The sequence below is a fragment of the Meriones unguiculatus genome, chromosome 8, assembly GCF_030254825.1.
Source record: "Meriones unguiculatus strain TT.TT164.6M chromosome 8, Bangor_MerUng_6.1, whole genome shotgun sequence".
Classification (NCBI taxonomy): Eukaryota; Metazoa; Chordata; class Mammalia; order Rodentia; family Muridae; genus Meriones; species Meriones unguiculatus.
Genome location: NC_083356.1, coordinates 22,389,502 through 22,527,964, shown reverse-complemented (window position 1 = coordinate 22,527,964; position 138,463 = coordinate 22,389,502). Strand labels below are relative to the sequence as shown.

Here is a 138,463-nt window from a genome sequence, read left to right as displayed (position 1 = left end):
TCCCAGCTCTGCCCCTGGCCTCATGCTGCCGAGTCCTGGTGTGGTTTCCAAAGGCAGAGGGAAGGGAGTGGGCTCAGGAGCTGGCAGAGGCTGGCAGGAGAGAGGAGCCAAGAGGCTGTCCCTGCCCCTCTGCCTTTACACTTTACAATTTCAGTGGGCCTGAACCCAAGAAAGGCTCTCCAATACCCGCTAAGCTAGAGGCTGCTGTGGCCCTGTTAGGAGCTGAAGCCCAGAGAGGAGAAGCAACTCAATTAAGAACACACAGCTGGGAAGTGGTGGACCTAGGATTTGAATCTGTTTTTCCCAGCTTTTAGCTTCAATGGCTGTGTCTCCTCAAGGCTGACAGAAGGTTCGCTGAATTATCTCTGGCTGAGTGCCCCACACAGGTGGCAGGGGTGCCCTCAAAAAACCTGCTTTTCTACCCTTCATGCTGGGAGTACAGGCCCAGAGCCCTCTTCTCCTCGCCAACAAGCTCTTTCCTCTCCCAGCAGGATTGGGACACTGTTGAGAGGCCAGGGGTGGTCCCCAACGGGGACAGACTCACCGTGATGATCCCGAGGAGGCCTCAGGAGGCGCTGAGAGCTGACAGTGCTCGAAAGGTCACCAGGTCCCCAGCCAGGGGAGACACAGCAGGCCAGAGAAAGGAGGGTGAGTCCTTTTAGGCTGGTCTCATGACTACAAAGTGGTGATGGTCAAGGGCCCCCAGGAGCCATCACTGGGTGGGCTTCCTTCGAAGGACCAGGTCTTTTTTTTTTTTTAATTTATTTTTATTTTATATGCATTGGTGTTTTGCCTGCATGTATGTCTGTGTGAGGGCGTCAGATCCTCTGGAACTGGAGTTGCAGACAGTTGTGAGCTGCCGTGTGTGCTGAGAGTTGAACCCGGGTCCTCTAGAAGAGAAGCCAGGGCTCTTTATAGCTGAGCCATCTCTCCAGTCCCAAGGTCTTGAGTTTTGGGGAGGGTGCAGGGCTGGAGAGGGTTGAGACAGGGTTTCTCTGTGTAGCCTTGGCTGTCCTGGAACTCGATCTGTAGACCAGGCTGGCCTTGAACTTATAGTGGTCTGCCTGCCTCTACCTCCTGGGCTGGGATTAAAGGTGTGTGCCACCACTGCCCAGCCAAAGACCCAAATCTTAATAATAGAAGTTCTTGTATAATAGAAGTGCCGTGCTGTCCAGTTTAATGATGCTCTCCCTCAGTTGACAGATTAGGGTCCATAGGTTCTAAGAGGCTAATGCCAGCTGAATACGAATGGAGCACCTGCCACAAACAGAATGGTAAGGCGGGACTTCCGATATGGCTGGGCCCAAGTGTTCAGACAGTCTCCACATCCCTACTCCGTTCTGCCTTCTGCCGAAATGGTTCCATTCTTAGTCAAACCCTTCTCCAATAACAGCAGGACGAACACAAGAGGGGCCAGTCTGCGTCCCACAGGAGGAGGGCTACAGTTAAAGTCTCAGGAAGGGCTCTCACAGGGACCACTGTATGTCAGCTCAATGACCAAGTCTGGCCTCCTGTGCCAACCCCATAGCCTGAGCTAGGAGGAGGGGAGAGATCCCAGAGGGAGTTAGGGTGCTGTCCTGAGAAAAAGGGGGCGGGGAACCTCTGTTGTGCCAAGTCCATGGAGGCTGATGAGGTTGGCCAGCGTCTTGCTGTGATGGGAGTCCAGGATGGTGGGCACCATATTCTGGCCCTGGTATCTCTTCAGTGTGGTCAGGAGTTGAGGCTAGGACATCCCCCTCCTCCATGGCAGTCCTGGCTTTTCCTGGTCCTTGCAGGAGTCTCATCCGTACGCATGGGTGAAGTTTGGGTGAAGATGCTCTGGGGTCTCAGGAGTTAGCACAGACCCTAGAAAGCTCAGCATTCAACAAAGCAGAGAGATAGGAGCCAGCCCTAATGGCCCAGGACAGAGGATGAGCAGGGACACAAATGAGAAAGGAGATGGGTACTGGGCTGGCACAGGACAGGAAGGCTGTTTAGATCAAGGAGGACAGGGCAGGGAGGCAGAACTATGTGGCCCATTGGCAGCTGCAGTTTAAATGTGGGTGAGGTGCACGACACAGGTAGGCTGTGCTGGGCCTCCTCAGCCTTGGCAAGGAGTTGGGATTCCCTTCTCTAAGCATGGTTTGGGGAGGGATGAGAAGTAATGTCGTTGAAGCTATGCCTTGGGATGGTGCTGGGTGAGAAGTCAGATGCAGTCAGAATGCAGGAGGATGGAAGACAGGTGAGCTCATGGCATCCCCCTAATAACATCTGCTTCAGCTCAGAGTCTTCACCAGCTGATGCTGAATCCCAGGGTGAGAGATTGCCCAGCAACTGGGATGTTCAGTGTACCCAACACTATTCTATCAGACTTGACCTACAGGGAAAAGGCTCCCTAAGGCTGGAGGGGCTTTGCAGATGCTGCGGCAGCCAAGGAGCCACTCAGTGTCACCATGTAAGACAAACTGCCCCCACTCCCCACCCCACGATGTGCTGGCTGGAAACAGGATAGCACACAATGCCTCATCCCTTCCCTTTCAAATCCTGATGCTAAAATGTTCCTGCTGGATGTGGGGGTGCCACAAGTGAGCTTTGAACTCGACGTAGCTGAGGCTAGTCTGGGATCCCTGAGCCTCTGGTCTCTGCCTCCTCCGTGCTGGGATTGTAGACAGGCCTCACACAGCCAGGCTTTGCTTTGTCACTCTTGAAAGTGGGCGGTATCCTCTCCGTGACCTACTTAGCCAGAATCTGTGGCTGCTGTTCACCTGGTGGCCACTTGCTACATTGCAGTCGGGGCTGGGATGTTACTAGGCACATGCCAGTTGGCACAGCTCACTCAGGGGGGAGGGGGGGTGGGGAGGGCAGCACACAGATTGCCCAAGCACACTCGTGTACCGTCTTATGTAGAGGCCTTGTCCTGTGAGAGCCAGGCTCCTAGATCATCTTGATGGGCGCAGGGTGGCAGGAGGCAGCTCAGCCAGTAGGTGGCACAAAGGCAACTGCAGGTAAGGCAGAAGTAGAACCAAAGGTGGGAGCACTATTTGTACTGCAAACCTACTGTGTGCTGCAAACCTACTGTGTGCTGCAAACCTACTGTGTGCTGCACACCTCTGCAAGTCCCAGGGACACTATGGGAATGTAAGGAAGGCCCTGTCACATGTTGCTGCCAGGGGAAGGGCACGTAATCAAGGAAACAGGCATGAAAGGCAGCCCCTGGCCAGGGAACCTAAGTACTAGAGGAAACAGTTAGGCAAAGATGGAAGGGTGCTTCAGACAGAGGCAGCAGCAAGAGCAACGGCCCTGGGTTGTGAGGCTCCTGTGTTGTGCTGGAGGACCTCAAAGAGTGAGTCCTGGGCCCTGGAGAGTGGGCAAGGGGGGATAGGGGAAGGAGACAATTTCTGCATAGCCTAGGTCTCATTCCAAGTCCAGCAGGGAGCCCCTGGCTGGTCTTTTCATTTTGAAATGATCTTAGCTTTGCCAAGATGGTAGCTCTAGTGGCTACTGGACCCTTCGCCTGGAGTCTCTGATGTTAGCTTCACTCATGACATAGGCAGAGACTGTAGTTAAGAGATTAGCATGGGGGGGGGGACGCATCTCAACACAGCGCCTGCCTGGCAGTTTGAGACTGCAGGCCCCAGCCCCCACCCCGCCCCTGAGAGAAAAAGAGAATATTAACACAACACTACAAACTGCTGATTAATCAGGGCCACTGGTCTTCCTTCTACGATCCCTTTGGGCTTGTTTGTCTATTGGTTGTATGCTCTTGTTATGTAGCCCTGGCCGGCTCCAACCTCTGGAGGGGTTGCCTCAACCTTGAGGCAATCCTCCGGCATCCCCATCTCACGTGTGCTAAGGGTACAGTCCCCACCAGCGCAACCTTCTTTTCCTGTCCTGGGACCTAATGCGGGAACTCCCACTGCTTTTAGTCCCATTCCATGAGTCATTGTGAATCCCTGGCCTGGCAGCACAGGGGTGCCGAATAGGAAGGTCTCAGCCTGAATAAGAAGGCTGTGTCTCTTTGGAACGGATGCTTTAGCCATTGAGAAGCAGGCTGGGGGCTACCCTGGTTTTTTGTCCTGCCTGGATTCCTCTCCTCACCTTAAACTTCCTCATCTCTCTCCAGATTCTGGCAGTGGTGGACAGAGTGTTGGCCAGCACTGGGCAAAGCTAAGGGCAGAAAGCGGCTACTTCTCCCTGGAGCGACAGCGCTCCGGGCAAACCCAGGTTTCCTCTGGGACATCACCAAGTGGACCTCGGACCACCACCCAGGCTTCTTCTGCTCAAAGGGATGCTTTCCAGGCTGCTTCTGCACAAGAAACCCTCCAAACCTCCTCTCTGCCACGAAATGCCCAAAGAGACACCTCTAGGACCTTTGCCACACAGCGGAGCACCCCCAGAACTTCCTCTCCTTCGAGAGTCTCTCAGCGGGACACTCCTAGAACTATGTCCACCCAGCGAAACAGCACTCCACTTTCCTCTCCCCTCAAAGCCACTCCAGAGACCCTCAAGACCTCCACACCGCAAGATGGACCCCGTCGTGTTACGTCACCACCATGTGCCCAAGACGCCTCTCTCAACAGAACCAGCCAGCGGGACAACCCCAGGACTCCCTGTGCCCAGAGGGACACTCCCAGGACCTCCTCTCCCAACAGAACCAGCCAGCGGGACAACCCCAGGACTCCCTGTGCCCAGAGGGACACTCCCAGGACCTCCTCTCCCAACAGAACCAGCCAGCGGGACAACCCCAGGACTCCCTGTGCCCAGAGGGACAATCCCAGGACCTCCTCTCCCAATAGAACCAGCCAGCGGGACAACCCCAGGACTCCCTGTGCCCAGAGGGACAATCCCAGGACCTCCTCTCCCAACAGACCCAGCTTGCGGGACAACCCCAGGACTGCCTGTGCCCAGAGGGACACACCCAGGACCTCCTCTCCCAATAGAACCAGCCAGCGGGACAATCCCAGGACTGCCTGTGCCCCAAGGGACAATCCCAGGACCTCCTCTCCCAACAGAACTAGCCAGCAGGACAACCCCAGGACTCCCTGTGCCCAGAGAGACACCCCCAGGACCTCCTCTCCCAACAGACCCAGCCAGCGGGACAACCCCAGGACTGCCTGTGCCCAGAGGGACACTCCCAGGACCTCCTCTCCCAACAGAGCCAGCCAGTGGGACAACCCCAGGACTCCCTGCATATCACAGAACACCCCCAGGACCTCCTCTCCCAACAGAACCAGCCGGCGGGACAACGCCAGGACTCCCTGCATATCGCAGAACACCCCCAGGACCCCTCCTACCCAAGGAGATAAGACTACAGCCTCCTGCAGCAGATGGGAACATCTCAGAAGCGCCTGCACCCAACGAGACAACCCAGGGCCATCATCTTCCTTCCAACGAGACAACCCCAGGACCTCCTCTCAAGGCTGCACCCCCAAAAACAACCCAGGACCATCATCTCCCCGCCGTGCCACTCAGGGGAGTAGTTCCCGGAACCCTTCTCCCCACCGCACCAACAAAGATATCCCTTGGGCTTCCTTTCCCCTTCGGCCGACCCAGAGTGACGGTCCCCGAACCTCCTCTCCATCTCGCACCAAACAAACCCAGGTGCCTTGGGCGTCCATTTCTCTCCGGCCAACCCAAGGGGACAGGGCTCAGACCTCAGCTCCTCCCAAGCTAGCCCATAGTGACCCTCCCCAGCACTATTCGCCGTCCCTGGCCACCTCCTCCTCCTCCTCTCCTAACCCGGGCCATCCCAGCGCCTCTAGGACTTCATCGCCTCTGAACCCAGCACCACGTGGTGCTCCCCAGACCTCTTCGGAGTCCTCTCAGCCACCATGTGCCGTGTGCATCGGGCACCGGGACGCACCTCGCGCCTCTTCACCCCCTCGCTACTTTCAGTATGACCCTTTCCCCTTTTTCCCAGATCCCCGCTCATCTGAGAGCGAATCACCCCACCACGAACCCCCCTACATGCCACCCGCAGTGTGTATCGGGCACCGTGACGCCCCCCGGGCCTCCTCGCCACCTCGTCATGCCCAGTTTGATCCCTTCCCCTTCCTCCCAGACACATCAGATGCTGAGACCGAGTCCCCCCAGCATGACCCCCCCGCAGTTTCCCCCCTCCGTGTGCATCGGATACCGCGATGCCCCCCGGGCCTCTTCCCCGCCACGCCAGTTCCCAGAGCCCTCCTTCTTCCAGGATCTCCCCAGGGCCAGCACAGAGAGCCTGGCCCCTTCCACAGACTCTATGCGTGAGCCTCCCCACGTCCCCGCTCCTGTATGTATTGGACACAGGGACGCTCCCTCTTTCTCCTCCCCACCACGCCAGGCCCCTGAGCCTTCCCTTTTTTTCCAGGATCCTCCTGGGACCAGTATGGAGAGTCTTGCCCCTTCCATTGACTCTCTGCATGGCTCCCCACTGCTGCCCTCCCAAGTGTGCATTGGCCATAGAGACGCGCCCAGAGCCTCCTCTCCTCCCCGCCACCTGCCCAGTGACTTAGGCCTCCTGGCACCCTCCCCTCCCCCAGGTAGCTCAGGCTCCCGGGGCTCAGCGCCCCCGGGGGAGAGCAGACACAGCTTGGAGAGGGAGGAGTACACCATGCTGGCTGACCTGCCCCCGCCCAGGAGGCTGGCTCAGAGGGGTCCAGAGCCCCAGGCGCAGGGCAGCAACGAGGGCCGTACCCGCAGCCCTGGCCGGGCAGAGGTGGAGCGCCTCTTCGGGCAAGAGCGCAGGTGAGCCAGGGCCGGGGCAGCCAGGTGGGCTGGGGAGGAGAGCAGTTGGAAAGCTCCAGGAGCAAGAGTTCAAGTCCTGCCGCATGCTGGCTGCACGGTCGTGGGCAAGTCACCGTATCTTTCTGTTTGTCTATTGGGTCTTTGTTTGCTTGTTTTGTTTTGTTTTGTTTTGTTTTGTTTCTCTGTGACACAGGGTTTCTCTGTGTAGCCCTGGCTGTCCTGAAACTCACTCTGTCACTTCTGTAGACCAGGTTGACCTTAAACGAACTCACAGAGGTCCACCTGCCTCTGCCTCCCAAGTGCTGCTCCACCACGCCTGGCCTTTTTTTTTTTTTGAAGTAACACTATGGGTAGCCAAGTTGTCAAAAACAAACAAACAAACAAAAATCTTGAGTCCAAGCCTGGTGTCAAAACTAACCCGTATTCTGTGGTGCCTATGTAAAGCAGTTTGACCTACTTAAGCCTCAGTTTCCTCATCTGTAAAGTGGGGGAACACTATCAGCACATTGATTTCATTGAGGAGAAACTCCCCAAGGGTCATGATCCAGAGAGGTGGGGCTGATGTTTCTTCTCTGCCTGAGGGAGAAAAGAGGATGTAGCTATGACTCTTCCTCTGGACGTTGTGGGAAGACGGACATGCTTGTTTTACATGTGTGGCCAGGGCTGAGTCTGGAGCTCAGTGGTGGAGTGGTTGGCAGCAAACACAAGCCCTGGCCTTGATCCATGGCACTAAGTAGATGAGTACTTTGGGCTTGATTCCTCTGAGGGGTTCTCGAAGCGTACACCTGCCAAGGAAATACTGTACCCTCCTCCCCACCCCACCCCAGCCACGGGGCCTTACATAAGAGCTGCCAGAACTGCAGCCTTTCAGAGGTGATGCATTACCTTCCGGGGACGAGGCCACAGACTCCCAAGCCCTAGTGTCCTATGAACGCCCCAAGTTGCCAGGATGTAGCATGTCCCTGTTGGGAGTGGAACAGCCCCCTCCTGGTCTGGCTGGGATTTCTCCCCTCGGCAGAACCAGCCCCTGAGTTTTCAGAGATGCAGTTCCACCAGTTAGAGTTAAGAGGAAGGGAGGAGGGGTGCCTGGAGGTCTGGAAAATTAGGGTGTATTAGCTGTTGTCTTACCACGTATGTGACTGAGTGAGACATCCCTCACTGTGACATTAGAGCATTTCCAGCACCCCCTTTTTTATTTTATTTTTTATTTTTTAAGACATGGTTTCTCTGTGAAGCCTTGGCTATCCCGGAACTCCCTTGGTAGACCAGGCTGGCCTGGAACTCAGAGATCCGTGAGCCCCTGCCTCCCAAGTGTACTGGGATCAAAGGCGGGCCCCACCACTGCCCATCTTTGCTGCCCCTGAGGCAACAGTTCTGTAAGATGTGAATCTGGATGAGAAGTCTCTCTTAGTCAAATGCCTACCCCAGTAAATTGGATCCAGTTACTATCCAAGAGGGAAACTTCGTTGATCCTGGCATTAGTGTATTTCTTTCTTTGATCTTTAAAAAAAGGAAAACCATTTTTCAGGAAGACAGGGTCTCCCTGTCAACCAGACTGGCACTGAACTCACTGTGTACCTGGGTGCATGAGGGCACCATGTCGGCTCCCTAATAGGAATCACAGTATGTTTACACGTTTATTAAATATTCTCTCACCCAGTTACTTATTTTTGGGATTGGGTTTTGCTGTGTAGCCCAGGCTGGCCTTAGCCTCTCAGTCCTCCTGCCTCGGGTTCCTGGGTACTGGTCTTATCGGTCGGTGTCCTGAACCACACCCGGCTCACACGGTTACTTCTGTCCACTTTATTCTCCTCCCCATCCTGGTACATCATCTTCCCGCCACACTTTTATACCTCTGGGGTATTTTCCCTATCCAGTACTTTTACAGGTGGAATAGCATTTGCCCTCTGTGGACAGCATGCATTTGTGTGTGGAGGAATTTATGAGTCCGGGGTGGGGTTGGGAGGCGTGCGGGGTTGTAATTGATTGTCTCCCATTTACTCCTCTGCTGTATATTTATTGAGCATCTACTTTGCCCAAGCATTGCTCTGAGCCTGGAACATTTTTTCTGGCAGAGTCATATCATTAGGCATTTGGCTCAGTGTTTTAGTCTCCCTACCCCAACTTAGATACCTGAATTTTTTTAAAACAGTCTTCCTTGGATCTGCTAGACTTGGTGTCTTTGGTTCTTTTTAAAAAACCAACCAACCAACCAAACAAACAAACAAACAAACAAAACAGTGTCTCACTATGTGGCCCTGTTTGGTCTGGAACTTGCTAGGTAGACCAGGCTAGCCTGGAACTCATAGTTGCCCCTGCCCCCCAGAGCTGGGATTAAAGGTGTGTGCCGCCGTGTCCTGTTGGTTCTTTGACACCATTTGGAGGCTCACAGGCCCATTTGAGCATCCAGAGGAAACTCACTTCCTTGGTCATCACATTGCAGCCACATCAACCCTTGGGAACAGGTGGCCCTGGGCTGGTCCTATTGCAGAAGAGCTGGGTTTCCATGGGGGTCTCATGATCTTCTCGGGCTCTTCAGGCCTGTCTTTTAAAGCTTCGTAAGGGATAGGGAAGACATATTGGGATGAATGCCCATCGAGCAAGCTGGAGTTTGCATGGAAAAAAAAGTTGAAGGAGAGCAAACATTTGCACTTTCCTGTTAGGTCCTCATCGTGTTTGGGACTTTGCTTCCTTGAAGCACCTAGACCTCAGTTCTGGGGGAAACTTGCTCAAAGGTTGTTGGTGTACTTTTCAAAAACTCTTTTATTTACATTTTTTATATCATATTCTCCCTACTCCACCCCAATCCCTTTCATCACCCCAACACCAGGTGGAGAAAGGGTTAGTGGGAGAGGGGGCGTGTTCTCTTTCTTAGCTGCTTCCTGCTGGTTAGGGTCATCAGGTTCCTTGGAGCCAGTCCAATCCTCGTTTCAGGAGATCTCCAGCTTCTTGTCTCACAACAGAAACCAGGAGTGGCAAGGGGGAGTGGGGGAAGCAGGAGCAGCCTTGTTCTTTCTTAGAACTCCAAACTCTCTGGACTCTGGCATTTATTCTCTCTCCAGAGTCTTCAGATTTAAACTATCTGCAGCTGGCAAAGAGCTCCTCTCAGAGCCCTCATGAGGCAAATAGTCTGCTGCTGTGGACCGTCTGAATCAGTCCCACATCCCCCACCTGGGACCAAAACAAAACCATGTTTATATCCACCATATCCACCATAAAAGGCCTCAAAGTTGACTAAAAGTGGAGCCTCCTCAGGGAGCCCTCAAGCTTAGGATCCAGGGACCTCAGGACTGCTAAGGACTCCAGCAGATCTAATTCTAATGACATCAGCAAAAGCCACAGGATGACAGCAAAGCCTGATGTCACACTTCTGGTTGGTTTGAGACGGGGTCTCACGCCGCCCCGGTTGGCCTCCCAACTCCCCGCATAGCCTGTGATGACCCTGAACACCTGGTCTCCCTGCCCCACCTCCTGGGCACTAGGGTCTCAGGAGTCGCCACCACCCGTGGTCCACGCCATCTGAAAACCTCTGCAGCCTTCTGACTGGTTTTCCAGCTGTGGGCAGACCCGGCACAGCCCCCCTCCTGTCTCCTTTTGGGGATCACTTTGGGCTCACCGAAAGCTTCCCTTCTTCCTGGTGTCCCTCCTGGTCCTGCTCAGTGACCAGCTGTGGCCTCGCTCATGCATTTTACTTATTTTGGCTGTGCTGGAGATGGCCCCTAGGGTCTCAAGCATGCCTCTTTAGATGAAGTCCAATAGTGAGACCCCACAGAAGGTTCATGGAGGTTGAGTCTCTTGTGGTAACTCCCTCACTAGGACACGGCCCCGAGCCTGTCAGCTTCATAAATGTGACGCCATGTTGAACATAGTCATGGCCTCGCCTTGTTAACCCACACAAGTATCTGGAACTGAGGATTTTGGCACAGGCTGAAGGTCATCTCTGTTGGGTATGGTGACATTTGCTGGTGACCTTTCTGGGATTACTGGGTTGAAGAGAAAAGTTTCTTCCTAGACATCTAGCCAGGAGCTCTTTTGCCAATGGCTAGACGGGACGAGAGTTTTCAAAGCTGAGAGCTGGGGTTCTGTTTAGCTCCATGCATATGGACCAGAAAAGGAATGGAAAATGGGACACACAACATGCTCCTCTCTTGTCCTCCCTAAGTAGGTTGTGCAAGGTATAGTGAGACTCGGCCCAAGCGCTTGGTATCCAGGTTATAGGAAGTGCTCAATAAATATTTTCTAAACATTGTGATTATTTTTGCTCAGTGCTTGGTATACAATAGATGCTCAATAAGTCTGAATTCCCACAAGGGCCAGTCTAACCTTTGTTGGGGGTGGCGGGTGGGTGCCTCATGGCTGGATGAGGTGGGAGGGAGCCGTGGCCAAGACCTGCCTCCTCCCCACTTGCTCTCCTGTGTCTTCATGGCCTTATGAGTCAGATTACATGCTGCTGACTGTTCCCATTTTCAAGAAGGGAAACTGAGGCCCTGAGAGGGTCATCTTCACTTTGGGCTCTCCGTGAGTCCCTTATCAGGGGTGGGCTGGGGGTGCTGGGTACTGGAGTGGAGTCCCAAAGGCCCTCTGGAACAGCTACATTTACTCACAGGAAGTCGGAGGCAGCAGGGGCCTTCCAGGCTCGGGATGAGGGACGGTCACAGAGGCCCAGCCAAGGTCAGAGCCAACTTCGAAGACAGTCCAGCCCTGCCCCCAGCAGGCAGGTGAGCACCGCTAGCCACCTGAGTGGCCCCTGCCTCTCCCCACACCCTCCGATCCAGGCAGGTGTCCTGGGAGGGAGGTCCTCTTTGAGAAGGGCAGGGCCCGAGCATGAGATTGAACTGTACTCTCTGCATGGGCCAGAAGCTCTTGGCAATGTGTGAGAGACTTCATACAAATCCTCTGAAGACGTCCCCCCTCAGGCTGTGTCCTTGGAGGCACCTGCTATCTTGAGATCGCTGAGTGCCACAGGAGCATCAGGGAGGCCCTTGAGGCTGCCTCATCCAGCATGGGGATTGGATCTCAAATGAAACTTAGAGGGTGAGGCACACCCCAACGGCACAGTTACCCTTGGTGGAAATTCGGGCACCTGATAGTTCAGGTTGGAAAGAATACCTTAGGGAGGGGAGTCCAGAAAGCGAGCAGCTCTCTGCAGATCTCTTTCTGGAGCCGAGAAAAGTGGGTGAGAGGGAAGAGTTGCTCGCCATAGAGAGAGCCTGCCCTGGCTTTCCACCTTTGATCCAGGCTTCTAGGAAGATACAGCCTCTCACAGCCTTGCTTCTCCTGGGGCTTGTCTAAGACAGACGGCAACTACCCAGTGCAGTCCGCAGCCTCACCCACCTCTTCACCCCATCTGCAGGTGACCAAGCCCTCTGCCAAGCAGGCAGAGCCAGCCCAGCGGAGCCAACCAGAGCCCCCACATCCTAAGAGTCCTGAGAGGCGGCCTGAGGGAGACCGGCGGCCCCAGAGGACCTCACCACCTGCCAGGACATCAGCCAGGTCCTCTGAGAGGAGGGTTCAGATAGGGAGACATCTGGACAGTGGTTGCCCTGGCCTGAGGCAGCCTCTAGGAGGGTGGAGTCAGGGGGAGCTGTCAGGACCCCAAAGTCCTAACCAGCACCTGGGGAAGAGCTGGGGCAGCCAGGAGGAGGACCCAGGTCTGGGGGGCTGGCCAGAACTTGGGGAGCACGGGGAAAGGTGGGGACAGTCAGAGACCTGGGAGGAACCTCCCAGCAATGGGATACAGGGGGGGCCCCCAAGGGGCCAAAGTAGCCTTCAGGAATTGTCCAGACCCCACCAGTCTACAGTTCCCCCAGACAACGCCTGGACAGGCCCAGCAGAATGCGTGTGTGCCCGGCAGCCTGAGGCCACAACCGCCATGGGCTGGAGGGCTGAGGAAGCATCCCCACATCAGCACAGTCCCTTGAGGCCACCCGACCTGGACTGGAGGGACCTCTTAAGCCTTTTCCGGGCACCAGGGGATGGGGCCTGGACCCGGCTTCCAAGGCTGGACTGGGAAGGCCTCCTGGAGCTCCTGCAGGCTAGGCTGCCCCAAAAGGACCCAGCTGGGCACTGGCGTGACCCAGCCAAGTCTTCAGAACCAGAACTGGGTTCCCCAGACACAGAGGACACCCCGAAGACAGAGTCGCCGGCCCAGCCTGAAGGATGGCCCAAGGCCACCCTAGCCAATGGACACAGCCCTGAGCAACAGTCGGAGAGCCCAGCACAGCCACCCAGCCCTGCCTGTACCTCCACCCAGTGGCCAACAACCAAAGTGACGAGCAGACCAGAAACTTCAGCTCTGGCTGCTCTGGAGCAGATAGGTCACCGAGAGAGTCACAGCCCACCAGACCAGGCGGTAAGTCTGCCCCATATCTGAAGGGTGCCCAGCAGAGGCCATTGTTTCAGACTGTGCCCTCCCCGCCACTGGTCAGCAAGACGTCTGGCAGTTCTGTCACCAGCTGACAGGCAGTGTGCGAGCCCACATGTGCCACCCACAGTGTAAAAGCGGCTGCCACCATCCCCATTTTATAGAATGACGAAACTGAGGCCCATACTCATTAGAATTTCCCAGGGGTCACACCCGCAGGAGTTTTGATAAATGATATTAAAGTGTCTACTCCAAAGGCCCTGCTTACTTTCCCACACCACCCTGTGTCTGTTCTTAGTTGACTGTCTAATTAATCAGAGACACCAGGGGTACAGGGTCAGATGATATGACCTCAAGTTGCCATCAGGCTCTGGGGAGGTGAGGCCGTCATAGGATGCTCCGGAGTTGGGAGTGGAGGTGGGGTGGGGATTCAATGATGTGTCCCAGTGGTTGCTGGCTTTCTCCAATCTGACTTCTTACGGGGGAGGTGGGAGGTCAAAAAGACCGGGGTTTCCTCTCCTTGAGGTTCAGGATCCCTGGGAGACTAAGGGATGGTGGGTGATGGGAGGAGTGGAAAACCTCTGGGCTTTTCAGTAGCTCACACAGGGAGATGAGTTTGTGAAGCGCTCACTGAGTAGGGATGTAGCCGGGATGGGCCCAGCGCTGTACCTGGAGATGCCCTGCAAGCCCCAGAGCACTGGTGTGTGTGTGGGGGGAGAGGGGGTGACGGCACCCTGGCTGCAGGCCTGCAGAAACGCATGTGTCATACGTGTGTCAATCCAGCATGAAGGAAGTCTCATGGATGACAAGGCGGAGAACTTCTGGGCCTTTCTGAGGCTCCAGGCACTTCTCTAATGAAGTTCTTCGCCATGTCACTCAAGGCCCCTTCCTCTTCCTTCCTTCCCGTACGTTCCTCTTGCTGAGCTGGGCCAGCTGGAAGACTGCACATCTGTTTTTGCACATGCTGTTCCTGTGGCTGAGGATTATTTCCCCTGCCCATTTACCTACCAAAATGTCTGTTCACTGTCTTAAGTCTTAGGTCTAATGTTTTGTCCTCCAACACTGATCCCACCTTGGGGCTGGTGACATTCCTCTTCTGGGCCTCACAGTTTTGCTTCCATCCATCCGTCACATCAGCTCTTTATTGCTTTTGTATCTTAGAATCGTGGGTACAGGTCAGGGATGTGGTTTGGTGGCAGAGCACTTACATAGCCTGCTCAAAGCCCTGGGTTCAGTTCCCAGCACCATAACACAAGCAAACACGCGCTCTATGGGGGCAGAGACCCGGAGTACTTTATCTCTGTACCTCTGGCTCTCAGTGCAAAGCCCGATAGGGAAGAGGTGTTCAACTCAGTGGATGGATGCTTCCCACACACCGACACAATGATTAGGTGGGATAGTAGCTGGGTGACAGATGGCCAGTGGCTAAGGGATAGCTGAACGGATGATGGTAAGATGGTACATGTTAGATAGACAGGTTGGGGGTGGACAGTGGTGGTTGTTTAATGACGGACGAGCACGTGGTTGGGTGAGTAAACATTACATGGAATATGATGAGTGGATATGGAGCGGATGAACGCATGTTTAACCAACGATGAATGACGACTGGAAGGGTGGATGGATGGATGAGTGGATGGGGGATACGTGATGCTGGATGGATGGTCAGATGATGACTAGATGAAGGGTGGGTACAGAACGGATGATGGACAGGGACAGGAGGGCGACGTAGGGCGGATGTAGGATGGCTGGATTGACGACATGGACCCAGTGATGTTGGGTGTATAGAAAAGAACTGGAAAAATTAGAAGGTTAGGTGGCTGGGTGACTCATGGGGGATGAACCAGGCTAAGCTGTGTTCTTTCTTATCTCCAGTTCCAGCCAGAGGAACCTGAGGTGTCAGAACCAAGCAGAGGCGAAGACTCACCGGCTGACCAGAAGCAGGAGGACTCGGTAGTTGGGCCCTAGGCTTGGGCACATGGGGAAGGGAGAGGAAAGGAAATTGGGCTGGTGGTGGGATGAGTTCCTCCAAAGGGCTCTGGGGACCATCTAGACCCAGACTGGCCCTGCTATGAGGCCTTGAGAAGGGGAGCTTTGGAGGAGGTGGTCAGCAGAGCCACCCATCGGGCGGGGACCTGGGTGGGGACGGTCCTTGGCTCTGACTTACTGGCACACTTTCTTTGCCTAAGCAAATGGCAGCCTGGCCCCACTACTTCCTGAGGGCAATGTTCTTTTGGGATTAGAGGGCTGGGCCATGCTTCCTGGAGCTGGGGTCAGGAGTAGCAAAGTGGGTTAAAGGAGGTGCATTAGCAACCTAGAAGGCCCTGAAGGCAGGAGCTACGCAGGGGGTGGGGCTGGCTGTAGTAGCAGAGCTGTGCTCCGCTCCTCTGGCCAGAAACCTCTGAAGGGGTATGAAGGCAGCATGAGAGGAGGAGGAGGAGGAGGAGGAGGAGGAGGAGGAGGAGGAGGAGGAGGAGGAGGAGGAGGAGCTGTAGCTATGCTTTTCTCTTCCCCACTGTCCTCTTGAAAAGCCAGAGGTGGTAGGTGGTCCTGCCGCTGATCAGAGCTGGGGAGAGGCACATGCTGTCCAACCCATCTCTACAGACACAGAAACAGCCACTTATGTGGCTGGACCCAAAAGAGAACCCAGGACTCGGGTCTCCTCCCTGGGGCCCGCTCTGTTCCCCACCTTTGTCCAAGCTGCTCCCTGGCTCTGTTCAGCCAATGCACTCCTATCTGCTTGGTGGCCGGTCTTCCCTTCTGTGAAGTGGGGAGGGACGCTGACAACTTCACTCTTCCTCTTTTGGGGGCGATTTCTTCATGCTTCCTGGAGGCCGGACTTGGTGAGCAAAGAGGAAATTGGCAACGGCAGGGTCCCACCCCCACCCCACCCCACCCCAGGCCACCTCTACTGGACAGAAGTGTTAACTACCTCATTCACTCTTCATTTATTCGTTCACCCATGCCTACTCACAACACTTGGCAAACGTCTCCTGTGTGTGGTGGTGTGAGTTGAGGCGAACCAGAGTGGTGCCATGTGATGGTCAGGGCTGTGGGCTGATGGGAGCGTGGTCAAGGGGAGCACTCCTTTCACTAGAGCTCCTGTGATTTGATGCTTCAAAGTCCATTCCAGAGACTTGCAGATTCCAGCCAGAGGACAGAGGAGTTCTGTCTCCCCTGTCCTTAACCTGTAGCCTGCTGTGTGGCCATGGGCCAGGCCCTCTGCTTTTCTGGTGACTTGGTTACTCCAACATAGATGACTTCAAAATGGAGGCACTAGGGCCCTGCCATAGGCAGCTGCATTCATTCTGTGACTCATGCCTTCCATGTTAATGCCTCAAAGGCCAGGCAGCTCCTGGTGAGAACAGGAGCGGGGGTCGCATGTGTGACCCCTTGTCCCTGGATGCAGCTGCTGAAAGGATGATGGACCTAGACTTCCACATCTTTGAGACATTTCAAAAAATCTCAGAAATATGTATTTAATATTTTTAATGTGGTTTTAATTTGGGCCTCAAACTCCCTCTATTGCTGAGGCTGTTCTTGAACTCCTGCTCCTCCTGCCTCCACCTCTGAAATGCTGAGATTACAGGTGTATACCATCACACCTGGCTCAAATTTCCTGGTGATTAGTGTTAGAACCAGACTCTCCAGGTGATTGGCACACACCACGTGAGCTAGATGTCCGAAACCTTTCCCCATCTCCTAGGCAGCCTGCAGTTTGACTTTAGGTTTTTGGATACAAATCCCAAGGATGTACAGAGTCCTAGAGACCCTGCTGGTCAAACACTATGCAGCGTGGTCAAGAGGATAGTTTTTTTTTTTTTTTTCCTTTGCAACTCTGATGGGGGAGGTAGGAGGGAGCCCTGGGCCTTTGCAGTAGCAGAATGGTCAGGGGAGGCTGTGGCCAGGGATGTCCCATCCCAACAAAGGGACCTCCAGCCAACACTGGACCCTGTTTGACAGGCAGACAAGAGGCCAGCAGAGGGCAAGGCTGGGAGCCCACTCAAGGGCCGGCTGGTGACTTCGTGGCGAATGCCCGGGGACCGACCCACGCTGTTCAATCCATACCTGCTGTCCCTGGGGGTCCTCAGGTGGCAAAGGGTAGGCTGGCTCCTGACAGGTTGGAGGGGTGAGGGTGGATAGAGAAGGGAATGGGGGGTGGGAAGGGTCTGGGACTAGCCAAGAGAGAATGGGGGCTGAGAGGGAAGGGTGGGGGAACCTCACAGATGCTTTAAAAGCTCTGCCAGCCTCTGGAAGGTGGGCTTTTCTGCCCTGGGTTGCAGGACACAGATCATGCAAGCTTTTTAGGATGAAGGATGTTTGGATAATCTCCAGTCAGCAACTGCTAGCCCCTGGCCAGGGAGCCAGGTGGGGGGAGGGGTGAAGAGGAGGGCCCAAAGGGGCTCTGAGATTACAGAGTGTGTCTCAGACCTGGGCCTGGGCCAGTTTCACAAACATCTGGCCTTACGTAACCCATCTCCTGCCCAGAGAGGCCTGTAAACACTGGGGCCTCTGGTCGGGGCTTTCTCTGGGGCATGGCAGGGGTGGGGGGGGGAATATGGAGGTAGCTATGATTTGTCCTCTCTTGCCCCGGCACAGCAGGCAAGAAGCAACCACCAAGGGCTGGCTCTGGGGAGGTCAGTGACTGTGTGACACCTGTCCTTTCTGGTTGGTGCCAGGGGCAGTGACACTGCAGGGCCTCGGAGGCAGATGTCTATGTTACAGACAGAAATGACTGACAGCTAGGGTATCACCAGGCTGGTTTTGCACAGTCCCAAGTGAGAGAGTTATGGAGGAAGTCAGAGCGCTGGATATCACATCTGTGTGTGTGTGTGTGTGTGTGTCTGTCCAATTACTGCTTCTCATCTATGTCATGGATTCCCCCCTGCTATTTTCTATGTGCAGAGGCACGCACAGCAGCCAAGCAAACATGTCTATCTGGGTGCTGTGGTCCTTCAAGCCACGGGCAGCATTTGCCTTGGCAAGCTTACTAAAAGTCACCAACACAGCAGGCTGGGGGGAGGGCCCAGAAGGCCTTGGTGGAGAGAGGGGGGTATTGTGATAATGGCGATAGTAACTAGCAACAATTGTGCGTGTTCCGGATACCACGAGCAATTACTGTGCACCTATCATACTTCCCAGCCCTCTGCCCCATGCAGGACGAGCCCAACTCTGTTTGGCCCTCGCCTCAAGGACAATTAGATTCGTGTTGTCCACACGGATGAGGAAGTGAAGTCTCTTGTTCCATGTCACACATGGTGCATCTCAGAAGCAAACTATGCTCTGGCTGCCCTGAGTACCAAATAGGTACAGAGTCACCCTCCCACAGTCTTCTGGCTTAGTTACCCAAATCAGGTGGCTACCGAGGCTTCGTGAGTCTAGGGGGGGAAATGGTCTTTTTAGCTGGGGGCTAGAATTGTACCTACCAGAGACAGGGCTGCCTGGGGCCTCCCTGAGGGTTGCTGGAGAGCCAGAAAGCCAGCTGGAGTCCTCTCTCTCTCTCTCCCCTTACCCGGCTGTGTGCTCTTCTTCTCTGGGTCACACCTCAGAGTTCTCAGCAGAGATGTGGCTTGACCCTGAATATCCCTGAAGTACGGTGGCTCCAGTCTTTGCCAGCATAAGTCACTTCTGGGTCCCTTCTGCTAGGGTAAGCTGTGAGCCCTTTATTTGCGTATCTGCTCAGCTAACTAGTGTTACTGAGGATATATACTTTGGGCCAAGGCCCTGGGCTGGACTCCAAGATAGAGAAAACCATGCCCCAATCTTGCCCACAGGGAGCACAGAGAGGCAAGCACAGTGCTGTCACTACCTGGGTAGATGACACTGTAGGAAAGGGACAGGCAGATGCATCGAGCACTCAACAAAGATATGGCTTCAAGGACCACAGGGCATGGAGCCGCATGTTGGGAGTGAGGAGCACTCGGTAGGATGGCAAGGAAAAGGGAGATATATCAGAAGTATTAGGCAAGGGGGTCTGCATAAGGAGCACTGGTCAAGGGAACAAATGTAGGAGCGCAGTGTACAGGCTCAGGTGCAGGGAGTACAGGGCAAGGATTTTTTTCCCCCTCCAATGGTGAGGATAGAACCTAGAGCTTTGTGTGTGCCAGGCTATATCATGTATCTCTGTCCCCAGCCATGCTGGGAAAGGTACTTGGATGAAGGGAGCACTGGGTGAGGAATGGGAGCAATGACATTAAGTTTCTAAGTTTGGCTGGAACCTGTGGCTCTGTTTAGATTGAGGCTCGAAGGGTGAAGAGAATTTTCGAGGCATCTTTTTGTGGGGTAGCAGGCGCGAGAGAACTGTGTATGTGTGTGTGTGTGTGTGTGTGCATGTACAGAATACATGGTAGTCTCGAGTACAAAGGTCTGCCCTTCCAGGGGATTCCAGAAGGCCCAGCATTGTGTTCTTCATATGGAAGAGGCATGTATAAAAATTAGCGCAGTCCTGGGCAGGGTGTAAAGGATGCTGACTCGGCAGAATCCAGCTGCTCACCAGCGCTCTGGTCCCTGGGTTGAGGTTACTGGAAGGTGAATCTCAGCAGCCAGGAGCCAGGGGGCTGCAGCTCCTGCGGCCTAGGCCCCTGGCGGCAGGGGTTTTCCTCTCCTCACTCTCCAAGATCTGACAACCTTTGAGGAGCGCAGTGGAGGATAAGCCTATGGGTGCCAAAAGGCCAGTGTCTAGAGTAAATGAACTTAACGTGTGGACCTGTGGAAAGCCTTCAAGAGGGACCTCAGTTCACTGGGCCTCTGAATCTTCATCTATGAAACGTGTGAAGATTCAGAATACCACGGTAATTACAGCATACAATACACGTTCGTTTCTTTAGTCTTGAGGCGGGGTCTTGATTGGAAGCTCAGTGCAGCCTCTAAGTCACTACTCGTGGTGAGCCCCCTCCTGCCTCTGTCTCCCACGCGCTGGGAATGCAGGTTTTCATACTTTTCATTATTTGTGACATTTGTAACATTGACGGGTGATCCCATCGACTCATTTGACGCAAGCTTCCAGTGCCATCAGCAACAAATACCGCCAAGGTCCTTTCTCAGGGTAACAGTGAGCTTCCACAGGCAAAGAAAAGCCAATCCATTGATAAGGGAGCTGGGAACATGGGTACACACCCACAGCCAGGAACCCAGCTCTTGGCGGAAAGTCCCACTCGGGCATTTCAAGGAAGCTCTGTGTCTCCGTCCACCGCTCCAGAGCTCATTTTGTACGCAGCTTACTTGCTAAACTCCCCCCTCTCCCTCCCCGCCCCGCGCCGTGAGACCTCTGGCAAGGAGGTCTATCTTTGGACCACTGAGTTCTCCCGGGTAAAAGAGAAACAAATGACCCCCGCCTTGTCAGGGGAGCTCGGATGCCCACCCCGCAGGTAACTAGTGGGTGGGGCTCGTTGAGTCGCGTACCCCGTTCGCCTTGCAACATCGCCACGGCGTTCATCACCCCGGCGGGGGCCGCTCAGGCTCTCCGCCCTAACCGTGCTCCCGGGCCGCCCCGCCCCTGCGTGGTCGCTGGCGGAGTCACCTGCACGCTGGCCCTTCCTTCCTGAGAGCCGCCCGGCCAGAGCCCGGCCCGCCCTGCCCGCCGCCCCATCCGCCCACCCCGTCGCACAGGTCCCGCCCCTGCCCCGGTCCTCACTCCCATTGGTCCTCCCGCCGCCCCCGCCGCTGTTTGCCCCGGCGTCCAGGCCGCCCATTGGTCCGTCCGGGTCCTCCCAGGAAGTTTGAAAAAAAAAAAAAAGTTTTATGGGCGGATGGAAGGGGCCGGGGCAGCTCCGGGGAAGGGAAGGGGTGGAGCTGCGGCGGCCGGCGGCCGAGAGGGGCGGCGGGCTGGGTGCGTCGCGGAGCCCGGCCCGAGAGTCCCGTGCAGCGTCCCTGGGCGACGCCATGACGGTGAGTGGCCCCGCCTGGGACCTGGTGAGGCTGGTAGCCCAGTGCCGGGCAGCTCGGTCTAGACTTGCCCCCTCGGTGCCCTGCCCTCCTTCCCCCCACCCCCGGGGAGCCCGTGCGGTGGAGGGCACCAGTCATTGACAGACTCTGGCGACACCTTCCCCTGCCCACCAGCCCTCTTGGTGGAAGCCCGATTCCCCCCGGGCTGCTTGGCTCGGGTCTGGGACGAGGTGCTCCCCGCCCAGGACGGGTCGCGCTGACCTGACCTGGACTGGGATGGCTGTCCAGCCCATGTGGGGCTCTGGCCAGAAGTTGGGGGGCCGGCCCCGCCCACCTCATGTTTGGGAGACCGCTCTGGGGCAGCTGAAACTGAGTGCCCACGGCGTTAGGCGCTGGGGCCTTGGGCGGGGTCAGAGGTTTCAGTTTCTCTTGGAGGTGGGCTCTACCACGACTTGTCAATCAATGGCTGGGCCCTGGTCATCCTGCCGAATCTCACAGTTGTGAGCCCTGTTATCCCCATTTCACAGCCAAGTGAATTGAGTCTTGGGGAGGGGCCCTGGTAAGGTGTCTCAGGTGTAAAAGGAGAAACAGCTTCTCTTCCAGGTTGGTCCTACCACCTGGCCATGAAGTTCTGAAATGGAGGGGTGGGGCTCCTTTTGATTTCTGGCTTGTGCCCGGGACAGACACAGGGAGTCTGGTGGCCCTCCTGGGGTTGGGTGTGTATGCACATGCGCAAGCCTGCTTTCTAACTGAGGGTAGGCCTAGTGAGGGGTGGGCTGTGCTGCTGGGGGCGTGGCCTATGGGGCCCCTGCTGCTGCTGCTGCTGTGTGTGTGTGTGTGTGTGTGTGTGTGTGTGTGTGTGTGTGTGTGTGTGATGACCTGGCTCTGTTGCCTGGACTTCCTCGGCCTCCGCACATCCTGCCACCTCCCTACTGGCCTTTCCTGGCGTCAGCAGCCTCCCCTTTCCCTGTTAGGGAGCAGAGGGACGTTGGGGGAGGAGTTGAGTCAGTGTCCTGGGCTGGGGGAGGTGGTTGCCTGCCTGGTGGGTGCCTGCCAGATCCTAAACTGGGAGCTTTCATAGTACCAGATTGATCCTTTTAAGGCTGATGATTCCATCCCCACTGTACAGTTGGGGAAACTGAGTGAAGGAGCTATCGCTCTGGTGACACAGTTTGGCCTTGGCTGAGCCAAAATTTATGTCCTGGTCAGGCTCAGTTTGCTTTCTGGGGAGAGATAAGAAATGTACACAGTTGCCACTCCCAGGAAGCACGTGCTAAGCCAGGGTGAGTCTGCTAAGCGTGTGCCTGTATCCTGAATGAGGGGTGCCAGGAGCAGAGGTAACGCATCCCTGCTAGTGGGAGGAGGGCTTCCTGAGGGAGTTGACTTCTGATTACATGACTTTGTCAGATGGGGATGGAATGTGGAGGAAGGGGAGTGCAGATAAAGGCTAATGGCCATCCTTGGGGATGCTGAAAGCTTAGAGAAGGGTCGGAGAAAGGACCAGCCTGGGAGCAGGGGGTAGGCTTGTGATGGCTGTTCACTGCGCTCCTCCTGGGTACCCTTCAGCCTTGAGCCTGTTTCAGGTTCCCCCAACTTTACTCCTGTCTGCAGCCCATCTCCCTTACCACACACACACACCCTGCTCCCCAGCTGCCCTGGGTAAGAAGGCTTCAGGGAGACAGTGAATCCAGGCTGACCTGGAATCCAGAGCCTCTTTCACATTTCGCCTGAGCCTGGCAAAACCGTGTTAAGGAGCCTCAGTCCGAGCTGCCACCACTGGACATCAAATTATATATTTGTGTTTACTATCTGTCTCCCAGGCTCTCCTACCAGGGCAGGGTCGCGGCTCTTGTTCACAGCCCATGTCTTGCCTTTAAAGGGTTTCTTTCTTTCTGCTGAGACTCGGAGCCTCTGTCTTGTACTGGATCAGCCCACCTGGAGGGAAAACTAAAGTGCCTTGACAGTCCTATCGCAACAGGGTCCTTTGCAGGGGGTTGAGGGAGGCGGCTGGGGGCTTATGGGGTAAGTACTGAGAAGAGGCCTCAGAGTAGGTCTGAACTCATGAGCAGGGACTTGGCTTGGTTTGCAGAGGAGAAAATCTAGTATTTCAGATTGAGGACGTGAAGATGTAAGGGACTTGGGATGGGGGTATCCCCATGTGTTGGGGATCTGTGAGCACAGTGTGGGGGGATAGTTGAAATAAACAGGTAGGAGCAGGGTAGTCTGGCAGGAGAGATTAAGGCATTTGCTGACCCCGCTGAAAGGGTCCTCTTGGCTGTATGGGCTTAGGAGGGGCTGCAGCTCTGGCTGAGGTGGCAGGCAGGAATGACCTGTGCTACTGGTTGGGGAGGAGGGCATGAGAGCCTATGGGTGTTCCTCATGCTGTTCTCGCTGGTGGAGAATGGGCGGCCGAGCCCGGGGAGCCGAGGAGGTGGTGGCCCTCTGGATGCGCAGTGTGTCAGAGCTTTTTCAGTGTGTATGTGTGTATGTGTGTGTACACCTATGTGTCCCTGTGTTCGGGTGCACACCTAGAGGAAGCTAAAGGTTGACTTTGGGTGTGTTGCTCTCCACCTCTTTTTGTTTGCTTGTTTGTTTGTTTGTTTGTTTTGAGATAGGGTTTCTCGGTGTAGCCTTGGCTGTCTTGGACTCTTTGTAGACCAGGCTGGCCTCGAACTCACAGAGAGCAGCACACTTGCATTCTCCTGCCTCCCCAAGTGCTGGGATTACAGGTGAGCGCCACTGCGTCCTGCTTCCATCTTATTTTTCAAGACAGGGTCCCTCATTGAATCCGGAGCTTTCCATTTTAGCTGGGTTGGCTGGCAGCAAGCTCCGGGGCTCCTGTCTCCACCTTCCCTCATTAGGCTTATATCCAGCTTCTTTTTGTGGGTGCTAGGGGTCCAAGCTCAGGTCCTCATGCCTTCGTGATGGTGCATGCTTCGCTGTCCGAACCACCTCCCTGGTTCTTGTCAGAGTCCCCTCCCAGAAGGATTAAACACTTGCTTTGCTCTCCTTCTTTCTCTGGGGTTGTCACGCCGGATCGCCCCAGGCCTAACATGTCTCCGTTGGTACTGGTCTTCGGACTTACCTGGCTGCTCTGACTGTGGTACATTCTGTCCCCTGGGAAGACTGGGGTTGGGGCAAAACCCCCAGTCATTCACCACATAGGAACCAGAGCCTGGAGGGGGCCGCACATGTGAAGGAAAGGGATGGTCACTGTTCCTTCACGTGTTACACAGCATTCTGGCTCCCCTGTCTGTTATTGTGCCTGGAGGCCTTCTCCTTTGGGTCAGCCCCATGGTGCCAGCTCCACAGACCCAGCCAGCCCTGACTTTTGGCTCCTTGGGGTTTGTGGGGTCAGGGGGATCTGCCCCAAAGCACAGGAATGTATGCGAGGGAGGAGGAAGATATTTATACAAGCCATCTCCTGAGACCTGTTGTGACTAGGCCTCTCTTCCAGGTCCTGGGGCTGTGGGGGTGGGAGGTCCATGTTGAAGGGAAGGAGAGCAAGACACGGTTGGCCAACTGTCTTCAGTCTTAGCTGAGGGATCTTCCTAGGTCGCCCTGTCGCAGATGGGGAACGGTCTACCTGGATAGAAAGCAAACGGGACAAACACAGCCCCGGGGTTTCTGGGCCTGGAGCACAGCCCACCTCCTCCCTCAGACAGGTGTGCAGGCCGAGGGAGCCCCAGCCGTGGCTGTGGATGTTACTAAGTGATCAGGCTACTGGTCTGGGGCTCTCTTAGCACAACTCACTCTACCTGAGGAAAATGGGGTTCTCTGAAGGAGAATAGGCCCACAGAGATGGCCGGGTCAGGTGGCTCTGGTTTCCAGCTGCCGCTGGCACTCGGCTGCACTGTCCCGCTGACTCCCTTCAAGCAACCAGACACCTTGGCCCGGTGAGGCTCACTTGATGCAGACTCTGATAGGTGGGCTCAGAGCCATGGCAACAGGTGGCCACCTCCTCCCTGCCAGCCTGTTTGGCCCGCCCTGTTCTCCCTGCCAGTGGGCAGGAGCTGAGGCTACTGAAGAGTAGGGACCTAAACAGGAGAGGGCAGGAAAATGCCAAGAGGAGCAGATTCATGTAGGCTGGGCAGAGGTACCTAGCTCGCAGCCCTTCTGTGGAACATGCTGAGACTGGGGCCTCCCAGGCGTCAGGGCTATGCCTCCCTGGGTAGGACCTGCCAGGTAGGGCTTGCCAGGATTGAGGTGCCATGGCCTGTCCAAGGGGTCCTAGAGGAGAGAGACCCTAGAATATCTGACCTCAGATACCTCAGCCTGGGCCTGGCTCAGCCCTTCAGGGTCTCTAGGAGACAAGGGAAGGGCAGGAATGGCCGCTTGCAAAGAGCATTAAGTTGTGTTTCCCATGATTCACCTGGATCTTTTTGAAGAGGACTTGGACATTTGCTAGGTGCTTCTCAGGGCTACCCTCTGGACTCCTCCCTAGGGCTGCCTTTATAGGCAAAGTTCGTTTGGTCTCTGTCCCTGTCTTGGGTGGGGCCGGGGAGCTTAGACATCTGGAGGTGTTTTAGTCACTCAGCCCAGCCTCTTGGCTCTCCTCTCAGAAGATGCTGGGGAAAAGGTCCAAGGCTGTCTCTGGCTGGGAGCCTGCTTGGTTCTGCTTGGTTTGGGGGGAAAGTTCTCTGGGTCCTTTGCCCCCTTCATTGGTCTCCCAGGACCTCGGTGTCACAGGATTAGGGCAAGATGACTGTCACATTTGCTCCTGGTGGCCCAGTTGACTTCTTGCTCGGTCTTCTCATCGTTTGCCTTCTCATCTCCCCATAGCCCGATCTGCTCAACTTCAAGAAGGGATGGATGTCAATCTTGGATGAGCCTGGAGAGGTAGGAGGCTGGGCCAGAGGGGAGAGGTTGGCCTGGGCTGATGCAGGGCTGCTGTGGAAAGGCCCTGGGGGGAGGCATGGCGGGTGAAGGTGAGGGCCAGGTGAAAATCCTAAAGGAGTCCAATTTCTGGTCCAGGGACAGGGAGGCCTGGCTTAGTGAGTCCTCGGGAAGGACAGGTTGCTGGCTATCAGCTTCCTCATCAGTCTTAACACATAAGTCAGAGGGTGGAGCCTCCCTGCCACGCACACTCCAGATCCCATCCCCAGGTCTCACCAGGCCTGGCTTGGCTCTCCTTCCTCATGACATCGCTGGCTAGGAATCTGAGGGTCTGGGGCAAAGGCTTCCTAGAAGCCTGAGTTGTACCAGTTACTAGACACCGGGGTACAGAGTGGGGCACAGAGCATAGGTCAGACCTGTTGCTGGGATGGCAGCCAGGTCTGTGATGGATGAAAGCGGAGAACAGGGTCACAGGGGGCACTGTGTTGAGCAGCCAGAAGCCTCTATTGCCTGAGCTGATAAGCTCAGCTCAACACCCCTCCATCTATCTAGTCTAATGTGTCTGTCCTTAGAAATACTGAGGTAGTTCACTAGCTCTGCTCTTTGAGCTGCCAGGCAGGCTGGAGGCTGGGAGCTAGGCTGGTTCCCTGCCTGCTCCGCCTGCAGGCGCCTGTGGCTCAGATCTGCGTGCTGCCCGCATGCCGGGCAGGGCTCAGAGCCAAGGGGAATCGCATTGTGTTTCCTGCCCACGCGCTTTATTCCCCGCAGCCAGCAGCCTTCTGTCACTGCTGCCTGCTCGCAGTCCCAAAGTGGCTGCTCTCCAAGCTCACACAAGGCCTGGCGCCCCGCCAGTGACCCCTTCCTGGCCTCCCTACCCAAGGTCCCTGGAGGGCAGAGGGATTATGGGCCCCACCCAGAACTGGCCGTTACTCATGCTCTTTCATAGGATTTTTGGAATGTCCAAAACTGGAAGGGCCTTGGGAGTGCAGCCAGCCCAACCCTTTGCGCACAGATGGGAGTCAGGTCCAAGGGGGTGAGATCTCTTTCTGGCTGAGTGATGCCTCGGGCAGCACAGACCTAGAACCTGGTACCTTCGAGCCCACAGCACTCCATCCAGATTTTGTTGTAAATAGTGGCAGATCAGGCCTAGATGACCAAGAAACCGTTTTGTCCAGAATCCACCTCATTTTGCAGAGTCGGTTGAGGTCGAAAGTGGTATCTTGGTCCACTCCAGGGACAAGATTGTTCTAAGTGGCTGGCGTCTTTGAACTGTCTCCAGGAGCCAGTGCCACATGCCATGAGAGACACATGAAGGACCGCCCCCAACAGAGAGTCAGAACGTACCTGGGAGGCAGAGGCAGGCAGACCTCTATGAGTTGGAGGCCAGCCTGGTCTACAGAGAGAGTTCCAGGACAGCCAGGGCTGTATGGAGTAACTCTGTCTCGGAAAAAGAAAAAAAAAAGTAGAAAAAAATCACTCTCCAATGCTAGAAAGTGCCCTCCTGGACTGGGAGACACTGATCTTGGCAGTGGGCTGATCCCAGCTAGCTTTGCAGTAAAGTGGCCAGAGCTCCGAGGGAGGCCGAGTGTGGGACGACATGAGGCTTAACTGCCCATCCCTTCCCCATGGCTTGCAGGCCTAAGAGAGGTACGGCAGCGACACTCACATTGCAGAATCGTGGCTGTGAGGGTTAGCCAGCGCATTCTCACACTGGAACATGTGCGTAACCAGCCCACAGCCCAGATGGGGAAGTGGCGTGCAGCCGCCCGCCCCGGGCCTCTTGCTAGTCCTTCTGTCTGAGAGATCTTTGTCCTTGACCGTGTGTCAGTCCAACAGCGGCCATGTGGAAAAAGACGTGCAGAGGTCTGGCCTCACTTAGTCACTGACTTGCTGGGCATTTTAGCTCACAAAGCCCTACCCCTCCCCTCATCCACACTGGAGGAAGGCACAGGCTATGCTGAACTTTGATGTCTCAGAAGAGGGGTCTGGGAGTGGGCTGAGATTACCTCAGCTGATAGAATGGTTGCCTTCTATCGGCAAGGCTTGACCCCAGCATCTCATACCTCAGGCATGATGGCGCATGCCTGTAATTCCAGTGCCCAGGAGGAGAGGGCTGGATGGTCAGAAGTTCGGGTCAGGCCAGCAAGACGGTTTAGCTGGTAAAGCACTTGCCGTGGCAAGCCTAGTGACCCGAGATGATTCCTGGAGTCTAGGAAGGGTCAAGGTGAAGGGGAGAGAACCGTCACCCCAGCCGTCTTCTGGTCCACACGCACGCTGCAACACATGTACCCACACATATCCTGGTCATTTCTGGCTCCACCAAGAGTTGAAAGCCAGCCTGAACTACACAGGACCTTGTTTCCAAAAGCTACAAAAACAGTGACATAGGGGTGCCAGCAAGCCAAAGAAGGCCATGTGCTGGGACCACAGAAGGCCGGGTTTCTGAGGCGGGGCCAGTCCACTTCATAATCATTGTCTGCTGGGCTTCAGACCCGCTTTTCTGAGCTGTGACTCCCTTCACACCCCTCAGCCTTAAGGATGGGGCGAGCACACACGGGGCCCTTCCTTCCCCTTACTCCTCCTTCCCTCTCTCTTCCCTCACAGTGGAAAAAGCATTGGTTTGTGCTAACGGATTCAAGCCTCAAATATTACAGAGACTCCACCGCCGAGGAGGTGAGGCGCCTGGGCGGGCAGGCCCTGGGCAGGGCTGGGGCCCACGGTTGGGGTCTGTGGAGTGGGGCCCATGGCGGATGCTCTTGGCCTTAGGCGGATGAGCTGGATGGCGAGATTGACCTGCGCTCCTGCACCGACGTCACAGAGTATGCAGTCCAGCGAAACTATGGTTTCCAGATCCACGTGAGGCCGCATGCTGCTATGGGAGGTGGAGGGTGTAACCCGAGGCCCCGGGCAGGTGTTGGCCTGACTCATGCACTCATTTACCCTCTCACCTTCCTCTGCCAGTCAGCAGTTCTGATGCCCGCACTTAAAGTATCCTGGGAGACCTGGAGCAGGGCCAGGCTGGCAGAGGGCTTTCATACCCTCTGGCCCCCTGACCTTATACACCCTCCTGGGAAAGAGGGACCACCTCCACAGGGGGAGGGAGCACGGGGCTGGCCAGGTGGCAAGCTACATTCAGGGTGCCCTTGCAGACCAAAGATGCCACTTACACCTTGTCGGCCATGACCTCGGGCATCCGGCGGAACTGGATTGAGGCTCTCAGGAAGACCGTGCGTCCAACTTCAGCCCCAGATGTCACCAAGTATGTGTTGGGCTGGACTGGGCCGCGGGGGGAGCGATGATGTTGTGTTTCTGAATGGGGTTCTGTGTAGCAACGAAGTGCGGAGATCCACTGAGAACATAGGGTTTGACTTGCCATCTCATTGCGACCCCCTACATCCTGACTTCCGGAAGAGGTCCTGGTGATTTAGAGAGGAGATCTGAGAGGCAAAGCTGGTTCTCTGTCTGCCGGCGTGGCCTAGCCGCCGAGGTAGAGGGCAGGGCACCTGTTTGTGACCTGATAACAGTGCGTGTGGAGCTGAGGTTTGCAGCTGCTGGGCAGAAGGACCAGAGTGTGGTGTTAAAGGGATGTGAGCCTGAGTCCCCAAGCCTGACTATGCCCTGGTTGTTCAGCCAGAGGCCAGAGGCTTTCCCACCCTCATTCCTCAGCTGTCGTGTTGGCTGTCATGTTGGCACCTATGTAGGCATGTGTCTAAGGCCCTTGGTGAATTCTGCAGAACTGTGCTGTTGGGCTGTTGTTCAGTATGCAGGCTAGAGTGCTCTGTAAAATTGGCCCAGAAGGGTACGGGATAGGCCTCGGGTGCAGCTCTGCAGCCCTCAGCTCACAGCTTGGCCGTAGGTCAGGAGGCACTGCTGAACTGCTGAGGAGGCCCTCTAGAAGGAGTTGCTTTTGCCATCACCTTCCACCCTCCAGTATGGTCACATGATCACATTGATGCAGGGGATGCTGGGAAATAGAGTTTGGCCCTGAATGACAAGGAATGCAGCTGAGCTGCCAGTGTCACTCAGTGTCTCAACAACCTGTGCTCTGTTCACTCAGGTTTCAGTGTGTCCCCTCATCAGTGAGCCCCTAAACCCAGGGCCTGGCGTTATGCATTTTTAAGGTTTATTTTGTTTTGTGTGTGTGTGTGTGTTGCTGTACATATGTGTGTACACCATGTGCATGGTCTTCTGTAAGAGTGGCCAGTGCTCTTGCTCTTACCTACCGAGCCATCTCTTCAGCGCTTTGTGCATTTCATTTTTTTTTTATGCCTTTAATAACACATGCAGCATTTGCAAAGGATCCCGTTTGCCTTGCACACTGAGCCCCCACATCCATGCTGTGTGACACATTGCTGTCCCTTGTTCCAGATACAGTAACTGGGACTACAAGAGGGAATCTGCTGACAGATGACCGTGCTAGGGTCTTCTGAGGCTCTGATAACAATGAGGCTTGAGTCGCTAGGCAGGACTGCTTGCTCACTGGGGTCCATGTCCAGCCCCTGGCCTACGGCCTGACCCCTCTAGGAGCTTCTGTGAGGCTGATTGGACAAAAATCCCGCCCCCCACCCCCACCTGATATGGTTCTGCTGATGTCCTAGGCTCTCAGAATGCAATAAGGAAAACACGCCGCATGGCTATGGCACCCAGAAGGGCTCCCTGAAGATAGGGGAGCAGCGGACAGGCGCTGAGGTTATCGGCCGGGGTGGTCCTCGGAAGGCGGACGGACCACGGCAGTCCGTGGACTACGTGGAGCTCTCTCCGTTGACGCCAAGCTCCCCTCAGCGCACGCGCACTCTGTCCCGCTCCACCTCTGATCGCCCAACCAAGCAGGAGGATCTGGAGCGGGACCTGGCCCAGCGCTCTGAGGAAAGACGCAAGTGGTTCGAGGCCACAGACGGCAGGACCCCAGAGACAGCCAGTGGTGACGGGCCTCGAAGGGGCCTGGGCGCCCCCCTGACTGAGGACCAGCAGAGCCGGCTCAGTGAGGAGATTGAAAAGAAGTGGCAGGAATTGGAAAAGCTGCCCCTGCGGGAGAACAAGAGAGTGCCACTCACTGCCCTGCTCAACCAAGGCCACAGCGAGCGACGTGGGTCCCCAAGTGACAGCCATGAAGCCCTGAAGAAGGAGGTAGGCCTCACTCCCCATCATCCTGCACATCTGAACCAGTGCGCATGGCCTGACGTTGACCTGGGAGCCCTATAGCAATGAGGCTCTCACACCTTATTTGACCTGCCAACTGGCACCTGTTGCCTTCATTTTGTAGGGCTTTGTCCTTGTCCTCTCCTTAACCACAGGGAAGAGACGTGAGGAAAGGTGGAGAAAAGGCCATTTTGCTGTGTGACTTTGGCGTCCTGAGCCTCCTTAGGCGCCTTTTGCCCTCCTGGCCATCTGATCTGCTAGGCCCCACTACACTTTCCACACGCAGGAAGTGAGGCACAGGGATGTCACCCCATTAGCTTCATGGGATGATAGATATTGTGCTGTTCCCAACTTTGTCCTTTCCTCTGTAGGCCAATGCTCACCCGAGTCATTGACCTAGCCATCCTGGACCCAGCCACAGAGTCCCTTTGTCTGCACCTCCCGCTAGGACTGCTGCCCCTTCTCCAAACCAGAGCTGTTGCTAAGTCCCCAGGGAACCTGGGCCTGTAGCCTCAGGAGATGTGGACTCCTCCCTGCCTTCCACCAGCTGACCTCCCCATTTCAGGACACCCACTGACCCGGTCTTCCTGTATCCCAGGTCCAGTCTCTCCGTGCCCAGCTGGAGGCATGGCGTCTCCGAGGGGAAGCTCCTCAGAATGCCCCCAGAACCCAGGGGGAGGACAGCCATATCCCGCCAGGCTACATCTCACAGGTAAGGCTGAGGAACTGCTCTCTGCGGGCTGGGGGCAGGTTTCTGGCTGCTGTGTTAGCAGAGAGCAGCTACGTTTGGGGAACCTTTGCTGTGTGTGCGCATGGTACCAGGCATTTGCTACACATCATGTCGTTTAATCTCCCCACAGCTGGTGGGCATGATCACTGTGCCCATTTTACAGACAAGGCCACTGAGCTCTGAGAGGGCCTGTGAGCTGCCTGAGGTTCCCCAGCCTGCAGGTGTCAGAGGTGGGACTTGAGAATGGGTCCAGCTGCCTGCAGAGCCTGTGTGTGAGTCCCCGTGTGACAGTCTGCACTTGGACCTCTTCCTTGCATCGTTGTGGGGAATCGGGGAGCCAGTGGCCCTGGGAGCCACTCTAAATACAGGGAGAGGCATCCCCTGCCTACCATGGAGGTCTGTGGGACTTAGGAGCCTCCAGTTTGTCCTCAGGGGACAGCAGTTTTCAACAAGGGAGGGTGACTGTCTCCCTCAAGGACAACCTTGTCCCCACTCTGGGAAATGAGTTTTTCCCCTGGGGACAGTTGTCTATGTCTGGGAATGACTTTGGTTCTTGCAACTGGATAACTAGCTCACCAGAAAAAAAACTGTGTGTGTGCGTGCATATATTTATTATAAATTATAAAAGGTTGTTTAGTGTATAATGTGCAATAAAATATGCAATCCCTTTTATTGTGAACTCCATCTAGAAATGGATTTTCCTCAGACTGCTTTAATGACTTCTTGTGGCCATAGCTGACTAACAAACACGGCAGTCCTCGTATGCACGTTGGTTAATCTTTTTATGCTAACGAGTAAGCTGAAAAGACTTCTCAAAACTTCTCAAGACCAACGTTGTAAGCAAATGCATTGCTGAGCTGAAGGACAGCTTTCTGTCAAGGCTGAGAATATTCTAGTCCGGCTAGCTCACCTTTTTTTGTTGTTCTGTATGAATGTAATTCTAGCCATGACACGGGGAGAGGCTCAGTCCGCATTCCTAGCATTTTCCCGTCACTTGCTTACTTCCAAACAACGTAGAAGACAATAAACTGTGTCCCAGTGTGTGACGTTGAGCGGTTTCCATGGTGTGGGCCTCCCCCGGCGATGGGTCGGCGCTCCGCTGTGTAGGGTTTCCACCGCTGTCCAGGTGCAGTAGCCATAAGCCATAAGGCCTGGGCGCACAGGCGACATAAACAAACGCATTGTAGTAGGGGAGCGGACACATTCTGAGTATCAGCCGTGATGTTCTCTGTCTCGGTTACTTCTCGTTGCTGGGATATTTTAATATCCTGACAAAAGCAACTTATGGGAGAAGGGCCTTATACGGGGTCCATCGTAGGAGGGAGTCATGGCTACGGGAGCCTGAGGCAGCTGTCTCATCCCATCTGCAGCCCCGAAATAGAGAGGCGCCTGTGTTCAGTGCGCTTCTCCGTTCTGGGCGGTCTAGGACCCCCAGCCCATGATGGTACCGCCCTCTTTCTGGTGGTCTCCCCGCCTCGGAGGCTAGCCATCCATAACCCCTCACACACGTGTTTGGAGGCTTGCTGCCTAGGTGACTCCACAGCCTGTCTCGTTGAAATGACGCTGCCCTTCTCAACCTCCTTGAGGCCTTCAGTGTAATTCACCATCATAAGTATGTGCATTTAATAAGTTTAAACGTGGTTTTCCTAACAGCAGAGTCACAGAATTATTCTGAGTGACTTGGCAGTCAGCCGTCTATAGTCTATACCATACAGACCAGTGCCAAGACGGGGCAAGTGCTGGGACGGGAGGAGGTTGACCTCAGGAGGTTCTCGGGAGGTGCTCAGAGGGTCACGCCCCGAGGAGTGGGTGGGGACATTGCTATGACAGAGGTAGGTGGCTGACTGTGCCCACAGTGGAGCCAGCCTCCAGGAACGAGCTGAAGAGTTAGTCTCATGCCGATGTTGGGAGTTCTCAGGTGACGCACAGGAGGTCTGGAGTGCAATGCAGAAAGGGAGGACAAGGCCCGAGCTTGAGGAGCTAGGACAAGGCTGAATAAGAACAGATTGGCAGGTCTGGAGGGAGATCTCGGGCCCTGGTGACTGGGGCCTGGGAGGGCAGGGGGACCTGGAAATCCTGGGACTGGGCCGCCACACTGGCTGGAGCTGGCTACTACTGAGCTGTGGGTGGGGAGGTCAGCTGAAGGGGCAAAAGTTTTGGGGACTGGTAATGAGGCTACCCTGGGGTTACCTGGGCTAAGGGAGGGTGGAAGTGGCCCAGTGCTGTCAAGCACTGCCGTGGGGGTGCCCTGCCATTCGGGCTGAGCTAATACTTCGGCCTGGGGTCACTGAGTGGAACTCGGAGCTCCTTTCTGGGAGGGCTGATTTGCCGGGACCAGAGCACCCGTGTGTGTGCGTTCCTGTCGCTGTTAGAAGCAGCTTCAGATTTCATTTAAGAAGCAGCATGTTTTACTCCACCGGAATTTTAAACGCACAGCACTGACTTCTAAGCACCTCGGCGAGAAAACTGAGGCCCAGAGGCGGGGTGTGGCCTTTGAGCTCTAGGCAGACCTTGCTTTCTGGTCCTCTTCTACCCCACTGGGCACTTCAAAAGCTGCCAGTGCTCCATCTTAGTAAGTTGGGGCAGCCTCAGGGGCCAGGTGGGCCAGGGGTGGTAAGAGGTGAGAGGGCTGTGCTCAGGGGAACAGTGATGGCTGGGACAGCAGGGGTTAGAGAGCAGAGAAAGTTCGTAGGTCACAGGTCCCTCTCAGGCACAGGAGGAGGTGTCTGGGAACTCAAGTGATCCTGGAGAGGTAACTTCTGGGAAGCCTGTTCTCGCAGGCTGAGTGGGCGCCCCTCTCGCAGGGCTGGGAGGGCTGCAGAGGAGCTGTGCAGGGGGCAGGGGCTTCAGCACCGCGCCTGCCGCAGCCCTGAAATAGCTATGGGAGAAGGGCCCTCTAGCTCAGGCAGTGGGCCGCCAGCACGCCTTCCTCTGCCTGGATGTCATGGCAGAGAGATGGCCAGTACCAGGACATCTCGGGCACTAAGGAAGGTAGGTCACAGTCGCCACCTGGCTGGCCCACCCCCTTGTCCTGAAACTTGAAGGACTGTGCCCAGTAGTTCTTCTGCCCAGGGAGCCTCACAGGATGGAGGCTGAGGCTCACAGGTGAAGCCCGGTGGAGTGCGGTCAGCGCATCTCTGCTCCCTAGGTGGCCTGGCCTGTGAGGGGACAGTCAGAGGACAGCAGCAAACAGCGAGCAGGACAGGTGATCCCAAGCCCCACACACGCACACTCAGAACCCCTGGATCCAGCCCCTCCCCACCACAAGCCTACTGCGGTCCCAGGAATAGCTGCAAGAGAAGCCAGTGGAGGTCTGGAGGGGGAGGAACTGTATTCCTTCACGTGTCCTTCCGTGTCTTGGCTTCTTCCCTGCCCCTGCCCTTTTAGCGACCTTAAACATGTTTCTTTTTTTCTTTCCCTTTGTGTTTATGCATGTGATGTGCACGTGTGTGCATGGGTTGACCCTCCCGTGTGTGCTGTAGTGGAAGCCAGAAGTTAATTTTTTGTTTTTATTGTCGGCTTGTTTGGTTGGTTGGTTTGGTTGTTTGTTTTTTTTTGTTTGTTTGTTTGTTTTTTTTTGTTTTTAAGACAGGGTCTCTTAGCCCTGGCTGTCCTAGAACTCACAGAGGTCTACCTGCCTTGCCTCCTGAGAGCTAGGGCTAAAGGCATGCACCACCACGCCTGACCTCTTCACCCTTTTTAGATGCATTTTTATCCATGTGTGTGTGCGTGTGTGTGCATGTACGTGCATGCTTGCATGTGCTTGTATATCTTGTACATGTGTATACCCACCGAGGTCAGAACAGATCTCCAGATGCCCGGAGGTGAAGTCACGGGGGGGGGGGGGAGTGAGCTGACAACCGAACTCAGGTCCTCTGGAAGAGCAGGAAGTGTTAACCATTGGTCCATCTCCCTAGACATCCCCTCCACTTCTCTTCTTGAGACCAAGTTTCACCATGGAGCCTTGTCTAGCCTGCGACTTGGAGTGTAGACAGGCTGGCCTCAGACTCACAGGGATACCTCCACGCCTGACCTCTGCCTCCCAATGCTAGGATTAAAAGTGTGTACCACCATGCCTGACTGCACCTTAGGTTTTTCAGACAGGGTCTCTCACTGAACCTAGAGCTCCCTGTGAGCTGGGGATCGCCTGTTTCACACCCAGTACCACTGTGTTTTCATGTGGGTGTGGGGATCTGAACTCAGGCCCTTATCCACGGAAAGTAGTTTACCCACTCAGCCATCTCTTCAGCCTCCAAACATTTTTTTTTTTTTTAAATCATACAAGAAAGATATCCCAGTGTGATGGTTTAATCCCAGTGCTTGGGAAGCAGAGACAGGCAGATTTCCATGAGTTCGAGGCCAGCCTGGTCTATATAGTGAGTTTCAGGACAGCCAGAGCTACACAAGTGAGACCCTGATCCAAAAACAAAAAAGTCAAAAAAGTAATAAAAAAATAAAAAAAAAACTAAATGACATTTACTTTTTGTTTGCTTATCCGTTTTGTTTTGTTTTTGAGACAGTTTTGTTGTTGTTGTTTTTGTTTTTTTGTAGCTCTGGCTGTCCTGGAACCAGCTCTCTGTAGACCAGGCTGGCCTCTAACTCACAGAGATCTACCTGCCTCTACCTCCCAAGTTCAAGTGCTGGGATTAAAGGTGGGCCCCACCACTGGCTGGCCCCCATTTATATTTTTAAGATCAACACAAATGCCAGGCATGGTGGTGCATACTCCCAACATTTGGGAGGCTGAGGCAGGATCCTGACTTCACGGCCAGCCTCAGCTAGAGGCTAAGGTCTTAGACCAAGACCTTGTCTTTAAAAAACAAAAACAAAATCAGATGATGGGCCGGGGCTATAGCTCAGTGGTAGAGCGCTCGACCAGCATGCTCAAGGCCCTGGATTCCACTTCGAAATTCATCTCAATTAAAAGGTTAGAAATGAGCCCCAGAGGGCTGTCAAGGTGGCTCAGCAGGTAAGGTTATTTGCCTCAGCCTATGACCTGAGTTCCATCCCAGGAACCCCCATGGTAGAAGGAGAACCTTCGACCTGCACGGTGGCATTGCAAGCTCCCCACCCTTAAAAACGATGTAAAAAGAAATGAGCCCCTGGTGCTCGGCCCTCCCCCCCCCGCCCCCGGGCCTGTGCGTACCTCTGCCCACCATTGCCCTGTCTAGATCAGCTTCCAGTGGCCAAAGGGAGAAGTTACCACTGCCAGTCAGCTGACTCAGTGGCACAGACTTGCCAGTCATCTTGCTGAAGTCCAGCCCAGGCTAAGGAGGGTGTGTGTGCCGGACAACACTCCTTTTGCAGGCCACAGGTGGGATGGTGGGATCCGAACCCTTGCCTTGCCTGGTCTGCCGGCTTGTGCTCCCTGCCTTCAGTTCAAAGCTTTGCCCTCGCTGCCACTGCTCCCTTCTCTCCCAGACACCTCTCTAGGTTCTTGTCTTCTGCCCTCATCCATTCCTCAGGCCACCAAATTGCCTAGGGCAGCCTCCTGCTTCTAGGGTCAGCTGGTTAGAAGCCTCAGTGCCTCAGAAGCGAGACAGGCCCAGGTCATATATGGCTATCTTTGGAAGGCTGCTATTCCGCCTGCCACAGCATCCTTCCAGCACTTTGTGTTTTTGCATACCTGGACTAGGGCAGGCCATGGCCTGTTTTGCACCCATGAGTATTGTCAAGAGTCAGCTTTCATTCCACAGCAGTCCACGTGGCTTCTCTGTCCTCCAGCAGTTGCCTATTGTCCTTTATAGGTTTAGATCCCATCGCTGACTCAGGGGTCCCCTGGTGAGCATTTAGGACACTTTCCGTTTTCACATCCCCAGCTTCGCTGTGGGAACCCACTTGTCCACTAGTCTTTGTACGTAGGTAACTTCCTGTGGGATGTTCCTAAGAGTGGACCTTCCCAGGCAAGGGCTGGAGTTGCAAAAATGCAATGATACCCGTAATCCCAAGCACTCAGGAGGCTGAGGCAGGAATGTTGTGAGTTCGAGGCCAGCATGGCTACATAGCAAGACCCTGTCTCAAAAGAGAATGGAGGCTGGGCTGTCTTTAATCCCAGCATTCTGGAGACAGGGTCAGGCAGATCTTTGAGTCTGAGGCCAACCTGGTCCACAGAGTGAGTTCCAGGACAGCCAGGGCTACACAGAGAAACCCTGCCTTGAAAAACCGAAAGGAAAAAATAGATGGTTGATGACACCAAACTGCGCATGCTCATTCAGTCACAGTGGGCACTCTGGCAGTGGACCTGGGTCTAACTACTGACCATCTTCCTACGGAGCCTTTTGCATGTCATCAGCAGTTGCAGCCCATTTACTAAGCCGCTGCCATGTGACTTACCCTGGCCTGCACCCCAGGCCTAAGCTGGGTCAGGTGTACCTCGTCACCAGGCTCTTAAGTTCCTGAAGAAACAGAACCCTGGGAGGCAGGGGAGAAGCTGCCCGGGGGCAGGAGCAGTTTTTAAAGCGTTTTTAGTGTTTGAGATGGGAAAACACTTAGCGGAAAGGGAGCTACTCAGGCAGGAGAGCATTCCCACTGCAGGCAGAGGACTAGCGCTGGGTTCTAAATTGTTATTATGGGGGGTGGAAGGGGTAGACATGCAAGCCACAGCATGTGGAAACCAGAGGGCAGCTTCGTGGAGTCAGTTCCCTCCTTCCATTCTTGTGTACGCTCTGGGGAATTGAACTGCAGGCTTTTACCTGACGAGCCATTTCATTATCCCAAAAACTGGTTTTTATAACTGTGAGGTTGCTTGGCAGTGCAGGGCCAGGCAGAGACAGGGCCACAGGAGCCAGACGTTACCCTGCAAGGTTTGAAGCGGAAGAGGGGGTGGTAGGATTTGTGGGTGAGGAGAGTCGGGCGGCAGAGGGGCCAGGTATGGAATCACGGAGCAGCATTCCAGAGCAGGGGAATGAGCCTGGCTCCGGGCAGACTTGTAGCCAGGGCAGTGGGGGCAGCCTCGTGACCTCCCTGGCCTCTGGCCCACAGGAAGCCTGTGAGCGCAGCCTGGCGGAGATGGAGTCCTCACACCAGCAGGTGATGGAGCAGCTGCAGCGGCACCACGAGCGAGAGCTGCAGAGGCTGCAGCAGGAGAAGGAGTGGCTGCTGGCTGAGGAGACGGCGGCCACAGCCTCAGGTGAGGACCAAGGACGTGCCAGGGGCAGGGCCTGGTGCCTCCACATTGAGCTGGGAAGCTCCTTGAGTAAGGACTTGGGGGAAGGAGTCAGTAGGTGTCAAAAGGCCCAGCGGTAATTTGTGGTCCAGCTTGAAACGGGGAAGGGGAGGCGATAAAAGACCTCCTCTCCTCCTATGGCTCGTGGCCTTCCCTTCCTTAGATCTGCAGACATTTGGGGTACTGCAAGCCACATACTACCTCCATGCTAGGGAAGAGACACTGATCAGCAGCATCATCTGTTGTGGTAGAATGTCACCTGCCTAGGACCTTGGATCGGAACCTAGGTGTTCAAGGAGTGGTTGCGAGCCTTGCTCTAGCCCGGCAGTGTGTACCACCTCTTTGTGCCCCACACACTCCTCATGGGAGCACCGTGAGGGAGTGAGAAAGCCGGACCTCAGAGAAGTTAGTGACTTGTCCCAGATGGCATAGCTTGGAAATGACAGGGATGGGCTCTGGCCCTACAGCAGGCACCCCTGATTGCAAAGCTGGGTCCCAGACTGCCTCACTTTAACCAAGTCAAAAACAGGAAACCCCGGAGACAGGCAAACGATTTCCTTCTCCTCTGTCCATCCCACACCTGCTGTGTGTGCCTGGCACACCCTGGGCAGCCCCTCTGGCTTTGCAGAGTCATGAGTGGGGTCATGTGACCTGGAGCTTGCCAAGTATTCCCTGTGCTTAGGTCCACATGGTTCCTGCAGCCTTGGGCCATGTCCACATTTCGGGCAGGTCCGCCCAGCAGGCAACTAGAATAGCTGCCCCTCCCCACCATCGCCCAACGATCCAGCACCAAAGCTTCTGCAGTGACCTTGAACCTGATGGAAGAGACACTGTTAACAATGTCACCAACAGATAACAGGCCACCACCAGCCTCATGTCCCTGCATGTCAGGGACTGCCACCCAGGAGGAATGAGATCCACCCAGTGTTCAGAAATGTTACATTTTGGAATCATGGATAGTCTGAGCGAGCTCTCTTAATTCTTACATTGCCCTGTGCAGTGTGGGAAAAAGACTGGGCTCTTGGGAGCTCACCATGAGAAAGAGCCAGCAGGAGCCAGCGTTTGGGCCTTACTGTCTGTGTCAGGCCTTATTCTAGTCACCCTCTGGAGAGGGGAAGCTGTGTTAAGCACCTTCCAGAAAGGGTCCTGAGGCAGAGGCATTGAGTCACCCATACAGCGTCACACACATTTGTGGGTCCTGCTCTCTGGACCACAGGGTGGGCAGGGCACGTGGGCCTTGATGGACAGCCTTCCAGCACTGCAGAGATGGTATGAGGTGCTGTGTGAGGCTCGCCAGAAACCTCTAAGAGGAGGTCCTTTGGTTAGATACCAACCTATCACCCCGGGAGAGGGCTTGACCAGCTCACATAAGGCCTCTGAGTTCAGGACACAGCTTTGATCCTGGCTCTTTGTACACCTCTGGCCCTGTCTTCACCAGTGCAAGGGGAATTGTGCTGACCCCCTTCCATCTTGTCTTTCTGTCTGTCCTGCTCTTAGCCATTGAAGCCATGAAGAAGGCTTATCAAGAAGAACTGAGCCGGGAGCTGAGCAAAACACGGAGTCTCCAGCAGGGCCCAGATGGCCTGCGGAAGCAGCACCAGTAAGACGGCAGAAGGGGCTGGGGTGGGTCTGCCTCTGGGCCAGAAGCATCACTCACCCCAATAGATGTGACAGGGCCTCTGCTGAGGGCCTTGGCAGAGGACGCGTGGGTCATCGGTGTCCAGGTCCTTGGCTGCTGCACCCCTTTAGTGTCTCCCAGAGTTGGAATGCAGTGTTGCTCTTGACCACTAGGGGTCTCCCTGCCCCAGTTCTGGGTGTGAGAGGTAGGCCCTGAGCTCACCCTCTCAGAGGAAACCCTGAAGCCCAGAGACACAGCCACTCCGGGCTGAGTCCAGAACCACCAAGTATCTAGAACAAGCGAGGCTGACATGTGACTCCAGGCCAAGCAGTGGCAAGAGAGGCCGCGTGGCCCATCCCTGTCCCATCCCCCGCTGACCAGGTTGGACATGGAGGAGCTGAAACAGAAGCTGCAGGTGCTGTCCGAGAGGTATTCACAGAAGTGCCTGGAGATCGGGGCCCTCACCAGGCAGGCGGAGGAGCGCGAGCACACCCTGCGACGCTGCCAGCAGGAGGGCCAGGAGCTGCTGCGCCACAACCAGGTAGGCTGGCCCCCAGCAGGCTGTGAGTGGGTGCGGCCGGCCCGGTGCCCCGACCCTGACCAACCTCTCCTCTCAGGAGCTGCACTCCCACCTGTCCGAGGAGATCGACCGTCTGCGCAGCTTCATCGCCTCCCAGGGCACAGGCAACAGCTTTGGGCGCAGCAACGAGAGGAGCGCCTGTGAGCTGGAGGTAAACGCCCTCCTCCCCCCTCTCCTCCAGTGTGCCAGGGAAGACCCGGCTCTAGGACCTGTATGGCAGCTCCCTAGAAGGCTGGCTGTGACCTGCAGGGGTCACTCAAAACCCTGAGGCCTTCCAGGCTAAGCCTTCAAGCCTTTGATCCAGTCCTGTCGTTGGCTGGATCACAGACCTGCTGTGTGATCACCAGGCTGAAGTTTAAGGACATTCCTCCCCACCTGAGTTTATGTACCCCGAATGTCAGAGGTCAGAGGGTTCAGTGGGCATTGTCCTGCCACAGTCACATGGCTACAGTTTACAGCTGCCTGTCGAGCTCTGGGCCTGGTACAGTGTCAGGCTGCAGCTGAGGCAGGCGGCAGAGTCCCTCTCGCGGCTTGCCGGGGGAGAGTGAGGAAAAGGAAGGCAGAGGCAGTGACCTGGGGCAGTAGGCTGTGGGATGCAGGGGCTTTTGGTGCAGGGGGTGGGGTTGTGCACGGGGACTTGAGTCTGGGAGGTGCCAGGCTGCAGGGCACTGTGGATCTGGGTAGCCTTGGCCCATGGCCCTGGCTCAGCCCGGCACGTGCGTCCCTAGGTGCTGCTTCGAGTGAAGGAGAATGAACTCCAGTACCTGAAAAAGGAGGTGCAGTGTCTCCGGGATGAGCTCCAGGGGATGCAGAAGGTAGGCAGCACCAGCTGTGGGGTCGGGTGCCTGCCTGAGCCAGCCACCATTGGCCTTACCCTATCCTGCCGCAGACAAGGAGAGGTGTGACTCACCCAGGGCCACACTTGCTTTCAGTCGTTTGACCTTATGATTACTGAGCACCTCCTGGAACAGAACATTATCCCAGCCTGGCTGTGGCTTGATTACAGATATTGCTGGGAAGTGGCAAGCCCACCCGGCTCTGTACAGCCGGTCTAGCCCACCCTTGGCTGATTCCTGCCTTCATCGAGCTGTGGCTATGTGCTGGCTCCGAGAGAGTGAGCCAGCACTGCCCTGGGCTGCACTTGGAGGTACTCAGCAGAAGCCCAGGGCCCCTGGCCACGCCCTCCCGAGGCTCATCCTACACTCATGACCACAGCCAAGGCTTCACCTCCCCAGGCCCTAGCTGCCACCCCTCCCTCTAACAGGACAAGGAAGGACAATGAAATCCCTGTCACTGGCCTTCTGTGCTACCGGCAGGGGGCGGGTGTGTGGCTGGGAGGCCTCGGGCCCTCAGTGTTTCCTCTGTGGCCACAGGACAAGTGCCTCACGGGAAAGTACCAGGACCTGTATGTGGAGCTGAACCACATCAAGACTCAGTCGGAGCGCGAGATCGAGCAGCTGAAGGAGCACCTGCGCCTGGCCATGGCCGCCCTGCAGGAGAAGGAGGCTGTGAGGAACAGCTTGGCTGAGTAGAGGTGGGTGGGGACCCACCCATGTGGTCTTTTTTGTGCAGCTCGCTGCGTCAGCATGGCCTTCCCTGGCTCACATCTGTAAGTGGCATTGCGGTGCTAGCTACAGAGGGTTTTTACGGCCATCAGACAGTCCAGCGTCTACCGTGCAGCCCATGCGTGTTTGTCCCAAGGTGATGACATGACTGGGTCAGGACCCCACAGCCTGGCATCTTTGTCACTGTCATGGCCACCTCCCCAGTAGTGTGCCCCTCCACAGGCTGGTCGTGATGCCTGGCATGTTCCAAACTTCGCCTTCAATCTTCTCCTTGCCCCCAAGGTTCATGCTAGAGCCAGCACTGACCATAGAAGCCCATACCATGCCATATATGATACGATATGACATGACATGACATGGCCTGTCTACTCCCTCTTCCTGACAAGACTAAGGCACATGAGTCAGGCTCTCCCCAGGTCTTGTGCACAGCCCGGAATGGCTCTGGCCCAGCCTTGGGGCCAGCAGCCATGGGCAGTCTCGCTTGTACTTTGGCTTGGCCCACACTGGCAGGCCCAAGCCTGAGGCTGGGCCTTCCCAGTGCTCAGTGGCCACTCTTGCCTTCCAGGTCCCTGCGGTTCGGCTGAGCTGAGGACCTTCTGGCCCCAGGGGACCAGCCACGCTCCTTCTCTGACAGAAGTCAGAAGCCAAGCTTTCTCCCTACCCTGGATCACACGTGCACTCACACACTCTCACACATACCCACACACACACACACACACACACACACACACACACACACACTGCGGATCTGAGCTCATCCCTCGCACTGGGTCTTACCTTGCACCTTCTTCAGGATTTTATATGTGAAGAGATTTTTATATAGATTTTTTTTTTCTAAAACACTTTAAACTTTTTAAAAAGGCAGTTCTTGGTGGCATGTGCCTCTGGCACTGGCTCCTGTTCCTCTCTGATCCCCTGCTTGGGCCTCCTTCCTACCCTGGGCATCTCACAAAGGACCAAGCAGGGCCGGGGTGAGTTGACCAGAGGGGCAAAGGCAAGGAGCAGCCGTCTCTCCTGCTTCCTCTACTCACTGCTTCCTGCCCTGGCCTCTGGGCAGAGGGAGGAGCCGGTCGCCATGCCCAGGCTCCACTCCTCTGAGGGGCGCTGGGTGTGGGCCATCAGCGCCGCCCATGAAGACGCTTCTCTCCTGTCCCACGAGCCATCCTAACTTAATAAAACCTTCCAGCAACTCTGGCTGTGTGGATGGCTGGGCAGGGTAGGAGGTGGCGGCCAGGTTCTTCAAGTGGCTTCTGTGTCCTACCTTAGCTGAAGCAGGGTCTGTGGGTTTCTGAGGGAGAAGCTGAGTCTAGTTGGTGCTCCCGCACCCCTGCCCCGGCTGGGACTTACACATTTGAGTGGTTTGGAGAGGATAGCAGCAGCAGGAGCCCAGGGTCTACCCTGACAGCCATCACAAACTGCATTCTAACCTGGTTGCCTGCTAGATCACCAGCGGCTCATCTCAGACTCACTCATCAACTCACCAGCCCATTATCCGAGAAGCTGAGGAGATGCAGAGAGGGGTAGTGCTGAGACTGTTCCCCTACACACACACACACCCCACACACACACACTGTAAAATCCTCCTCCTGAGCCTCAGTTTGCTTTCCCAGAGAATGGGCGTTTTCTATCATTTCCTGCACCGGGCTGAGATTATGCCAAGAGACTCTCCAGCCCAGGACAGAGGTAGGAGTGGGGACAGTGGATGTGACCATTATGGCAGGTTGTACCCATGGTCCCTTTTCCAAGATAGGGAAACCACATTGGGTTGAGTCCCAGGAGATGGGGGCCCACAGGAGACGCCAGCTTGGCCTTCTGCAGGTTTGAGATCAGTTTTTCCAAATGGAAAAGTCAAGAAGGGCATTGGAAGCACAGCCATCAGTGGGAGGACCTGCTCTGTGAACATCACTGGTGCGTCCTTGGGAAGACGTGGCTCCTAGGGCCCTCATAGAGTATAGCAGTGTCTGCTGCACCCTTCCTCCTGATTGGTTCGAGAACAGCACGGATGGCCAGCAGCTCCACCAGAAAGATAGAAGGGAAAGCCAGGCATGGGGGTGTGCTGTGATCCCAGCACTCAGGGAGGCAGAGGCGGGCAGAATTCCATGAGTTCAGGGCCAGCCTGGTCTAGAAAGCGAGTCTAGGACAGCCAGGGCTACACAGAGAGACCCTGTCTCAAACAAGTAGAGATACAAGGGAGGTCTTTGTGTCTGGGGCGTTATTCTGGAAGGTCTTCCTATGTTACTATTCTTTTATACAGAGACCCTCAACCCAAGATTTTTTTTTTTTTTTTCCAAGACAGTGTTTCTGTGTGTAGCCCTGGTTGTCCTGGACTCAACACTGTAGACCAGGCTGGCCTCAAACTCACAGAGATCCGCCTGCCTCTGCCTCCCTGAGTGCTGGGATTACAGGCAGTGTGCTACCACGCCTGGCTCAACCCAAGATATTTAAGAGGTGATGGTCACCTGTGGATGGGAGCCTCGGCATCCACTGAGGAAAGCCCTTCCCTGTCATCCTTAAAAGCCCTTGCTCCTGTGCGTAGGACAGCGGCTCTCATCCTTCCCAATGCTGCGACCCCCTAACGGTTCCTCACGTTGCGGTGGCCCCCCACCACACAGTTATTTAACTGCTACCCCATAGCTGTAATTTTGCTCCTGTTCTGAATCATAGCATAAATATCCGATTTACAGTATGGAATCGGGGTCGAGACCCACAGGTTGAGAACCCCTGGCTTAGGGTCCCACACCACCAGGTACTCCATTGTAGTCGTTGAAAACAAAAGCTTTCGCTCCCCAGTTCTAGAATAGCACAAAAGGCCTGACAGTACCAAGTGTTAGCCAAAACTGGGACGCCAGGGACTGTCACTACTTGGCACATTGTGGGCAGCTTTTTGGCAATTTTTTTTTTTTTTTTTTTTCTGAGAGAAACTACCTCTCCCCTCTGACCCAGATCTCCCCTTCCTGTACAGGCGCCTGGAGCATCAAGGGCCGACGCACTGTGCAGCGAGCACAGTGACCTTTGTGTCAGCCCTGTTCAAGGCTGCCCACACCTCAGCTGGTAGGATAAACGGCTGGGCGTGTGGCTTTCTTGGGACAGTGTTCTCCATCTACCACGAAGCCCTGGGTTCAATCCATAGCCCTGAGTAAGCCAGGGGTGGTCGGGCCCAGAGCCGCCGGTCCTAGCACTTGGGAAATGAAGGCAGGAAGATCAGAGGTTCAAAGTGACCCTCAGCTGGAGGGCAAGCTCCAGGACAGCCTGGACTAGGTGTGAGCTGGTTCCCTACCCCCGACAAAAGAACAACCGCAGTGTACCTGTATGTGATGGTATGATATGGCAATAAACCGTAACTGCTGTGCGCGGAAACCCGGGTCGATCTTGCAGAAACCCGGGTTGATCTTGCAGAAACCCGGGTCGATCTTCCGGACTCGGTGGTTAAGCAGCAGCCGTGAAAACCATACGCTGTCGCCTGGAGTTCAAAAGCAAAGCAGTGATGCCCTGAGTTGGGGAGAAGGGACACTACCTGACAGCGGGCACAGGGATCTTGGGGTGGCAGGTATGTTGTGACTCAGTCTGGGTAGTGGTGACAGGACACGTAATCGTGCAAGAGGACCACACTGGACATTTAGGGTCTACGCATTTTACTGTGTGCAGATCAGCCAACTTTGATAAAATGTCTTTAACTTTTATGAGTATGGCTGTTTGGCCTGCATGTAGTCTGTGTGCTACCAGGAGGGTGCCTGGTCCTCATAGAAGAGGGAGTCGGATCCCCTGGAACTGGAGTTAGAGATGGTTGTGAGCTGCCATATGGGTGCTGGGAATTGAACCCAGGTCCTTTGGGAGAGCACTGACTTTTAAAAGAACAAACCAGAGCTGGGCGTGCTAGCACATGCCTGTAATCTCAGCATTCTGGGAGGCAGAGGCAGGTAGGTCTCTGTGACTTTGAGGCCAGCCTGGTCTACAGAGTGAGTACAGGATAGCCAAGGCTACACAGAGGTAAAACCCTGTCTCAGAAAACCAAAAAGAACAAGCCAGGTTCCCAGCAGGTGTTGGGTTAGCCACCTGAGAGAAGAGCCCAGACCCCTCCATCAATGTCCAGTGAGCACAATGGCCAGAAGCACAGCCATCTGGCTATTCAGTCTGGTTATGGGCTCAGGCATCCAGCCATTGCTATGGAAACAGCCTGGACCAGCAGCCTCCCTGACCCCTTACTCCACCACTGCCTCCAAAAGTCAACTCCTTCTCTGTTAAATGGGGCAGTAATGCCAAACCTCCCCCAAGGAGACTGTGGAGAGTCAACTACTAACCTTCGGTTATCTGTTGCTTTGTACACCCTCCTGGACTTTTGGCTGACCTGGGCCAGTCTCTTGTGTCCCTCCTGCAGCTATATCACGTGGCCAGAGTGCAGGTCCCCCGAGGTTCCCTGTGGGGGTGCACCACAGCTTCTCAGTTCTGCCACCTCAGTGGGATGTCTGCTTCTCAGTGGCTCTCCCCACGCTTCCTGGATGCACAGTGGTCTCCGGACATCCGTGGTGTGATTACCCCCCTGCTGGCTGACCCTTAGGCTTTCAGCTGTGGAACCCATGCTGCTTACAAACGGTGCTTAGAAATGCTGTGATGGAGCAGGGAGTGGTGGCTCATGCCTTTAACCCAGCACTAGGGAGGCAGAGGCAGGTGGATCTCTCTGAGTTTGAGGCCTGCCTGGTTTACGGACTGAGTGCCAGGACAGCCAAAAGCCAAGGCTGCACAGAGAAACCCTGTCTCAAAAACAAAACAAAACAAAATGCTGTGATGTCACTTCCCCTTGTCAGTCAAAAACAAGTTTGGGCCAGCCCAGGCTCAGAGGGACAAGATGGTAGCAGGGCCTCATCACCAAAGGTGGCTGCTTCCGGCCAGGTCTCTTCCTAGCCCCCTGTTCCTCTGAGGTGGGATCCTGGGCAGGGTCCTCTTTGGGGTCTGCCCTCAGCATGCCTGTGGCCAGGGGTTTTCTTGTGCTGGCCTTGGCCGCTTGTCCTTGGCTTGTTAACATCTAACCACCAATTTGTCTCCACCCTGTTCTCAGGTCCTCAGGGGAGCCTCTGTCCCAAGGCTGATATGGAGTCTATCTGCCTCTAACGCAGCAGTTCTCAGCCTGTGGTCGCAATTCCTTTGTGGGTCCAACACCCTTTCTTTCCCAGGACGCCATATCAGATATCCTACATAGCAGATGTTTAAGTTACAATTCATAACAGTAGCAAAATTACAGTTATGAAATAGCAACAAAAATAATTTTATGGTTGGGGGTCACCACAACGTGAGGAAGGGTATTGAAGGGTCATGGCATTAGGAAGGTTGAGAACCATTCTTTAACCTGGGCTTTAGTGCCTCCTTGCCCTGGGAGTCAACTTCTGGATGAGGCCACCACAGAGGCAGCCTCCCATCCTGGGGCTGCCTTGGCCTGTGAAGGAGGTTTGGAATGGGGGCAGGCAGCTCGTCCAAAAAGCCACAGTCAGCCCAGACCCAGCTGGGGACACCCAGCTGGAATGCGCTGTTGCAGCTGCAGCTGGAGCTCAGTCTCTGGATGGGGCAGACTGCAGCAGGGAGAGTGGGGACACTGTCACGAGTGGGCTTCAGGACTTTGGGAACCCCTGAGGTACCTAAAACATCCTGGCTCAGGTCGAAGTCTGGGTGAAGATGGCGGAGCCTGGAGCCCTGTCAGCACAGAAAAGCTAGTTAAGGCCTCAGCCCTGGAGTGGACACAGAGAAACGCCAGACCCACCAGATACCAGGGGCAATCAAGAGCACAGAGAAGTGTACCACACAGGTGCACCGAAGCAAGTGTGGACTGGTGTGGAGCTAGCAGGGCTGGGGCTAAAGGGCCACAGAGGGCTATTGGATTGGTCCCTGTCCCTCAGTGTCCCCAGGACTGTTTCCAGCCCAGTCCCCTGCTCCCCACATTCCCTCTTATCCCTGGAGGGCCCTCCTCACAGTGACACTTTCTGTTTACCAGAGCCCTCCTCTTCCCTTCCACAGGGACTCTGGGAACTTACTCTTGGCTCCAGGGACTTGCAGGGACAGAGAAATTCAAATGTTGTAGAGAAACACTTGTGTCTCTCAGACAGCTGAAACAATGGCCCCCAGAGAAATAGAGATTTCCTCAGAGGTCTCGTGTTGGGAGAAGGGAAGGCCACAGCCAGAGGGGGATCTCAGTTCTAACATCTTGTCAGACCCCCTTGCAGAATGAAGGTCTGAAGGTGACAGGTCAGTGTTGGGTGGCACTGCACTTTGACCCTGGGACTGCCTAAATACTTGCATTTTGCCTAAATATGCAAATCCTTGGCCCTCTATATAAACTTATCTCACTTCAGGACCCAGAAAATGGATTTGTTCCTCTTTTCCTCCTGGCCAAATTCTGCTTTCTACTATTTGGTTGGTTGGTTGGTTGGTTGGTTTTGGTTTTTTGAGATAGGATTTCTTTGTGTAGCCTTGGCTGTCCTGGAACTAGCTCTGTAGACCAGGCAGGCCTGGAACTCATGGACATCCCCCTGCCTCTGTCTCCTAAGTGCCAGGATTAAAGGCATGCAGCAACACCACTGCCTGGCCACTTTCCACTGTTAATTTGCTCTTTCAACTTTGCTGTGACCCCCTCCCCCCATACCAATATTACCTCAGGAAGCAGTCCTCCCCTCTTCTGCTGGGCATAGCCACCATTCTACCTTGGACACCCCTCCCCTCCCCCAGCACAGATGCTGTGGGGAGGTTGAATGATGTGGAAAGGTAAGGTCTGAGAATCAAGGAGCCCTCCATCATCTTCCTGTCCCTGGCTCTGCAATCTTGGGCAGGTTAGACAGCGTCCACTCGGAACACGCCAAGGAGAGTGCCTGCTGGTTGTCACATGAGTCATTGTCTCTCATCACGGCATCAGTCCATCAGTCGGGACTGTGGCTCACAGGTCAGCTGGGGGCCTCCACTCCCCAGCCGCAGGAGTTCAGCTTTAAACCTAAGCCACGCCTCTGTGACTCCAGACCCGCCCTTCCATTCAGGCAGATCCCCATGAATCACTTCTCAGAGATTCCCGGGCTTCATTAACGTTGGCGCTGACAACAGCTGCTAGGCACAAAGCCAAATGGTCCTTATTTGTGATGGGTGAACTCAGGATACTTTGACCTTACAATGGTGCGAGTGACTCACGCCCAGTGGTAAACCTGGGAATCTGGATCTTTGTCCAGGCCGGCAAGACTCCGACCGACCGACTGACCCTCTCTGGTAGGAATACAAAGTCCTGAGCCAGCCTCGGGGCATAAGGGCACCCCGAGAGAGTGAAGCAGTGAAGCTGGCCTGTGTCAAGGGGGGAGGGGGACGGGGGCCTGATAGGTCTGCGGGATCTGGTGCAGTTTTTGAATTACTGCAGGTTTTTCAGGACACAAGTAGAGGAGCCCCTGAAAGTCCCTTGTGGAGCGACCCAGGAAGGAGTTCGCAGGATCACCCTGTCAGATCTCCCGGAACTCGAGTTACAGGGAGTTGTGAACTGCCCTTGTGGGTGCTGGGAATCTAGGATGGTGGGTCTTCTCAAGAGCAATAAATGCCTGTCCCTACTGCTCTCCTCTCACCTATTCTCTGCCCTCTCCAACGGACAGACCCTCCGTCTTGCAGCATCAAGGCTCAGCTGCCACCTGCCGTCCCTAGGAGTCCCTCCCAGGGATAGATGTCTCAGAGTAAGACCCTTGCCCTGATCCCCACAGCCCCTCCACACGGCATGCTCTCTCCGTGTGCTTCTCTGAGACGGGGAGCCCCTGGGGGCTGGGAGCCAGCTCTAGCTCCTTGGCTAATTAACCAGCACGTGAGGTGAGCACTTGTTGATGGACTGACTAACAGACTGGAAATGAATGACTGCGACGCGCACCAGGTAAGCAGATCGTGGGCCGCTGGCCTCAGCCTCAAGCAGCAGGAGGCTGTTTCTTCCTCCCACCCTTGCCCCTCCCCCAGGAATCCCAGCGGCGCGCCTGAAGGGCTGCAGGTTAATAGTTTCTGAACATGAAAGGGTCCAGCTGTAACTGTGACTCATTGCAGCCGTCCCGGGGGCGTACCATCTGGACTTTACAAGGGCTGGGTGGGTTCTGAGGCCCTGGGCGGGAGGGGTTTGCTTTGATGAGCATCTGCCCGAGGCAAACTTCATCCACAGCATCTCTCTTAACGCTCACAGTCAGCCTTCCGAGTACTGGCAGCCCTTTCATTTTACAGAGGGGAAACCCCATGATTAGAGAACAGCCGTGACTCACCCAAGCCCAGAAGGTACACAGTAACTCACACCTCCTCAGCCACTATGGCTCCCAATCCCAGATCCAGTTCTGGTTGGATATGGTTCCTTGAGTTGCTCTTTGACAGAGGAGGTTGAGGAGCATTTCACAGCCATTGCACACTCTAGTCCCTAGGAGAGCCTCTGACAGAGAGGCACACTCACCCTGTTTGCAGGAGAGGGCCCCAAGGCTCAGGAAAAGGACCAGGTGCCTTGGGTCCCCCCCCCCCCCGCTTGGGAGGAGAGCGTAGGGGAGGTCTCGGGTACTTCTGTGGGGACAGACCCGCAGTTTCCCTAGGGGAATAAGGCAAGTCTAGGAGAGTTGGGTCTCCGGAAGAGCATGAGGGTACACCAAGGTGCCGTGTTCCCTCTGGGAGCCAGGCCTCACCATGTCAACCACAGCAGTGCCAGGCACTCTGTGTGTGTGTGCCCACGTATAATGTGTGTGTGTGCCCACGTATGATGTGTGTGTGTGTGTGTGTGTGCATATCACATATTTCCTAGGTTTTTAAAGATTCATCTGTGTGAGTGGGGTTGGGTGGGTGGCGTGCACACCTGTTAATGTCCCTCTCAAGCCTGCTTCAGGCGTCAGGGTGACTCAACTGTGAAGAGACGTGTCCTGTATCCCACCCTCACCCCACGGGAGTGAAGAGACAATAACAACAGTGTAAAAACCGAAGAGCTGACGGTGGTACTCACTCATCCAGAGGAGCCAGGGCAGGCTGCCTGGCAGTGGTGACACCCAGTCTCTTCAAAAAGGGGGGGCTGCCTACAGGAGGGGTGACAAGGAAGCCATGACTAGGGTGCTGGGGGACTCCTGATGGACACACCGACATCCACACCCCAGGAACAGGGTTGTAGGTACAGAAACAGCCTGCCTATACCCTCCCTGTCCTACTTGCACCTGCTCACCCATGGGGGCCTTTGGCTGCTCCACCTGACGCCAGGGGAAAAGCCCCACCTCTGTGGGCTTGGCTCTGCTGCCTCTGGCAGACCCCGCAGCAGGGCAGCGGAAGGCACTTCCAAATGGCTGTGAGGTCTGAGGTAGTTCACTCTCCCTCTCTGGGATCACCTGTGCTCCCTCATGTAGCCTGAGGGTTGGGGTGGGCTTCTTGGGCAGTCACACTGTTCAGGGGGCTGGAGAGCACCGTCTGCTCTTCCCAGAGGTCTCGAGTCTGTAAAGAAGCCCTGGTGAGCCGTGTTCAGCCCTGTCCTCTCCGGAGCATCGCTTTGTCCTTTACAACCGCTCCCCTCCTGCAGCCAGCAGCAAGCACCCTCGGGACACCTGCCCGGTGTGACACCATCTGTGTTTGAGGCACAAGGGGACAGCCAGCAACCAGGCCCAGCCTTGTGGCCCAGGGCATCCCGCTCTGGCCATGGGTCAGGCTGCCTGCTGGTGTGTGAGCTGTGTGCTCTGTGAAAGCCCTTCTGAGCTGTAGGAAGACAATGGTGATAGCTGCATTTCAGAATTTTTCTTTTTTTTGGTTTGTCAAGACAGGGTTTCTCTGTGGACCAGACTGGCCTCGAACTCAGAGACCTGGCTTGCCTCTGTCTCCTGAGTGCTGGGATTAAAGGCGTGTGCCACCACATCAGAATTCTTTTCATTATTTACTTTTTCAAAATTATTTCCAGAAAAAAAATATGGTGGTGGCATATGCTTTTAAATCCCAGCACTCAGGGAGGCAGAGGCAGGCAGATCTCTGTGAGTTCGAGGCCAACCTGGTCTACAGAGCGAGTTCCAGGACAACAAGGGCTACACAGAGAAACTCTGTCTCAAAAATCAAACAAAATATTTCATGGGGAAGAGATGATACCCAGGCCACCCCATCTCTGCCCCCATCCCACCCCACCCCAAAGTGCAGGGCTGGACAGTGGACACCGCTACCTTGATCAAATATCCGATTAAAAGGAAGGAAAGGTAGAAAATCACGGTGGTGTGCGCCCTGTGGAGAGAGGCAGACCTGGAGACATGATGGCAGTGACAGGTGTGAAAGAGGGCTGAGGTGATGTGCCGTCATTGCCCAGCAAGGTCTGCGGGGCCCCGTGCCACAGCCTGGAGCCTCTTCAGTTGCAGAGTCAGGCCCTGAACCTACCGCCTGGCCAGGCCACAGGACCGCCCTGCCTCTGGGCAACGGCAGAGGCCTGAGATGAGGAAAGGTTCACTTTCTGAGTTGGCCCTCCTGGAAGGAAGGACCACCGTGGTCCATGATGTCACCAGAGGCCATGTTGGTGTCTGTGGTCCATGCTGCTGCCCCAGGCCTCAGTGAAGCCTGAGATTGATGTGTCTATCAAGTCAGTGCTACTGACTGATGACCTGGTGATGTCCCCAGGCTTGGGGGTGGCGGGGGTATGTTGATGTGAGTAGCAATTATAGCCATCTGAGGCAATGATGAGGCCCCAGGTCTGTATAGCTGGTGAGGGTCATGAACTTGTTGGTGGTCTAGATTCAGACAGGGGCTGCACCAAAGTCCATGCAGATGTCTTCGGTCTGGGCTGCGGCCCGAAGCCATGTTGATGTCTGATGGCGTGCTCCCCTCCCACCCACCTGCTGCTGCTGCACCAACTCAGTTACCGCTCAGGCCCAGACCCAAGGCTCTGAGGTGGCCCACCCCAACGTTTACCACATCTATGAGCTGCTGGAGGACTTGGAGGGCCGGACTTGCCGAACCAGAGCTGCAGGATCTCCATGACTCAGGGCAGCAGCAGAATACCCGAGAGGAGTCTCACAGCATAATGTCTGAGAGGAGTCTCGGTGAGGGTCCAGGATTGATGATGGAGCAGAAACCAGATGCCGTGAACCAGACCAATGACTCATTGCAATGAGCATTTGCAAGTGAACCGTGTGACACCGCAGCTACCAATATCACCACAACGATTTGTTTTATTTTAATTTTATTATTATTATTTTGTTCTTGTTTTCAAGACAGGGTCTCTTTGTGTAGCCTTGGCTGTCCTGGACTCACTTTGTAGACCAGGCTGGCCTTGAACTCACAGAGATCTGCCTGCCTCTGCCTCCCGGAGTGCCAGTGTGTGCCACTGTAATTTTATTATTTTATTTTCCTTTGAGGGTGAGGTTACAAGGGTCGGGGCAGACATGGAAGGACTGGGAAATACGTGAGGTTGGCGTGTATGATATGAAATTCCCAAAGAATCAATAAAAAAAATATTATGTTGAGAAGAAATTATTTTCGTGTCTGTGTGTACCTGTATGTATTCGGGCTTGCCACCTGCACGCAGTGCTCATGGAGGCGAGAAGAGGAAGTCAAATCTCCCAGAACTAAACTCCCAGGCAGTTGTGAGCACCTGATGAGGGTTCCAGGAGCCAAGCTCAGGTCTGCAAGAGCAGCGAGCACTCCAGCTGCTGAGCCACGTCTCCAGCACCTGTTTTAGAAATCTAACACAAACAGTCCAGAATCCTTCACGCGCACCATTCAATTACAGAATTACACTACACTGAATTATTTTACTTGGGCTGTCTTTTTTTTTTAACTTTTTTTTTTAAACAATTTAATTTTATTCTATGTGCATTAATATGAAGGTTTCAGATTACTTGGAATTGGCATTACAGACAGTTGTGAGCCGCCATGTGGGCTCTGGGAACCGAACCCGGGTCGTTCGGAAGAGCAGACAGTGTTCTTAACCACTGAGCCATCTCTCCAGCCCATACTTGGGCTGTTTTTATTCCCAACTCTGGGTCTCTGAAGACTCTGGTTCCTTCCCAGCAGCTGGAGGAGAGTAAAATTTGGGGGGCGGGGGGGGCGGTGTGGCAGATCACAGCTTCTCTCAGAGGGAAGGGACCTGAGGGCTCTGCTGGCTCTTCTGGAAGCCATGCTTTGCTTTGTGTTTGCTGAAGCTTGGCTATCCCCTCCATCCGAGGGACCCTCTTCATCTCCCTCAGTGGGAAGGCTGCCTTTTGCTCACCTGAGGGGCCCTAGGCCAAGCTCAGAAGACACCTAGAGCAAAGCCTAGGTGAAAAAACTAGTGCTGAGGCTGAATATTACACTGTGAGAAAGAGAGAAAGGGTAAAAAATCATCCCTTCTCCCAACCAAGCCCCGGGCACCACGCAGGAAGACCTGCACCGAAGCATAGATGGCAGGAGCAGGGCCACCGGGGCTTCTGGGACTCCACCTGTGGGTGCCTGTTTACCCAGAGCTGGGAAAGAGAGACGTACAGAGAGCTGAGGAGGATGGAAGAGACTGGAGCAGGACCAGGAGCCTCGGGCAAGGCCCCAGGCAGTACGAGGGTCCTGGTCATAGAACAGCTGGATGTGCTGGTTAGTTAGTTCTTTGTCAGCTAGAGCCGTCTGGGAAGAGGGACCCTCGGTTGAGAAAAGGCTTCCATCAGATTGCCTATAGGCAAATCTTCATTAATGTTTGATTTATAGTTGAAGTGGGAGGGGCCAACTCACTGTGCATGGTGCCAAGCCCGGGGGCCTGGATTGTATAAGCTCAGAAAATCATAGAAAAGAAGCCAATAAGCAGCATTCCTCCATGGCCTCTGCTTCGGCCTCTAGCTCCAGGTTCCTGGTTTAAGTTCCTGCCTTGACTTCCCTTCATGATGTGTAAGCGGAAATAAGCCCTTTCCTCCTCAGGTTGCCTTTTCTTTTCAAGACTTATTTATTTATTTTATGTATGTGAGTGCTCTCTCTGCATGTACCCCTACATGCCAGAAAGTGGCATCAGATCACATTATAGATGGTTGTGAGCCACCATGTAGTTTCTGGGAGTTGAACTCAGGATCTCTGGAAGAGTAGACAGTGCTCTTAACCTCTGAGCCATCTCTCCAGCCACCACCCCCCCATGTTGCTTTTTCTAATGGTGTTTTACCACAGAAATAGAAACCTGACTAGAAAAAAGCCGGGAGATGGCCATGCACAACTTTAGTCCCAGTACTTGAGAGACAGGGGCAGGTGGATCTCTGGGTTTGAGGCCAGCCTGGTCTGTGTAGTAAGTTCCAGGACAGCCAGACCTACCCAGAGAAACTCTGTCTCCGAAAGAAGAAAGAAAAATGCCAGTTCGTTTGCTAATACCCTCCAGGGCCAGGGTGTGGGACTGGCTGCCCCCTAACCCCAGGCAGGATTAGGGCTATGTCTTGGCCATGAGGCTGGACAAGAAGCTCCAAGACGGGTCTGTTGAGGGTCCCAGGCCAGAGGTACAGAGGCTTTTGCTCTCAAACGGCGGAGAGCAGGAGCAGGGGTCGTGGCATTCAAGATTAGACTTGGGCTAGTCTTTGTGAGCTGGCGAGCTCTGCTCCACTGCCCTGTCATGGGCTTGAGTGAGCCTGGCCATCAGGTTTACTCAGCATTGAACACTTTTCCTCCAGCTCACTCTGTACTGTCTCGGACCTATAGGAGAGTCGTATGAATGATGGCACAGTGACTATCTGGCCTGGTACTTGGGTTCACCAGCTGCCTGAGTTCTGCCATCTTGTTCTCTGCTGGCACACCTATGCCTACTCGTGCCATTGGCCCTCAGGATCCTTGAGGACAGGTCATCCCTCAGGATGCTGAGAACCCCACAAACAATGGTGTGTCTTTGCAAATTAACTGTCCTCAGCCTTCTAAACACCCTAAGTCATCTCTGTATGAACTCTAGCCAGCTGCCAATTACAATGTAAATTCTGTGTGCACAGCTGTTACACAGTCTCAGGATCAGCACAGGTGAAGCCTGAGGATGGAACCCAGGACCTTGCTAAGGCTGAGTGTTCAACCACTGAGCCACACCCCCAGCCTTTTACCCTTTTTTATTATTTTAACTATGCATTTATTATAGTATTATATTATTATTATTACTATTATCAGTGTGTATGTGCGCATGAAAGTACAGGCGCAAATGTTCAGGGCATCATTTGGAGTCAGAAGATAACTTTTAGGAGTTGGTCCTCTCCATCCATCATAGATTCTGGGGATCAAACTCAGGTTGTCAGTCTTGTACGGAAAGCACTTTAATCTCATCATACCCCCACCCCACCCCAGTCCTTTCTCTGACTTTCTTTTTTTCTTTTTCTTTTCAAGACAGGGTTTCTTTGTGCAGCCTTGGCTGTCCTGGACTTGCTTTGTAGACCAGGCTGGCCTCGAACTCACAGAGATCCACCCACAAGTGCAACCTGATTCAAGTCAGTGGTTTACACACGTTATATATATGTATGGAATTGTTTGTTTGTTTGTTTTGAGACAGGGTTTCTCTGTGTAGCCTTGGCTGTCCTGGACTCTCTTTGTAGACCAGGCTGGCCTCGAACTCACAGAGATCTGCCTGCCTCTGCTTACAGAGTACTGGGATTAAAGGCATGCGCCACTGTGCCCTGTTCATGTATGGAATCGTTAAAGAAAAAAATTATAATATACAAGAAAAGAGAGAAAGGAATACAGGCTGGCTCTTTACAGATAATTACAATATAGGAGTGCATGAAGTGAAAAATAGAAGCCAATGAACTGGGGCTGGAAAGATGGCTTAGCAATTAAGCTCACTGCTCTTTCAGAGAACCCCAGTTCAATTTCCAGCACTCACATAGCAGCTCACAACTGTAACTCCAGTTCCAGGGGCTCTGACACCCTCACACAAACATACACGCAGGCAAAACAAACTGCACATAAGTTAAGAATAAATAAATCATTAAAAAAGCCAATGAACCAGTCCCTTAGGAGATATCACTGGTAAACACAGTACCTTCATAGTTGCAAAGCAATGCGGCATAGCGTTGGGGTTGGTGGGCTTTTGTTCGATTGTTGTTTGAGGTGGGGGTCTGATATTTCTTAGGCTGGCCTAGAACTCACTGTCCTCCGGCCCCATACCTCCTTTGCGGTCATTTTTTAACCAAACCCTGCTGTGCTCTCCTGAAATAAATAGTTCGAAGACCAGCGTCTCCCTCTGGAATAGTCAGGGAATCTTGCTGGGTTCAAAGGAGGCGGCCCTTCTTCACAAGGTCCAGGAGCCTCTTGGGGGCCCCAGGGTAAAAACTTTCCCTCTTCCTACCTGTGCTCGGCCTGGGCTCCTGGAAATGGGGGTGAATGCAGTTTGTGGGTCCAGTGCGTCCCCTAGCCCAAAGCACATGCATCATTTACACGGCACCCCAATGCCTGGCCTCAGGCTTTTAAGTATATAGGTCACCAATCCACACCTTTGTCCACAGAGCGAGAGCATCATCTCTGAAGTACAGGTGTCCTCTCTGCCAGCTGCACTGGGACAGACAGGCCTATCCTGATGAACCAGGTGACAGTTAATCCCATTGGCCCTCACACAGGAGGACGGGAGGGGGGGGAAAGGGGGGGGAGGGATTTGGAACGATTTCCTGCTGTGGCTCTCCAGTCATCTACAAACAAACGTGCCCCCCTCGTCCCAGTTACAGGAAGGGCCGTTTTGAGAGTTGTTGAAGCATGGGAGTCAGACTGTTTAACTCGGTCCCCATAATAGCAAAACACTGGGTGTGCTGGAACTCAGTAACTGCTCAATCGACATGAACTATCTCTCAGATGGCGCTAGTTTTATAAAATTGAGGTGCTGTAGTCTGCGGCCCTGAGGCTGTTCGCTCGTCTGCTTATCACTCTCCTTTGCCTCCTGGGCAGAGCTTGGGTCCTCCAGAGGAAAGCACAGAAGGCGGAGGATGCACCCAGAGGTCAGAACCTCTGCCTCTGCCTGGGTGATGCTTTCCTAGGTGAACTGAGGAAATGAGCTCTGGCCTGGTCCAGTTAGATCAGTTAAAACTGAACCGCAGAATTGCCGCCTGCGTTGCCACGGCTTTGAGAGCGTGTGTTTGTCTTTTCTCCACTGACCTTCAATCCATGGGGGATGACCACTGATGTCCTAACTGGGGAGAAGTTGGTGAAAGGTTAGCTTCCCCAGAGGGAGGCTGAAAGATGTCCAGGAACTCTGCCACCACCAGTGGGCACAGCAAGGGAGAGCCTACCGAAGGAAGGGCCTGCGGTCACACCGACCCCAGCCATCACCTCTCTAACCTACCCATCTTTGCTTCTGCTGCTAAAAGCAGGGATTCCTCCCTACTCCTCCCTCCCCAACCCCAGTCAACATGGTAGTGGATTTGTCCTCAAAAATGTGCCTCCCAGCTGCCTTGCTCTGGAGCAATGCAGAAATTTAAGGTCATCTGTGGCCACATGGCAATTATGAGTCCAGCCTCTTCCTCTTCCTCTTCTTCTTGTTCGTTCTCTCTTTTTTTTTTTTTTTTTTTGCGACAGGATTTCTCTGTGTAATTCTAGCTGTCCTGGAACACTCAATCTGTAGATGAGGCTGTCCTCATACTCAAGAGATTCACCTAGGATTAAAGGCATGTACCACCACCACCCCAGGTATGACCCTGTCTTAATGTCACATATACACATACAAATACGTCACTCTATTGGGATGTGAGAAGCCTGAAGACAGCTGGGTCATGTCCCTTCTGGAGGCTCCAGCGGAGAAAGGTCTCTGTTGCTGTCACCTTGCCCAGCTCCCCCAGCTCCTACTTAGGTGGAAGGTTTTTCTTGAGATAACCCTCTCTCTTGTTCTGAAACTCATGGCTCTCTTTCTCCTGTTTCAGATCCTTCGGAGGGCCCTGGACCTACCTGGGTGACATGGCTAAGGGGCTTGCTTCCATCTTTAACTCTGTTTCCCCCAAAGAAAGAAACAGTTATAGTACGTACATGGGGTCCAGTCTACGATTAGTGGCATGAAAACATATGGAGGCCTTTTCCTGCAGTTGAACATAGCACATTCCGGATCAGAGTCACAGGAAAACTGTCTAGGCTGAAGCCTCAGGGGCTCCCTTGCAAAACCCACGGAAGGACCCTGGCATTGAAGTTAATGAATGGGAATGTGCCCATTCTATATTTTGCGATAATGAATTAAAGCAGAGATTAGCTGAAGTGTTGGACAGGTCAGGCAGAGAAGAGGGCAGGGCTTTCCCAATGAGGTGTCCGGACTAGGCAGCATGGGACAGCTCACACACTCTTCCTGTCCCCAACCCTCATCCTTCCGGTTGCACTCCTCTGGCTTTATCTGCTCCTGAGATGGGAGGTTATGGTGGCTGTATCCCTTGGTGTCCTGGCTGTGCCCACACTTCCCTGGAGAGCTCACTTTGCTGCAGATCTTTGCAGTTCTAGCCACTCTAGGCCTCCCTGAGGAGCCTTGTCTTAGGGTCTCCTGGGATTCCTCTCTTAGGAGCCCTCCAGCATGTCCCCTCCCCCAAACCCACACCCATGACACCATGTAACACCGGGGAACCCGCCAGAGTACCCTCCCTCACCTCACCAACTGATTGCTTTGCCCTCTTACGTGACTCCCCTACCCCCACTGACCGCTCTGTTCTTCATGACATGGGCCACCATGTCACCCACACTCCTCCTGTTGCACCCTGCTCCCTCCTTCTGCTGGATCTCCTCAGGGCCTCCTACCCTTTCAGGCCCCCTGCTCTCTCTAGCCCTCCACTTTCCCATTGCCAGGTTCTGCCCAAGCTGTCCCAACAGCCTGGAGCTGCCCCCATGGTATTATGGGAGCCTCACTCTGTTCCTCCAAAGCCATCTCTTTCCTTCCTCGGAGGGCTCTCAGGCCCAACTCCTCCTGTCCCTGATTACCCTCAGCAAGGCCTTGCTTCTTATCGAGGAAGGACAGGTGCATGCAAGTTAGGGACTGAACTTTGACTTCCCCGCCCCCGGCAGAGGTTCACAGACCCTGGGGACCTGCCGTCACAACTCTCATCCCCTGGAGGGTAGCAGTCGTAGAACAGGGTGGACCATGTCCTTGCTTCCCTGGTGGGTGGCGTCTGATACGACCAGCCTCTTTTCCTTGGTGACACTCTCCTTCCTCATTGGCCACCACCTCTCCCTACATTCCTCCCACTCACCTTAGCCTTTCCTGGGTCTCTCTCGTGCTCTCTGGTGTCAGCTTCCCCCTTCCCAGGCACTGCCTCAGCTGCTCTGTCCATCTGCATGCCTCCCACCACCTCCTGTCCTGCTTCTGTGTCCACCACTGGACTTGACTGCAGGTGGGGTCACATCTCTCCAGCGGCTCCCACCTCGCTGACTGGAGCCAAGGTCGCTATTTGCGCACAGAACCCTACACCAGGCGCGCCTCCTCCCGCAGCCGCCTTCTGGGATCGGCTAGACCCACCTGTTCCCGCTGTATTGTTTCAGCCATTCTGCCTGTTCCTGGCCTGCGCCAGCTGTTTCTCTGGCATGGAAGAGTCTTCCTTTTAAAATAGGAATGCAAAAATAAATAAATAAAAATAATACGAATGGCTCCTTCCCTTGCCTCCTTCAAATATTTGCTTAAATGACTGCTTAAAAAAAAAAAAAGAAGAAGAAGAAGAAGAAGAAGTTACAGCCCAGTATGGTGGCGCACACCTGTAATCCCAGCAATCTGGGAGGCAGTGGAAGGTGGATCTCTATGAGTTTGAGGTCAACCTGGTCTACAAAGTGAATCCAGGACAGCCAAGGCTACACAAAGAAAAAAAAATTACACGTATTGTGTGTGTGCGCACACACTCATACACTTGTCACAAGCCATCTGTTGGGGTCAGAGGAAAACATCTGGAAGGCAATTCTCTTCTTCCGTTATGTGGGTCTGGGTGATTGAACTCAGGTCCTTAGGTTTGGCCACAAGCACCTTTATCTACTGCGCCATCTCACCCGCCCAGGGTTGGCTCCTTTTATTTTTCTTCATGGATATGTGTCCGTGCAAGGGTGTGTGGCGAGGAGACCAGAAAAGGGAACTGGATCCCCTGGAACTGGAGTAGCAGGCTGTGAGCCTCCTGTCATGGGTACTGGGACCCGAACTCGGGTCTTCGGGAGATTGGCAAGTCCTCTTAACCACTGAGGCATCTTCCCTGCCCCCGTACAGCTTCTGAACAGAGCTGGAGTTCCTACTGAGGACCTGATCTGCCCAACACCGGGTCTCTCCGAGAACCTCCAGTTGTCTGTCATCACTTTCCAACAAGCATTACATTGTCTTTTCTTTTTTTGAGAACAGGCTCTATGAAGCCCAGGCTGACCTCAAACTGTCCACAGTCTTCCTTGCCTCAGCCTCCCCTGTGCTGGGATTTACAGGGAGGCGTCACTATGCCTGCGGGTTTCTATTTTCCACTACAATGTCGGCCCTCACAGGCAGGCTTCTCTTTTCTGCTCGTGGCTTAGTCTCAGTCCCTGACGCATACTAAACACGTCAGGAGTCTTGAGCTCAGAACGAGCCGGGGTCTTACCTGAGATGGAAGGAAAGGGCAGTGGCTAGAGTCCGCCACCCTTGTAGAGTCGCCGAACCTTCCAGGACCCCTGCGTGTAACCTGCAGGTGTTACAGTCAAGGGATCAGGAGCCTCCCCCCCCGCCCCCCGTAAGATCGTGGTTCCCACTCTAAAGCGATTGGCAGGCTTTTCCAAGCAGGGTTCCATTTCTCTGTCCCACTAACCCGAGGCAGCAAAGCCCTTTTCGGCTAGCAGAGAAACGGCCCGGATAGGAGGAGACTCCACACAGAGACTACATTTCCCAGGAAGGTTGCCCACAGCGCGGCCGCTCTGCTTTTAAAGAGCCTCTCTGCTAAATCCGGAGTGGTTCGGGGCTGGGGTGGGGTGGAGGTGGGGGGGAGGGGAGGGTGGGAAGCCGGCAGCAGAGAGCCACCTGCCAGGGGATTGTGTGGGCCGGCAGGAGTCACGGGGCCTCCTGGTCCTCCTGCAGCGTGCCTCAGCATTGCCAGCCCGGGCGGGGAGCAGCCCCGCATCTTGCCCCACTTGGCATCTCCCAGAAAAACCCCTTTTCCTCCCCTAACTCCCTAAAAGGTGGGGAGGAGGCGGAGCTGCTAATCTCATGTCTCAGAGGGAGGTGCCTCCGCCTCCCCGCAGAGAGGTGCCCCTCTCGTCCCATCTCAACCCAAGGCTGCCGCTCGCCCAATTCTGTCTTCAGGAGAACATGGGCTGCTTTGGGATGGAGGGTAGTAGGTGTTAGAGGGTGAAGAGGTTAGAGCTGCAAAGAGGAAATGAAGGTCTGGGGTCCGGGGGAGCCGCCTCTCTTTCCAAGCCCCCCCAGGTAAATGTGGCCATAACATACCCTCCCAGGCAGAGGTTCAAGGAAATGGTGGGGAGCTCCTTGCGAGCTGTGCTGGGTTCTGAGAATTTTAAAAATTCAGCATCCTGTTACCCAATTCAATCAGTTTGTATTGGAAGAGGTTCGTGGACCCGGGAGCAGCGTGGGGAGGGCGCTACAGTGCCTCGTGGCATTTGGATACCTTCTCCATAAAGATCTTAGTGGAAACCCAGAGAATCGGTTTTCAAATTAACCCAGAGGAACCTGCTTACTAGTGTTTCCAAATTAGGAACTAACCTGGCCCTTGACTGCAGTCCCTTCACCTAAATAAGCTAACTTTGTCATGACGGGGACCCGGTCTTGGTCCCCCTCCCCCCCAATCATTTGGATTAATTTATGATGTGCTTGGGGGGACACTAACTTGGGGCTCCCATGCCCAGTAGCCCTCTCCCAACAGCTCCCCCAAATTCAAAGATCCACCGTCTTAAGCTGTTCCTTCCCCTGTGACAGCCAGTGACAGCCAGGCCTTTGCAAAGGTTAGTTCATTCTTGATCAGCAGCTCTCTGGTTACTGTTTAATTAAACAGCTACGTGCCCTTTTGCTAAGGGAATAAAACCACCGGGTCCAAGAACCGAGCCCAAGTAGGCAAGACCACCAGAACCCTACTCCAGGGCCGCTGCCCAGAGGACCTGGCACTGTGGGTAGGTCAGCTGCAGCAAGAGGCCCTGGGCTCTCTGGGGGTCTCTTTCACAGATCTTTGAGCCTCTAGAGTCCCTAGGACTCCCAACAGCCCCAGGTCGGACCACAGGCGATGGCGCCCCTCTTTCAGGTCAGGGATCTGTGCCAAGGGGGGCGGGAAGGATGGATACATTTTAACAAAGACCTGGCATCTTCCCAGCAAAATGGCTGTGGTCCCGACCACGGCTCCCCGTAGTCCTGGGTACATCAGGACTGCATACGTCCTGACCCCAAGGCACGACCAGAGGAACGAGGACTCCCTCCTGGGGGGAAAGGGGGTGTCTCCCTCTGCGTCCCGACTTTCCAAGTCTCTGAAGTACTCGGAGCCCCTGCTCAGCCCAGGGGTCCCCAGGACAGTCTAGTCAGAGCCTGTGGGACAGCGCCTGTGAGGTGGACTGCACCCCACCAAGGCGCACCCCACCCTGAGAGGGCCAGCGGGAGAGGAGACCTCCACTCCCAGTCTGGGCCTTGGGGTCCTGCTTCCCAGACGCCCCAAACTCCCCAGCCAAGGAAGGCACGTAGACGATCTGTCATATTCCGGTATCTGCAAGATGTCATTGAGGAGACCAGGGCACCCTGGGGGCCCGTCCCCATCTCCCAGGGGTCCCAGGCAGCCTTGGGGGCTCGGGCTCAGGGAGGAATCTCCCCGCCAAGGTCTGGGGGCGCGTCGAGGGGGAGAGGCGACTCCAGAGGGGGAAGGGACAAAGTTTGCAAGTGCCCTTCCAACTCTTGCAGGGAAAGTTTCCCTGGGGGCCCCGCGGACGGAGGGAGAGTGAGGGTGTCAGGGGGGCCGTGGCCGGGTGACCCCCGAGAGGTGACGGGACCCCGGGGAGGCGACCCCTCCCCCCTTGTCCCGACTCGGCCCGGCTGGGAGTCGCCCAGCTCGGGGCCGCGTGTGTTAGTTGGGGCCGCTTCCGCGCCGCTCCTCCAAGTCGGGGGACCCCGCAGCCAGCCGGGAGTGGGGTCCCTGGTAGTCCCAGGAGGGAGCTTTCCTACGGGGGGTCTCAAGCCCCGGGAGTCCCAGGCCCCGCAGAGCCAGCCCCCCGCAAAGGGGAAATGTGCCGGCGCCCCAGCGCTCCTCGGCGCCGTTTGGGGCTCGTGGAGGGCGCGGGGGGCGGTAGCCGGGGCGCCGGAGTCCCCAGCCTGGAAGCCTAGGGAGCCGGGCAGGGACCCCGAGAGACAGCGGGCGGCGGGAGGGCCCGGGCCGCCGGGAAAGGTGGCGTTTGCTCGGCGGAAGAAACACAGATGGCGGCGGCGCGGCGCCATTCCGGGCCGGGAGCAGGCAGCCAGCAGCCCAGTCCTCACCGCGGTCCGCCCGCCGCCGCTAAATACCCGGATGCGCCGCCCGAGCGCCAGACGCAGAGCTGGGAAAGGGGAGGCGGAGGAGGCGGAGGCAGCGGAGGCAGCGCCGGGCGCCGGACTAGCGACAGGACGGTGGGGGCTAGGCCACGCAGAGCTGCCCGCGACCCGCGCCGGGGAGGACAGGAGCCACGCGTCGTCCGCGTCCCCGGCGGCCGCACTTTTCGCCGGGCCTGCTAGTCGAGCGGGAGAGCCCATCCCAAGGCGGGTTCAGTCCAGCCACCGGCGGGGGCTGGCCCTTCGGAAGGCTCCTTGAGCAGCGGGAGCAGGCCGGCCACCATGACCGAGAACTCCACGTCCACCCCGGCGGCGAAGCCCAAGCGGGCCAAGGCCGCCAAGAAGTCCACGGACCACCCCAAGTATTCGGACATGATCGTGGCTGCCATCCAGGCAGAGAAGAACCGCGCCGGCTCCTCGCGCCAGTCCATCCAAAAGTACATCAAGAGCCACTACAAGGTGGGTGAGAACGCCGACTCCCAGATCAAGTTGTCCATCAAGCGCCTGGTGACCACCGGGGTCCTCAAGCAAACCAAAGGCGTGGGCGCCTCGGGCTCCTTCAGGCTGGCCAAGGGCGATGAGCCCAAGAGGTCGGTGGCTTTCAAGAAGACCAAGAAGGAAGTCAAGAAAGTGGCCACTCCAAAGAAGGCAGCCAAGCCCAAGAAGGCTGCCTCCAAAGCCCCAAGCAAGAAACCCAAAGCCACCCCGGTCAAGAAGGCCAAGAAGAAGCCGGCTGCCACGCCCAAAAAAGCCAAAAAGCCCAAGATTGTCAAAGCCAAGCCAGTCAAGGCATCCAAACCCAAGAAGGCCAAACCCGTGAAGCCCAAAGCCAGGTCCAGTGCCAAGAGAGCCAGCAAGAAGAAGTGACGGGGAAGGCTGTGCTTGTGGACACTCCTTCCTCCCTCCCGTTTTCTGTAAATACATTTCTCTCTTGATCTTATCGGCAACCCTTTGCCCATTCTCTTCTGACTTTATATAAAAAGGACAGTTTGGATTCCTCAGACAGACATTGTGGAACGAGTCCATTTCCCTTAACCCATTGTGCAAAGACAGCAAACAGACCTGGTCTTTGTAGTGAAGTTGTACTTTTTTTTTTCTTGATTTGATGATAACCTTCTTAACGGGGTTTGGGATGGGGGGGTTGTTTTGTTGGGTGGTTTGTTCACTATGAAGGTAAATGGAACTGGCAAAGTTCTAGCTAGGTGAGGGGACCCAGGGACTAAGGTTTGTCTTTTAAGGCTTTCTTAAGTTGCTCATCCTTTGGGAGTTTTGAAAACCTTTGGTGGGGAGCCGGTGATACCCCAGCTAGCTGGCCAAGGAGGGAGGAAAGGAGAGAGACTCGTGGGGCTGCCCCACCAAGGCTGAGCAGTTGGACCTGTTTTTTTGTTTTTGTTTTTGTCTTCTGCCTGAGTGCCTCCCCATTGTCTAGAAGGGGAAAGGGGTCCAAGTGACAGCTGGTTAGAGAAGCTAGCTTTCTCACACCCAGGATCTAGCCATTGGGGAAGGTCTTTTCAGCAGTCTCTGGTTAAATGGGAGTGGATTTAGGGGGAGGGGCGGGGAGTCAGCCAAGTGCCTCAGTGTGCCTATGGAAACTTGGGTTTTTTCCACACGATTGATGGATTGTGTCCCCGGAGGACTTTGTTCTCCGCCCCCCCCCCGCCCCGCCCCGTCCTGTATAAGATGTGGCTTTGCTTGGTGCCGCTTCAGTTCTGGCAGCTGCCACTTAAAGCCCCCAACCTCTTTTACTTTTTGAGGCTTTTCTAAGGAGCCGAGGAGGGGGAGAGGCAGGGCGTGGACTGGGACATATCGCAGTTGGTTTGAATCTGCCAGATTTAGAGAGCCAGATCGTGCGCATGTGTGTATATGTAGATACCCGTACCTACGACTAGACTTTAGTCTCACTTCGGGAGCTGGGAGAAAAAACCTGTACAGTTGTCTTTCTCTTATTTTAATAAAAATAGGAAACTCGAGCACCCCTCCCCCTTTTAAACACGTGTTCTCAGTGCCGGGAAAATTTTGCTGTGGTTGTAATTTTAAAACTTTAAAATAAAACTGGAAAAGGAAAAAAATTGAGTGGTGCATTTTTTTTCCTCAACTGGAGGAGAGTGCGGAACAATCGGACGGGCAATGTAGGGAGAGCTGGCGCCACGTTCGCACCGGAGAATAGCGAAGCTTTGGAGAGTGAAGGGACCCCTCAGGCTTGGACGGCGAGATGCGCGTCGTCTAGGCACAGAGGTGGGAGAGGTGGGTGTGTAGGCAGGGTCGGGAGACCGGAGGTCCTGAAGTCGTTTCCTCCGCCTACTGCGTTTCCCCAGCGCGCACCTCCGGGTCTCCCCTTAGAAATCAATCCACTTTCTACGCCCGCAGTCGCCGTCTGGCTCCGCCTGCGGGTGGGACCCACCAGCCTCTTAAAGTGAGCTCCTGTTGCTCTGATTGGCTGCCGGGGCCCTGCCCACGCCACGTGACGGGGAGCGCAGGGCAGCGGGTTGGCAGGCGCACTTCACTCTGTGGGCGCGATGTGGGCCCCCAGCATGTGGCGGGCAGCGTTGTCCCCCGGCCGCCGCGCGCACTCAGCGCTGGCGCAGCTGCGCGGCATCCTGGACCACGAGCTGGAAGCGATCCGAGGCGCCGGCATCTGGAAGAGTGAGCGGGTGATCACATCCCGCCAGGGACCTTGCATCCGCGTGGACGGTATCTCCGGAGGTAATTTGCCCTCCTGGGAGTCCTTGTACCTGGCCAGGTGGCCAAGAGCCCTTCCAGGGCCTGCATGTGAATGGAGGCCCCTGGGTGGGTGTGAGGGAGCCACGTGCTCGCTCCCGTAGCTGTCGGTCTCCTTCCAGTCTGTTCGGGTACACTATGGCCTCCGAGTGTTTAAACTCCACCTGTTTAAACCTGTTTGGACGGAGGGAGGTGATTTACCTGTCAGCACATTTTGGGTGCCGAGGGCTGGGCTGCCAGAGGCCCAACCCTGTGAGAAAAAGAGAGAGAGATCCAGCTGCATAGGCCTCCTCCACCCTGCTCCCAGGAGGAGTGATCAGGAGAAACCCTCGTTCCCTGAGCACCTGTGTGTGAAGGTCTCTGCTACACCTTTATTCCTGATGACATCTGTTTGCAAGAGAGAGCAATTTCCCTCCCTTGGTTTTTCGGGACAGAGTTTCTCTCTGTGTAGCCCTGGCTGTCCTGAATCCACTCTGTAGAGCAGGCTGGCCTCGAACATACGCCTGCCTCTGCATCCAGACTGCTGAGATTAAAGGTGCACGCCACCATGCCTGGTTTTAGAGATTTTTTTTATATAATATTTATTTATTATGTACACAATGTTCTGTCTGCATGTACATCTGCAGGGCAGAAGAGAGCACCAGATCTTATTATAGATGGTTGTGAGCCACCATGTGATTTCTGGGAATTGAACTCAGGACCTTTGGAAGAGCAGACAGTGCTCTTAACCTTTGAGCCATCTCTCCAGCCCTAGAGATAATTTCTTATAGAAAGGAAGCATGCCTTTATTCCTAGCTCTCAGAGGCTGGCAAATCTTTGTGAGTTCAGGGTCGAACTGGTCTACAGAGTTCTAGGAAAGCCTTAAAAAAAAAAAAAACAAACCTGAAATGCAACTAGATTTCCCTAGACCCTCCCACTGGCCAGCTCCAGTGTCACAGATATTGGAGTGGAAAGCCAGCTTCCAAAGAGGCTAAAGTTCAAGCAAGCAAGGGGATTGAGTCCCCGTGTCTCTACCCTTAAAGAGGACAGTAGAACGAACCTCGTTTCCTAACAGAACCTCCAGCCAGAAGAAACAGGTCTCCCCAAGTGATTTCAGAGAGACATAATCAACAGATGGAGGGTGTTTAGTGGTAGAGTGCTTGCCCAGGCCACAAAGGGTGTCTGTCCCAGGTCATGAGCTGTCCCTTCCTCAGTTTCCTCGCGCCAACCGTATTAGCTTTTTAAGATTGCTAACTGAGGTCTCTGACACACCCCTCTGGAGAAGCAATTCTGGGCAGCAGATGGGTGAGCACTGGAGCTGGAGGACCTAGTCTTCATTCACAGTTCTTAAAGCAAAATCAAGACGGTGATGGCCTTGGAGCTGCGGAACCTGTGAGGAAGGTTCTGGGATCCCTTTAGACGGATCCCTTTAGATGAATACTCCTACTCAAAGCCAGGTTTTAAGCTTCTCACCCTTCAGGTTACAAAGCAGAGAGGGACCGTCCTGCACCGTGGCAGTGGAGTCGAAGCTCTCTGGCCACTGCCTAAAATGGTTCATCTGTGCAGCTGTTGCCTCTCAAGGGCAAATCCAAGTTGACTTCCTCTGGCCCCGATCCCGAGGCCTAGCACTACTGTCTTTGCAGGCCTTCCCTTGCTCTTCTTTCATTCTTCCTTTTCTTTTGCTTTCTTTCTTTTTTGAACTTGTTCTGTAGGCCAGGCTGGCCTCAAAACTCAGAGATCTGCCTGCCTCTGGCTCTCATGTGCTAGGATTAAAGGGGTGTTGAAATGATGAAGTACAACAGATATTATATGAAAGAGGTTTATTATATAAAAGAAGTTTATTGGATGGAGAAAGAGAGGGGAGAGAATGAGACATGGTGAAGGGGGGACAGGGGTGCCCCCAACAGAGAAAGGGGAGAGAAGAAGAGAGTGCAAGAGCGAGAAGGCAAGTGAGACAAAGCGGCAGGTTGGTCCTTTTATGGAGCAACTGAACCTCACCTGCCAGGAACGAAGACCTGAAACATCATAGGTTTCTAGGTAACCCAGGAGCAGGCTGCCTAAATATTAACATTCCTCCCTTTTTCTATAATTAAAAAATGAGGAGCTTGGGCTGCTTCTCATGTAAGGAAAATTAAAGTATATACGTGTAGGTTCATTGGAAGCAGCTCTTGGTTGCCATGCAAGGGAGTGAGAGAGAGAGAAAAAAAAAAGTAATATCAACAAAATGTCCAGATTACATGGTCAAGAGGAGGGGAAGCCCCTGCCTTGGAAAGTTCAAGGTAGAGGGTCGCCAGTAGAGAGTTGCCAGCCACGCACTGCAACAGGTAGGGACCGAGGAATGCTGGGAGAACCCAGAACTACTTATCCCGGGCCTGAAGCACACCATTCCAGCCTTTTGTTAATTATCAGTGAATAACGGACAGAGATTCTCTTCTGGCTACTTCCTGCTGACACTGGAGGCGCTGTAGGGAGGTCAAAAGGCTGAAATGCTGGCCAAGTCCAGGAAGAACAGGCTGCTTTGATGCTGTCCAGGGTCTGTGAGAACATCCATGGCTGGGAGGGAAAGTGCAGGCCCAGCTTGATGGAAGTCTTCGAGGTCAGACTGGAACACCTGTGGTAGCTGCTTTGTTGCTGTCGTGGATGTAGGAAACACCTGGGTCTGGCAGGCTAATGGAACATATATACAGGCAGAAGACAAAAGTTAAGTAGGTTATGGAGAAATTTTCTTTGGGTGTACATTTAAAACTTTTGGGAGAGCGAACAGGTGGAAGGTTTAGATCAAAGAGACCTGAACATGGGAACCTCCATTTACCCAATCACTGGCAGTAATTAAAAAGGTTTTGGGGCTGGAGAGATGGCTCAGAGGTTAAGAGCACTGGCTGCTCTTCCAAAGGTCCTGAGTTCAATTCCCAGCAACCACATGGTGGCTCACAACCATCTATAATGAGATCTGGTGTCCTCTTCTGGTATGCATGTGTATACATAATAAATAAATCTTTTTAAAAAAAGTTTTGCTTTGGATCTGTCATCTAAGGAAATTGAGGCCAATTTTTGTTACAGAGGTGTATAAGCTTAGGGGCCCTTAAAGCAGGCACTAGATATAGAAATCTGAAATTCTCCAGAAGACTTCCCAGAGGAGAATCTGGAGGAATGGATGAATCGACTATCTTCCATTGGTCAGGTAGGAGTCAGCGACCTGTCAAGACGTTCCAAGAGTAAGGTTTGACTCAGTAAATTAGTATGTACAATCTGTTCCAACAGCAGTTGGCTAGAGACCAAGGGCACAGCTACCCATAGCAGACATGGTTTACCTAGCTTGGATTTTGTAGATGAGCGAGAGGAGGAGGGAGATAAACTGTGCCAGTAGAGGGAAAATCTTACCCAAGGGAGAAGAAGGTCCTAGATGAAGGATTTGGATGTAGGTTGGCAAGTGGTAGGAAGTGTTTGTGCCAACCAGAAGTGAAGACTCACCGATTGACTGGTGCTGGGTGTAGGAATGGAGCAATCAGTAGCCAGGAATCGATACCAACCAGAAGGGAGACTCACCAATCAGCTGGTGTTGGATGTAAGAATGTAGCAATGAGTAGCCAGAAAAGGGAAGTCCCCAAACCGGGGAATGGGGAGGAATCCCACCCTCTGAGATAGACAATAGGTGTTAATACTTAAGTGGAGCCCAGTTGACCTGAGAGATGGACTCAGGTGGATTTCCTGCAGCTTACAAGAATACAAATTTTACAAAGGAGATAAAACTTTAGACACGTGAGCATCACCATTGTAATCTGCACTGAAATATACATTGTAGAGAAGGCGGTAGACATCCTCCTTTGTTTTAACAGCATAAACATTCTTTAAGGTGAACTCTGAAAAGGCAGAAGGGACAAAAGCTCATTTGATCTTACCCTTTAGTATGGTTACACACCAAGGAAGAGAGGCTTTTTCCTCTCTATCCAGAAGAGACTGTATGCACATAAGTCTGGCACAATAAGAAACAATTTTTAAGTCTAGACTTAAAAGACAACCCAAAAGATATTTAAAATCTTGAGCTTGGAGCCATGATAGTGGGTGGTAGAGTGGAATTTTTTAATTAGAATTAGATTAATAAATCAGAGCTCTATTGATAAAGGTCGACGCTCTGGACAGTCATTGTAACAGTAGCATAGCAACAGGAGGAAATATTAAGCATTTTTACCTATTTAGGATAACTTAAATCACCTTAGACCTTGCACCCTTTATAATTTGCATTTACCAACCTTAAAACACTTTCTTCGACCCTCAAATAACATTTTCCTTCAGCCTTTGTATCTAGTTATTTACCAATTAGAAATAGGTGAGATTGCTATGAACATTTATTGTCCTTTAGCTAAAGGGATGGTAAAAGGTTACATCTGAGGCCTGTTTTTTGAGTCTGGCAACAAGGCTTGTTGTGTCTAGACCTGACAGTAACACTCTAGAAGGCTTAAGGCCTGGCCTCCTGCATATGAAAAGGACTGAGAAGGCATCTGAAGCCTCCCAAGACAAAAATTGGCAATATGACCTTAGGACACACGTTTGGGGTTAAAACAGACCTGCAACGTTACCCTGGGCTGTGTGAGGGGTGGTGGAGGTTGCTGAATCTAGGAGCCATTTGTCCTCCACCAGGCCAAGGAGCTTGTTTCTGTGGCTCTTGTGCCGGTTGAGCCTCCATGGCTGGACACAGAGGACAAAATGCACACGGGAGCATTTTGACTTCCAGAAGCCAGTTTTCCAGCAGACAGTCATGGCTTGTTGAGGCAGCTGTGGGACAAGTGTCCTTCCTGGCTACATTTGAAACAGTCACCTGGCAGAGCTGACTTTTGGTGGGATGGGGTACCGAAGACCTCATGTTTGTTTTTTTTTTTTTTGTGTGTGTGTGTGTGTGTGGGAATGCCGATAGCCTCAGAGCGGCAGCCAAGGTCTGAAGCATAGTTTTTGCTGTAAATGAGCCAATTGAGAAGATTCCTCTGTTATTATTTTTACCAACTCCTGTATGGTGACTCGGGGACCATCCTCAGCTGTTTAATTAAGATAGCAGTGAGACCATGTTCGCATCTGTAGGACTATAAATATATTTTTGAACATGTTAAAGGACTTGATCATATATAAGGGGACTGATTATGAACTTTGCATTTGCTAACCAGTAAATATTAGGACTTTAGGTTTCATCCCTGTTAAGTTGGAGCCTTAAAAGTCATAAACACAGTCCACCAAAGTAAGAGCATGACAGGTTCCTGGATGATTTAGTATATAAAAAGTCCATAGTTTATAAAAGCTTATGGTGTATTATAGAGTAATAATGTTACCGTTTTTAGAAAAGAAGAAAAGGCATATTTTAACCCTTTTGATAGAGAAGATGACCAAGTTTCAACATAAATAAATGCCTCTAAAATAATGGATCTTAACTGAGAGTATTGGTAAAAACTTGTGCATAGTAATCCCTGAGTTATGAGTTATAAAAACCAACAATACAGAACATATAAAGCAATTTTAAAATTACATTTGAATTTATTATAACAAACCTATTAGCCAGAAAGCCTAGTGGTGAATCCGGATCACAGGCAGCTCATGGGGGGAGAAATAGCATTTCTTTATTAATTCAGGAATTGACAGAGATATAGGCAGTTAGATATACATTTTTAATTAGCTTTAATTTGAATGGACTTTTATAACCTTGAAATTTTAGCATAATATAAAAATTAATTTGAATCAGGATTGAATCATATATATATAGCATATTATAAAAATATAATTATATAAAAATCCATACCCATTTAAAATGAGACTTGTTGTTTTTAGTCTAAAAGGAGATAAAATAATCAGTTTAAGGAAGTCTTATAAAAGTAAATCCAGTGAAAAAATTATATAAATCATTAGATAAAAATTTACAACATTTTAAAATATATATTTTTTAAAAGCTGGGAAATAGGACCTTAGAGGCCAGGGTTTAGAACGCATGGCTTGGAGTTTTGTGGAGGTGGGAGGTGCAAGCACCTGTGGCCTGCCTTCTTTATCCTAAAAACCAACATGGTGGTCCCCATGTGCCGTGCATAGCCAGGATGGCACAGCAAGATCAGTGGTGGGATGACTGTCCTGGCCTGGTTTGAAACTCTCTGCGTTCGTGTGGCCTAGCTGATGGGAAATCTGTGCAACTGAAAATCCTCCTCTGCAAGCAAGCTTCTTTCGGCAGGCCTTTGGTGGGAGATTTTAAACCCCACCCATGGGGCCTGAGGCATCGGAGCAATCTAAAGCCATCTGTGTGCATGCAGGGTCCCCAGCAATTGCTTACCTAACAGCAATAGTTTAGAAGCAGGCTGTGTCTGTGTCTGAATCAGCATCTGGTATGAGCGTTTTAGTTTCCCCAAGCCAATTCTGGCTCAGCATGGGTGTCCACCTTGTCCTGGATTTTGGAGCACATGGCAGGAGGAGTCTGAGGGCCCAAGAGCGGAAGGACAGGTGAGCAGAGGGACAGGTGCATACGGACAGGGCAGTGCAGCTGAGAGAGTAGGTTTGAAGAAAAATCTGTTGCAGGCATCCTTGTTCATTTAAAGGGATCCTGGCATGACCAGACCAGGTGCTACCAGGAGAGCCCTTCCCGGCCAACGCACCAATCAATGAAATGATGCTCAACAGATATTATATGAAAATGGTTTATTGGATGGAGAGAGAAGGAGAGAGCAAGACATGATGGGGGAGGGGAGGGGACACCCCAACAGAGAAAGGGGAGAGAGCAAGAGAGAGGAAGAGAGTGCAAGAGCAAGAAGGCAGGAGAGAGACAAAGTGGCAGGTTGGTCCTTTTATGGAGCAACTGAACCTCGCCTGCCAGGTGCAAAGACCTGGCAGGCAACACATGATGATATCATAGATTGCTAGGCAACCCAGAAGCAGGCTGCCTAAATACTAACAGGTATACCACCATACCTGAAATCCCTTCCTTCCATTTCTTTTTTCTTTGTTTTGTTTGACACAGGGTTTCTCTGTGTAGCCCTGTCTGTTGCCTGTCCTGGAACTTGCTCTGTAAACCAGGCTGGCCTTGAACTTACAGAAATCCACCTGCCTCTGCTTCTCAGTGCTGGGATTAAAGGCACGTGCCACCGATTCCTGCCCCCCCCCTTACATTTCTAAGCTGTGTTGTTGGTTTTCTCCTTCTCAGGAATCCTCAACTTCTGTGCCAATAATTACCTGGGCCTGAGCAGCCACCCTGAAGTTATCCAGGCAGGTCTGCAGGCTCTGGAGGAGTTTGGAGCTGGCCTCAGTTCTACTCGATTCATCTGTGGGACCCAGGTACACAGCAGGAGTTGGGTGGGCACTGGCTCTGGCTATCTGCCTCTTCTCAGTAGAGCTGGTTCAGTCAGCTCAACAATCCCTGGGCAAGGCCCACGGTCAATCCCAGAGCTGCAGTGCTGCCAGGCTGTGGCAGGCCTCTTCCGAGAAGACCGGGAATTTGACCTCTGAGCTCCCATTTCTCCACCTGTAGGACAGAACACCTGCCATGCTTCAGGAAAGGGGCAGAAGGCAGAGCTGGTGATATGGAGGGTTTAGAGGTGTTTATCTCAGTTCCGTGTCCAGAATGTCTTGCACAGGCTGGACCATTGTAGGCGGTGTTGTTTTGGTTTTGGTTTTGGTTTTGGTTTTGGTTTTTCGAGACAGGGTTTCTCTGTGCAACGACCCTGGCTGTCCTGGAACTCTGTCTGTAGACCAGGCTGGCCTCAAACTCCTGGAGATCCAACTGCCTCTGCCTCCCAGTTACTGAGATTAATAGCATGTACCACTATGCCCACCATGCCTGGCCTTCCTCTCTGCTTGAATCTCTTCATCTATACAGTGGGAATCATACAATGGTAGGCTTGCTACAGATGGCAGAGTTCACACATGTAAAACTGCTCTTGAATGGTCTCTGATCCACAGTGTAAGTATTAATTGGTTTTTTGGAAATGGTATAAAAGTGAATAAGCATGAAGTTGATGGCCCTCTTAAGAGGCTAGACCTGTCACTGGGTAAGTGCAGTCCTTCTCCAGGGTGCCTTTACTCCCAATTGCCCACTCCTTTCTTGTAGCAGCAAGATGGCTCAGCAGGTAAAAGCACCTGCTGTGTCGGCTGGCTAACCTGAGTCCCATCCCAGAAGCCACAGCAGGAGGGCGAACTGATGGCCACAAGCTGTCCTCTGGCTTCTACACATGTGCACACACCAACACATAAAGATTTTAAACAGAGCACGGGGGGGCGGAGGGGGACGGGGAGCAGAGGTCAGAGGTCTATTCTGGAACTCTGTGGACTGTACTTGCCTCCTGAGTTTTGGATTAAGGCATACACCACCACCATCCATCTGCATTTTTGTTTGTTTGTTTGTTTTGGGGGGTTTCGAGACAGGGTTTCTCTGTGTAGCTCTGGCTGTCCTGGAACTCCTTCTGTAGACCAGGCTGGCCTCAAACTCAGAGATGTGCCTGCTTCTGACTCTCGAGTGCTGAGATTAAAGGCGTATGCAACCATTATGTCCAACCTTACATTTATTTTCTAACAAAGCTCTTGAGTCAGATCAAACAGCTCCCAAATCTAAGAAGCAGAGCCCCAAATAAGCGTAGGCTTACTCAGTGTGATCCTCTTTGTTGTGAAGAAACCAAACAAAGGTCCACTTAGGGATTGAGACCTGCCAGGACCCAACCTCCACAATGGGCGCAACTGCTACAATCCAAGTCTCCAAGAGTCATCTGTGCCAAAGTACGAGTGTGGCTGAGACTATGGGCTTCCTGCACTGGGTCTGTTGGTGGCCATCTGAGCCTCTGTCCTCTCGGACTTGTCCCATGAAGCCCCCAGGCACTAACCTTCAACCGCTTCTATCCTTTAGAGCATCCATAAGAATCTAGAAGCGAAGATAGCTCACTTTCATCAGCGCGAGGACGCCATTCTCTATCCCAGCTGTTTTGATGCCAACACCGGCCTATTTGAGGTGTGTAGAGGCTGTGGATAGCTTGGAGGTGGGCAGCTGGGACTGCTCGGCATCGTGTCTGGGCCTCAGAGCAACCTATGTAAACTGGCACGCAGGAGGGATGGGGGCCTGGTACAGATCTGAAGTTTTCACCTGGCCCTAGCACTCCCAGTAGAGGGAGAATTTCACCTTGTGGGGAGATTTGAGGGAAGGAGAACTTCTGGTTGGCTGTACAGGAATTCCTCCCCATAGGCTCTGCTGACCCCAGAGGATGCAGTCCTGTCAGACGAGCTGAACCATGCCTCCATCATCGACGGCATCCGGCTGTGTAAGGCCTACAAGTACCGTTACCGCCACCTAGACATGGCTGACCTCGAAGCTAAGCTGAAGGAAGCTCAGGTGGGGTGAGGCCTTGGGCCTTCAGAGAAGGGCCCCTATTTCCCCATTCAAGGAAGTCAGGCTTGGAGGGGTTCCCTCATCACAAAGAGCCTGAAAAGACTTCCTCATAGAACTATGTACATAGATTGTGTTCTACATAGTTCCATGTTGCCTGAGACCAAGCACCTTTTGAGCAGGTATTGACTAGGACCTGTCCCCACTCCACTCCAGCTTAACCTCTTGAGGCCTGAGGCCTTTCTCAGTGACAGGGCTAAGGTGGCTGAGCAAGGCTCAGGACACAGCCTCAAAGCCACAGAAGAGCAGGTGGTTTGGTCCTTCGTCTGTCCCACAGAAGCACCGGCTGCGCCTGGTGGCCACGGATGGAGCCTTCTCCATGGATGGTGACATCGCTCCTTTACGAGAGATCTGCCGCCTCGCTGCTCAATATGGCGCCCTGGTCTTTGTGGATGAATGCCATGCCACCGGCTTTCTTGGGCCCACTGGACGGTGGGAACCTTTGAGGCTTGGGTTGGGGCTTCTGAAGGTGGATGGGAAATCAGGAGGCCAATGGCAGCAATGGTTGCTTCCTTTGCAGGGGCACAGATGAGCTGCTGGGTGTGATGGACCAGGTCACCATCATCAACTCCACGCTGGGGAAGGCGCTGGGTGGGGCATCAGGTGCTTACCACATCCCAGGTGGTCTCCTTCCCTCCATCCAGGGCCTGCCCTGTAGCGGGTAGAGAAGGTGGGGAGGGCAAGGGGAAAGGAGGATGGTATGGATTATAGGGGGGCTTTGGGGCAGTTCCTGGCCCCTGGCTGGCCCCTCCTCATCTTGTTTTCTGCTTTCAGGTGGCTACACCACAGGGCCTGAGCCTCTGATATCGCTGCTACGGCAGCGCTCTCGGCCCTACCTCTTCTCCAACAGCCTGCCACCTGCTGTTGTGGGCTGTGCTTCTAAGGCCCTGGACCTGCTCATGGAGAGCAACGCCATCGTCCAGTCAATGGCTGCCAAGACCCGGCGGTATGGTCTCCACAGGGGTGGATCAGGATAGGGGAGAGATGACAGCCACACAGCTTTCTGCGTCCTGTTGGCCACCTCCCTCTCATCATTCCTAGTCCCCTCTGCCACAGCATCCTCCTTTGGTCTCCTTCCTTGTCACTCCTACTTCTCCATCTCCCTCTGTCCTTCCTGCCTCTGTCTACCCCACCTGTGCCCCACCTGCTCTTTGGGCCTGTACTTCTGTCTCTATTCCTTCCTCTTACAGGGGGGCAGAGATCCCTCTTCCTTAGGCTTCATGGCCTTCACCTTCCTGTGATACTTGTCCCCAGGTTCCGCAGTAAGATGGAAGCTGCTGGCTTCACTGTCTCAGGAGCCGATCACCCCATCTGCCCTGTGATGCTGGGTGATGCCAGGTTGTCGTCTCAAATGGCAGACGACATGTTAAAGAAAGGTGAGAGCACGGGGGCAGAGTGTCCTCAGAGAAAAGAACACCTGTGGACCGCAGATCCTCCCTAGATCCAGGTCCTGCTCCCTGATGCCCACACCATCTCTCTGAGATCAACCACCTGTCCGAACTTACCAAACCCCAGGCTTCGAGTCCATCCCACGTCTATGAGCTTGGCCGTTTCCTTGTTCTCCTCCGGTGGACCTTGGGACGGTAGGCCCTTCTATGTCACGGCCCCAAGGCCTTCTGCCTCTGGAATACCCCTGCTATCTTCCCAGGCATCTTTGTCATCGGATTCAGCTACCCTGTGGTTCCCAAGGACAAGGCCAGGATCCGGGTGCAGATCTCAGCAGTGCACACTGAGGAGGACATTGACCGCTGTGTGGAGGCCTTTGTGGAGGTGGGGCGGCTACGTGGAGCTCTGTCCTAAGCTCTGGGCAGGGAGCAGCAGAGCCAGAGTTCCTCTACTGCCAGTGACATAGGGGTCCTCTGGTCAGCCCAGACTAGAGGCTCTGACTTGCAGAGCCTGGTTGAAAACAGGCCTGTACTTTTGGCTGGAGAGACAACAATGTGGAAATTGGCTATGACACTTTGGTTTGCTTTATTCTTTCTGGATAGGCCCAGTCCTGTGGCTAACTGAAGAATCAGGCCTGAGGAGCTGGGTCTCTGAGGGGCAGTCCTCTACATGAGGTGCCTCCTTACTCCAAACTGATTTGGGATCCTGTGTCTGGGGCCAGCATCTGGTACAGCCGGGTTCTGTGCTGCTATGCATGGCAGTGGAGAGCCAGCCCTGTGGACCTTTTCCGCAACTAACCTTGGTGGACACCTTGTCTCCTCTACCCCATCCTAAGGTCAAAACATAACTGTTTTGAGTTCCTGGGAGGAAAGGGCAAAGGATTCAGTTCCCAGAGAGAAGAAAGCAGGTCACCACTGAAGAACATCTAAGTTTTGTTTGACAGAGCTCTTTGTCCCCAGCTCCGCAGCCTTAGGTCCCTGTCCATGTCCCAGTTTACCCCATTTTAGAAAGCTGCTGTTCCATGGGAGCCACCCCTTTCTGTCTCTGGTTCCCAAGCTGATAGTCTGATGGTCAGCCGCCAGGGGGCGCAGCGCATTCACACTCCCTCCGCAGCCTGCCCTGCCTCCTCAGCCGGGGACCTTGGACCAGGCTGTGGGGCAACCCTCAGGCAAGACCAGAAGGGCTGGTTTGCTGCTGCCAAGGCCTTGTCCTTTGTCTTCCCACCCACAACCATCCCGACTGCTGCTCCATTACTCCATTACTGTAGGTGTCGGCCTCCTCCTCCTGCTGACCTGGTTTTGCATCGGACACTTCCAGAGGGGAGGGAGGGGATCTCTGCTCTTAGGCTCAGCCTGCCAGGCCACTGAATGCTGCTGCAGGCTCAGTGTGGTGGTGTGGCCTTGGGATTCAACTTAATTTGCTTGAAGTAGAAACTGAAGACAAAAGGCGCTTGCTTTTTCATGAAAAACAGGAAGGGATGCCCATGCCTCTACCTCCAGCTCATCTGTCTGGTGCCAGAACATCTCGGGAGGGACAGTCAGAGCACACTCTAACCTAACCTCACAGATTCTTAAAGCTGGGGTCCTGGGAATCCCCTGTCATGCTGCAAGGGTTGCAGACTGGTAGGTGGCAGCTATGGCTTTGTCAAGGGCAGTACCACCTGCAGGCCACCACCATCAGGTAGAGACCAGCCGGTGCCAGGTACCCCAGCAGCAGCTTGGGGAGCAAGAGTAGCCGCTAGGTGGTGTGTGTGGCAGACTCAGCCAGGACAAGAACATCAGGCCCAGGTCCACCCACACCTATGTGAGGCTGCAGGAATGGTCCACCCATCCCATGGCACAGCACAAGAGCCACCGCCTCCACTGCTGCTGACATTGTTTTCCGGGAGGCAGTTCCTAGAGCGGCTGCACCGTGACCTCCTGCACCAGTTGGCCATGGTGTTACTCTGTGCTGTCAAGCAGCTTGGGGCTCAGCGAGCCCGCCGATCCAACTTTGGTTCTCTCTCTCGCCTTACAATTCTTCAGCCATCCAGATGGGCTCCTAGGAGGTGCCCGGTAGGTGCAGCAGCCTCTTAGGGTGCATGTGTGCCAGACTGGGCCCAATAGTCTTTGGGCTCCTGTGACAAGCTGTAAGGCATTGGAAGACCAGAGGAACAGCTGTGGATCAACCATAAGCCTTCTTGCTGAGTCCAGGGCCTGCTCCCAGGACACACTGTCCTTGTCCTCTGTATCCAGCACGAGGGTTCAAGATGGAGGCTGGCAGGGGGGAGGGGAGCAGGTGATGGTAAGGACACCCTGGCCTGGAGCTCTAGCCATGATGGTCTGTCCTTCCTTCCTCTACTTGCCCTGGTACTCTGGAGCCCAACCCCAGGGAAGGAGGGGTCTGGAGGCCAGGTCAGTGGGCGTTTCCAAGGGGTTAAGAGAGGTCATGGAATTCATCTGGGTCTGGGACTCAGGTATGGATATGTGGGTTTGAATATGTGGGTTCACACTTCCGGAAGCCTTACTGCATTGTCACCCAAGATTTTAAAAATCTCACACCAAGTCTAGAGACCTACAAGTGACCTGTGCAGGGATCCCAAGATCCCACCTTTCTGATCCCGAGCTCCGATGGTTCTGAAAATCAGCTTTGTAGCTTCTAGGTCCGATTCCTAATAGCTTCGATCCAGTGAGTCTCTGCATGTGGGGTTGGCGACACTAGAGGGCCCCCTCAAGCCCTGGTAACTACACGGGGACCTCTCACAGGAACTGACCCTCCTAGCTCCGTGGAACCTCACACCCTTCTCTGATGTACACTCCTCTCCCCTTCCCAATTCGCTGCATACTAGCTTCTGCCCTGCATACAGTTGTCCAAGGTCCAACTTCTTGGTTGCAAAGTCTAGTGTCCCTCAGCTGCTCTACCCCTGGAAGTGGTCTGGCCATAGACCGCTCCTCCAAGGTCTCAAGCCAGCCACCCAGCAACCTCTGGTGCCTGCCTGGGCTCTCAAGTGGACTAAGACCTCTCCGTTCTTTTTGGTTGTTGTTCATTTTGCTTTTGAGACAGGGTTTCTCTGTGTAGCCTTGGCTGTTCTGAACTCGCTCTGTAGACCAGGCTGGCCCCAAACTCGCAGCTATCTGCCTGCCTCTGCCTCCCAGAGTTCTGGGATTATAGGCATGTGCCATCACTCCTGGCTCCTCTCTGTTCTTTTAACTTTAGCAGTAACTATTTACAAAATGTAAAGGTGCAGGTCATGGTCTCCCTCTAGAACCTTCTCTAGCTTCCCCATGGTTTTCAGGTTAAACCAAGACCTGGTTTCCAGTAGATGAAGCCCTTGAAACCAGCTTAGGGAAGGAAATGGCTCTCTGGGGATTCATAGAATGTGAAGCATGGGTTCCTACCTGAAGTCCACAGCAAAGAGACTCTGGTCTTGATTCCCCAGCCTCAGAAACTCCATTTAAAACTAGAAATCCTTTCTAAGCTTAGATCAGAGTTCTACTTGGAGCAGGGGAAGCTAGGCAGTAGTGGGAGGAGTCACAGGCTGGGCCACAGGAGGTGGGAGGTTCCAGGAATGGGCTGAGTACCGGGCAGGGAAGGGTTAACCACAAAGCCAATCTCATAGAGGGAGATCAATGGGTTACTGCCCGTGAAAGAGAGAATGAGGTAGCAACAGACGCAGACAGGCAGAAATGAGCCTGGCAGAAGAGCATGCCACCCCGGGGAAATCAGGGTCTGAGGAGGAGGTGGCCAGTCCTTTCGGGAGCAGTAGCAAGTGCTCCCATCCAACTCAGCAGACAGCTGAAGGCAGAGGAGAGGAGGGGCCCTGAAGACGAAGAAGGAGAAATAGCAAGCAGAGACGCACCTGCAGGGAGGCACCAGGGGCAGCGGCTGAGGCGAGAGGAAGCTCCAGCCTGGCCATTCTACCAGGAGGCATGCAGGGCCCCAGTGCCTAGGGCTGAGGTGGGTGCTTGGGTGCTGCCCATCCCGGGCTCGGGGGCCTGCTGCATGCTGGGTACTGCACAGGGGCAAGTGTCTCCCTTCTTGCTTCCTTCCTGCCTCCTAGCCCTCCCCCCCATTCATCCCACCGCTCCACTGGTCCTGGAGTGCGAGGGGATCTACAGGTTGTAAACTGTGAGGTGGGGCGGGGATGAAAAGAGGCAGTGCGCACACAGACACGTGCGCTGGGACATCCGTGAGCAGCCCGGGGTGCCACCTGTTACAGCCTTTCAGATGCGCGGCCCAGGACAGCAGCCCCGGATTTGTCACTCAGGCTGTGATACTAGCCACTCATGTCCCCTCTCTAGGCCTCAGTTTCCCTATGGGCAGAGCAGAGGCAGCGACTTGTGTGCTCCTCCTAGCTTTGCTGCTGTAAAGCTCTCGTGAGAATGGACTCTCTGTTGATTCAGGGATGTCAGCAGCGCAGCCTGTAGCCATAAAAAAAAAAAAGTCCCTAAACACAAGGGTCTCCCCTGAGCTTCAGACGTGGCAGAAAAAGAAAATATAAGAACCCCCAGTGTGTGTGTGTGTGTGTGTGTGTGCGCGTGTGCGTGCCAGGCCTAGGTTTCCTAGGGAACACCTCTGTAACCCAGAGCCTGGAGGGCCCTTTGGGTTACTCTAGACTTAGGAGGCACGTGAAGACACAGGCAGAATAAGATGAAGGTATTGCAGCTGGGGGAGGGGCAGCACGAACTCTGGGATTCATTTCTTTCTTTCTTCCCCATCTGACAGGAAGATGGCTGACATCCAAAACATTTCGCTGGACAGCCCTGGGAGCGTAGGGGCTGTGGCGGTACCTGTAGTCTTTGCCCTCATCTTCCTGTTGGGGATGGTGGGCAATGGGCTGGTGTTGGCCGTGCTGCTGCAGCCTGGCCCAAGCGCCTGGCAGGAGCCAGGCAGTACCACAGATCTCTTCATTCTCAACCTGGCGGTGGCCGACCTCTGCTTCCTCCTGTGCTGTGTGCCCTTCCAGGCGGCCATCTACACACTGGACGCCTGGCTCTTTGGGGCTTTCGTGTGCAAGACGGTGCATCTGCTCATCTACCTCACCATGTACGCCAGCAGCTTCACCCTGGCCGCAGTCTCAGTGGACAGGTGAGCCTGGGGCAGGCTAGAGAGGGACCTGGACAGAGTCTTACCTTGGCAAGTGGAGGGGCACCTAGGGACCAGAGGTTGGTGGGAGGAAAGGAAGGCCTCAGTGGTACCGGCACTTCCCGCCTCCACTGTGAACTTCCAGAGGACATTTCTGTGTCCCAAGTGTCAGCACAGGGCCTAGTGTAAGTGAGAAAGGTACAGCAACAAAAGAAAACTTGGGAGAGCCGGGAGCAGTGGCACACGCCTGTAATCCCAGCACTCAGGGAGGCAGAGGCAGGCAGAGCTCTATGAGTTTGAGGCCAGCTCTGAGTACAGGATAGCCAAGGCTACACAAAAATCCTGTCTCGAAAAAAAAAAAATGAAGAAAGGAAGGAAGGAAGGAGAGAGAGGAAGGAAGGAAAGAAAGAAAGAAAAGAGAGAACAGGGAAAGAAAGAAACAGAAAGAGAGAGAAAGAAAGAAAGAAAGAAAGAAAGAAAGAAAGAAAGAAAGAAAGAAAGAAAGAAAGAAAGAAAGAAAGAAAAGAAAGAAAAGAAATTCTCAAAGCATTGTCAGAAGCTAAGTCCCCACACCTAGCCCACATTGCCCTCACAACTGCTTCTGTGGCTCAAACTCCTAAGCGGATAATGACCTTGGGTGAGTCACTTTGGGCCCTTGCTAGATGCCAAGGCAAGGGGATGGATTGGGGAAATCGAGGCAGGTAGAGGGCGGGCTCGAGCAGAGCAGGAGGCTCCGCTCCCTGACCCCGTGCCCTCCCCCCCGCAGGTACCTGGCGGTGCGACACCCGCTGCGCTCGCGGGCCCTGCGCACCCCGCGCAACGCGCGCGCCGCCGTGGGGTTGGTGTGGCTGCTGGCGGCGCTCTTCTCCGCGCCCTATCTCAGCTACTACGGCACGGTGCGCTACGGCGCGCTCGAGCTCTGCGTGCCCGCCTGGGAGGACGCGCGGCGGCGCGCACTGGACGTGGCCACCTTCGCCGCCGGCTACCTGCTGCCGGTGGCGGTGGTGAGCCTGGCCTACGGGCGCACGCTGCGCTTCCTGTGGGCCGCCGTGGGCCCCGCGGGCGCGGCGGCGGCGGAGGCGCGGCGGCGGGCGACGGGCCGCGCGGGCCGGGCCATGCTGGCGGTGGCCGCGCTCTACGCGCTGTGCTGGGGCCCCCACCACGCGCTCATCCTCTGCTTCTGGTACGGCCGCTTCGCCTTCAGCCCGGCCACCTACGCCTGTCGCCTGGCCTCGCACTGCCTCGCCTACGCCAACTCCTGCCTCAACCCGCTCGTCTACTCGCTCGCCTCTCGCCACTTCCGCGCGCGCTTCCGCCGCCTGTGGCCCTGCGGCCGGCGCCGCCACCGCCACCACCGCGCCCACCGAGCCCTCCGGCGTATCCAGCCGGCGTCCTCGGGCCCCGCAGCTTATCCCGGCGACGCCAGGCCTCGCGGTTGGACTCTGGAGCCCAGAGGGAATGCCCTGCGCGGTGTAGAGACTGGACTAGCCCTGGCCGCCCGCGGACCGCAATAAACCCTGCCTGCCTGGACTCTGGCTGGCCGTCAGTCTGTCCTCTTGCCTGGATGGCAGGATGCTACCGAGGAGCGAGGAGCGTCTAGAGCATGGCAGCCTGGCCAGACTCCGCTGCTGGGCAGAGGCAGAGTTGCAGTGACACGTGGGTGGTTAAAATTGGCCCACCCGTCTAGACACGGTCTCAAGGCAGGCAGCCTCAGCCTGGGCCTGTGTCCAGAGCCGGTTGGGCAGAACAGTCAGTTCACCTGCCTGCACCTTCCAGGCCCTGTTTCTTCTCCCACCTCGGACTGACTGGCTTCTTTGGTCCCAAGCTCTGACCTGACTTATGTAACTTTGTTTTGGTTTGGTTTGGTTTGGTTTGAGAGTAAGATAATACACAGAGGCAGAGATTGATTCAAGTAGTCCAGGATGGCCTAGAACTAGCTATTGTGGCCAAGGATGACCACAATGAACTCCTGATCCTCCTGCTTCTATGACCCAAGTTATGGGATGATGGATGCCCCTGATTCCTGGCTTGTTCAAGCAGGGAATAGTAAGAGCTATTTCCTTAGCTCTTACTGTGTACCTCATAGAATGCCATATTCTTTAATTATCAAGACAGCTTTGTAAGGTAGAAGCAATTAACCTTTTAGAAAATCAAGGGTAAATAGGTCACCTAGAGAGTGTTTGGTAGAGGCTGGGTCCAAATCCGTGGCTGTGGAACATTTTTTTGCACCGTGCCCTTTCTTCTGTTCCTTGAGACTTCTTCTTTTTCCATTGGTTTATTTATTTATGGAATATGGAACACTTCACGAATTTCCATGTCATCCCAGGGCAAGGGCCATGCCAATCTTCTCTGTATAGTTCCGGTCTTAGTCTACGTGCTGCCAAAGTGAGCGCCCATTGGTTTATTTTTATCGTGTGTGTGTGTGTGTGTGTCTGTGATGTGGGAAGCCAAACGTTTGTGAATGGTAGGCAAACGCTCTACTTCTGTTATATCCCCAGCCTGGGTTCGCTATCCCTTTACTTCTGATTTGCAGCTCTTGTGCTCCCCACATCTTATTCCATTCCCTAGAAGCCCAGAGCCTCCCAGAAAACCTCCCTTCAGAGTTCTGCTTGGCTACTGAGGCCGTGCAGCCAGAGGGACTTCCTGTAGCCATGTGATCTTGGGTTAGCCCCCTAGCCCCGACACCCTGCATCATTCCCTGAGCTCTTTGGTGTTCCTGGCTCACAAAAGACCCTGAACCTCACTTGGGCCCCAGCTGGCCTCCTGTGGGCCTTGATTGCCTTACCTTCCCCACCCTCCCCCACTTTTCCTCTGCACACAGCTGAGGAAGTCCCTGGCTGTCGAAAAGATTAATTAACCAATAAATCAGTCTTGTTGGGTCCCAAGCTGCCTGCTTCCACCCTGCCTTCTCACGTCAATAATGTTGATTAGCTTTGGAGCTCAAGTGTGCAGCCTATTGCCTCTCCTAACACACCTCCTGTCTGCTGGGTGGAGGCGCCCGGGGAAGGGCTCCCCCTGTCAGGAGGCAGCTGTTTGCTGGTCATTACACCTGCCACGTGCTGCTGACCCCAAGCCAGGGCAGCAAGAGGAAGCTGACGTCAGCCAGGGAAGCAGCGGCTTTCAGCCAAGCCCCCACCCACGGCCTGGTGTCTTCTGCCACTATTCTGCTCAGGTTCCAGGGTCTGTGAGAACGTTCCCTGGACAGAGGACTATGCTGCTGCCTCTGGGTAGCATCCGTGGTGGCTGACACCACTTCTGTGTCCCACCCAGCACTGGGAGGCAAGGGATGGTGTTGCCATCTTCGGAAGAGAAACCTTGGCTGTAGGGAGGCAGGTAACATGACCAGACACAGACAGAAATGAGTGCGGATGGTAACATCATAAAGCAACTGTGGCCTAGCCTGGTCTACAAAGTGAGTCCAGGACAGCTACGGCTACACAGAGAAACCCTGAATAAAAAAACAAACAAACAAACAAAAAGCAAACAAGTGTTTACCAACCTCTGAGAGTAGAATGTAGAGTCCCTTCACTGGCATATCATTCTGTATATAAATAAGAAGACAAGCCTTGAAAACAGGTAATGATATGTATATTGTATACCTCTGTTTACATAAAATGCCAAGAATCAACAATTTTATAAAGACAAAGCAGGGCTTGCTGTTTGCTTAGGTCTGGGGGTGGTGGAGAGAGGGGGACGGAGTGCTGACGGATACTGAGTTTCTTCCAGGGTTGATGGAAAGTTCTCAGATTAGATCCCTAGGGCTGCATACAGTTTAGTTGGTCAAGTGCTCGCCCTGGGTTCAGCCAAGCTGTGAGGTCACTCCCCAGAGGGCAGTAGCCCACAAGGGCTACTGTGATGTAATCTCACCACTTGGAAACTGGATGCAGGAGAACCAGAAGTTCAAGATCAGTGGGCCAGATGTGATGGTACACTCAGGCCAGATATGGCAAATGCCTTTAACCCTAGCAAACGGGAGGCAGAGGCAGCAGGGTCTCTGTGATTTTGAGGCAGGCTTGGTCTATGCAGTGAGTTGCAGGCCAGATAGGGGGTAGGGACAACCTGCCTCAAAAAAACCAAACCAAACCATCCTTGCCTGTGTAGCAAGTTCAAAGCCAGCTGAGACCCCACCTCTACCAGCTCTAAATAAATATGGGTAAACAAATAAGTGAGTGGAAGGGAGTGGGCAGAAAGATGATTCATCAGCGGCAGGAGCCTGCTGCCAAGCCTGACAACCTAAGTTTGCTTCTCTAGAACCCACCCTGTGAAGAGGATCCACCCCTATGTGTGAGGTAGAACCTTCACATTAGTGCATGGCATGCGAGACTACCAATGCATGCTCTCTGCACATACACTTACACAGATACGCAGCTTGCTGTTAAAAGCCAAAAGAAGTGAGACGTTAGGTGCCCGACTTCAATTCCATCACTCAGGAGGCACAGGTAAGCAGCTCTCTGTGAATTTGAGGCTAGCCTGGTACATATAGCAAGTGTCGGACCAGCTAGAGATACACAGATCCTGCCTCAAAATTGAAAAAAAAAAAAAAAGCAAAAACAATAAAATGAAATTAGCTAATCATGATTCCGTGCAACCCTGGGATGCGCCCATAGCATCGGAGTGTGCAGATTAAGTGGGTGTAATTGACATGTAAATTATATTTCAGTAAGAGCATTTGAAATTTAAGAGGTGTGGAAGTGAGCTCAGTGGGGACAGCAGGAAATTCATCTCTCAGGCAGACCTGGCTGGGCAAACCATGGTTTCCAGGAGGGAAGAGGTGAAGAAGCAATGGCTCAGAAAGGCCCAGGGCTATTACACGGACAGGCTGGCAGCTCCAATGAGGAAAGCCCTTAAGGCCTGGGAAGTGTTTTTTTTTTGTGTAGACAGGAAGACTAAAGGCCTGTTAGGCTTGGCTCCCAGGACTCTGGGGTTTGTTTTGGGGACTAATGAAGTACTCTGCAACAATTTGGTTAGGAGAGAACCAAGTGTTCTGAGTAGTCCGTGGAGCCCAAGGCAGGCAGTTGGGGCTGGAGTGGAGGCTGAGTGAAACCAGTTGCTGCCCCCAGAGCCTAGAAAAGGTCACCTAACCCAAGGCCCCAGCAACCCAGCCACCCTTAGGTCAAGGCTAGGGTAGCCTCATACGGAAGAAGCCCTTCCTAGCTGGAGCAGGTTTGGTTTCTGTAGCCCTTGCCTTCTGGTTTTCTCTTTCTTTTTTTTTTTTCTTTTCTTTCTCTCTTTCTTTCTCTCCCTCTCTCTTTCTTTCCTTCCTTCTTTCCCTCCCTCCCTTTTTCTTTTCTTTTTTTATTTTTTTCTGAGACTTGTTCTTACTGTGTAGACCATGCTAGCCTTGAACTTACAGAGATCTTCAAGATTCTGCCTCCTGAACACTGGGATGAAAGGTGTGGACCCCCATGTCCAGTTGGTGCAAATCTCCTAAGGAGTAGTGTGTAGCATTCACATTTGAGCACCTGCCAGGCAAGGCAGGAAAGACAGCCGGGACTGTGGAGCCCAGGGAAGAGGCCATCACAGAAAAGGCTTTCCAAGGCCAGTCATTAAACGTGCATTCACCATGGCACAAAGCGGGGGGGCATGGAAGACCACTGGTAGGGGTTACAGAATGCAGGGACCTGTGATGTCACGGGATCACCTCTTAAAGGTAGGTGAAGGTGGTGGGGACACAGTGAAGGAGGCTCTAGTTTCCATCTGAACTGAAAACTGGCTCCTTCCTGAGGGCAGTGAGGAGACATCGCTCTGCTTCTGAAGCCAGAGTGATGAGGTTTCAGGAGTTCTCGGTTGCTGCCAACACTGGCTTTCCTGTGGTGGAGGAACCCAGAGAGACAGGTTGCAGGGACACCAGCCAGGCTGGTGAAAATCCAAAGCGCTGAGGACATTCAGGACAGAGACAATGGGGGACTCAAACAGCCAACCACGGAGGAGGTGCAACTGTCAAGATGGATGCCAGCTGAGGAGGAAGAGGACGGAGGTGCCTCAGATGACACCCAGGCCTCCAGCTTGAGCCCTGGGGTGGCAGTGGGGACAAGTAAGGGGACAGATTTAGAGGAAGGTGATGAACTAGCTGGACTGAGGCATACCAGACTGCAGGATCTGGGTGGGGTGTCCTCAGGGAAATGGCACACTACACCTGCCCGTTTTATTTAGCACTTGTGCTTGTCTCTGGAACTTAACATCTCGTCTGTTTTGGTTTGAAGTTAGGAACCAGAAAGGTTGAGTAAGTTGCTCTAGACCACCGAGCTCAGGGTTGTCTGAGTTGGTGTCATGCAGTCATACAGGTGGCAAGATGCAGTTGATTGGGGATGAAGCTGAATGTGCCAAGAATGTGGCCTCCCTGTGCCCATCCCTATGATACTCCCATGACAGGGCTGCCTGACCCTGCCTGACCCTGGTGAGGGCTCCGGCACAGCCTGTCTCAGCAGCCCCGCCTCCTGCTCTGGGCTGGCAGGGACAGCATCATCTGTCAACTCCGAGGTGTGGACCTGGGGGAAAAAACACCAATTAACCACCCAGCTTTCCTATTAATGAGCACGGTGCAGGGCTCATTTGTAGGCTGCTGGCTGTAAGATGGTGTGAGGCCGGGAGGCCGGGCTGAGAGCTGGCCTAAGAGGCTTACACTGATTAAGGAGACATCTGCTTGGCAGCAAGCGAGGTGACTCTTGTGGGGGTGAGGCTGGAATTGAAGGATGGTGACGGGGAAGGTGGATGGGGTACCTGAGGGTACACTGAGGCTTCCTCAGCCTCCGTGGCTCTGGATGGTAGTGGAGCTGGGGCAGGCATTGGCCTCAGCTGCTGGGACAACTCCGAGAGGCAGAGTAGCACAAGGGAAAGGGGTGAGTTTCAGACTCAGTGGGGTTTGAATCCCAGGTGCTGTACTGAAGGCCTCTGGGTAAACTGGGCTTTTTTTTGCTGAGCGCCCCCTCCAAGGCACTATGGTCCTGTCCTGAGGCACTATATCTGGCCAAATCCACCTTTTTTTGCACCCAACTCCTCACCTGTTGGGAGTCCCTTCCCCAGAGATCATCCAGGACTACCTAGACTCCTGACCCATTACCTCTGCTCATGTACCTCTGTCTTAGTACCCGGTGCATGTCTTACCCATCCAACGCTGTGCTGTGACCTCAGTAAGAAAGAAAAGCGTCAGACCCTCTGCTTCTGAGGGTCACCTAATTGGTCACCAACCAATCAGGTCACAGAAACAGGCATTCAGTCCTGTGGCCCCTCCTACCAAGTGCGTCCCAGGAGAACTGTAGACGCTGGGCTTTTGGAAGCCAGGTGGGTGGGGGGGAATGCTAGACTGGAGTCTGACACTTTGCTGATTTCAAGCAAGTCACCTTCTGTCTCAGCCTCAGTTTCCCCAGTCTGCAGAATAGGGGAGACAGTCTATACAAGAAGGCAAGGCAACATTTCACCACAGACCTGAGGCTATTCAGAACACCTGCTAGCACACAGTAGGCCCTCAACACAAACTGTCAACCTCTGTGAGGAAATCCATTGGCAGCGAGTTGTTGGGGAGTCATGGGGGGGGGATGGGACTCTGGTTTCGAGCATGGCAGAAACAGCATGAGTTTGAGATGGATCTAGCTGCCTAGGTGGGGGACCCTGGCAAACCTGGTCAGGTGTACATGGCAGCAGGCGCAGGCCCACCTCATGTGACCATGCCACAGTGCTCAGTAAGGATTGTTAGGAAGGAAGCAGTCAGGCCTAGGTCCCCAGGAGCTTCTAGGCAGCTGGCTCCGGAACCAAGCCTGGAGGACTACTTCAGATGAGTTCTCTCCCGCCCGCACTCAGTCCATTGCCCAGGGCTCACTTGTGTTTCTGATTCACTCCAGTGTCTGGGCCGACTCTATCTGGCTGGCTCTTATGACTGACTCGGGGTTACAGGGAATGTTCTGGCTAGAAATGGGACAAGGCAGATTGCCTGGCCGCCTGGCCAGTGTTTGATGATTAACCTAGACGCCAACTTCCTGCAGCAAGCCCTCCCTTCCTTGTCTGCATGGCCATAGAGGGAGTTAGCACCAGACACTGTGCTAGGGCCAAGGGTGCTCTTGGGGCCCAGTCTGCAGGGGGCCCCTTGTTCTTGGAGGCCCGGGCTTCAGGAATCAATTACCCTGTGTCCTTCTGTCTTAGAAACTCTGGGTTACCCCGGGGGCGAGGTGTCCTTGTCCAGAGGACCCTGCTCTTCCTACCTCCAGGGCACTGAAGCTAGAATTCCCAATCTCTCCCTTTTAAGATTTATTATTTATATAGTATTCTGCCTGCACGTGTACCTGCAAGCCAGAAGAGGATCTCCAGCCCTATTTCTCTTAATGTAGATTTTTCCTTAGGATGCCAGTGTGCACGCCAACAAAGCTTTAGGGGAGGGCATGGTTCACAGCCCTCCCCTAAAGCCAGAGGGATGGTAACCATGCCTCAACTCTTTCCAGGTGGTCTAGGGCAAAGAGGCCCAATGATGCAGTGCCTGAGGGGAGCTGGAACCCTGGGCCAATTCACGTGGAGCTGGTCACCCAGGCAGAGGAGAAAGTCTGCCTCATACACCCAACTCCTTGTATTTCTTGTCACTCAGCAGGGACAGCAGCTGCCCCACCCCATTTGAGACTCCCCCTCCAGGGAGCTTGGGATAGAAATCCCATCCAATTCTTCCTCCAAGGTCTGGAGAGTTGGCGGAGTTTCAGTTTAGTACCAAGCTGGGGTGTGAGGACAGCCTCTCTTCTGAGAGTCGCCATCGCTTCCAGCATGGTGAGAGAGAAAGTGGGGCAATGCCAGGCCAGACATGGACTGAGAGCCTAGAAGCCATTGGCCCAATTCCTATCAGGAGGAGGCACTTATGGGAGGAATCCCCACACCCAGGGTGTCTCGTGTGGGACAGGGTAGGGCAGATAGGTTCAGCAGACCTAAGAGAGCACTGCAGCGAACCTGCGCCCTGCTACTTTCTCAATACCTGCTGCCACAAGAAGCCACCACTAAAAACCAAAACAAACGAAAAACCACGACAGTTCAAACAGCAGGTTTATTCTCACGTTTCAGAGGTTAGAAACCAAAACATGTCCCACTGAGCTTAAGTCCAGATGTCAGCAGAACCCGTCCCTGCTGGAGGTTCAGAGAGAATCCATGTGCTGTTCTCCAGCTCCTGGCTTCTTTGACTTCTCACAACCACATGGCAGCAGTCACCCCCTGCTTCCCTCCCACAGGGCTTCCTGGGAGGAAGCCCCGCCCACCGAGATGACCTAGGATCCTTTCCCCTAAAGACCTCCAGCTATTTATCTGTACAGCCTCTTGTCACACCACCTAAGGCCTAGAGGTTCCTGGCATGAGGACCCGGGCACACGAACCACTATCTACCTCTGACAACTAGGCTGCAAAACGGATTCCGTTTGTAGTGTTTCAGTGACTGGGAGGGGAGGAGCTGGAGATGGTTCTTTGGGCTAAGCAGGGTCCTTCCTAACCTTATGAAGGCCCAGGCATCAGCAATGTCCCTCTTCTTCTCAGAGACACCCATGCAGTGCAATGTCTCCTTGAAAGTCCGGTGCAGGGCTCAACCTAAGTGCTGGTGGGAGGGGCAAGACCAGCTTAAGAGACCCGCAGCAGCCCGGGTGGCCTCAGAGTGCCTACCCAAAGCCAGATGATGGTAAGAATTCCCCAGTGGGAAGAGACAGGGCTCTGGGGCTTGCGGAGGGCAGAGGGAAGCCACGGGAGGAGTGGTGTCTCCTGGGACAGCACGTGTGGGCCTGGAATGTGACTACAGGGGCTGGCATTGTGCAGCAAGAGCTGGGGCTGTGCCACTGGCCCAGAGAGATGATGCAGACTTTCTGAGAGCAGCTCTGCCCTCAGCATCTAAGGGCAAGGGCAGGTGGAACTCCGGGGCCCCCTGGGCTTCCCCTCTACCGAGAACGGAGGGCAGGAGGACGGTGGCAAAGCAAGGAGGGGCCTCCCTTGCTACCTCTTCTCCATGCTCTGCATCTGCAGGCTGAGGGAGGTGAAGCTGGCCAAGAGGTCCGTCACCTCATCCACCTGCAGGGAGACACCGAGGCTGGTCTGAGGGTGTATCACCCAGCACGGAGCACCGGCAGCGCCTCTGTCCAGGGCAGACGAATGCTTCCCCATCTTGGTGTTTCAATGACTAAGACGAGGGCTGTGTTGGGCTCAGTAGAGTCCTTGACCAGTGAAGGCCCCTGTCACCAACCCCTCTCTCTGACTATGGCTGCATCCTGAACATCATGTGGTCTGGGACTGCCCCCAAAATCAGGGACATGAGCACATACCAGCCACTTTAGTTTCAAGGAAGTGGACAGAGGCTGTGAGGGTCATGGTGGTGGTAGCACCCCAGGCCCTGTCTTTTTGTGATATTAGGGTCTGGCTGCACTGCAGAGGCGCTGGACTGGCTGAGGCTCTTGCGCGGGCCCTGGGGCTGTGGCTCACCTGTTCTTTGGTACTGGTCATCTGGAGGCGGGTACAGAGGTCATCCAGGCGTTCCCGCTGTTCGTGCCGGCCCAGGCGCTCCAGGTACTCCCGCAGCATGTGAATGATCTGGGAGGAGATGGGGAGCTGAGCTGCTGGCCAGGAGGCAGGCAAGGGCCCGACATGCCACCATTAGCAGAATGGAGCAGGAATACGGGGGGGTCAGTGAGATCAGGAGCCCTGAGCCACAGGCAGGCTGTCTGGTAATCCTGGTACCCATTCAGGAGGAATCACCCGTTCAGGAGGAATCACTCACCTGCTTCACCTCCAGCCGCACGGCCTCCAGGCACTGGGAATGGCCCTCCTGTAGGATGTTCAGCTTCGACTTGGCCAGGTGGAGGGGTGTGCGGCCAGCTCTGTCCAGGGCATCTACACGGGCCCCTGTGGGAACAGGCAGAAGGAAGCATGCTGGGGATGAGAGCAAGAAAAGGGCGGGAGGAGGGAAAGGGCCCACATACCTCCTCGAAGCAGTGTGGTTATAACAGGCACGTGGTTGGTACAGGCAGCTGCGAAAGAAGAGAGGCTTAAGAATCACAACTCCAGGAAGCAGGGAAGAAAAGCTGTGTCTCTGGGTGCGTGTGTGCCACAGTACCTCCTGACAGTGTTGCCAGGGCAGTATGCTCTACGGGGAAGGACTCACATCAAGCCCAGTTTTCTCCCTGTGCTGCTGGGGAAACTGAGACCTGGAGATGGGACTCACTAGAACTGATGGAGTGAGTCAACAGCAAGGCTGGGGCAGCCAAAGGGCTCACAACCCACTTCCCAGCTGAGGTGTCTGCAGCCAGGCCAGGGTACACAACAGCCCTGCCAGGGACACAGCCTACTGTGAATGGATGGCCTGTGGGACAGAGGCCCGGGGCTCCACACTCCTGCCAGGGTGCTGGGAGATACTTCTGGGGGCCTGCAGAACCCTAGGCCTCACATGTTAGAAGTCTACCTTTGTTGGCTTTGAGGACTTACCCAGGTGCAATGGCGTGTTGCCCAGACCATCCTGCTGGTTGGGGTCGGCCCCATGGTCCAGGAGTAGCTGCACTGAAGACAGAAAACCCCATGATATACTGTTAGAGGTTTCCACCTTCCCCTGAAGCCAGCAGAGGTTTGCTTGGAGTGTGGTGTGCAGAATCCAGGCATGGTTCCCCATGTTGTTGGCATGCATTAAATTACAGGGTAATTACACTATCTACAGGGTTTGTGTACTAGACCCCAAAGGTCAGGAACCAAGGACTCTAGGATGGTCTCTTGACCTCTCGGTCCCATCTGACTGAGGAAAGTACTAGGGAAGGCTCCTGGAGGTATTTTCTATTCCCCTTACGGCGGTGAGCCGCAGTGAGAGCTAGACCATAGGTGATGCTGTGTTCAACGACCAATTCCCCCTCTTCAACAGCTCTAGGCTACCTCATGTTGCCAAGGCTTGCCAAACACCCAGCCAGAATCACTTAGGCTAAGGTCATTGTACAGGGAGGCCAGGCTTAAGTCTCACAAAAGAAAAAAAGCTAATTCCAGAGGGACTTGTCATGGATGAAATGTAAACAGCAACACTGTCATATTTCTAGAAGAAAATAAGAGGCTATCTTTGTGAGGTAGGCAAAGGTTTGTAAAGAGTCACACACAGAAAAAACCCACCAACGACAGGAAAGGAACAACCATGGACCTACAGCTGGGGCTCGTGGCTAAGGTCTGTGATTCCAGCTATTCAGGGGTCTGAGGCTGCAGGGTCTCAAGTTCAAGGCTTACTTTGTCTGTAGCATACGCCCAAGGCCAGCCTGGACGATTTACTAAGACCCTGTTTCAGAATAAAAAGTAAAGCCAGGCAGTGGTGGCACTCACCTTTAATCCCAGCACTAAGGAGACAGAGGAAGGCGGATCTCTGTGAGTTTGAGGCTAGCCTGGTCTACAAGGCAAGTTCCAGGATAGCCAGGGCTACAGAGAAACCCTGTCTCGAAAAAAAAAAAAAATCCAAACAACAACAACAAAAAAAGAAGGCTGGGATATAGCTTAGTGGCAGAGAGAGCACTTGCTAACATGAGTGAGACCCTGGGTTTGATCCCCGGAACCACAAAAGAAAAGGGGAAAAAAAAAAGGCTGGCCAAGGTTTGTGTATACCGTAATTCTAGCACTCATGAGTAATCTGGCATTGAGGGCTCCTTTCCTTATTCCACACCTTTGGGCCACCTGAGGCATGCAGACAGCAATTCCTCCCCCATTCTCTTTAGAAAATGTCACTGACTTTGACCAGCACCTGTTGTCTCCCCAGGACTCACCAATCTGGTCATTGCCGTTGCAGGAGGCAAAATGGAGGGCTGTTCGGCCTTTGTCATCAGCTGCACAGGGATCCGTGCCATCTTCCAGCAGCTGCTGCACTGACCACCAAGATGGGGGAGGAGACAGGGGAGAAAGAAATAGTGTTAGCTATGCTGCAGTCCCTAGGGACGGACAATGGTGCTCAAGGGCCTGTCTAGATGAGCCATCCATAATTCACAGGGAAGCTGGTCCCTCCTGGATGCTGGGTCCGCAGGGACTACTAGCCCCATGGGGAATTCTCTTGTTTTAATAGCCATGGATTGTGTTTAACCAGTGTCTAGGGATTGGCTAGAACATCAGAAGGGGCTATTGAATCCATCGTAGCCACTGTGAGTCACAGTAATTCTGGCATAGGCCATGGCCCCATCCCTCTGTCTCCGCTTAGAAACATATGCATTCCGGCTGGACACAGCTGCCCAAGCTACTGGCTGGGACTTACTTGGCTCTCAAGAGGTAGCACTTTAAAGGGGAAACAGCACAAGGCCCAGGGACGTAAAAAATCTCAGACTAAGCTAAGCAAGAAAGGAGTGCACAGCCATCAGCATGAGGCGCTGGCAGGGGCTGGGCTGGGAACAGGCATGGAGGCCTGGACTTGCACAGCAGTCATCAGAAAAAGGGCATCTCTGGCCTGCCCATCTGAGGAGCTGCTGTGATGGGGATAATGGATGTGCTATTCCATCTCTGACAGTGTAGAGGCCCCGTAAAGAGGGAGACATTATACACTAATGACCATGTCCGACACAAGTGGGGAAAATTGCTGCCAGTCATTTTAGAGTCAGTGACATCCTAGTCTCTTTTCCCCAGTAGACCCCTAAAGGACCGGAGTTCTTCCAGCCAGAGTGCAAACTGCTTCCTGTCCATGCAGCTCTCCCCGCTGACTCAGCCTCTTCTTTTCTCTCCCACACTTTTCCCATGTCCTGTTCATTCTGTTCCTTACTAGCCACAGACTGTAGTCCTCACGGTACAGTGTACTCAGTGTTCTGGCCGGGCATCCACCCCACAATAGCCAAGCGAGGTGTCACATCCGCTCCACAGACCAGGACACTTTGCTCAGCGAGACAGCATTAAGGTTCAGAGGCCACACTGACCCAGGTGACAAAAGCAAAGGACATCTCTGCTGTGTTTTGTGTTCTAGTCTGGGTTCTGAACTGGTATCTCTTTATAGTCTTCCTCCTCAGCTATCTCACAGGTGTAGAGCTTTGCTATGAGGCACAGGGCCCTGTGAGTGCCTGCTCAGTCAGTGTTGCTGACTGGCTGGCCAGGCATGGTGGCACACTCCTGTAACCACTGCACTCTAGAGACAGAGGCAGGAAAATCACAAGTTCAAGGCCAAACTGAAAGACACTAGCCCGAACACTATCCTCTTGCCGTATACTATGGAAAGTAAAAAAAAAAAAGGGGGGGGCAGGGGTTCTGGGTGGACAAGAAGGCTCAGTAGGTAAAAGTATTGGTCACCAAGACTGATGGCCTGAGTTCAATCCCACACTGTGGAAGGAGGGAACAGTGCCCACAAGTTGCCCTCGGACATTTGCAAGCACACCATGACACATGCTCCCCTAAGCAATAAACATTAAAAATAATAGCCAGGCAGTGGTGGCACATGTCTTTAATCAGAAGCAGCGGCAGGTGATTTTCTGTGAGTTTGAGGGCAGCCTGGTCTACAGATCAAGTTCCAGGACAGCCAGGGTTAAACAAAGAAACACTATCTTAAAAAACCACAATAATAATAATAATAATAATAATAATATGATGATGATGATGATGATGATGATGTCAATTATTTTTTACTGCAAAACTTTCCACAAAGATGCTCAAATATCCTAAAACATTAAGTTTCACAGAAACAGACCAAGACGAGAAGTGGATAAAGCTTTCAGGCTCTGGGCTTGCTGATGACTGCTGTGCCAAAGGCAAGGAAACCATCTGGAAGCAGGTTCCTGGAACCATCTGGAAGCAGCATGTCCCTACCCATGCCTGCTGGAAGTGGGCTCCTGAAGCCATGGCCCTTTATCAGTATTGACATCATATCTGTTGTCCATAGCACAACTCACCACCAAAACAGAACGGTGAACACTGGCAGGACAGTAACCCCCAGATTTTGTGGATATGTTACCTTTAAGTCAAAAGTGATTTTGTAGATCTGCGTAAGCTAAAGACTCTAAGATGTGGAGACAATGTGGGATTATCCAGGCCAAAAGAACCGAATAAATCCTTAAAACCAGGGGACCTTTTCCCACTTCAGAGACTAGAGAGGGCAAGATGAGGACTCAGCCCACTCTTTCAGGCTTTGTACACGAGAATGAGGCTGACACCAAGAAACATGGCAACTTAGAAGCTGCAAAACACGGAGAAACAGATCCTTCCCAAGATCCCCCAGAAGGAAATGCATCTGACTGACACCTGGAGCGTAGCCTGGCCAGGGAGACCTGGGTTGGACATGTGACCTGTACAACTGCACGGAACTTGTGTGGCTGCCCACTGGATTTGGGTCATTTTTTCAGGCCGCTGTGATGGTTAATCTTGTCACCTAGGAGACTAGTAAGTCGCACGTCAGTGTAACCTCTGACAGTATTCTCAGGGGAGATTAAGATCCTGGGTGTGGGCGGCACCATCCCACAGGCTGCAGGCCCAGAAGGGAAGAAAAGGAAAAAGGAGAGAGCCTGAGAACACACGCATTCTCTCTCTGCTTCCTGCCACAGCGACATCGCCTTCTCTCTTCTGCCACGTCCTCCCAGCAATGATCAATAAAAACTTGGTTTTTAAAAAATTTATTCATTATTTTGTATTTGCTATGTATGGCATATATGTTTGTGGTGTATGCAAGTGCCTATGTGTGTGCATGCAGAGACCAGAGGAGGACCCCAACAACTGCCTATCATTTGCCACATTATTTTATGATACAAGGCTCTCTCACTGAACCCAAAACTTCCTGTCTTACTTCGGTGGTTGTCTGTCAGGCTCCTCGAATCTACCTGTCTCCAACCATATAATTCTGCAGTTACAGGCACATGAAGCCAGGCCTGACTTTTTCACATGGGTCCTTTGACCTCAGGTCCTCAGGAAGTGCTCTTACCACTGAGCCATTCCCCAGGACGAACCTGTTATTTTTATCCCCCTCTGTATCCTAGGCTGTCTTAGAACTTGTTGTATAGACCAGACTGGCCTTAATTTGCCATCCAACGACCTCTGCTCCTGAGGGCTGCGATTAAGGACATACTCCACCACACTGAGGACCAATGGAGTAAATGATCTGAGGACCGAAAGATCTGAAGTCTTGAGATAAAAGAAATGTCCTTCCTTTGTGTGCTATTTTGTCTAAATAGTCTGTAACAAAAGTCTGACAATATAGCAGCCATAGTAAACTAACACACCATTTCCCCCGACACGAGTGGATTAAACCCTGACACATTAGTGGATTAAATTATCAGTATTAGTATTAGCAGTGATAGTAGTGGTAGTAATGACAGCAGTATTTGTCTTAGAAGTTGTTCTTGTACGGCTGATGATCTGTCTCAGCTAAGGGGATGCTCAGAAGCAGCAACAGAAAGGCAGTTGCGGGGTCCTGCAGGGAGTCCCAGCCGTGCTTGTCAGATGCTGAGTCATTAACGGGTCAAAGACAGGCGGTGGTGTCACATGCCTTTAATCCCAGTGCTCAGGAGGAAGAAGCAGGTGGATCTCTGAGTTAAGAGGCCAGCCTGGTCTACAGAGTGAGTTCCAGGACAGCCAGGGCTGCACACAGAAACCCTGTCTTGAAAAACCAAACCAAATAAATCAGGTCTAAGGACCAGCTACTGAGCAGCTATAGGTACCAGATGATCTCCTGGCAATCAAGGTAGGGTGTTCACCCCTGGGAGCTAAAAGGTCTAGAACGGCACTTGCTCTTCGCTAAGGGCTATGCTAAGTCCCAGGATGAAAACAACCACCAAACCAGACATGGTCGTTAGCATCAGGAAGCATACAGGGTGGTAAGCACTAGGACACAGGTAAACTCTGGGTAACAGAGGAGCACAGTGAGGCAGAACCTACGCCTCACTTCTGTTCTGCACAGTGACTTCAGAGTCAGGGAGAAACAGAGCAAGCCTGCTCCAAGCGAGGGGGAGCTTTTCCCTTCCCATCAGCCCATAGGTCCCACTGCGCACACTCACCTGTTTCTACGTCATTGGCATTGGCTGAGTCTCTCAGCCTCTTCAGAGCTATAAAGAGAGAAGTGATAGTTTCTTTAAAAAATGACCATAGACAAACAGAAGATGCATGGCTTCCTAGCTGTCCCTGCTATCTCACGGTCCTGAAAGGCAAAGGTGTCAGAACAGAAACCACCAGCCTGGGAACACAGGAACTGGGCCACAGCTGGAGAGACCACTGTCTGCAGCAAATCTGACTTCTGGAGGCAGATCTAATTTCTGTCACTTGTGGTGTAGCTTGTGACCTTGGGCGAGCCAGTTCCTCACCCTGGGCCTCAGCCTATTATCTATAAAACAAGGCTGAGTTGTTCTGCCAGCTCTAAGCTGTTACAAAGAAAATTGAGATGATTTTTTAAAAAAGAAAGAATGAGAGGGTTTATTTAGTCCTTGGAGAGCTAATCACACTCAGCCTCGTGTTACTTGACTTCAAAGCGGGTCATTCCTAAATGACTTACCAAATGTGGTAATTCCTAAGCAGAAACTTTCCTCCTTTTTCAACGGTATTACTTCTACCTTAGAACTAACAGAAAGCAATATCTTTTATTTAATTAATTTATTTTTTTAATAAATTATAGTTTATTCACTTTGTATCCCAGCTGTAGGTCCCTCCCACAACCCCTTCCAATCTCACTCTCCCTCCCTCATCTCATCCCATGCCCCTCCCCAAGTCCACTGGTAGGGGAGGTCCTCCTCCCCCTCCCTCAGACCCTAGCCTATCAGGTCTCATCAAGACTGGCTGCATTGTCTTCCCCTGTGGCCTGGTAAGGCTGCTCCCCCATCAGGGGGAGGGGGTCAAAGAGCCAGCCACTGAGTTCATGTCAGAGACAGTCCCTGTTCCCCTTACTAGGGAACCAACTTGGAGACCAGAAAGCAGAATCTTAGTTGTCAGAGAATGGTCAAAAATTTGCAAACTAGATATAACAATTGCATGTAACCATGTGCTACTTTTTTGTTTATGCAGTACTTTGAAATTCTCTTTTAATATTCATGACACTAAGACACCAGGTCAAACAATGTTAAGTCTAAAAAGAGACCTTATAACTTCCCATTCTTAATTCTTTTGCACCCCATTTTTCTTTTCACTCATGAAGTATAGAAAACAATATAGCAGACATTCCAGGGCAGTCTGGTTGACTTGGGTTGGAATACTGGCACAGCCTTATCTATGTGACTTGGAATCAGAATGTCCAAATAGTAATCACTGGACTAGGCAGTCAATGATAGGTAGGATTTGGGGATGCTGAGACAATTTTTTTGGGAAAATTTGTCTGCTACAAAGTCTGACTTACTGAGTGCAATCACCAGGACTCACGCTGTGAAACTGGAACTTAATACTTAGTCCAGGCTAGCCTTGAACTCATGGGAGTCTTCTCGCATCTGCCTCCTGAGTGGTGGAATTCCATGTGTGCGTCACTGTTGGAAGGACCCTGCTGTTTGAGGTTGCAGTCCTTCCAGTCTGGAGCCATTCTGAGCTCGGCCTTCAGGTGCAGGACTCCCTCTCCCCAGCAGGGCCTCCTGCTCTCTGCCTGACTTCATCTGGAGGGTGTCTTTGGAGATAGATGCCTCTAACCACATCTGATATATGGCCTTTGACACAGCTCCCTGCTAGCTCTCCCCTCCCACCTATAGGATAATTAGATACTGTGTTCCTGTTCACATGATAGGATCGTGCTGTTTAATGCAAATCAAGCATCCTTGAGGTGCCTGGTTTTAACCAGTAATGTACCCCTATCCTTGGAATCCCTCACCCACTCCCCAAGGAGTATATAACCTTTGTTCTCTGGAATCAAAGTTGAACTAGCTCCCTGAAGTAGTTCCGGGACGTGCTTTGCCGGCCTTCCAAGCTCTGCGCCTCACCTTCTGTTCCTCCCGCCTTCGTGGGCTGGTGGCCAACAGCACCCCCGCCCCCCCCCAGGAAAGAGGAGGACCTCACACCACCACACCTGGCTGTTTTTCTTGCTTACAGTAAATTCTGTACAAGTCACTTCTCACAACGTATCTCTTGAAAAGATAATTTAAAAAAAAAAAATGTGTATCAAACAGGTGTTTGCCCCATCCCAAAAGTAGTTCAGAACCTTACCCTAACTCTTAACACTCCAGGAAGTTCAGAACCTAACCGAACTCCTAGCACTCCTGTAAGGCTGGTAGGGTACCCATTCTACAAACAGAAAATAGAGGAGACAAGTGTCTGCAGGTTGCTTAGGGGCCAAGTGTTAGTGTGATGCGGATCTGCGCATTCCCACAGTTGGTTGAGCAGGGACAGAGGCTCTAGGCTCCCCTCTCTGGTAATAAAAATACTCTCTATTGTGCTACACTATTGTCTACTAACCACCCTCGGGAGTGTGAAGTTTTCATCCAGGGACGACCAAGTGGCCGAAGCCGCGGTCCTCGGCAGCTCTCACTCGCGAGCGACCCCCGGGTCCCCGGCTGAGCTCACCGTGTACCTCCTTGCCCGTGGGCCCGAGCCGACGGTGAGGTCTGGCAGCGCGCCTCAGCCGCCCGGCGGGGATCTTGCAGCGCAGTTCGTCGCGGGGCTCGGTGTCCTGCTGCCACAGGACCTGCAGGTAGCGCAGCGGGGACTGGGCCCTGCCGGCCGCCCGGCCCGGGAGGCCCGCGCCGCCGCCCAGCGCAGCGCCGAGGTCCGCGAAGGAGAACAGGCCTCCTGCTTCCGCCAGCGGCTCCGGCGCCACCGCGCACTCGCCGTCGGAACTCGAGCGGCCGGATCGCGACTCGTCGTCCGCGCCTCCGCCGGTGGCTGCCATGGCAACGGCTAGGCGCGGGCCTGGCAGCGCCAGCCTCGTTCCCGAACCACCAACCGACCCGCTTCCCTCCAGGAGAAGCTTCGCTGTCAGCAAGCGGGAGGGCGGGGCCTGCAACCACGGCAACAGAGCGCGGCCGAGCGTCGAACCAATCAGAGCTTGCCCAGCCTGCACGGCACAGCCAATCAGGCAAAAGAGGCAGAGTACAAGGAGAACACTGGTTTTCGGTAGTGTGACTGGCGGCCCTATGAGCCAATCACAAATTTAGGATTGCCGACGCTCTCAGCGGTGTTACTACCGAAGCCAATAAAACCGCCGAATCCAAGACACTCCCTCCCACCCCTTCTTTCATTTCTTCCTGTCGTAGCTCCAGACAAGACGACTGGCAAATGCTTTAGCCAATGACGGCAAGATGCCCTCCGGCCAATCAGGCAGGAATGTGAAGAAACCAAACTCCTCTGGTATTGGTGTGTTTTGAATCAATGAACTCAATAAAATTTTAAAATGAAATAAAATTATAAAATAAAAAATAAAATAAAAAATTTCAGAAGCACAATAATTTGATGATATCGCCACGAAGTAGGTGATAATAGATTCTAACGTAATAGATGTCTCTTCGTCAGACTGATTTTGCTGATCATTGCTTTAACAAAGAATTATATTCAATGCAATTATACAAGCGTAACCCTTCAGTAGGCAGTTTAGCGCGGCTCAGCCTTGAAAGTCCTATCTACCACTGGCCTGCCCATTACCCAAGGGGCTGCAAGTAGACACACGCATCATTCATGTCTGGTCAAATGGAAAACACTTGAGAGAATAAACAAACAAACAAACAAACACCTGCGGCATTGCTTTGTGCTAATTCAGGGACTTGGGTTCTAGTCCTGCTCCATCTCCTCCAAGTTTGTGACTGGAGGCAGGCTTCTTAGAATTGCTCTACCCACCAAAAGTAGATATGAATACCAGCTCAGGCCAGATCCATCTTTTTTGCCTTGATTTGTTGGCCTTTACACTAAGTTAGAGAAATTTGAACTGGTTGTCAGTATTTTTAAGTTGACAGCTGGGCCAGCAAGAAGGATGACAGTTCTCAATCTGTGGGCTGTGACCCTTTTGGAGATGAATGACCCTTTCACAGGGGTTGTCTAAAACGATCTACATATTTACATTAGGGTTCATGCCAGGAACAAAATTACAGTTACGAAGTAGCAAAGAGAAAAATTTAATGGTTGGGGAAATCACTGTTGCGGGATATTTGATCACACTGTGAACCCAAGATCCCAAGATTGTGTACTGAAAACCTTTTCTTAGATGTGGTGTGGCTCAGCCCTAGCACACGCCGTTAATCCAAGAGCTTTCTGTAAACAGCATTAAATAAAGTCAATTGTAGGTCAAGAGGTGAAGCAAGCGACCAGTTGACAGGAAGTGAACATAAGAAAATAACTTAGAGAGTGAGAGGAAGTCTGGAGAACAGATAGAGACACAGGAAGTAGAAAGGAGGGACGTTCAATTTGAAGGGTTTTTAAGACAGTGTGGAGGAGAAGGAGCTTTTTTTTTTTTTAAGATTTATTTATTATTTATACAACATTCTGCCTGCACACCAGATCTTACTATAGATGGTTCTGAGCCACCACGTGGTTGCTGGAAATTGAATTCAAGACTTTTGGAAGAACAGCAAGTGTTCTTAACCTCTGTGCCATCTCTCCAGCCCCCGAGAAAAAGCTTTTTCCTTCCTGGACTTTGGCTGAGGAGGAAGGTCAGCTGGGTGCTTTCTCTACCTCTCTGAGCTGACAGGCTTTCACCCCACATCTGGCTCCTGAGTCTTTATTGGTAAAATTGAACATTTGGGATTTTGTTTTAAAATAACAGGTCACCACAACATGAGGAACTCTATTAAGAGTTGCAGCATTAGGAAGGATGAGAGCCACTGGCTTCGCAGGTGAGAAAGAACTCTTGCTGCATTAGCCTGACAACTTGAGTTTGATTCCAGATCTTGTGGCAGAAGGAGAGAACCTGCTCCCGAAAGGAGCCTAGCCTCCACACTCATTCCATGGCATGACAGTTTGTCTGTCTTCCTCTCTCCCTCTTTTTCCCTTACTTACCCCCCTCTCTCACACACACAAGTAATAGTAAAAATTTGAAAATAACACTTGGCCACTTTCAAATAACATTTTTTGTTTTTTTAAAGATGTATTTAAGTTTATGCACGGTGGTCTTTTGCCTGCATGTATGTGTGTGAAGATGCCAGATCCCCTGGAACTGGACTTATAAACAGGTGTGAGCTGCCATGTGGGTGCTGGGAATTGAACCAGCATCGTCTGGAAGAGCAATCAGTGCTCTCAACCACTGAGCCATCTCTTCAGCCCCGTTTTCATTTTGCAAGACAGGGTTTCTCTGTTTAACTCTGGCTATCCTGGAACTCACTCTGTATACCAAGCTGGCCTCAAAATCAGAGATCCACCTCCCTCTGCCTCTTAAGTGCTGGGGTTAAAGGCTTACACCACTACTGCCTGGCTTAACAAATATATTATTAATTGAAAAAAAATTGTACAATAGATTCTAATCATGCTCTGCCCTTCCCCCAGCTCCTCTCAGACCTGCTGCATCTCCTTACACACGCACCTTCATGCCTTTTCTTTTTCTCCTTAAAAAAAGAAACACACATGGGGCTGGAGAGATGGCTCAGAGGTTAAGAGTACTGGCTCCTCTTCCAGAGGTCCTGAGTTCAATTCCCAACAACCACATGGTGGCTCACAACCATCTATAATGAGATCTGATGCTCTCTTCTGGTGTGCAGCTGTACATGAAGACAGAGCATTTATATACATAAAATACTTAAATAAATAAGTGTTAAAAAAAAAAAGAAACACACACACCAAAAAAAAAAAAAACCCCACAAACACACACACACACACAAAACAACCAATCAAACAACAACAACAACAAAAAACAGACCACAAAAACACAAAAAATAGAAACCAATATATATATAAGCAAAGGGCCAGTAATACAAAAATGCCCAAACAATACAACATAGGACAAAAAAGTACAAAAATACTGTTGACCTAATTTTGTATGGTGCTCACTCTGAAGTATGGTTACTATACCGCTGAGATTTCATCAAAGAAAATTGTTCTTTGCAGATAGTGTCTTGGTTAAGGGTGAGCGCCCCTGCCCACGTCTTCCTCTCATCACTGGGACCCCATCCTGGCCCACAGTCCCTGTGAGTTCATATATTTATCAGTCCTGTTGAGTTTGGAGGACGCTGTTTCCTTGGAATCAACCATCACCTTTGATTCTCTTTGTTTTTCCACACAGGGTTTCTTTGTGTAGTCCCGGTTGTCTTGGAACTTGTTCTGTAGACCAGGCTAGCCTTGAACTCAGAGACCCCCTTGCTTCTGCCTCCCACAGGCTGGGATCAAAAGCATGTGCCACCGATTTATGGTGCAGTTTTCAGGGCCTAGTGCATTTGGGTGGCTGGGTTCTGGTGGAGGCATGTTGTCTTGCCTGGTCATGTTTGTGTTTTCATGCTGAGGTCTAAGCTTCTGGAGTGATGTAGTTTGAGGTGTTACCTGGTGTTGGTCTTATCTTTGCCTTCTGTGGAGGGGTGCTGCTGCCCTCTCTGGATCCTACGTGAGTGCGGTGGCTGTGAGGCCCAGGTGGAGAGTGTTCATGTCAGTATGTGGTAGAAAGGAACGGAACCAGCTAGGAGGAAAGGCTGAGGGGTACCACGGGAAAGAGCTAGATGTTGCCTATTCATGATGAGAAAGAGGGAGACAGCAAGGCATCCCTGCTGTAGGCAGATACTCCCTTTGTATACTTTGTAAACTCTCTAGGCATCAGGCTTCCCCTGAGGAGCTCCAGCAGTTAGGCCCTGCCCCCAGACGTCCCTACTGGCCCTAAAGGCTGTTTTCTAGTGGCTGTAATGGCTGTTACCAGCCCCACAAGGCTGGAGAATGGCCATACCACACAGAAAAAGAAATCTCACCAATCCCTGACCTTGCCCACGTAATCTCTCCGATCCCAGGCCACTATGTAAAGCGCCATCCCACCCGGAAGAGATCCTTGAGAAACCTGTGTTCTGCTGCTGCTTGTCCCTCAAGCAAAGGCAGCCACCCTCCTGAGATTTTCCCTCCCAATAAATCTCTTGTGTGAGGTCTGTTGTGTGGTGTGACTTTGTTGTATTGCTTAGCTCTGGACTGCCAGGACAACTTATCCAAAAAATATTCCGAGAAATCGTAGATTATTTGTGACCAACAATAATCTGGTCTTTTAAGTCTATGGTGATAGGAAGAGACACCATTTAAGATGCAATAAAGAGACAGCCTACACCTTCACTGGCCTTTTACGTTATACTGAATGCTCCAGTTTGGGTTTTGCATGATGAAACCTTTTCCAGGGGATCCACGGTGACGTTCTGAGATGGTGATTGGGGCAGTGAAACAAAAGGGACAGGAGTGAACTAAAAACAAACCTCAGGGTGGTGGAAGAGAGAGCTTCAAACACATCTAAAAAGCCTGGACAGGCTTGGCTATGACTAATGACCCAAGGCAGAGAATTTCCTACCTCAAACCCGAGGCAAAAGATCAAGAGAAAAAGGCAGCATCTAAGCTGCTAGATCCTCTACCTCGGGAGCTCGGGGCTGCTCTGTTCCTTCGCCTTTGAAGTCCGGCTTTACAAAGGGACCTTGCAAAAGCAAACACCCTGTGATGAAAGATTGCACAGAAAAGGCTTTCATCTGCTCACCCAAGTTGCATTTCTAAGCTGGGTTAATGTGCTGTCAAGCAGTGGACCCAGTCTCACCTCAAATGCAATTGTACAAATATGGGTTTAGATGGAAGCAAAGAGCAGAGGGAGCTATTCCAATACAGATGAGATGATGGGGGCCTAGACAAGAATGATGGAAGCAAGGTGGCAAGCCCCTTACAGGAATGTTTCTGGAAGTAGAACCAGCAAGATTGGCAAATGCATTAAATATAGAGTATGAGAGGGGGAGGAGAGAAAAGGATGGCACTGGAGGTTTTGAGATAAGTAACTGTAGAGGGCATGGTGTTCGAAGACATGCACTAGTACACAGGCTTATCTCTTCACGGGGGTGTATACCTGTCTTTTCCACCCAGAAGACTGGGAACAAATAGCTTTGAGAACCTGGTGACCTTTGCTATTTGTAAGGCCAGGCCTCACTGGAATCCCCCCCCCACTCTCCCTCCCTAGACCTTTGGCTTTAGCTTTGTTTCTTAGTTAATAGAATCCACCCTTAGAGGAGATTTCACGTGTACTTTATAGCCTCTGTAGTACTTTATGACCTCTATGCTATCTTGGTCGGAGATCAGAACCAGATCCTATGCTCTTAAGCTATAGAACCTATCCTCAATGTAAAGCTCACATGTACAGGCAGAGGCAGAGGGATCTCTATGAGTTCAAGGCCAGCCTAGTCTACAAAGCAAGTCCAGGACAGCTAGGACTATACTGAGAAACCCTGTCTTAAAAAAACAAAAAAAGAAGTGATATCTAATAAACATATGCCCAGTAGTTATAGGCAGGGGATCCAAGTTTGTGATATTGAAGCTTGCCTGAAGAATAAAAAATAAGCTGGGCCTCAGTGTAGACAATTAAAATGCCAGGAATGTGTGAAGCTCGGGCAACTGAATTCTGGGGGCCAGCTTGCGTTACACAGCGAAACCTTATCTCAAATAACAAGACATAACAAGACAAAGCTTTAAGCTGGCTGTGGTGGTCCATTCCTGTAATCCTAGTACTAGAGAAGCTGAGGCAGGAGAGTTATCAGTTTAAGGCCAGGCTGGGCTACATAGCAAAGTACCAGGCCAGCAAGGGCTACAGAATAAGAACCTGCCCAAAGTCAAACAAAAAGTTCTCAGAATCCAGGAAGCAAGTATACATGCTGATGTTCTGAAACGCATGCTTTTGTTTTTTCTGATTGAATATGCTGGTTGTTTCTGGATCTGAAGCAATTTTATACTCCCCCCCCCCCCCGCCTTTTTTCTTCTATCTTTTTTTCTTTTCTTTTTCTTTTTCTTTTCCAGAGCTGAGGACCGAACCCAGGGCCTTGAGCTTGCTAGGCAAGCGCTCTACCACTGAGCTAAATCCCCAACCCCTTCTTTTTCTTTTTTTCTGTTCAGCACTGGGATTTGAACTTACTTATAAAACAGGACTTTCTTTGCAGCTCAGACTCCCAAATAATAATAATGCTTGGCCATATAGCTTCAGCTTGTTTCCAACTAGCTCTTCTCTTAAATTAACCCATTGGTATTCATCTTCATTCTGCCATGTGGCTCTTTTCTTAGTCGTGGCATTGCTTCTTCCACTGTGTCTGGCTGGCCACTCTTTCTTTCCATATCTCTGTCAGAATCTCCGATTCTTTCCTATCTCTGCCACGAGTACTGCCTCCCTTTCCTGCTTTTGCCTTGGCCATTGTCCAGCTCTTTATTAAACCAATCAGAAGGTGTTGGAGGCAATGTTTATGAAATATGATGCAGCCAAAGAGTAACAATATCAAAGTCAGGCCTGTAATCAGAATTCTGCCGGTTCAGAAATCAGCATGTGAATAATAGGAAGACAGTCTTTAGACAATACATCAAAAGATCACCCCAACAAACTTAGCATCCCCTATATGCTAGGTAAGTGTAGCCCTGGCTGTCCTGGAACTCACTCTGTAGACCAGGCTGGCTTCAGACTCACCTGCCTCTACCTCCTAAGTACAGGGATCAAAGGTGTGCACCACCATTCCAGGCCCTAAATGCCAGTGATTAAGCCTAAGCCTAGGTTAAAATATCTTGGGGAGATGGGTGTGGTAGTGCATACTTTTGATCTCAGTGATTGGGAGACAGAGGCAGGAGGAGCTCTATGAATTTGAAGCCTGCCTCATCTACAGAGTAAATTTCAAGACAGCCAGGGTTATACAGAGAGACTTTGTCTTGGGAGGAAAAAAAAGATATAAGTAAATAAATAAATAAGAAAGAAATCTTGGGGTTGGCTGGAGAGCAGTAAGGAATGCCTGCTACTCTCGCAGAGGACCTAAATTTTACTTCCAGCATCAACAGAGGTGAGTTCAAAATCAGCTGAATGTCCAGAGGACTTATTCCCTCTGTGCATAACACACACACACACACACACACTCACTCACTCACTCACAGAAAGGGGGAGATAATTATTCTAAAAGTAAAATATTAAACCCTAACTTTTTAAACTTTGTTTAAAAAATAAACAAACAAACGGGCTGGAGAGATGGCTCAGAGTTAGTTAAGAGCACTGGCTGCTCTTCCAGAGGTCCTGAGTTCAATTCCCAGCAACCACATGGTTGCTCACGACCACCTATAATGAGATCTGGTGCCCTCTTCTGGCATGCAGGTCTACATGCAGACAGAACACTGTATATATAATAAATAAATTAGAAAAAAGAAAACCAAACAAACAAAACAAGGAACCAGACCTTAAGGCTTAAGGACTCCAGGGCCTAAGGAGTCAGGGAGAATGGCAAGTCTAAATAGATGCTTTGAGTAGAAGCCATCACTATGGAACACCTGTCCAGCAACAAAGCCTGGCAGTGAACCTGGGGTATTTTGTACCAAAGTCTAGTCAGAGGTAACCATGAGTGCCAAAGCCCAGAGCTGTGTACCTGGCTGTGACAAGCAAGGAGTATTGTTACCGGGAGACATGGATGCTGGTGCCCAGGTGGTAAGATTGGCAAATCAGCTGGGCAGGGACTGGAAGGCAGATTTCCTTAGATGCAATTTCCCAGTTAACTATGGAACCCAAAGAACTCTACATACCAGATATCAGTTTCTGCTGGGTTGCTTTTTAACTCCATCCCTACTTCCAGGACCTTGGGGGCTTCTAAGCTCTCTTGTGGGAGTCTACAGTAAGCAACCTGGACATCCCACAGTTGACCCCAGCTTTGCCTGCTCTGATCACAAAGTCCATAAACTGGGGCACCTTCTCACTCTATGGGACCAAGTATGAACTTTTAGCTCTTTCCTCTTTTTTCATTTAGTGTGTGTGTGTATCCTCGGGTCTACATGGAGGTCAGAGGACAGCTTTCAGAGTCGGTTCTCGCTGTCCGCCATGTGAGCCCCCGGCATCAAACTCAGGTCCTTAGGCCTGGAGGCAAGGGCCTTCACAGGCTGGGTTGTCTCACCTGTTCCCAGATTGAATTTTTGATGGAACACAGGCAGGCAAACCTCTTACACTTAAATCTAAGGTCAGGCCCGCTGCAGTCTTAACTCGCCACTCAAAGCCAACAGTCAAGACATCTTTTGTGTGCCATTTTCTCCTGATACCCCCTTCTTTCCTTTTTCTCTTTTTGTTGTTGTTTTGTTTTTCAGGACTTGCTCTATAATCACATTGGCCTGGAAATAACTAAGCTCAAGGTATCCTCGAAATTGATGCCTTCTGCCTCAATTGATCCTTCTGCCTCCGCCATCCTTGAGATCGCAGACATACGACAACAGGTCTGGCCTCTAGGCTTCCCCTTCATAGAGAACTACTGCCAGCCCCTTATTTCTGAGCGTACACCAGCGCTCCAGAACCACATCCTTTGAAAAGCCTCTTTTGAAGGAGGACGGGACTTCGAAAGCTTGCGAGCTCCGTCCTTCCAATCAAAACTACAACAGTTCCCGGCGACCCCGGAAAGGCTTCCTGCTAGGTTTGGGCTGGGCGGGACTTCCGGCCCGGCTAAGCAGGCGCGGAGTACTTCTTCCGCTCTCTCCCGCGGGGTTCTGGTGCGCCGTAGCCATGTCTTACCCTGCTGATGACTACGAGTCTGAGGTAACGAGGCGGTGAGCGCGTGGCGGGGTCGGCGTCGGAGATCCCGCTCGGTGGGATCTGTCCCCGAGGGGAGGCGGCGTCCGGATCGGGCCAGAACATGCGGGCCGTGACCATCCCGGCGCGGGACTCCTTTCCGGTCCCTCCTCTGCCGGCCTACCCAGCTTATGTCCTCGCTTGTGGTCTCGGCCCGAGGCGGGCTAAGGGATGTTTGGACCCGAAGTCTTAGCTCTGGCCGCGTCTGCTGCAGATGCGCGCATACTGTGCTTTCCTTATCTTCTTGCAACCGTAACCGTGGGTCTCCCTTGGCCATGCTCCCTTTTCTCGCACACGTGTGAATCCCTTCGAGGTAGGGATTGTCTGCGTGGCGATTTAAGATCCTGCTTGACACGTACGCCCGAGGACGAGCATTTTGGAGTCCCTGCTTGACATGTCTTCCCGCCTTGGTTTCCTTGCAGGCTGCTTATGATCCCTACGCCTACCCCAGCGACTATGATATGCACACAGGTGAGGCGTTGAATTTGCCCCGCTGGCTTAGTGCCTCTAGAGACTGGCACCTTTTCGAACGTCTCAGCACTGGCTCCGGCTAGGACCTGTTAAAAACTGCTTCTTGATGGCCCAGGTGTGGAGGCGGCCAGTAGGTCTGTCTGGTAGGGTTGTGCAAGAGCCTAATAAACCAGGCCTTTTCTGTGGTCTGCCTCCCAGAGTCAGAAGAGGAAGATCTCTGACCTGGCGAGGTTTCCCTTACTTGTGGGTAATTGCATTTGTCACGCTGGGGATGGAACCCAGAGCCTCACTTCTAGGCAGGCTCCGAACCACACCCACAACCCTCCTTGTTTAAACTGTCATGTGAAGGTGAAACATCTTTGTGGGTTTGTTTGTGGTCCTGGAGCTTGAACGCCTGGTCTAGAGCATGCCAAGCATACACTCCAGTCCCAAGGAAGAAAATCTTGCTGTGAAAAATTTACATGATTCAAACCAAGTCCGAATAAAATATTTTGAGGAGGCTTTTGAAGCTTACCAAAGTATTATATGAGTTAAGTACCAAGTGGCATGCATTGCTCAGGGCACATATTTTATATGTCTCCTTAAAGGTGAAAAAAAAAATAGCTACCATGAGTTATGTAGTTAGACAGTGAGTTTTCTTTCTTTCTTTCTTTCTTTTTTTTTTTGTTTGTTTTTTGAAGACAGGCTTTCATATGTAGCTCTGGTTGTGTATACTGTGTATACCATGCTGGCCTCAGAGATCCATTTATTTGCTTTATTTGAGTACTGTGACTAAAGGTGTGTGTCACCATGCCCAGCTAAGAAATAGCTTTAATGGTAATTGTTCTGAAGGAACAAGGGTGGGATTGAGGATGCCATTGAACTTAGGCCCTTGCTCATTATGGGCAAGCATTCTGAGACTGAACTGTAGGGTGGCCTTGCCCTTCCTTCTGGTTCATCATAAGGCTATAAGCACTCTGCAGAGTTTTTGTTGTGTCCGTCCTCTAGGAGATCCAAAGCAGGACCTTGCCTATGAACGACAGTATGAGCAGCAGACCTATCAGGTGATTCCCGAAGTGATCAAAAACTTCATCCAGTACTTCCACAAAACCGTCTCGGATTTGATTGACCAGAAAGTGTATGAGCTTCAAGCCAGTCGTGTCTCTAGTGATGTCATTGACCAGAAGGTGTATGAGATCCAGGACATTTATGAGAACAGGTATGGACCATAATACTGTCTTTCTGAGTGGGAATGGCCTTGTGACACAGCTCCTACAAAGTGAGTCATGAGCAGTAAAGTGTGTGTGAGAGAGAAGAGGGCCCATGGGTTTTGTTTTTGGATCTGGTTTCACTATGTCTTTGTGACTCTTTCAGGCTAGAGCATTTGTTCTCAGCCTTCTTAATGCTTCAACCCTTTAATACAGTGCCTCATGTTGTGATGAAATGTTTTTTGTTGCTATTTCATAATTGTCATTTTGCTGCTGTTATGAATTACAAATATTTTTTGGAGATAGAGGTTTGTCACAGGGGCGGTGACCCACAGGCTTCGAACCACTGACCTACAGACATGCTGATTGGCTGGACTTTGAATCCCCCAAACACAATCTAAAATGATGTCATTACTAATAATGGTGGTGATAACAATTAGCATATGTTACCAGTATAGATCAAGCAGTGTTGGAGCGTTTTTTTGTGTGTTTACCACTTTGTCCTTAACAGCAATCCCATGTTCTAAGTTCTGTGATTTTTCTTTTTGCAATGGAGGAAACGGATAGAAATGAGTTGCAAAGCTAGTACTGTGTATCTGCCAAGTTCTGAACCCAGGTGCTCTGACATCAGAGCCTGGTTTCCCAATAATATAACCTCCCAGTGCACACCAGCACGAACCAAGCCCCAGAGTAGTAGTGAAAGGATTCTCTGATAGCAGTGAGTGCTAGATAAAAGACAGGCCGGCTAGGGGTGAAATATTTCAAGCAAGTTCTGCGAGGATAGGGTGTGCAAATAACCAGACATCACTGGATCAGTGAACAGGTGTGAACTTTCTGTACATGGCTGAGGGTTGAAGGGGAGAGCTGGGTTGAGGGAAGCTGTAAATGGAGACCTGGACTCTATTTCTGTTTTATCTCCTATGTCTTTGAGTCCTGACGCATTCAATTTGAGGGTTAGGTCTTGGGTCCTTCTTGTCTTGGAGTTGTGAATTGTTTACGTTTGGCTTTCAGCTGGACCAAGCTAACGGAAAGATTCTTCAAGAATACACCGTGGCCCGAGGCAGAAGCCATCGCGCCCCAAGTTGGCAATGGTAGGTATGAATACAGTATATCGTGTGTGCTGGGTAGCAGATATCTCAAGGTGTGTAGCCCAGGCTGGCCTGGAATTTACTGTGTAGAACAGGCAGACCTCAAATTCAGAGATCCTGCCTCAGCCTCTCAAGCGCTTGGCTTAAAGACTTGAACCACCAAGTGCTGGGCACATAGCTCCTTGGGTCACAAGAGTAAGAATTTAGAAGTTTAGCCTCTAAAGCACCTTTGTCTCTCCATCTGAAAGGCTGCAGCTGCAGGAGACACTGGTTGGTTTTTAGATTAAAGAAGTACACTTTTGTTATGTCTTTCAGATGCTGTGTTCCTAATTTTGTACAAAGAATTATACTACAGGCATATATATGCCAAAGTCAGTGTAAGTATTTTACATTAGTTTTAGTGTTATCAGTACTTTTGTAAAATGTCTACGTCAGTTTCATCTCTAGCACAGTCTCTAGTTGTGTATGCTTCATGTCTAAAGATATTTGGTATGTTTTGTTATTGTTGCCTTTTCTTTTTCTCTTACGTGTATGAGAGTTTTGCATGCATGTTTGTGTGCTATGAGTGTGCCTGGTTTCCGCAGAAGTCAGGAGAGGGCATCAGATTCCTTGGAACTGGAGTTACAGACGGTTGTGATCCACCATGAGGATGGTGGGAATCTAACCCTGCCCTCTGCAACAAGTGCTCTTGACGAGGAAGCATCTCTCCAGCCAACCCCCACCTCCACCCCCACTGATTTTTTTTTGTGCTGACTTTGTTCAAAGAAAGGCAAAAGGAGTAGTTTGGCCCAGAAAGGTGGTATCTATTGTAGACACTTGAGTACTCGAGCTTGTCTCTCCTTAAGGTCTCCATCACCCAGGCCTCCATCATAGGCACTTACCATCTTATATGCCACATAGTCTATCGTGCCTAGGAAATGCCAGGTTAGAGCCATACCTCTGCTCCATCTGCATGACTCATTTGCCAGTTTCTTTCTTTCTTTCTTTCTTTCTTTTCTTTTCTTTCCTTCCTTTCTCTCTTTCTTTCTTTCTTTCTTTCTTTCTCTCTTTCTCTCTTTCTCTTTATCTCTTTCTTTCTCTCTTTCTTTCTCTCTTTCTCTCTCTTTCTTTCTCTCTTTCTTTCTCTTTTTCTCTCTCTTTCTTTCTCTCTTTCTTTCTTTTTCTTTCTCTCTTTCTTTCTCTTTCTCTCTTTCTCTCTTTCTTTCTTTCTCTCTTTCTTTCTCTCTCTCTTTCTCTCTCTTTCTTTCTCTCTCTCTTTCTTTCTTTCTCTCTTTCTCTCTCTCTTTCTTTCTTTCTCTCTTTCTTTCTTTCTCTCTTTCTTTCTTTCTCTTTCTCTCTCTCTTTCTTTCTTTCTTTCTCTCTTTCTTTCTCTCTCTCTCCCTTCCTTCCTTCCTTCCTTCCTTCCTTCCTTCCTTCCTTCCTTCCTTCCTCTCTCCCTCCCTCCCTCCCTCCCTCCCTCCCTCCCTCCTTCCCTCCCTCCCTCCTTCCCTCCTCTGTTTCTTTGAGGCAGGGTTTCTCTGTAGAACAGCCCTGGCTCTCCTGGAACTTGCTCTGTCTACCAGGGTTTGCCAGTTTCATTCCCTGTGACTGTCCCCTCCCTTCCTGGATTCCCAGCTATGCTCTGCTCTTCAAAGTCATTAGTACCTACATTATTGACTCATTGGGTCTCTCCTTTTCCCACTGGAATGTTAACACCACTGGGGTTTGGGCTCTGCCTTGCTCAGCTAGGGCCTGAAAAGATGTCTGATTTGTCACCAGTGACATGGTCATTGCTTGAGCATGTGTCTGAAGGAAATTAGCACCAACAGCTCTTTTTTTTTTCCTTTTTTTTTTTTTTTTTTAGATTTATGTATTTATTAATTATACAGTGTTCTGCCTGCATGTATGCTTACAGGCCAGCAGAGGGCAACAGATGTCATTATAAATGATTGTGAGCCACCATGTGGTTGCTTGGAATTGAACTCTACCTGGTTAAGAGCCAGTGTTCTTAACCTCTGAGCCATCTCTCCAGCCCCCTGCAGCAGCTCTCTCAAGGGTCTCTACCTAAGGAGACTCGGCTTCGCTCTCAGTGCCTTCTCCGCGGTCCTCAGGACCACTTGATCTGCTGTAAGACCCTCCCACAATGGCAGCTGGAGGACTTTCTGGAGCTGTCTTACTGGCATCCCAGTGGGATCTCTGCTACTTCACCAGAGAGAAAGCAAGGATTTAATAAGGGGTCTACGCCCCCTCTCTTCACTAACCTTCTCTCTCCTACTTAGGGTTAGGAGTTGGAAGGGAGAGGCTTTAAGGAACCCCAAGTAGAGTGGAGTTTAAAAACGAGCGCATCAAGGATTCCTTACTGCCATCAGTTCTAAAGTTCAGCCATGTGTGGTTAGGCTGAAGGTAGCTATGGTGTATGTGTGGCTACTTCAGAAGACAGTACTATAACCGGACTTCATTTCTTCTGTCTGGTCCTGGTCCGCAGACTAGAAACTTAGTAGTTTGTTTCCAACATGGTGTCTTTGCTGGGTTCCAAACTGGCACTTTCATGAACATGACCAGTTTCAAACTTACCCTGAAGGCAGATTTTTATTTGAATGATAAGGTGATTTTTTTTTTTTTTTTTTTTTTTTTAGCTATATAGCAGTGGCTGGAACTCAGTGTGTGGACCAGGCTGGCCCCTGGATGAACGTGTTTTTGGAATAAAATACCTTACCTCCCCTTTTCTTTTTCTGTTTGAAGCAAAGCTTTTACTTTGTAGCCCAGATTAGCCTCGACCTCATCATTGTGCCTCATTCTCCCATCCGCTGGGATTGTAGTCATGTACCACCACACTGGACTGTGCGTGATCTTGTTTAATTCTCACCAGCCCTGATTAAATACCTAGAATGTGATAGGGCCAAGAATCCAGGTTCTTTCTGCTCCGTCACAAGTCTGTTGTTCACTCTGCCCCCCCAGCTCAGGAGAAGCCGAACCAAGAACTAGGGTCGGCAACTTTGGTGAATTGCCAGATCATTTATGTTGTAGATTTTGGAGACCTGGCAACTTTAATCTGCCCATCTATGCCTACTTAGGAGCTACAAAGGGTGCCAGTGAGTGGGCGTGGCTGTGTTTTCCACCCTCATGGGACAGGTGCTGCAGTGGCTTTGCTACCCGCAGGACCTTTTGTTTGGCACTTAAAACCCATGGTAGCCCAGGTGCTGTGTCTCCTTTAACTCCCCAACTCCCTCTTCCCCTTGTTAGGGCTATCGCCTCTGAAGAACCTTCCATTTCTCTCCTTCTAGATCTGCATGCCTGTTGTGTGAGTGCTGGTTGTGATCTATGGCCATAAAACTTGGCCTTGTACCTGTTCAGTCACTGTGGTACTCCTGCCTTGTGCTCTCCTTTCAGTGCTCTTTCATGCAGGGGGAGGATGGGCCTCGTTTCTCAGCCGTAGTGCTAGGCCACTAGTGAAGCGCTTAAACTTCCTATGTGTGCGCCCTAATATCTCTTCTCTTTCCAGGGGGGCCCCTCCTTAGAGCAGAGGTTCGAGTCATACTACAACTACTGCAATCTGTTCAACTACATCCTCAGTAAGTCTCCAGGTTTGGTCAAGGGCATGGGTTTGAGCACCTAGCTAGCTCTTTTTAGCTGGATTTTAATGTGGACGTGGGAAGAAGGGATGGCTTGTGATCCTTTGATGAGGGAGATTGTGAAGGGCACTCTAGCCCTGCTGCAGCACATGTGCTCCTGCCTGGAGTCTGATTTTCTTGTGATCTCTACAGATGCTGATGGACCTGCTCCCCTTGAACTCCCCAACCAATGGCTCTGGGACATCATTGATGAGTTCATCTACCAGGTGTGTATTGAGCCTCAGCCTTAACCTCAAATAAGTGATTCCACCAGACAGCAGCTGTGGCCGTGGTTCATTTGTGTGAACAGTCTCCAGTGTGGCCCGTGGCACTGGGCTTGTCGTTAGAATGGCTTTCTGAAGAGTACAGTAGCCCTGAGAGAGATTTCCAGATGTGAATTTGGAAGTCTTGGGCTTGGACTCTTCTCTTCTGCCTAGTAATTTTCTGGCTTCAGGAACTGCTCTGGCAGACACAGACTGGAGGTTTTAGTATCAGGCAGAAGTAGATTCTATACTTGGGGCTGCCTAGGGTCTCAGGACCTGGCACTGTTTAGTAAGCCTTGCTAGTCTTTCTCACCGATCCAACAGAAATGTCTTGTCTTTTTTTGTAGACCAGGCTGGCCTCAAACTCAGTGACTCACCTGTCTCTCTCAAGTGCTAGGATCAAAGGGGTGAGCCACCGCTGCCAGGCTAGAAATAGTTCTGTTTCTTGATCGTGGTGTTTACCTCATATGTGCTAGAGCAGAATGCTAGCGCATTGCTTATCGGGAAGGAAATGGCTTTTGCCTTGGGGTTCTCTTGCTGAGGGTGCACTGAGAATGTGGCCAGGTCTAAAGTGTGGGCACAGCTGTGTAGCCAGGGGGTAGAAGTTCAGTGACTGCTGACTGCCCCTGGGTGGTGGTGAGTGTGTGGTTTAACCCCACCTTGTAGTTGCTTCCCCGTCTCTAGCACATGGGTTGCTAGGGAGATTCCAGGGTTCTGTACATGCAACAGCTCATGGATGTTCCTTGGGTGGTCAGTATCGTCATGATCCTTTTCTAGCTTTAGTCATCTTAAAGCAAACTATATCACTGGGCATGGTTGTAGGCACATGGACTTCCAGGACTTCAGAGGGGAAGACAGGAAGGTTGTAGCAAGTTCCAGGCCAACCAGTCCTACAAAGTGATGCTGTCATGAAAATGTTTAGAATTTAGAAAAATTTGGGGATATCAGTGTCTTTGTTTCAATTTGCTTTGACATGGTGTCTCATGTAGCCCAGGCTGCCTTTGAACTTCTAATCCTCCTGCCTCTTCTTCCGTGTTCTGGGGTTACAGGCATACAACCAACAGACCAGGTTAGAAATCAGTATCTGTTTAAGATGTTTGAATGCCACAGACCAGGGAACCTTTGTGGTACAAAGTGTTGTGAATTGTGGGTGTGTGGATGAGCTCTTTGAGAGAAGCTTCATGTCCTAAAAGAGGCACCAGTACCTTTCATGGTGCAAATCTCAGGCCACAGTCACCTGCTCAGCTTCCTGGCATAATGAGATTGCTGGCTGTCCTGTTGACTTGGGGATGGAGGAGACTCCTCCAGCTAAGCTTGATCCCTCTTAACACAAGCATAATTCCTTAGCTTAGCTGCCCTCTTGTTACGGGCTTCCTAATCCCACAAAGATTGAGTGTGAGGATCCCTGAGCTCCTGTGAGCGTCTTCCTGGCTGCCAGTAGACATAGTGGAAGTGACTCTTACTCTTCCTCTTTTTTTTTTTTAAACAGGGTTTTACTATCAACTGTGCAGCTCTGTCTGGAACTCACTTTATGGACCAGGCTGGCTTTGAACTCAGACATCTTTTTGCTGCTTAAATGCTAGAATTAAAGCATGTACCGCCTGGCCCCTGGCCTTTTGGGGGGAGTTTTATTTGATGTTTCAATCCGCAGATAACTTGAAAGTGCTTATTTGATGTTGTGTAGGCGTCAGTTAGTCTATATAGGTGCATAGGTGTTCATACGGACTTGTACCTATAGAGTCGTCACATAAAACAATGGAATCACCCTTTATTGCGCCATTTGCTGTGACTTGAAGAACTTTTCTTCATCCTGGCACTTAGGCAAAAGCAGGACAAATGAGAGTTTGAGGCCACCTGAGCCTTATAGCTATGCCATTTTCACCCCTAAAAAATTACTTCCTAAGAGCCTGGGTCACCTCATCCTCAGCATGGGACTGCCGCTTGGACTTAACTGCCACATCTTTTTCCTCCTTCCTCAACAGTTCCAGTCATTTAGTCAGTACCGCTGCAAAACTGCGAAGAAGTCAGAGGAGGAGATCGACTTCCTTAGATCCAACCCTAAAATCTGGAACGTTCACAGCGTGCTCAATGTACTTCATTCTCTGGTAGACAAATCCAACATCAACCGGCAGCTGGAGGTGTACACAAGCGGAGGTGAGTGTGCCTGGCTAGGCCAGGCCATCTTACTGAGGTCTGCGCATTCAGCTGCTGTCTCCAGGGCCTTTGTTTGCAGTAAGACTCCCCCAGCTTTTTGTGAGGAACTCCTTGTGTGTTTAAAAAAATACTCTATGTATGTGTGCGTGATGATATGCGTTCAGACACATGCAGAAGTGGGTTCTCGCCACTGGGACATGGATTTCAGGAGCCAAACTGGGTTTATGGAGCCAGTGCTGAGCCATTTTACCCACTCTTCTCTACACTGAAAATATTGAGAGCCAGCTGGGTGGTGGTGGTGCATGCCTTTAATCCCTTCATTTGCGGTGGCAGAAGACAGCCAGGGCTACGCATGGAAACCCTACCTCAAAATAAACAAACAAAGAACCATAACAATTTAATTACTTCGTGTGTGTGTGTGTGTGTATAAAATAAATTATTAAAAAAAACCATACACATATATATGTGTCTTCAGACCATTAATTTTTTTTCTCCATATAGCCCTGGCTGTCCTGGAACTCACTCTGTAGACCAGGTTGACCTGGTGGCAGTAAACTTAGAGACTTGCTCACCTCTGCCTCTTGGTGCTGGAATGTGCCGCCACCACCAGGCAGAAAATATTTTTTTGAATAACAAAGGTAAAATAATGGGGAATCTGAAGTTAGCCCACTCCAATTTATTACACCTGGGCAGAGCACCAAAGCACATTCCAAGAACAAACCCAAGTTTAGAAGGAACAGAGGTCACAAGACTCTTGTCTTATTTTCATGGAGTTTTCTCCTAAGGTCAGAATTCTGACACAGTTCCGTTTCTTGGACCCTGTTCACACAGGCACACACATGTCCTGTGTGCCTCGTGTCTACCCCCCCTACCCTCCCCACCCCCAGCTTTACATTAGAAGATATAACTGGAGTCTCACTCAGGTTTTGCATCAAGCCTATGATAGGTTTTGGTTGAAAGTATATGAGTACTGGTTTTACACTGGTATTTAGCTGCATGCAAATGGAGGCAAGGTTTGATTTTGTTGTTTTTTTTTGTTTGTTTGTTTCTTTGTTTGGTTATTCAAAGCCAGCCTGGAACTCTCTGCAGAACTGGTTTGTCTAGAACTCTAGACTGCTTTTGCAGTCCTGGGACTAAAGAATTGTTCCAGAGGAAGATTTATCTGTTTGTTTATTTGTAGGCCAGGCTGGCCTTGAATTGCCTGCCCCTGTCTCCCTGAGTGCTGGGATTACAGGCATGCACCACCATGCCAGGCCCAGAGGAAAATATTATTATTATTATTAATTATTTTATGTGCATCAATGTGAAGGTGTTAGATCCCTTGGAAATGGCATTACCGACAGTTGTGAGCTGCCATGTGGGTGCTGGTAATTGAACCTGGGTCCTTTGGAGGAACAGACAGTGTTATTAACCACTGAGCCATCTCTCCAGCCCCATCAGAGGAAGGTTTTAATAGCCTTTCATGTAGTATAAATGCTCTCTCTGCTCCTTGCTCTGCACTCAAGAGCAGTGTTTCTCCCACAATCATAAAATTATTTCATTGCCACTTCATAACTGTAGTTTTACTGTTGACACGAATTATAATGTGACTATCTGATATGAAGGGTATCTGCTATGCTGCCTGCAGAAGGGTGGAGACCACTGCTTAGAGTATGTATCTCTTTGGAATTTGACAGTGGTTGTTTGCTCAGGGTAGTATGGTGAGGAACCAGAAACCATGTTGGTGTTGTTACAGCCTTTAACTGGGGTCTACCCTACAATTTAAATGGATCTTTTATCAAACATGCATGAAATTCCTCTGTAGACTAGTCTGAATTCATCTGCCCCTGCTTCTGTGTTGAGATTAAAGGCATGCAATCAACATATCTATCTGATCATATGTAGACATAATTTTATTACATAATTTTAAAAATATCACGTTAGAGCTTGGGTGTTACACAGTGGTAGGCTATGTGCTCAGCATGTGCATGGCCCTGGATTCAGTTTTCAGCAGCAAGTAAATAAATACATAAATAAATAAATAAATCATATTCCTCAGCTCATCAGGTGAGAGTATTTGGAAACCAAACCGTAGCAGTCATAGTGACTAGTGGGGGTCTTTCAACTGGGCTCTTACAACATTTAGTTTTTTTTCAAAGCTCAATTTTGCTTTTTGCGACAGATTCTCCATGTAGCCCTGGTTGTCCTGGATCTCTCTATGTAGACCAGGCTGGCCTTGAACTCAGACCCACTTGCCTCTGCTGGGATTAAAGGTGCACTCCACAACACCAGGCAAAGCTCACTTTTTAAAAATTACATTTTATTTATTTCTTTGTGTAGGTGCACATGTGCCACAGGACACAGGTGCAGAGAACAATTTGTAGGTTGGTTCTCCTTTTCCGCCCTATGGGTTATGGGGGCTGAGTCAGGTTGTCAGGTTTTATGGCACCTTTACTTGCTAAGCCACATTGTTGGCCCTTTCGGCTTTCACTGTCGTCTGACAGATCACTTCAGTCATTCTTGGAGAAAGAGTCTGTCAGTTACTCAGACCTGAGTCTGGTTCCTGTGTGTAATGGTGTTAAGTAGGGTGCCAAAGAAAGGAACTGGTTCTAAGGTCAGCTCTGGCAAGGAGCAGGCACCGCCGTAGGGCATTCAGTGTGTGCTGCCTGAATGGGCAAAAGGATCGGTGATTCTGCTGGTCATTGTTTCTGTGTTATTAGCACCCATCAGCTCCACATAAGAAGCCAGAGCATCTGTAAATAGCTTTGGCTTTGGATTCCGAAAGGAAGGGCCTTGTGAGTAACTGTTCTCAGTGAGGCTCTTAGAGGTATGTTAGGATAAAAACAAGAACAAAAAAACAACAAATGAACTGCCAGTCTGCTTAGTCACCATAAGATAACACAGCTGAGCACAGTTTCTTGAGATTCCTAGACAGAGGCATTCTGTGTTAGGGGAGCTTTGGAACCTGGCAGCAGTTGAAGATGCTTAGTGAGCAGTGTCACTGGTCAGGCCTGTCCTAGTTTATCTTTCCCTGTGGAAGCACTCACAGCATCTACCCCTCACAGGTGACCCCGAAAGTGTGGCTGGGGAATATGGACGGCACTCCCTCTACAAGATGCTCGGCTACTTCAGCCTGGTGGGGCTTCTGCGCCTGCATTCTCTCCTGGGGGATTACTACCAGGCTATCAAAGTGCTGGAGAATATCGAGCTGAACAAGAAGGTAAATGCACCTGTCCCCTCTGCTCTGCCTTCCAAGGACACTGATCTCCTAGGATGAATGGCCAGGAAATGGGGCCCTTTCTCTGTCCCCAAGCCAGTTGGAAGTTGGGCCTGAAGGTGTCTGTGCGTGACGATTTGGTTGGCTGATGACACAGAAGTGAGTGGTCTTGGAGTCTCTGCTCTGTCTTCAAAACAGAATGCTGAGAGCGCTTTACTACGGTCGAGTTAAGAGCTGGGCATATAGTGCATGCACTCTGAGGAGGAGAGCCAGGAAGAGCACCAGTTTAAAGCCATCCTAGTCTCCATAACAAGTTCCAGGCCAGCCGGGCCTCTATAGAATGAGACCCTGTCTCCAGAAGCAAGATCTGTGTGTGCATTTGATTTTTGTTTTCTGGACACAGGGTCATGCTGTATAGCTTTGACTGTCCTGGAACTTGATATAGACCAGCTGGCCGCAAATTCACAGAAGTCCACCTGCCTCTGCCTCTTAAGTGCTGGAACTGAGGGAGTGCATCACCACACCCACCTGAAAGACTTAGCTTTATATCGTGTGTTTATCTTTTATTTTTTAGTTTTTTGAGACAGGGTTTCTCTGTGTAGCCCTGGCTGTCCTGGAACTCACTTCTGTAGACCAGTTTGACCTCAAACTCATAGACTTGCCTTCCTCTGCCTCCTGAGTGCTGAGATTAAAGGCATGTGTCACCATTATTTAGTTTTTTTGAGACAGCGTTTCTCTGTGTGGCATTGGCTGTCCTAGAACTCCCACTGTAGACCAAGCTGGCCTCAGGCTCAGAAATCCATCTCCCTCTGTCTCCCAAGCACTGGGATTAAAGGCGTGCACTACCACCCACCACCGCCAGGCTTTGTTGTGTGTTTATTGAGAAGTGATAATGTCTAGTTTTCCCTGGCTTTAGTAGACTGCCCTTTGTCTTGTGTACTTGTCTTTGTTTCTTTCTCTACCTCTGCATGGGACCAAATTTGAAGATAGCAAAAAAATATGTAATTGGGGTATAGAAGGGTTTAGGAGTCACCTGGGCTTGTCCCTTTATGATGCAGCTAAGAAAATGGAGTCCCTGTTGGGAGGTGGTGGTGCATGCCGTTAACTGCAGCACTTAGAGTGATAGAGGCAGGTACTTCTCTTGAGTTTGAGGATGGACGGCCTGGTCTTTAGAGTGAATTCCAGGGCGGCTAAGGCTACACAGAAAAACTTTGTCTTAAAAATCCAAAAGTAAGTAAAAAGAATGAATGAATAAATAAATGAATGAATGAATGAATGGAGGCATCAGATCACATATTTAATCCATGACCATGAATCTAGAGCCACATGGGAGGTTCCTCTGGGAAGTCATGGCCTCTGCCTGAGAAGTACTCTGATTTTCTGCCTCAGCTGCCACTGAGCCCTGATGACTTTTCATCCTGTTAGGGATGAGCTGAGACCCCTGGCTACTGCTTCCTTCTACCTTCCTTTGCAGAGCATGTACTCCCGAGTGCCTGAGTGCCAGGTCACCACCTACTACTATGTTGGTTTTGCATACTTAATGATGCGTCGCTACCAGGATGCTATCCGGGTCTTTGCCAACATCCTCCTGTACATCCAGAGAACCAAGAGTATGTTCCAGAGGACCACCTACAAGTATGAAATGGTAAGAGAACTCTGCAGCCATTGTCTCAGGCAGCTGACTCCTCAGCACCTATGCCAACAATTCTGGATAAACACTCCAAAACTTGCCAATCTTTTTATTTTTATTTTATATATATATATATATATAAAATATATTTAAATTTTTTGTTTATTCACTTTGTATCCCAGCTGTAGCCCCCTCCCTATTTTTAATTCTTATATAAATGCAGGTTTATATAAGCAGGGAAGGAGGGGGATGGGAGCGGGCACTGCAGGGGGAAGAGAGAGGGCGCAAAAAGGGGGGAAAGGGAAAATTTACTACTCTTAAAAATACTTCATTTCAGTACACCTTAAATTGTGTGTATTTGTGGGATATGTGATAAGTAATTAAAAAACAGAAAAAGAAAAACCAGAGCTAGGTGTGGTGAGGCACACCCTTAATCCTTGCACTTGGGAGGCAGAGGCAGGAGCATTTCTGTGAATTTGAGACTAGCTGGTCTATAGCAGGTTCCAGGATAGTCAAAGCAAATGCAGTGAGTATCCCTGAGTTTGAGGCTAGCCTGGTGTACGTAGTTCCAGGACAGCCAGCGCTATTTAGAGAGATTGTCACAAACAAACAAACAAAAAAATGTTTTTATGCGTAACCAGTTATCATTTATTTGTGTTGAAAACTTTCTAACTATTCTAGTTATTTTTGTTTAGTTTTGGATTTTCTTTTTCAGTCTAACTATTATATGCCTAATCTCTGAACTCGCTCTACCTCCTCGCTTCCAGGAGAATTACAGTGAATGTTGCTCAGGAACTTTCTTGGTAGCTGCAGCCAGCTACTGTCTTCCTGTTCGTAACAGTCTTTTTCCTTTAGTATCTTGGGTTCTGGGATTGCAGGCAACACAACACCTGCCCGTTTTGCCTTTTTAAAACAGCATAATGTTTTTCTTAATTATTTGAGAGTTTCATGCATGCATACAATATATCTTCATCACATTCACTCCCTACTCCCTCTAACTCTTCCCAGAACCCCTAACCATAACTTTGTGTCTTTTTTTAAATTTGTTTTTATTTTCCTATTTTTTTATGTTTACTAGCCAAGCAAGTCCTTGTGCTGCCCGCATACTCATGGGTGTAGTGCCATTGAACGCTGATGCCCTCTCAGAAACCGTCAGCTGTTCATGGGTCCTCAGGCAGGTGTGCGGGCTCTCGAGCTCCTTCCTGATCAGTGCTGGAATTTTACTGGCTTGTTCTTACGGAGAAACCCACAGTGCTGTCAGTTCGTGAGTGCAGGGATCCTGCCCTGTCCAGAGGACACTCTTTTGCTCCAGAGTCCTCAGTCTCTAACTCTCAGAATCTTTCTGGCCCCTCTTGCTCCACGATCCAAGAGGGGATGAGATAGATGTCCCATTTGTGGCTGAGCAGTCTACAGACATTTTTCTGGACTTTGACCACTTGTGAGTTTCTGTATTAACTACCATCCATTATATAATGGAACTTCTTTGATAAAGTCCGAGAGATACAGATTTAAAGGGCATTTTAATGCTGTGTCCATTTAGCAAACTAATAGTGGTAGGTTTACCCTTGGGGCTTATCAGCGTCTCTACTGTGGGTTCTTTGCCTAATTTACAGTAGCAGGCATACTTTCTTTACTGTGGAGCAGGCCTTGAATCCAATCAGAGTTGCTTACTCCTCTAATATGCATGCCACTGTTGCTCCCATGGCTATATATTGACCAAACTGCTCATTATTTTGCCTTACAGGACCTAAGGCTTCTGTGTGTGTGTGTGTGTGTGTGTGTTGGGGGGTAGGGTGGGCCTTAAACTTAGAGTCTAATACTTGTTAGGTAAGCAATGTACCTCTGAGTCACATTCCCAGCCTCTTCTACTCCCCACCCCCGCAGCCCAACTTTATTTTGAGAGGAGGTCTCACTAAGTTCCCCAGACTTACCTTACACTTTGTTGCCCTGGCAAGGTCTTGAACTTGTGATTCCCCTGCCCCACCCCCTCTCGCCTTAACCACTAAAGTAGCTTTCGCTCATTTATAAAATCAATTTCTTTAGCTTCTGTGCATGAGAGCATATGGTCTCGCTCTTCAACTGGAGTTTCCCCTTTTGCTGTGGCTCATGCAGACATTGCTGACCGCTGAACTACAGTCCAAAGCGCTGGACTTTCTAGTACCTGCCTGGCTAAACGTTTCTTATCATGACATTTACCTTAGATTGCCAGTATTTTTGTGGTGAGGGCAAATTAGAGGGGTTTGGGGCCTAGCTTGATGATAGAGCTCTTGCCTAGCATGATCAAAGCCTTGGATGAAGCAGTTAGAGGGAGAGGATAGGCTCAAGACAGGTGGAGTGGGGAGTGCTTTCTGGGCAGCGTGGATGACCTGAGCAGAGTGACTGGCCTTGAGAGTCCCTGCACAGTAGTTCTGTAGACTAGCTTAGGCAGTGGGGTTACTGGGGATGAGCTGCAGTAGTCCATCCATTAACCAGGTAAAGCACTGTGTTTTCTGTTGGCATCAGAGGTTTCTGCTAACTTAATCTTAGCGGGTGTTTAAAATGGACTCTCTGGTCATGTGAGGCCAACTAGAGAGGTCCGCAGGAGGATTCTAGAGACAACCAAGGAGAACTTAGCACTGGATGGGGCTCAAGAGAGCTTGAGGGTCGGTGTTGCAGGTTGTTTAGGAGAGTACAGCAACCGAGGTGCAAGGCGACATGAGAAGCGATGCTGTGCAGGTGGGAACCCAGCAGGCGCGTGGTGGGATTCAGGAAGTGTGTTTGACTTCTCCCAGATTAACAAGCAGAATGAGCAGATGCACGCTCTGTTGGCCATCGCTCTCACCATGTACCCCATGCGGATCGACGAGAGCATCCACCTCCAGCTGCGGGAGAAATACGGGGACAAGATGCTGCGCATGCAGAAGGGGGACCCTCAGGTCTATGAGGAACTTTTCAGCTACGCCTGCCCCAAGTTCCTGTCGCCTGTGGTGCCCAACTATGACAATGTGCATCCCAACTACCACAAAGAGCCCTTCCTGCAGCAGCTGAAGGTGTTTTCCGATGAAGTGCAGCAGCAGGCCCAGCTCTCCACCATCCGCAGCTTCCTCAAGCTCTACACCACCATGCCTGTGGCCAAGCTGGCTGGCTTCCTGGACCTCACAGAGCAGGAGTTCCGCATCCAACTGCTTGTCTTCAAGCACAAGATGAAGAACCTGGTGTGGACCAGTGGCATTTCTGCTCTGGATGGCGAATTTCAGTCGGCCTCGGAGGTGGACTTCTATATTGATAAGGTAAGGTGTCCCCTGGGCCAGTGACCTTGGCCACTGCTTATCCTCTCTAAGGGGTAAATGATAGATACTATATTTATATCAGATACACAGTAGCTTAGAAGCGTGAGTAGTGGAGACAGGGAGAGGGTGATGGGAGGCACTGGTTACAGGCATAAGATGGGAGGCATTGTTGAGAAAGTGCGGTTTAAGCTGAGACAGCTTAGCATTAGCTGTGAGAGAATGTTCTCCACCGTTACCGGGCATACTCAGTTCATCCAGGCCTGCCCTGAGACAGTCACCTGCCACACCTACAGTGATGGTTCTGCAGTTCATCTGCCTTCCTTCTGATGGACTTTTGGTGATTTTAGATGATCACAAAAAGGACACATAGGTTTTTATGGGAGATGAATGGGTTTTGAACTTATGAACCTTCTGCCTCAGCTTCCTGTGTGCTGGGATTATACACATATGCCATTTTCTGCTTTGCATAAGGATTTTGTAGGTTATTGGTCAATTATCAACCACATTTGTACGTGTGTGGAGATCTGTTGAGTTCCTTGTACAGCATATCAGTGGCTTCCTTGATAAGACGTAGACTAAAGAGTAGTGTTCTCAGTGTTGCAATGCTAAGTTGAAGCAAGGCACACTGCTTAATTCTTCGCAAACAGGTCCACCAACTGGACACCCAGCATTCAGTATGAGCCTATGTGGCTGTTTTCATTCAAACCACCACCCCCAGCCTCATTTTAATTCTCATTGATATTTTCCTCAGAAGCACAAACAGTGAACATTTTAAATATCAGGTAGTTGTGGTCTCCCACATCAGTTGCTTCACTTGGAGTACCCCTTGATGCATTTATTTGTGTGGGGAGGTCAGAAAGCAACTTGCAGGAATTAGTTCTCTCCTTCACAGTGAGATCCAGGGATCAGGTCATCCATCAGGCTTGTGAAAAAAGCGCTTATGCCCTCTGCACCAGCTCTTTCCGACTCTTAGGAAGAGTGCTTGCAGGCTTGGTAGCACATGCCTAACATTGGGTGTGTATGTAATTATGAATGGATGGTTCTGTTGGAGTAATCTGTCTTTTGAAACTTGAGTGGTGGGGGGGAGGCATACATGTGCCACATGATGTGTGGGGAGGTTGAGGAGAGCTTTGTGAGTTGGTTCTCTTTTTCCACCTTTACATGGGCTCTGGGATCATACTCATCAGGCATTTATTTATACAGTACTCTGCCTGCATGTATCCCTGGAGGCCAGAAGAGGGCACCAGATCTTGCTATATATGATTATGAGCCACCATGTGGTTGCTGGGAATTGAACCCAGGACCCGTGGAAGAACAGCCAGTGCTCTGAACCTCTAAGCCGTCTAACCAGCTCCGGTGGCAGGTGTCTTTAATCACTATATTCATCTGTTATCTTGCTACCTAGTAATTTGGCCTTAAGAACCTAACTGGAGGGCAGGGTGATGGTGCATACCTTTTATCATCCGAGCATTCAGGAGGCAGTCAGGCAGATCTCTGTGAGTTCAAGGCCAACCTGGTCTAAAGAGTGAGTTCTAGGACAGCCAGGGCTACACAGAGAAACCCTGTCTCAAAAAACAAAGAAGAAAGAAAAAGAATACTTGCCACTTGCTGCTCTTCGGGAGGACTAGGGTTCACATGAGGCTGTGTATTGGATCTGCTGCCTCAGTCTCCTTGGGCACCCACACTGAAGAGCACTTACCCACATACAGAAGCACACATCCACTCATAATTTAAAATATTTTTTTAAAGAGCTTAAGGTGGAGAGTAGTGAAAGAAGACATTTTATATCAGACTCAACACACGCAGACACCCTTCTCTGCACTCTCATGCCAACTACTTGCCTTCCCTTCTGAATTTGTTCTCACTCTCAGTGTTTGACATGCATGCTCTTTGATAGTATCATTGACCTGCTCTAGCCACTGTTATCTCTTAGTGACTCAGCAGCTAGTCCCAGTGGAGATGGTTTAATCAAAGCTGCTCCCAATTTGGTCATTACACTTCAAGTCTTATTTTTATGTTTTGTTTTTGTGTGTGTGGTCTGTGTGTTGGTGTGCACGGTGCATGTAGAGGTCAGAGGGCAACTTTTGGGAGTTGGTTCTTACCTTCATCGTGATGAGACAGGGTCGGTCTTGTGTTTCCTCTGCTAGATTCTCGTGTCTTCACGTCACATCCCAACTAGAAATGCTGGGTTACAGGTGATTGCCATTACTGAGCCATCTCTCTAGCCCGGAAGTTAAGTTTTGCTGAGACACTGTACTCAGATCATATTAGTACTACATTGATGGTTTGTTTAAAGGCCCTATTCCAACTCTGACTAGTTGCTTAGGGAGTGTTGAGACAGGGTGGTCCTGTTTCATCAGCCTCTCAAGTGTTAGGATTACATGTGTGTGTCTGTATCACATGCATGCTTTTGTTTCTCACTCACTGGTAATGCTCTACTTTGCCCAAACTGTGCTTTTGAAAATTAGTGTAGGATCTCAGTATGACAGTCCAGGCTCTGTAATACTGTTTATTTGGGAGGCTGAGAAGGGAGCATCTAAAGTTCAAGGCCAGCCTGGGCAACTTAAGAGAGACCCTCTTGTAATAAACAGGAAAGAGGGCTGGCATATAGCTAAGTAATAGACATTCCTCCCCCAACCCCCGTACTGGGGGCAGCTCTGAGGTGGTGTTAACACTTGGCACCATTGTGCTTTGCAGTTAGGTGGCTCCACGCTAGGTGGCCCTCTCCTCCGTCCCCACCCTCCCATCCACCACTTGCCTTCTGCCTGCTTTTTCCCATAGGACATGATCCATATTGCAGACACCAAGGTCGCCAGACGCTATGGGGATTTCTTTATCCGCCAGATCCACAAATTTGAAGAGGTGAGACACCTGAGAGTTGGCTAATAAGCCTGCAGATGGGGCTTTGAAATCTTTCTCATCTTTGTTTTTAAGAAATATAAGATTGGCCCTTTAACTTTCTAAGCTCAGTTAGCTGGCAGCTTGGGGAGCGGATTGGGCGCAGGAGCTGCTGTGTCAGCCCTTTCTAGGGTATCTCTTTCCAAGATCTTGGTCTGTGGGTGGCCGTTTGAGGGGTGCCGCTTTCCTCACCCTTCCTGGTGTTTCCTAATAAGGGTGGATTTGCTGCTGCTTCTCTTTCCCTACTTGGGGTGTGTTCCCACTCAGACAGGTCTGGCCAGTGTCTGCAGGCTGGAAGGCGGTAAGCTGTGTTTGACAGACCTGGTGCTCCCGGAATATGCCCTAGGAAGTGTCTCTGTGTTAGGCCAAAGAGCACAAGATTATGGGGCTCCCTCTTGTCCACCTCTGAGCATTGTCCTGGTAGCTGGAGCTGTCAACAGAGGCCATGCTGCTTCGTGGTTCTCACCGTGCGGTGGTGTTTTACTCTTTAGCTTTCTTAGTCGCATCTGTCAGGACTGTCCTCCCAGCTAGCAGGAAGAGGCAGAGGCTCAACTGCTCTGGCTACGTCGAATCCCTGTCCTGTCTGTGAAATGGGCAGAGCAGGCTGTGGGGTTGTCAAGTGAAGACAAGGAAAAAGCATGACCACTTTGCGGTCCTGGTCTTTCTGTGGCCCTCTCTGGTCTCTGAGGGGCTGCCGGGGGTCTGCTTTCTTGATTGTGCATCGTGTTGGGATATATTCCACATCTAACTTAGCTTTACTTTCCTTTGTAGCTTAATCGGACCCTGAAGAAGATGGGACAGAGGCCCTGAGGATACTCATACACGAGTCAAGAACCTGTTTGGATATTATACATGGGAAGTATTCTTGTCACCAAGAAGCCTTACCTAAGTCAGCCATCAGCTGAGTTGAAACTTGCTCACACCAAGGACTGGATGTTTTAGGGAGTTCTCAGTAAAGGGTCTTTGTTGGAGCTGCCTTTGTGGTCTCATTATTATGGGCAAGTCTGTGGCTTTGGCAACAGTCCATTGTTTCCTGTGGACCCTGCTTTCCTGGTCCATCAGACAGAGTGGAAGCTGAATCCTTTCTTCCTGTGTTCATAGCATACTGTGTGCTTTATAGGAAGTTTGCATGTTCTGTATCTGTGTGGTGTTCCATGTGAATCCCATGAAATTTAAATGCCCTGCCATAATTTGCATACCATGTTAGTGGCAGTTCTGCGCCCTGGGAAGAAACTATAGGACATCTCTTATTGTCACAGTTGTGCAGAGAGCATTCAGGCATGCTTAATCCTTACAGCTCAGGTTTTGGGCAGTGTCCCATTTCTTTGTCAAGAAAGTGGATCCTGAGGTAATTTTATTTCACCTGCTGCCAGACAGAGCTGGGCCTCCTCTGTATATCCATTGTAAAAGCTTTTTGGATGTGTTGGTGGCCGGAAGTTCTTTGAGGCAAAGCAATGTACCCCACGATGACCTCAAACATAATCCTGCTGTCTTAGTTTCCCTACTAGGATTATAGATTTGTCTTTTTTTTTTTTGGGGGGGGAGGGGTTTTGCTTTTACAAAGCTTTATGAGTATGGGTATTTGTATATGTATCTGTGCACAATCTATACAGTGCCAGCAGAAGCCAGAAAGGGACACCAGGTCCCTCTTCATTGCTGACCCATCTCTCCAGCCCTTTTTTGGCTTTTTGAGATAGGGTCTTGATATGTGGCTCAGGCTGACCTCGCTAGCAAAGTAGCCCAGAATGGTCTGGCTTGTAATCGTGCTTCCTGGTTACTTCTGGTGTTTGGCAGGTGCCAGAGCTGGGCAAAGCGACTTTCCCTTCCCTGGGTGCTAATGATGTGTGTGTTACCTTGGTGCTTTGGCTTGTAATCCAGTGCCTGAGTTTGGTGTTTAGTGCAGAACTTCGCTGTAGACAGCGTGTCCTTTCTGAGCCAGCAATAGGAACGGCGGGATGCTGTTTGCACCCGTTAGTTGCCTGGCACACAGTGGATGCTCACTTGTTTATCCTCCCCCACATTTGGAATTCATAAGCTCCTCTCTCTTCCCACTGATGTGCCTAATGCCTGCAACCCGTTGATGTAGCCTCATGTGGAAGGAGGTCTATGTGGGCAGAGGTTAGGATCTTGCCCATCCATATGGGCTCCAAGTCCAGTGACAGGGATCCTGACAAGAGGTGTAGACATGGGAGTCCCCCGGTCATGTTCTAAGGAGCTAGCTCCTGGAGCCGCAGGATACTGGAAGACACAAGGAGGCTTTCCCCTGTGAGAGAGCTGCCTGCCATCTTGACTTTGGGCTTTTGGGCTTCCAGAACAGTGTGATTTCTGCTCTAAGCTTCCAAGTATGTTGTGATCTGGTACAGCAGCCTTGAGGACATCATAAAACTTGGTGAGAAGATGGGATCTTTTATCCACAAGGAAACTGGCCAGGTACTGCTAAGCAAGGAGGAGGTCCAGGTGTGGAAACCAAACCCTATCTTCTGAGCTAAACTTTCACGGTGGATAAATTATGCTTCCTGTGGACAGTAGTATGAGCTGTGGAGAATTATGGGCAATGTCACAAGGGTAGTTTTGACTTGGGTATGGTAACTCATGTCTGTAATCCTCACACTTGGGAGGATAAAGTTGGAAAATCAGTGGAAGTTCAAGACCACCTTGCTTGGGAATGGGGGAATGGGTTTTGGACAAGATGAGGAAACCCAGTGAGTGATAGGAATCTTTTAAGCAGAGTCCTGGAGCAAGTGTTTACCTGCAGAGGAGACAGGCACTGAGGCCAGAGCACCTCAGGTGCCAAGGGAATGGAGAAGGAAAGCCAGTTAGTACAGATAGGCTTTGGTGGGAGGGTAAAGACCTTGTGGGGTCTGTGGGTGGTGGTAAAGGGGGGTGGGAGCACAGCTTGAGTGAGGCCAGAAGCCATTCCCCACCAGAGTTGACAGACCTCTTTGCCAGTTCCAGAGCCAAAGGGTGGAGCTCAGATATGAACCCAGGTCAGCCCAGCTTTAAACACTTCCCAAAGGAAAAAAGCAAGAGCATTCTCTCCCTTACTATGGAAAACGTCCAAGCACTCGTAAAACCCTTGGGGGTTTTCCAGGCGCTTCATCTGTGATCTTGTGGGAGCCTAAAGAGTGGATCTGCCAAACTCTAGTTGGATTCCTCCGTCTTCCTTCCCCTGGCTGGGGGAGGGTGCTGTGGGCCTTGGCACTGGGCAAGGGTGGCTCCCCTGGGCTAATTTTCCCCCCCAGTTGCTTTTTTTTTTTTTTTTTTTTTTAATTTATTCATTTTTATGTACAGTTGGTATCTGGCCTACATATATGTCTGTGTGAGGGAGTCTGATCCACTGGAATTTGAGTGACAGACCAGACAGTTGTGAGCTGTCATGTGGGTGCTGGGAATTGAACCAGGGTCCTCTGGAAGAGCAGCCAATGCTCTTAACCACTGAGCCATCTCTCCAGCCCCCCCCCCCCCCCAGTTGCTTTTAAAATTCAGCTTTTAGTGCTGGGCATGCCGTCATAGGCCTTTAATCTAGCAATTAAAACTTAAGTTTTAATCTAGCAATTAAGTTTTGGCCCAGCCATAAACTTAGTTTTAAAAAGTGTTTTAAAATTGCCAGAGGTGGTGACACACACACCTTTAATCTTAACACTTGGGAGGCAGAGGCAGGTAGATCTCTGATTTTGAGGCCAGCCTGGTCTACAGAGTGAATTCCAGGACAGCTACAGCTAGTCAAAGAAACCTTGTTTCTTTGAAAAAAAAAAAAAGGTTTAAAATTATACCTGGCAGGAGGCGCAAGGGTAGGACAGTTTGCAGAAGGCCTCCTACCTTGTGGGTCCTGGGATTGAACTGAGGTTTTCAGGCAAGGGCCAAGTACTTTTTACACAGCCCCTAGGTTCAGTCTGACAGCTAGGACTACACAGACACACTGTCATGCAAATAACAAAAAGAAACACAGTCCTGGGGCTAATACTGGAGCTGTAGGTTTTCTTATTTTTATTTATGTATTTACTTATATATTTTGCTTTTCTGAGACCGGGTTTCTCTGTGTAATATTCCTACCTGCCCTGGAACTCACTGTGTAGCCCAGGCTGGCCTTGAACTCACAGAGGTACACCTGCCTCTGCCTTCCATGCACTGGGATTAAAGGTGTGGCCACCAGTGCTGGCTTGCAGGTTTTCTTTTTCCTTTCTCATGCTGGATCAGAGACCTGGAGAGATGGCTCAGAGGTTAAGAGCAAATACTGTTACTGCAGAGGATATAGGTTCGATTCCCAGCACCCACATCTAGCGGCTGAAAATTGCCTATATGTCCTACTCCAGGGATCCCTGGCCGCCTACAGGCACATGTTGCATATAAACTAAGACAGCCTTATATGTATGCATAAATTTAAAAAAATACGTCTTAGGGGGTTTTCCAGATCAGTTGTAGGCTGACTGACATGGCATCCTGGCCCTCTGCTTGCCTTTCCCCAAGGTCACACAGACCCAGTGTGCGAGTGTCTGGCTCCAGATCACCTCCCACTGGGCTGGGCTTGGCAACCAGCAGCCCTGTGTGGGGCAGGCACAGCTGAACTCTGCCTGGCACAGTGAGGAATGCAGTGAGTTGAGCAGCTGCCCCCAACATGCAGGGGCTTGGTTCTGCCTTGCCCGGAGCAGCGCTAGCTGGCTCAGAATCCTTCCATACATGGCCAGAGCTAAGTGTTTTGTTATCAGGGAATGGGAGTTCTGGGTGGAGCTGGTTACCAGAAGTTTCTGAATCGGTAAGAGAAGGCAGTTTAGCATAGAGTGTGGTCGTGGCCAGACTGGAGTTTAAGACCTGTGTGTCACTCACTGTGTGATTACAGCCTGAGTTAACTGCTCAGTGCTGTATAGTTTCTCATCTAGTAAATGGAAAAGGCACCTGCCTCAGGATTGTGCTGATGAGTAAATTATAGAAAGTTCTTAGAACAGCCTTTAATGTGTAATTAGAATGAAAGCCATTATTAACTTGTGAACTTGACGGTCAGACTAGGCAGAAAGGTCGTGTGTACAACAGCCTGGCAATGTCATGGTAGGGCACGGACCTGCAGCCTCCGAACACCACCTAAGGGCCTTTTCCACTGTTTCTCCAAGGACCGAATGAAGGGCCAGGGCTTGAGCCCTCAGTGGCAAAACGTGACGGGCCTTTAGAAGATTCTGGGTTCCATTTCTTTCACCAAAGAAGGGCCACCGCAGAGGCCAGTTTACAGAGAGGCTGAGGTGCTCGCTGGAGCAGCCCAGCAGCAGGCACAGGAAAACTCAGGGAGTTCAAGTGTTCCAGAGGGACAGGATTTGGCTATAGGGGCTGCTGGGTGGGAGAAGCTGTTTCCTGACTCATACAGTGGGGTGATGATGGAGCTGGTGAAATGGGGACAATGCTGAGGCAGGGGGAGACCTAAAGGCGTGTGCTGGTGGGGAAAGAGCATGTGTGAGCCTGGCAAGGAGCCATGGGCAAAACAACCTAGAGAGAAAGAGCCAGTATCTGGGGTTACAACCCTGAACTCTAGACCCCCAGGCTAGATAGCTGCCTCCTCGGCACATTAGAGACTTCCCAGCAGCCTCAGAAGGCCTTGGGAGCCTCTGTCCTCACTGTTTCTCCCCTTCTTTTCTTTCCTCACTCTCTTCCGCTTAGACACTGTACTGTGAATTCCAAACCCCAAAACAGGCCTTTTCTTCCCATGTTGCCTAGAGCCTAGGGTGGCTCAAGATACCAGCCCTGTCGTTCTGTTTGTTTAGTTTTGTTTTGTTTTTGTTAAGACGGTTTCTCTGTGTAGCCTTGGCTGTCCTGGACTTTGTAGACCAGGCTGGCCTCAAACTCACAGAGATCTGCCTGCCTCTGCCTTTCTGAGTGCTGGGATTACAGGTGTGTGCCACCACGCCTGGCTAGCCCCGCCATTCTAGAATTGTGAGTGACATTTAAGGTCTAAGTGAACCTAAAATGCTTAAGAGGGCTCTTGGTATCAATGGCCCAGACAGCAAGCCTATCTTTAGCAGCTGATAAATTAAAAAAGAATACATGAATAAAAATTAACACATCAATATTAGTGTGTACTTAAGTGTGTACTTAAGGCTTCCACAGAATGTACAGGCCTAGAGCAAGAGCCATAAAGCCGTGGAAGGCGGGATGCACTCAGGGAAACCAGGGCTACCTACCTGGTTTGTGTCAGGGACTGCTCATTTCTACCCAGCCTGCACTGCAGGTAGGTCAAGAGCTGAGCTAGCCTCCAGGGACAGTGAGAGCTTCCAGGAAGCGGCTGAGATGGAGACAGGGGACATGCCACTGTCAAGGTCCAAAACCTGACCGACAGGCAGTTTCCTGAGGTTTTCCGGAAGGAGGTGGGGTTGGGAAGCAGTAGTGTGTCTAGGCCGGCAGGCTCTGCATCCCTGTCAGCCTGTTCTGAGGCAAGGCTATTGCTCATTTCTGGCCCCACCCCACCCCTGGCCACGTTCTTCCACTCCTGCATCCACCACCCAACCTCGAGATCTGGAGCTGGTGAATCCAGAGAGGTAGCTTCCTATGATCAGAGCGGGGGGACTCAAGGGACCTCCTGATGGAGCCACTTCAGGCAAGGAGAGTTCTGCATTCAGGTTGCCAACCCGCTGCTGTCTCTACCCACACAGTCAAATGGAGCCCCTTGCTCCCCCCCCCCCCCGCCTTTTCTATTAGCACCTAACTCCAGGGGAGGAGGTAACATAGTTGTGT

At 51.9% G+C, this 138,463-nt stretch overlaps 6 protein-coding genes and 1 non-coding gene across 9 annotated transcripts in view; 5 read left to right on the top strand and 2 right to left on the bottom strand.

Annotated features, from left to right (window-relative positions):
- The window catches only part of Triobp (TRIO and F-actin binding protein), a 56,742-nt gene extending 12,962 nt beyond the window's left edge, over window positions 1-43,780 (top strand). The window contains 20 exon segments of the mRNA XM_060389076.1: window positions 492-648; window positions 4,103-6,078; window positions 6,080-6,708; window positions 11,315-11,426; window positions 12,062-13,060; window positions 14,945-15,022; window positions 17,033-17,170; window positions 25,736-25,792; window positions 28,394-28,462; window positions 28,556-28,645; window positions 28,939-29,048; window positions 30,388-30,916; window positions 31,527-31,640; window positions 38,640-38,787; window positions 40,321-40,423; window positions 40,823-40,982; window positions 41,059-41,172; window positions 41,750-41,836; window positions 42,395-42,555; window positions 43,152-43,780. Coding sequence (XP_060245059.1) covers window positions 492-648; window positions 4,103-6,078; window positions 6,080-6,708; window positions 11,315-11,426; window positions 12,062-13,060; window positions 14,945-15,022; window positions 17,033-17,170; window positions 25,736-25,792; window positions 28,394-28,462; window positions 28,556-28,645; window positions 28,939-29,048; window positions 30,388-30,916; window positions 31,527-31,640; window positions 38,640-38,787; window positions 40,321-40,423; window positions 40,823-40,982; window positions 41,059-41,172; window positions 41,750-41,836; window positions 42,395-42,553 — 5,829 coding nt within the window. The 3' untranslated portion in view covers window positions 42,554-42,555; window positions 43,152-43,780.
- Window positions 43,781-64,702: 20,922 nt separating this feature from the next.
- On the top strand, window positions 64,703-67,015 carry LOC110540646 (histone H1.0). The gene has a single exon (XM_021627397.2). It carries the CDS (start codon window positions 65,229-65,231, stop codon window positions 65,811-65,813), a length of 585 nt encoding a protein of 194 aa, XP_021483072.1. The 5' UTR covers window positions 64,703-65,228; the 3' UTR covers window positions 65,814-67,015.
- Window positions 67,016-67,401: 386 nt separating this feature from the next.
- On the top strand, window positions 67,402-78,991 carry Gcat (glycine C-acetyltransferase). Its single transcript, XM_060389075.1, has 9 exons — window positions 67,402-67,649; window positions 74,809-74,939; window positions 76,501-76,602; window positions 76,834-76,980; window positions 77,312-77,466; window positions 77,555-77,637; window positions 77,809-77,980; window positions 78,289-78,410; window positions 78,683-78,991. Exons 1-9 carry the CDS (start codon window positions 67,463-67,465, stop codon window positions 78,832-78,834), a joined length of 1,251 nt encoding a protein of 416 aa, XP_060245058.1. The 5' UTR covers window positions 67,402-67,462; the 3' UTR covers window positions 78,835-78,991.
- Window positions 78,992-79,121: 130 nt separating this feature from the next.
- On the top strand, window positions 79,122-87,589 carry Galr3 (galanin receptor 3). The gene is made up of 3 exons (XM_021627396.2): window positions 79,122-82,356; window positions 83,125-83,487; window positions 84,251-87,589. Exons 2-3 carry the CDS (start codon window positions 83,129-83,131, stop codon window positions 84,996-84,998), a joined length of 1,107 nt encoding a protein of 368 aa, XP_021483071.1. The 5' UTR covers window positions 79,122-82,356; window positions 83,125-83,128; the 3' UTR covers window positions 84,999-87,589.
- Window positions 85,771-85,877, bottom strand: LOC132656192 (U6 spliceosomal RNA). Its single transcript, XR_009594115.1, has one exon. It is a non-coding gene; the product is annotated as a U6 spliceosomal RNA (small nuclear RNA).
- A 4,892-nt stretch (window positions 87,590-92,481) lies between the features above and the next one.
- On the bottom strand, window positions 92,482-103,292 carry Ankrd54 (ankyrin repeat domain 54). Its single transcript, XM_021627398.2, has 8 exons — window positions 102,868-103,292; window positions 100,395-100,442; window positions 96,210-96,308; window positions 94,909-94,980; window positions 94,407-94,454; window positions 94,205-94,329; window positions 93,910-94,017; window positions 92,482-93,501 (listed from the first exon to the last, which is right to left on the bottom strand). The coding sequence occupies exons 1-8, from the start codon at window positions 103,190-103,192 to the stop codon at window positions 93,427-93,429; spliced, it is 900 nt and encodes a 299-aa protein (XP_021483073.1). The 5' UTR covers window positions 103,193-103,292; the 3' UTR covers window positions 92,482-93,426.
- Window positions 103,293-111,844: 8,552 nt separating this feature from the next.
- Window positions 111,845-132,720, top strand: Eif3l (eukaryotic translation initiation factor 3 subunit L). Of its 3 annotated transcripts, none has more exons than XM_060389071.1 (13): window positions 111,845-111,970; window positions 112,426-112,474; window positions 113,462-113,672; window positions 114,673-114,752; window positions 115,065-115,126; window positions 118,231-118,300; window positions 118,493-118,566; window positions 120,585-120,756; window positions 123,801-123,955; window positions 125,427-125,597; window positions 128,354-128,851; window positions 131,633-131,713; window positions 132,521-132,720. In XM_060389071.1, the coding sequence occupies exons 1-13, from the start codon at window positions 111,938-111,940 to the stop codon at window positions 132,557-132,559; spliced, it is 1,695 nt and encodes a 564-aa protein (XP_060245054.1). In that variant the 5' UTR covers window positions 111,845-111,937; the 3' UTR covers window positions 132,560-132,720. The 3 variants fall into 3 exon arrangements, with proteins under 3 accessions (XP_060245054.1, XP_060245055.1, XP_060245056.1); XM_060389072.1 differs by lacking the exon at window positions 111,845-111,970 and adding an exon at window positions 111,997-112,316; XM_060389073.1 differs by lacking the exons at window positions 111,845-111,970; window positions 112,426-112,474; window positions 114,673-114,752 and having other exon boundaries at window positions 113,594-113,672.
- The last annotated feature ends 5,743 nt before the right edge of the window (window positions 132,721-138,463 follow it).

Coding starts and splice junctions, on each gene's coding strand:
- Eif3l (XM_060389071.1), top strand. CDS start 111,938: ATGTCTTACCCTGCTGATGACTACGAGTCTGAG. Junction 112,475..113,461: donor CGACTATGATATGCACACAG/GTGAGGCGTTGA, acceptor TCCGTCCTCTAG/GAGATCCAAAGCAGGACCTT. Junction 118,301..118,492: donor TCTGTTCAACTACATCCTCA/GTAAGTCTCCAG, acceptor TGATCTCTACAG/ATGCTGATGGACCTGCTCCC.
- Gcat (XM_060389075.1), top strand. CDS start 67,463: ATGTGGGCCCCCAGCATGTGGCGGGCAGCGTTGTCCCCCGGCCGCCGC. Junction 74,940..76,500: donor GATTCATCTGTGGGACCCAG/GTACACAGCAGG, acceptor TCTATCCTTTAG/AGCATCCATAAGAATCTAGA. Junction 78,411..78,682: donor AGACGACATGTTAAAGAAAG/GTGAGAGCACGG, acceptor CTATCTTCCCAG/GCATCTTTGTCATCGGATTC.
- LOC110540646 (XM_021627397.2), top strand. CDS start 65,229: ATGACCGAGAACTCCACGTCCACCCCGGCGGCGAAGCCCAAGCGGGCC.
- Galr3 (XM_021627396.2), top strand. CDS start 83,129: ATGGCTGACATCCAAAACATTTCGCTGGACAGCCCTGGGAGCGTAGGG. Junction 83,488..84,250: donor GCCGCAGTCTCAGTGGACAG/GTGAGCCTGGGG, acceptor TCCCCCCCGCAG/GTACCTGGCGGTGCGACACC.
- Ankrd54 (XM_021627398.2), bottom strand. CDS start 103,192: ATGGCAGCCACCGGCGGAGGCGCGGACGACGAGTCGCGATCCGGCCGC. Junction 94,018..94,204: donor TGCGGCTGGAGGTGAAGCAG/GTGAGTGATTCC, acceptor ATCTCCTCCCAG/ATCATTCACATGCTGCGGGA. Junction 93,502..93,909: donor TGACCAGTACCAAAGAACAG/GTGAGCCACAGC, acceptor GTCTCCCTGCAG/GTGGATGAGGTGACGGACCT.